This window comes from Notamacropus eugenii, chromosome 7 (genome assembly GCF_028372415.1).
Source record: "Notamacropus eugenii isolate mMacEug1 chromosome 7, mMacEug1.pri_v2, whole genome shotgun sequence".
Lineage (NCBI taxonomy): Eukaryota > Metazoa > Chordata > Mammalia > Diprotodontia > Macropodidae > Notamacropus > Notamacropus eugenii.
This window is the reverse complement of record NC_092878.1, coordinates 57,402,403-57,526,528: the sequence shown is the minus strand read 5'-3', so window position 1 is coordinate 57,526,528 and position 124,126 is coordinate 57,402,403. Positions and strand designations below refer to the sequence as shown.

Sequence of the window (124,126 nt, the reverse complement as noted above, 5' to 3'; positions counted from 1 at the left end):
TACTATTCATATATATATATATATATATATATATATATATATATCTCCACAAATAGTCATGGTCGTGACCCCCTTCACATGGTTTTCTGGGATCAGAGGGGTTGTAAAACTTGTACCCACAACTTTTGTGATATTCCCCTTTTGTTCTCTCTTCGTATGAAGAGGATGGGAAAAATGAATGGGTACAGGGAATCACCCTACCATCTGAACAGGTAATACTGTTCTGATCCCATCTGTTTGCATACTGGGCACAATCAATACGAGCCAGGGTTTCTGGCCTTCGTGTGAATGTCCACTTACAATTACTTTCTCCCAGCCATGTCTCCTGCAATTCAGGTCCTGTTTGGTTTAAACAATGTTCATCTGGAACTGATTCAGACAAAGACCATTGGTGTTTCTCTTGGCTTGTCCAGAATCTTGTTCTGTCATGTACTACAGATCTATTACTTAAAATCCAGACTGAACTCAGCAGTACTGCTACCCATGGCCATTGGCTTAACCGCTGAGGTCCCCCACAAATCCAATAATCGGATACCTCAAAGGTATCCGCAGTGGTCTGAATTAGGTCCAGGAAACTATTTTCAAGAGGGGGAGTTGATAACTGAGGCCTGGTGTCCCAGCAGTGGGAGCAGGATCATGCCTAAAAGGGACATTCCCAAGGTATTACATTTTGGTTGCATTGTTCCCAAGGTTTGTCAAGTCCACACAATCTTAATAGAAGAGTCCTGTTTAGATATTATGATAAATGGCTTAGGACAATTGCTGAACAGAGAATCCTGTTAAGAACAAACAATAATAATCCTAGTACAGTTCCCCAAATAACAAAACTTAAAATGAATTTATATATATGCCTCATTGGCTATCCCTTTCCAAATTCTGTGTGTTCTCACACATGCTTCAAACGGAGCTTTTAATACTGACAAAGTGTGTCTCCCAAGCATGAAGCTTGAGAGTTTAATAACTAATAGTAATAATTATAAATGACAGTAAACAACTTTAAAATTTTTAAATGCAATAACCTTCCATAACTTTGTCTACTGGCTTCCCAATCATGCTAAACATTTTCTGAACTGGGATGGGGGAATAGATAGTTCAAGGTTCAATCTTACCCATATTCCTCCCTCCTCTTATTTATACCTGTTTCCACACCTAAATCCAATCAATAAATACCTCTTCACATTCTTTCCCTTACGAATCCTTCCCTTCATCTATCTCCCTTTTATATGAATATGGGAAGGAAGCAAAGTTGATTGACACATTAGCAAATTACAGGGGGCAGTCCCCTTGTTTTAAGTACAGATACAGAGATTTAAATTAATGAACTGTCCATTTAGAGGTTCCATCTCATACAGCAGTCTGGGGAGAAATATCATCTTATGCAGTTTTCTGATCTGGATGCTCCTTCAAACAGTCGTCAGCACAGCATCTCAGCATCTTCTTTTCTTTATCTTCTTATAGAAATCCAGATGTCCACTCTCCTACAGAACTGAACTTAATACCATCTTAGACTACCATTCCTATAATTCTTACAAAAATTAAAATTGAAACTTTGACAACTTGTCTTTTTTTTTTTAAAAGAAAATTCACATTAAAATGCAGCTTCTACATTTCACAGTAAGTCATTATTCATTTCCTCATTAGGAAGATGAGATTTCACTAAGGAGTCAATACCAGGCTCCAGTACTTACATAAATACAATAAATAATCATTTTTAACACAGTGCATATCACATCATAAAACAATTCCAACTTCTGATCATGTGATGCTTCTTTTAAAGCATTTACAATATAGTCCACAAACCATTTTTCATTTAACATTAACCAACTGAGACAAAATAATAACTATGCATGCTAGTCTCACAAGCCCTTGACTTAATCATCTCCACACTATTACTAAGAATTAAAGGACCCTAACTTATTATTGTTGGTCTAAAGTCCTAAACCTATTAGCTTAATTTTAGACTTAACCTCAGATGTTCCCCTACCAACAATCTATTATTCAATAGATCTGGTATTATTACTTACAAAACTTCTGATTTTAGGAATTTGCCACTAAGAGTAGGGACAATGCAGGGAAACATCTCCCTCACTTCATGTCAATTCCAGGCAGGAGAAGATCGTCAGCTGGCATTCAGCCAGGCTTAAAGTCTATCAGGTATCAGTGGGGAAATTGAGTCAGGAGAATCCTACCTCAGCTCAGGCTGAACAGCCGCTCTCCTGACCTTCCCATGAGATCACCTTTTTGAAGTTCATACCAGCATCTCACAGGCTTACTGGCATCATGGATCAGTGGCTCAGACCGCCTCTCTTGCTATCCACACCTGGAGTTAGACTCAGAAGAACAGTCAGTTAAGAGTCCCACAAAAATCTTAAAATAGCAAGCTCCAATAATCAGTTTTAAACATGACTAATTTCACATTGGCCAAGGAACATCTTTTGAAGCAAGTCTTAAGTAGCTTACATGCCTTTCTATACATGTTCTAGTTCCTGATTGAATAACAATCATAAGTCATTGCTCTAATAGATTTATATCTGTTTCCCAGACTACTTTATCCCTTTCTAACCCTGCTCAATCTAAAAGAATGAGCTATACATGTGATAAGTTCAAACACTAACTTGAATTTTTATGTTCATGTAATGAATTCAAATCAAAACAATCATTTAACTTTCAGTGCCAAATGTTACCAGAGGCTACCTACCTCTAAGAAAATTAGACTGAAATTCTTTTCCCCAAACTGAGGATGTCTCTGATTTAGTCTCAATAATTAATTCAGTTAATTGTTTTAATACTAATTGCTTTTACATCATTTTGTAACATGTAAAGATCTCATTCCAAGTTGGGACCTTTGTCCATTACCCCAAAAGAGTTTTAGTCCCATTTGTCTAAAGGCCCTGGAAAACCTCACCTTGAAAACTCTTTGGTTTTTTCCACGTGAACCGGCTTTCCTAAGGTCCACTCTATCACTATGCCCAAGTCTATTCTACTTCTCACTCTTAATTCTATTAGTCCAAATCTCCAGTTTACTGGTCACTCCCATCAAGACCATTCCTGGAGCTCCCAGACCACCTAGGGCCACCACCACCCCCCACTTTTTTTTTTTTTTTGTAAGGGATTCTTTTCCCTGAATCCTTCTGTAAATAAAATACAATTACAGTTAACTTTAAATCCCAATCTTGTTCTATGGAATGATGATACAACATCTATTTATTCCCATTAGATTTAAAAAGAATGTTCCCAGGGATTTTATTTACTTCTTAGATCTTAAATTTGCCCTAAAGAGCCAGTCACTGAAGATCATTTCTTATACATTTTCACATTCTCACCAAAGCAAGTTCTATATACAATCTCCTCAGCTGCTGGGGCTGTACTTGTTACTAGCCTGAGGACTGCTTCTTTTCCCACATATACACACAGTGTACCAGCTTTAGGTTTTAACATTAGAATTATAAATGGCAAATATAATTTTCATAAGTGATAACAAATTGTTTTAGCCATGAACCCGAACAATAAATTTCAGATGACATCAATTGCATTTTCATATCCTATTAGAGAAACTAAATTCTTCCCACTTTTGTAACTTACAAATACAAATTGGATAGGTAGGCCTTCCAAAAACCCATACAAAAGATTTTACCAAGTATTTCTTAATACAACAAATATTTCCTCTCTTATGAACAGTTTACAATTTATCACAATCCCCTTGAAACTAATTGACAGAAATCACAAGAAAAGACCTAAACCCAAAGCCTTTTCACATTTGCCCATAAACTTTCTTTTACAAACATAACTTTAGAGTAAATGCTTGATTCATGGCAAAAACAATTTTCGCTAAAATTTCCTTTTCAACAGCAGAAATAAACTTTTAACATAATACATCCTCAGATGGAACAGGCTTGACAATCACACCTATGTACATTTTTAAAGCGTTCTCATTTTCTTAATAAGAATGCTACAACAAGGAAACTCTTACAAAAAAATTCATAACAGCTCTTTTTAACCAATTCATTAATTAACTTAACAATGCAATTTCTAATACAATACTTAGATGAATTACCTAAAAATTTAAACTTATTTAAGTTTACTTAAAACTTAAAATAAGCCATTAACCTATTCAACTCCTTTTTTTATATAACAAATATAAGTTTCAGATTATCAAATTTCTATCACATCTTTTTAAAACCCCAATCTATATGTAATAAATTACAAAATTTAAAATCGTGTAACAGTTACATTAGATTAATGTTGCATCTAACAAATACCTATCCTTTTGTTACTGGATCTAACATTTTTGGCAGAAATGCCACCGGGTGTCTCTGCCCTCCTTTTATTTGTGCCAGGATTCCCAAGGCCACTCCTTCTGGCCCTCCCACTCTGCAAAGAAAAAGAAAAACCTAAATTTCTATTTTTTTTTACTTTAAATACATTGTCTGGCATCAAATATATTGATCTAATTAAACCTAAATTCAAAACTCTCAGCTTTAAGTTGCTTACTTGAGATTTTTTTACTTTCTAATCTTCTGCTTACTTCCACCAAACTTTAATAAATTCTAACCTATCTTAAACATTAAATTAAGAATGACACATTTCACCTATTCACACTTCCAAATACGACCAGAATGAATTCAATTAACTTTCTGTTATTTCCCATTACACTAAAATTTCTTCTTTTGGGTGAGGCAGGAAATGGTTAAATGGTTGCTAGCATGCCTCTTTGGTCTGAGGGAAAAAGATAAATTCCCTCCCTCCCTTTTGTACTTCTTTCAAGTCTTCTGATTACACAGTACCTTTGCTGTTCTCATCATCTCTACCTGCTTAAATTCTCTTGCCTTTCCCTCAAGCCACTTTGAAACTGCACATAACTTATTTCTTCCTACTCCTAACCTGACACTTCTCCTACATTCTTTTACTTGCTGTTACCAACCATATAAACTGAACAGTAAAATAATATTATTTTTTTTTCTCTGCCTCCTTGTCCATCCACCCCTCTGAAACTAATCTGGAGGGGTTGAAGAAAGGGAGTAACAGGAATTTCAAGGACAGTTCAGCTCAGCCTTTCTGCTCCTGCTGGCTGGCTGGCTGGCTAAATTTACAACCTTATCAGATAAAAACAGAGACACACAGACTTTCATTCACACAGAAATACCAACACAACATATACAGACAAAACATTTAACAGAATAGAATAGTAATATAGGTTTAAATTTTTGTCAAACCCAGTCCTCAGGAACCATATTTGGGCCAGATTGTGCCTTCTCCTCCAACATCTTTTCACCCCGTATGAAACAACACTACTTAATCATCTTCTTCTACATTCTTTTCTCCATAATTTGGTAATTCATGCCAATTTTGTAATCGGTTTCCCAAGGGACTATTTACCGGTATTTCTTCCTGACTTCACTCCGAAGCTCAATTCTTGGACTGCTTTTGTCTCATTTTGCACGAAGGTTGTCACCAACACCTCCGAGTCTAAGACTCAACGAATTATGCTAGCTCCCCTGCTAGGTCTCTTGCTGGCTCTCTTGCAAGCTCTCAAGTGGGGATCGCCCACCCACCAGCAGTCACCTGGCAAACGTTTTTTTGGGGGGCCCTTCACCCTGGGGGCCCGCAGTCCACTAATTTGGTTGGGTGTCGTCACCTTCTCCCCAAGTCTATCTAAGACTCAACGAATTGACCCCCAGACACTGCGCCCCGACCCCACGCTTACCGACAGGTCGTATATGCGGACAAGTTGCCTGACTGCAAACTTCAACACCAACCAGTTGGCATTTTCACACACTTCCCAGCTTCACAGTCTTTGGAGTCCTTATCTCTATTCTTTCTGTCCTCACTGAGTTCCTCTGCTTCGGGTCGTTACTTTGCAGAGAGGGGGGCCCGGCAGCCCGTTTCAAGGACCGAGGTGGGGGTGGGGGTGGGGGTGGGGGAAGGCCTCCCCCATGGGTGCGCCTGTCTTTGAACTGAGCTGCCAGCCGTCTCTCTGAAAAGCCGCAGATCCCGGTACGAGTGCTCCCAAACTGCGTGGGATGGCTCAGGTCCCTACTTAAATCAATTACTCAGAGGCCTCTCAAAGTGATGACAGAAAGTTTATTTACTAGATTCTCGAGAATTGGGACAATCCTACACCAGTTCATCTGGAGTAGGAAAGACAAAGACAAAGAAAAGGCAGTGATTTATATAGACCCTAACGCAAGTCCCTCCTCCCCCACTGACCACTATCCTCATTAGCTGAGAATATGATCTTACATTCTAGACACGAAATCTAACCAATCCCTTTTGAAATGAAGACATGGAGGAATTATGTAAGTTTTATCCAATCATTAAGACCCTAATACACTACGCAGTTTTATATCCTTATATGGAACTATTCTATTCTAAAAATATTGTAACCTTGAACCTCTAGGTCTTACCTCACCCCTGGGAGAAGAATTACAATCTGAGAAGTCTTCACTAAACCTATCCCACTCACCACTTAACCGGCCTTTCATATTCATATCTGTTGCCCTTGGCCTAGCCTGCCCTACCATTGTCTGTTAACTCTGGATTTTCCCACCCAAATCTTCCATTGTCTGATATCTCCTGATTGCCTCCAGCTCTATCCAACCTTTGACCAGTCACCCCCTCCTTGGACTCCTCCTCAAGACCCTCCCTAAACCCCTCTCCCCATTACCCTAGACCATCAGACCACCCCCAGATCCCTCCCACAGTCTTTTCTGTATTTAAGTTCCATCTTGCCTCTATGAAGGTACTCAGATTCAATCCAGCTCAGACTGTCTAGCTGAGATTATATCTTGCCCACTTGTGAATACAAGTGTTACAAATGCTTAGGCTCCTTAAGAGTCAGCCCAGTATGGTGATTCTTGAATAAACTTTGTTTTTCTTTGGCTTTAAGAAGGCTTGAGTTGAATTCATTCAAGCAGGACCTGGCCTGTCAGTATTTCAGGGTCCCCAGCACCCCTGAACCTCAACACTAGGACCTCTAAATACTCTGGAGGTCCCTCTGTGTATTCCTGAATTGAGTGGCGGATTCTCTCTCTTACTAATGCAAGAGATTTCTAAATCTCTAAATCTTTGTGAAGCATTTGCTAGGGATCTGGACCCTGTGTGACTGACTTAGCACACCATCACTTTCCCATGATCCCTTTCCATTCTATGTCTTTTCATTCTAAATGAATCACTGTTTGAGGAGAGCTTCCAAGAAGTCATATGGCCAAAGTAACATGGGGCTTGAGGCCCTTGATTGGAAATTGTGAAGAGTGCAGGACACAAACAGAATCAATGACATAATCTTTTGGTATTTATTTTTTCTTGTAGTATGTGGGAAATTTGTTTCCTTTTCCCTCCTTCTGTTTATTCATATTACTTTATTGTTTTTAAATTTTTTAATTTTAATATTTCTTTTTCCCCTTAATAGTATTCTTTTTCCAAATACACATAAAAATATTTTTGAACATTTTTATAAAATTTTGAGTTACAAATTTTTCTCCTTCCTTCCCTTTCCTCCACCCTCCCCAAAAAAGCAAGTAATTTGATATGGGTTATGCATGTACAGTCATGTTAAACATATTTCCCAAATTAGTCATATTGTGAAAGAAGAATCAGAACAAAAAAAGAAAAAAACTACAAGAAAGAAAAAAAGACAACAAAAAGTGAAAATAGCATACTTTGATTTGTACTCATACATCATAATTCTTTCTCTAGATGTGGATAGTATTTTCTGTCATGAGTCTTTTGGAATTGTCTTGGGTCATTTAATTTTTTTTAATTAAATTATTTTATTTGTTTTCAGTGTTCTACAATTACTTCCATATATCTTAGATTTTTTTCCCCTCCCTTCCCACTTCCTCCCTGAGATGGCATACAATTTTATATAGGTTCCACACATACATTTCTATAAAATACATTTTCACCTTAGTCATGTTGCATAAATGAATTAAAATGAATGGGAGAAATCATAAAACAAAACATAATACAAAAGAAAATGGTCTGCTTCATTCTGTGATCCAATTCCATAATTCTTTTTCTGGATGTGGAAGGTACTTTGCCACAAGAATCCATTGGGAATTTTTTAAGTCCTTGCATTGCAATGAAGTACTAAGTCTGCCAGAAAAATTCCTCACACACTCTAATTGTTGCTGTGTACAAAGTTCTCCTAGTTCTGCTCCTTTCACTCAGCATCAGTTCATATAAGTCTTTCCAGGTCTCTCTGAAGTCTTCCTGTTCATCATTTCTTATAGCACAATAGTATTCCATTATATTCATATACCACAATTTATTCAGCCATTCTCCAATTGATGGACATCCCCTTGATTTCCAGTTTTTGACCACCACAAAGAGAGCTGCTATAAATATTTTTGTACATGTGAGACCTTCCCATTTTTATGATTTCTTGGGGACACAGTCCTAGAAGGGATATTGCTGGGTCAAAGGGTATGCACATTTTTGTAGCCCTTTGGGTACAGTTCCAAATTGCTCTTCAGAATGGTTGGATCAGCTCACAGCTCCACCAACAATGAATTAGTGTTTCAACTCTCCCACATCTTCTCCAACATTTATCATTTTCCTGTTTTATCATGTTAGCCAATCTGATAAGTGTGAGGTGTACCTCAGAGCTGTTCTGATTTGCATCTCTCTAACCCATAGTGATTTAGAGCATTTTTTCATATGACTACAGATAGCTTTAATTTCTTCCTCTGAAAACTGCTTGTTCATATTCTTTGACCATTTGACAATTGGGGAATGACTTGTATTCTTGTACATTTGACTCAGTTCTCTATATATTTTAAAAATGAGGCCCTTATCACAGACACTAATTACAAAAATTCTTTCCCAGTTTTCTGCTTCCCTCCTAATCTTGGTTACATTGGGTTTGCTTGTGCAAAAACTTTTCAATTTAATATAATCAAAATTGCCCATTTTGCACTTCATAATGTTTTCTATCTCTTGTTTAGTCAAAAATTTCTCCATTCTCCACAAATCTGAGAAATACATTATTCCTTCCTCTACTAATTTGTTTATAGTATCGATCTTCATACCTAGATCATGTACCCATTTGGACTTTATTCTTGTGTGCGGTGTCAGGCATTGGTCTATGCCCAGTTTCTGCCACACTGTTATCCAGTTTTCCCAGCAATTTTTGGCAAACAATGAGTTCTTATCCCAGAAGCTGGGGTCCTTGGGTTTATCAGACAGTAGATTGCTATACTCATTGACTATTGTGTCTTGAGTACCTAACCCATTCCACTGGTCTACCCCTCTGTTTTTTAGGCAAAACCAAGTGGTTTTGATAATTGCTGCTTTATAATACAATTTGAGATCTGATAGGGTTAGGCCACCTTCCCTAGCATTTCTTTTAATTAGCTCCCTTGATATTCTAGACCTTTTGTTCTTCCAGATGAATTTTGATATTATTTTTTCTAGCTCTAGAAAATAATTATCTGATAGTTTGATTGGTATGGCACTGAATAAGTAAATTAATTTAGGTACAATTGCCATTTTTATTATATTGGCTCTGCCTACCCATGAGCAACTGATGTTTTTCCACTTACTTAGATCTGACTTTGTTTGTGTGAAAAGTGTTTTGTAATTGTGTTCATATAGTCCCTGGGTTTGTTTTGGCAGGTAGACTCCCAAATGTTTTATGGTATCTACCTTAGCTTTAAATGGGATTTCTCTTTCTATCTCTTGCTGTTGGGCTTTGTTAGTAATATATAGAAATGCAGAAGATTTGTATGGGTTTATTTTGTAGCCTGCAACTTTCACAAAGTTGTTTATTATTTCAAGTAGTTTTTTACTTGATTCTCTGGGATTCTCTAAGTATATCATCATATCATCTGCAGAGTGATAACTTAGTTTCTTCTTTGCCTATCCTAATTCCTTCAATTTCTTTTTCTTCCCTTATTGCTACAGCTAACATTTCTAGTACCATATTGAACAATAGTGGTGATAATGGACATCCCTGTTTCACCCCTGACCTTATTGGAAATGCACCTAGTTTATTCCCATTGCATATAATGCTTGCTGAAGGTTTTAGACAGATACTGCTTATAATTTTATGGAAAGTTCCATTTATTCCTAAGCTCTCCAGTGTTTTCAATAGGAATGGGTGTTGTATTTTGTCAAAAGCTTTTTCTGCATCTATAGAGATAATCATGTGGTTTCTGTTAGTTTTGTTGTTATGATCAATAATGCTAATAGTTTTCCTAATGTTGAACCAGCCCTGCCTTCCTGGTATAAATCCTACTTGATCATAATGTATTATTCTCATGATGTTGCTGTATTCTTTTTGCCAAAATCTTATTTAAAATTTTTGCATCTATATTCATTAGAAAAAATGGTCTATAATTTTCTTTCTCTTTTTTGGCTCTTCCTGGTTTAGGTATCAGAATCATATTTGTATCATAAAAAGAATTTGGGAGCACTCCTTCTTTCCCAATTTCCCCAGTCTATATAGTATTGGAATGTGCCAGGCCTAGAGGCCTGTGGGCTACCCGAGTCTTACCTTACCTCTATCGGAGGTCTTCGGCTGGCCAAACCGGATACTCGTATGAGAGAAGAGACCTATCAGAGTCGAACGAGGGTTAGGCTTTATTCAGGGTTCTGGTTACAAGTGCAGGGGAATTCTTCCTTAGGAGGGAGCGAAGAATCTCCCAAGGAGGCAAAGATCTTACAATAAGAGATTGGAAGCAGAAGTGTAAGTGGGGAGAGAGGGGGAGGGGAGAGCGGAGAGAGGAAAAGCGGAGCCTTCTGTCCTCACACGTGGCCCCTCCGCCCAAGAGAACTTTCAGGCTTTCCTGACTCCAATTAAGCTCTCCAGCCGCATAGTTTGCATCTGAATACCGTGCCTGTTAGGTAACAATGGGTGTGCCCAGATCCGGGACAGCCTCGAGAGCGGGGATGCTCCTCCCATCACGTATCTCACAGGAAGAGGCGGAAATACACGAGATAGCTCGGTTCACCTCGATTCCCAGTCGTTTCCTGGGGGGCCTCGTGAGAACTCTAAGATTTAGAAGTTCCCACCTTTACCCGCCCGAGACTGTCCACATGGAATTGAGCTTCCATCCCCAGCAGGAATGAACTGTTCTTTAAATGTTTGATAGAATTCACATGTAAATTCATCCAGCCCTGGAGATTTTTTCCTAGGGAGTTCATTGATGGCTTGCTTAATTTCTTTTTCTGAGATGGGGTTATTTAAGCATTCAACTTCCTCTTCTGTTAATCTGGGCAATTTGTATTTTTTAAAATAATCATCCACCTCATTATTCATATTACCTTATTTGGCACAATTCATGCAGTTTTCGGGTGGTGAGGAGAAGGCTTTAATACATCCCCCCATTCAGAAATCTCCTAGGCTATATTTTTAATAAATCCTTTCTAGATAACTTCACTTTATTCTCTTATAAACTTCTGGCACTAACAGAAACCCGATTTTTTTTTAGATTAGATTATTCCCTTGGTCATCGTCTCTAATACTGGGTGCTCCTTCCCTCATAGTCTCTATACATGAGACCAGGAAGAAGAGATGGTGAATTCTTTGCCTTACACTGTCCTTACCACTACTTGAATGCTAAAATCCCATTTTCTCTACATAACCTCCTAGACTTTGTTCCTTCTGCCTCATTCTACCCAAACCTATTCTTTAAACTGCATGAAGTCCATGTACTCTATCTTGGGGAGCAAATTATACCACAAAATACAAATAATCAGAACTCATGGCTGATAACAATCACACATTTAGGCTGCAATTTCTACTCCAAGACAGGGTGGAGCAACAAGAGATGACTGAGAGATACTTTGTATATAAGCTCCTAAATTGCTTGCTCTCAAGGAGCTTACATTATGACTTTGGGACCCCACATGTACTATATAAGATATGTATGCCATACATTATACATGCATTGTGTGTGTATACACATATATCTACATACACATGCACACACACATATATACATTCATACATACAGATATATGTAATACATTCGGTATATATTAAACATTATCTATGTATTATGTATATGTACATATATAATACACACATATAATGTACATCACATATAGTACATGTAGTTTATATAAACATATGTGTCCCATATGTGAACTCCTTGAGAGCAAGCACTGGAATGATTTCCTATGTACCCCCAATGCTTAGCACATAGTAGTAAGCACTTAATAAATTTTTAAAGTTTCTTCATTCTGTTCTTTCTTGTCTGAATATTATTATTACCCAAGGCAGAGAAAACAGATGCAAAATGAATGGAATAGTACTATCTTATAAGTTAGCCAGTTTCCTCGTTCCTAAGCAGAGGTCCCATCTTTGATTCTCCTTTTCCTCAATATGGCTTAATAAGCCTTGTAAAGTTACCTTTTGCATTTCTTTCCAGTCTAGGCTTATTCTGAACTTTATTGGTCCTGACCCTCTTCTTTTAGAACTGTCATATTTTTGTATTCATTTTATCTGCCCATACTTCCACATTCTGGACACATCTTTCCAAGATCTGAGAGCACATCCATGTGAGCATCCTCAGACAACTCCTTTTCCTTCTCACTGAACTGTTTCTCTTCTGTGCTTTTGAGATGTCCCTCTTGAGAGCCTTCCATTCCTCCTGGACCCTGACTTTGCTACAGAAGTTTTAGACCATAGGATTCTATTCTTTCCTTGAATCCCTCGAATTCTATGCAACTAAAATCTTGGAGCCCTGATAAGCTTAACTTTCTATCATCACATAGTCGAATATGCAGCAATTACATCTCCCTTAAGCTGTCCCCTCTCATGCCTTCAATCTCTTCTTTACTACTAACTTGTTCTCATCTGCCCCAATATATTTTGGTACCCCAGTATCATAAAGCCCTTCTATGACCTGTGAGCTAATGAGCTTTGGTCCCATTTCTGTCTTTTCTTTCACTTTTAAACTTTTGGAAAAAGTTATTTATGTCAAATACCTCCACTGATCTTTGAAGGCAGGAGCTTACTTTATTTAACATTTCTATTTTTTCCCAGTACCTAGCACAGGGCTCTGTACATAGAGTTCTGTACATAATTTTGGGGAAATGAAAAAAAAGATAAGAACAAAATAATCAGGTTCTTCTTCAAAGTGAACTAAAAATGCCCATTCTTTTTTTTTTGTAACTCTAGTCATGCAGTGTTTTATTTAAAAGGCATTAAAACCAACAAAGAAAATGTTTATAAATAGTTTAAAGAAAGGTAATATTTTTCCAGAAGTTTTTAAAAAAAAATCCATTTAATTTAGATGAATTTCCAAAGAAATTCGCATTTCTTGAAAATTTCCATGATTACAACTTCATGTTACTGTATTATAAGACAACATTAAAGTTTTGAGTTCACTTGTCAAATGTAACATCATTACAACCTTACAATTTGAAGCACAAGAAAATAAAATACATCAGAGCCCTGAAAGTTGCATGGCCCCAAACAAAAAGAAAAATATTATTGTTGGTGTCCCCAATACAACCATTAACAGGAGTGGATTTTCCATTGAGAAAATCTGACTCCCAGGACCAAGTGACAGAAATCAACAATTTGTTGGGATTATATAAATAAGACTGTGAAGACATGACAAGTTCATTTAGATATTTTCTTGACTCCATAAATTTATACTTGTTTACATGTGAAAATTATATTTATCTCAGGCTACTTGCTTTTTGATGTTTATTTTATATACAATTATCTTTGTATAAAATGCATAGAAGTGATTACTAAAAACACAATCTTGTGGGAGAAATTAAGCTCCTTCATTTTCAGTGTATCTAAAAAAGTACTGCTGGTTTTACTTTGTGATTTTATACCATTGTTTGTTTTTGTTTAAAAATCAATTTTAGGCACATTTATTTCACCTAGATAGTCATTAAATAAAACACTGCTTGTGTTAGTGGAGTAAAGAAAAATATATCCCTTATTAGCTTAGTGAAAATTTGGTAAGACAGGTGTACTAGTGGTATGAAATTCATTCATTTAAAGAAATGTTCTAATTTCAAAACATGTGGGGAGTTTTAAGCTCAAATGCTTTGTTTGTACTGTTTATTCCAGTACATGCTCTAAAGACTGTATTCCAGACTTTGTTTCTTAAAAAGAAAGTTAAGTCAAGCCTGCAAGATACAGCGTCTCGAATGTCTGCGCAACGTCAGTATGAAAACGTAAAAATGATTGTTACATTGATGTATCCCATTATATGCAGGGATAAGTTCAAAAGTTAATGTTGATAAATAACACACCCCAAATAACATAGGCAATCATCTTCCATCATTTACAATACAGTAGTTACAATGACACTGCAAACAAGAAAGCAAAATATAAACCAAAATCCCTACTTCTATTTCATTCAATCAGACTTATGCAGAAATTAGAAAGCTAAATAAGAACTAGTCAATCATCTTAATTTCACAGCTATCTAAAGAGGCAATCATTATATGGCAGCTTATGTGTGATATCGTTAAGATAAATGATACGATTTGATACTTGCCCATAAGCTAAAACATAGCCTCATTTTAATATCTTTCCCAAAATTCCAGCTCTAAACTATGATATACTTGAGGTCTATGCAAAAAAGTGGCTACCTTTTTATAGGAAATGGATGATTAAGTCTTTGGTGTTGCAAAAGCAACTTCGTTTAAACAGAACCACACACACACACACACACAAAGAAAAAGAAACCTAAAACAAACTTTGTGGGGGGAAAAAAAGCATGTAAAATGTCTTGTCCCTGATGGAATGAATTAAGTAAGCATACAGCACCAACACGCAAAAAGAAACACCATCGTGTAAAACAGTTAAAAGCTCTCACAAGCATAAACGAAGGACTCACATCTTTTCAAGCTTCAATAGTAAATATTCTGCTATTTATTAAATACTGCATAGTTTGTTCAAGCTAAGATGAAACCACATTATGAATCAATAAGCATTTTGTACTTCCTTTCCTTATCTAGTCCACATCATGCCTCCTGCACCTTTAATTGTTTTAGGAAATCCACTCAGACTGAACTATTCCAAAATAAACTCCTTGGATAGTACTGCAGTTACACTAAGCAGTATAAAATGCTGAATTGTGAGAGTTTACTTATCACCTACACATAAGATACTGAATCAACTTGCCATAAGCATGACTGCTTTTCTTGAAGCCAGATCATTAAAAAATTAGACAGCATTATTTGGTAATAGCAAAACATGCTGCCCTCTTCATAAGGAAAAAAACACCTACTACCAAAAATTATACCAGACAAAACCAAAAATGAACATCATTATAAAAAAAAAATCAGATCTGAATTTTAAGTGCTGCAGTCCTCAACGTTTATATATATATATGTAGTAACATTAACAAACTCAAATATTTAAGGCACTATGTGTGTGGATGGTTTACAATGCAGCTGAGATTATTAGGACATTTAAGAGCAATGTCTAGGCAATTCTCACTCTCCAGTCAAAATATTTCACTGACTATACTTCCCAAAGGGATTTGGGAAAGCCTGAACCTTACAAGCTGATAAAGGGACCCTCTGTAGCATCCCTGCTCCCTTACCCTGACTCCACCAAACTATAAGAACATACCTCCCTTCTTTCTTTGCAGAGGTAGTAGATTACAGGCATGAAACAGCTCCAGTAGTATTTGAATTGGTAGATGTGTTAGTTTTGTTGAATTCCTTTTCTTTTTTTTTTGACTCATTTGGGTGTAGGAGTAATTATTAGGAATGAAGGCTATGTAAGAGAGAAGGAAGTTTAGACATTAACTTGTATAATTATCAATGGAGTGTTTCCTCATACTTCTAATACAAACTAGAAACTACTGCTTAGAAGTTTGAAATGTATGTCCTAAGATATCTTCAAGAAATATTTCTTACATCTAGTGGCAGCTTCAATATTTTCCTCATTTTTGTTTATTTCCAATACAGTAAAAGTTGTATATAGCAGCAAATTATACAATAGGAGTAGAGGCAAAGGAAGAAAGCTGATGGAAGTATTTAAAGCCCATTATCCAGCAGTGAAGAAGAATGAGACAATAAGAATAAGTGAGTCTACAGAAATGTTCAATAAAACTGATTTATGTATAAATTAAATGAGTTTTTCATTGATAACAAAAATTATTTTAGAACAGGATAAAAAAGCAAATCTCTGTAACCCCAATATGACAAGTAATGGAGTGGAATGGTATTTTGTAGACTGGAATCACAGGAAGTTCAGTCTCTTGATGTTACAATCGAGGTGCTCCATAATCATCTGGCATTCTCTCGATGTTATACCTATTTACAATAAAGGATTAACACACTGTTCAGAAAGCTTGAAGAACCTATTCAAGAGCCTTTACTTGCTTCGTATTAATTAACTCTGATATTCTCTCTTTGGTCTTGCAGCAAGCAACATAAAAGGGAATGAAATTCATACTAAATTCTAGTATTATTCAGATATTGAAAGAAATGCTGAAGTACCAGGAGAATATTGTACACGGTAACAGCAATATTATGTGATGATCAACTATGAATAACTTAGCTCTTCTCAGCAATACAATGAACCAAGACAATTCTAAAAGACTCCTGATGGAAAATTCTGTCCACCTAGAGAAGGAACTAATGGAGTCTGAATACGGATCTAAGCATACTATTTTCACTTAACTTTTTTTGTGTTTCCCTTTGTTCTGTTTCTTCTTTCACAACACGAATAATATGAAAATATGTTTTATGTGATTGCACATATATAACCTATATCAAATTGCTTACTTTCTTGGGGAGTGGGGAAGAAGGGGAGAAAATTTGGGATTCAAATAAAAACATGAATTTCAATAATTATCTTTACATATAATTGGAAAAAATTAAATACTATTAAAAAATGCTAAGGAATTTGTACTAATTTCTACTAACTTTGTTTAAGCAGAGAGTCCACAGTGTGGAAAAAGAGGAAAACAATTTAGATTTGGGAATGGACTTAAAAAATTCTGGAAAAGTAGGCAGCTGTTTTATAAGCCTTTAGTTAACTAGGGTTCAAGAGGTCCGAGATTTCTGACACATTTAGGTCTTAAGACTTGGATCCTGACTAAAGTGATTTCTGGGTCTAAAACCAACTATCTGTAACCCCCCATCACTATCTCGTATTTCTGTATCATCCACTTTAATTCCTAAAACTTTCTTTTGTCCTTTTCCCTGTTGGTTCATTGTTTTTTCTCTCTCAATATTTAAATATTCGACACAGAACAATCTGTAAGATCTTGCATCGTGCCCTCATCTTTAAATGAACAAACATACCTGAAATGGCATAAAAAATGATGAATACTTTTAAATTAACTTGAATGACAATATTCTCATCATCATCTTCAGACATGTCTTACCTATGGTTAGAAATGTACATGATGGGAACTCCTGGAATCTTCCGGATTCTTCGCTTAAGGTCTCGATCAACTGTAGCCACAATGTAACACTTGTGCTGCAAGACAGACAGGGGCTGAGACTATCTAGAATATACACATACCAGTATATAGCTTACAAAGGATAATACTAATGAGAAGGGTTACCAAAACCTTGAACGTAATACATAAAACAAGTAGATTTCTGGATGAAAGAATCAATCCCTCTTCAAGAGACCAGTATCAGTAGCTGTCATCTATCTCTCCTTTTTTCTCAGGAAGAGATAGATGCATATGAATTGGTTTTATGATTTGCTCCTGGGATTTGTGGATGTTTTCTGGCTATTTGCAGAACACAGTTCAGCAATTATGAAGCAACTTTTTCTAGGGTAAACACAAAGTAGACTCCTCAAAATGGATACCTGAGTGACCCTCTGGACTAAGCAATCATCTGCATATGTTCCTTTGTGTGAGCATGGTAGTCGTTCAAATCGTGGGTCCTTGGCAATCCTGTAGGGATATAAAAGCTGAATTCAGAGACATGTCTACGCCATCTGGTTTTCCAAGCACTGGATTCACAACAGAATTCATAAGGAGATATTAATGGCAGCATTTCCTCATATAGTTCAGTTCTATCAAGGTCTTGAATAAAGGCATAGATGACAATCCTATTAAGAACAGGCTAGACTACGTCATTCTAAGCAATATGGAACTATACCTCAAAAGTTACTAAATTGTGCCTATCCTCAGTTAGCTTATTATACCCGAAAGAAAGGTATAAAGTAAAGAAGGAAAAGACCCAAAAACACAACATATTTGTAGCACTACTTTTTAATGTAGTAAAGAATGGAAAACTAAGGGTGAGGGGGCTTTTCCTTAAATTTGGAATTCTATTTACTGAAATTCTGTTAAGTCAGGGCTTCCTACATTGTAATGCCATTTAAGAGAACAGGAAACTTAGTTTTAAATAAAGTTTTAAAAGCTGCACAAAAATATGAATAAATTAACCTGAAAACTCTAGCTTATGAGTTTTAGAACTTTGAATTCTCAACTGCAACTCTAGAGGTAATTAGCTTTGCACGACTTTTATCTAAGTTAATCAAATGAGAAAATTGAGGACAGTATTAAATGAAATGGGACTAGAGCAGTCCACAGTATGTCCCCACCTCAGGGCTACTCGGTACTTCTGTCCCAGTTTTTCAATTTCAGCCATTACACAGTCAGTTATGCAGGGAATGCCTATATGTAATTAAAAAAAAATTATCATTCATACCTGTGAATGTCACTTTACTTAAGATATATTCTAAGAGAAAACATTAACCCAACTTTCAGATGATACTGTTATAGAAACCCCCCAGAGAACTGGCAAAGAAACTGAGATGATGAACAATTTCAATTAAGTATTTCAATAAAATACATGCACTGAAATCATCAGCATCAACACTGTACAGTTGGTCAATGGCAATACAATAAAAATACTAAGACTACCTTCTAAGTTTCAACTAAAACAAATTACCAAGGGGTTACTTTACAGAATTAGAAAAAAATAATAAGAAAATTCATTTTGACCAAGGGTACTTAACCTTTATTGTGTCATGCACCTCTTCGGCAGGTTGGTAAAATCTATGTATTCCTGCTCAGAACACTGTTTTTAAATGTATATAGTATGTAGCAGTACAAAAGAAATCAATTAAATTAAAATCAAAATATTAAAGAAATGACTCCATAGACTGTAGGTTAAGAGGAACAGAGATCTCTAATCCCAAGGTTAATAACTATATTATAAAACAGTAATCATTAGAACTTTTTGGTACCAGTGAAAAAAGAGAAAAGTAGAACAGTGGAATAGACTAGTGACAAATTAAATCTAGAAGCAATCAAATGCAGTAGCCTAATATTCAGTAAGTCCAATAACACAAACTATTTGGGAAAGAACTAATTCAACAAAAACTGGGAAGGCAGGAAAAATGTTTTGGCAAAAATTGCATTTAGAATGGCATCTTACACCACAGACCACAATAAACTCCAAATGGAACAAAACAGAGGTGGCAGATGGCACCTTTCAGATCCATGATTAGAATTCTTTTTAAAATGTTTTCTGACATTTTAAATTTTTACATTATCTTTCTTTCTGAATATATTCCTCCTCCATCCCCTATCCAGTGAATCATCCCTTTTAACAAAAAATAAAAGAGAGGAAAAAAAAGCAGTTCATCAAAACCAACCAACACATCAATGAGGCACAAGTATAGTGTTTCATGTTAGGAGGAGAATTCTTAACCAAACAAGGAATAGAGGTGATCACTTAGGTGACAGAGCTCCACAAAAACCCAAGGTCATTTTTACCATGACAACATTACCAACAAAAACTTACACACAACAATAGCATAGGTCTTCTCCATGACATGTTTGAGTGGAAAATATGGGCAAAACATGAGAAAAGGATGGCTCAAGTGTCAGATCGCTGTTTATGAAATATTAAAAGACTCAGATGAAGGCCTTCAAGTCTAAGGCACATCCTATATGAAAGATTTATGAAATCACAGGATAAATCACATATTGATAAGGCACATATAGGTTACAATCAGTACTGGTGATAGGATTACTTGCACTGATCCGTGGAGCTAAAGCAGTCCATGGTATATATCAATCGATAAACCTTTACTCTATGAAAAGTATGAAATATGAAATGAGGTCCATTCCTTATTGAAAAGAAAAGAGAACAGACTATGGCATACTAAAAATTCAATGATTTCCAAATTAGAAAGCTCAATAGAATTTATAAAATATTATACACTGATATTTGATGCTCTAGAGCTGGCCTGAAAAACTTGTGGCTCATTAAAAATGTAGAGGAAAACATCCTTTGTATGTAGAGCAAATCCTCTGGCACGTCACAAGTTGTACAGGCTTGTTCTAGAGGCACTAGGAAATTCTGGAGCAACTTTTGGAAAAAGAAGTTAAATTCAGATACTTTTGGATTAAGTGCTTTTACTGTATTCCAATTCCTTGAAAACTGATAGTTGCCATAGTAATTACAGACATAAGCTGTTAGGTTAACGAGAATTTCTCATCTCACCATCATTTTAAGTAAATGGAACTTCACATATTTTAGGGCAAAGACTGTTTCATTTTTGTCTTTGTATTCCCAGCACCTGGGACATAGTAAGTGTTTTAGCAAGTGCTCATTGATTAATTTGTTGTAGAAAAAGTCTTATTCCAAGGACAATACTCACACTTGGCATACAGACAATCCATCATTGACTGCACTAAGTCCAACTTGGCTTTGATGGAGAAGTTGATAAAGTTGGTATCAACCAAGATGTAGTAAGGGGGTCCCAACTGTGTGTTATATTGGAAGAACAAGCAGGATGGGTGCTGGGGACTAAAAGACAAGAGTATAAATTAATTTAAAATGGTTTTTACTCAGTACCAACAACATGACAACTAAAGGCCTTTGACAGTTAAGAGAAGGAGTCTGAACTCTGAAGAGGCCTGTTCTAGGAAGAGTGCGGGACATTAACAAAGTGAAAGGGACTCTGAGGCTTAACTTCTTTTCCCTATTCTTCCTACAAAGAGAAAGTTTTTGAACAGCAAATGGAATGCTGGGCAATGAGAAGTAGGCTGAAGGTTAGGTTGTGAAGGGCTTTATGATGAGCTTATTTTGGATCCCACATGCTACAGACAGTCGTTGGGGGAACGACAAGGGCAGACTTGCACTTTAAGAAAATCACTCTGGCAGCTGTGAGGAAGACTGACCAAGACGGGGAAAAATTTGAGGCAGAGAGACCAAGGAAAAGGCTATTGCCACAGGCAACAGGAGGTGAAGGCCTGAACAAGGGTGATGGCCACCAGGTGAGTAAAAAGAAACGAATGGATGCAGGACACATTATAGTGGTAGAAATGACAAGATCTGGCAAATGACTGCATATGTGGGCTAACTACATGAGCAAGGAGTCAATGATAATGCTTAGGTTGATACCTGGGTACCATGAGAAAAATAGAGAAGATGGAAAGTGGGGTAGTTTTTTGGGAAAGATAATGAGTTCAGTTTGGAACATTCCAAGTTTGAGAAGCTTATGACACATCTAATTTAATACACTCCAACAGGAAGCAGAGGACCCAAATATATATACATGTATTTATTTATCTGGGAGTCATCTGTACGGAGATGGGCACTCCTGAAGTCATCGAATGAGTTACCTCATGAGAGCTACTGCGGTCATCGAGTGGAAGAAGATCCAGAACAGTCTTGGATATACTCACTGTTAGGAGGGGTCAACGAACCACTAAACAAGACTGATGTGATCAGATAGGTAGGAAGAGAACAAAGAGAGAACAGCATTATAAAAACCTAGAGGGGAAAGTTGAGAATATCAAATATAGCTGAGAAATCCAGGTAATTAGAGCTGGCAGCTAAGAAATCATTGGTAACTTTGGAGACAGCAGTTTAACTAGAAGCCACACTGCAAAAGATTTAGAAGAGAAAGGGAAATTAGAAGCAATGGGGACAGAGAGGTTTTTTTCTAAGAGGCTGGCTATGAAAGGGAGGAGACATATTTGCTTGAGAGGGTGGTAGAATCTAAGAGGATTTCTTTAAGTAAAGAAGACTTAGATGTGTTTGTGAACAGCAGGAATGAAAGGGATGATCGTAGAGGAAAGCTTTGAAAAGATGGGAGGGGATGGGATCAAAGGACATTAAGAAGGGTTGGTCTTGATGACAGGAGTTACTTTTTCATCAGAAGTCGAATACAGGTGAGATTAAAGGGGTTTCAGAGATACAGAGAAAGGGACAAGGGGCAGTTTATAGCAAAAGGTCTCTATTTTCTCAATAAAATATGAGGTGACATCCTCAATAAAGGGAGGAAGGGAATGATGAAGGTTGCTTGAGAGAAGAAAAAGCCTGGAATAACCTCTATCCTGAGTGGAATATTGAACCATTTAGTAAGGAGTAAAAGTGCTGTCTTACTGAAATGAGGGTCAAGTTCATAACATAAATTTGTAATGGACCACTCAGCTTGATTGCATGACTTTCTCCAGATCTGTTCAGCAGTATGTGAACAGGAATGAAGTAGATTCTGGGTCTAATATAGGATTAGGGTTTGGAAAATAGTGTCAACAGGATCTGGGGCAAAGTAGGGTATGAATTGGTTAAATGGAGTGAGGAAATTAAGGAGGGGGGAAAGTGAAGTTAAAGGAGAGGTGAAAGTCTGGAAGAATATTGAAGGGATGGGGGATTAGAGGCTAGATTTAGGAGGCATATGGCATAGGAAGAAATGAAATGATAGGAGATGATATAATGAAGAGATTTTGAGAGTTTCTGATTATTAAAATGAAACACTTGTTGGAGAGATCAAGAGTGTGACCATCCTTGTGTGTAGCTGAAGTGAAGAGGACTGAGGCACTGGGAAAATGTGGGGACATGACCATAAATTTGAATGGACTAATGGTGGTAAAGAGAGTCTGGAACTAGAAGTGAGGAGGAGAGAGTACTCCTACTTACTCTCAAGGATAAGTAGGTACTTAGTAGAGCCAGGTACTTTGAGAAATGCATGAGAATGTTTTGGGCACTGGTAGATAATTGCTACAAAGATTTTAACTGGGTCATAAACTCGAATGGTGGTAAAGTGAGAGTCTGGAACTGGACGTGAGGAGCAAAGAATATTCCAATTCACCCTCAAAGACCAGTATGTAAGAGGAGTATGAAAGAAAGTTCAGAAAGCGATTGAGAGAATGGCTAGAATTCACTACTACCTGGGAGAAGCCAGGTCTCTTAATACAAGAAGATGGAAGGAACCTGAGAGGAAGAGGTTTAAAAGAGAAATCTGTTAATTACACACAGCAGTTCTAGAGGGCATGGTGGAAAGGGTAGGCAAGGGTGGAGGTAGACATGGGAAAACTCCAAGGAGAAGTTTGGATTTTCTTCAATACGTACACTTCTCTTTCTTTGAGAGCACTGGGATCTTTCTTCTCTTTCTTTTTTGGCTTTAGTCGATCTTTTTCTTTTCTAATAAAATGAAAAATAAATTTAGAAATAACATCACAGTAAAAAAAAAAATCAGTCAACTCTTAATTACTTTCATTAATGAATAAAAATAATGACTTAGGTCATCTAACTTTGTTTGGCTTATGTTATTAGTAAAATCAATTCCCTGAAGGTACAGTGAGAGCTGCTCTACTAATATACTAGATGTTAGGAGATTAGCCTAAGGAGAGATCTTAATATCCTGAGATTAAAAACATGTAGAATTTTTAATTTATGCCTGGTTAAACACAAAGTAATTGTGACTTACAAAGATAAATAATTCTATCTCTCAGTCAACAGCTTCTTATCAAGGATTAAAATCTATATCTAGGAGACAAATCATCACATCAAACTTCACAAGAATAAATGGGTTAGAGTTAATGTTGGCTGATGAATGCAGGAACAGAAGAGAAAAAGCCCTTAATACTGTCAGTGGTCTATTTTGGATCTGGCACTTCTTTTATCTAAAACATACATTTTTAGTTCACACATGGATAAACAGAGAGTGGATAAGCCAAACATTTCTCCAAATAAGAACAAACGTTGAGTTTGTATGGCCTGATGAATACAAGGGCAAGTTCTTCTTTAATACTGTCAGTTGCACATTTTTCAGAAAAGCATGTTCTTCTAAGAGCATAACAATTTAATACTACATGGACTACTTAGCTCCCCTACCCTCTTCCTCTCCCAGTCCCCAAACCTGGTGGTTGCCTCAGTGTGAGGCCTCCCCTCCCCCTTTTCCTAGTCTCTATCCATTTGTCTCAACAGTTATTTCTCCCATGCTTGTTTTATAATATCTTGTGACTGATGTATGGCAACACCTTACAAAATGTTTTTGGCGACAGTACCAAACAACCAACTTCGGCGACCAAAACAAATGACTGGCCCAAGCCAGCAGCACAAGTTGAACCCGGCCAGGTCTTCTCGCCGCCAAGACCAGTCCTCTATCCATTCTGCCATACTGCCTCTCTATAATACGGTAAATGTTCCAAAATGCTGTTGTCTAGTAACTGAAACGAAACCGCAAGAATGTCAAAAGTTAAAGTTTTTTGGAACCAATTATAACCAATTACGTGAGATCAGCTGCATGACCAGCAATAATTCTCCTAAAGAGAAGAATTTTAAAAAATTCAAGTTTACTTTCGGATCCGCATTTTAGCAAGTTTCTTTAAATTGACGTCATATCTCACAACCAGCAACACCGAGGCAGGCACATTACGACCGCCCTCCGCTCGTTAGGCCACTCACAGTCTCTCGTCTCGTAAACTCAGCATTCGCTTCATGGCCGCGTATTTCCTTGCTTTCTTCTGCTTCCCCTGAAAATAACAGACACCTCGGAGGTAAAATCCGTCCGTCCGTCCGTCAGTCCGTCCGGACCCACGGCCTTCACCGAATATCTGGGGTCTACCCAAGACTCCCCCCCCCCGGGCTCTCAGCGGAAAGAAGAGCATTCTCGGAAGCCGGCTGGAGAGTTCAGCTGTCGGGAGTTCCCCCACCCGCCTCCATCAACTCGTTTACTCTCTGGCGAAGAAGAGTTCAGTCCTCCCCAGCCCCTTCCCTTCCCCTCCCAGGAGCTCACCATGTTACCAGACGCCTTCGCAGTCCCAAGGCGGAAGAGCGGCGCACGCTGGTTGCGTCATTCTCCGCGACTTCCGGTAACACGACAACCTGGAACCGGAAGTGCTGCCCATTCCTTGGCAAACGGAAGAGCTTCTCGAGCCGGACCGGTAACGGGACTGGGGACCGAGGTCTCTGGCGGGGTTGGCGCCGGGTCCGGGGAGCTGGGTGCTGGCAGCACCCCGAGGCCGTGGGGCGGGGACCTTTGGCGGCTGCCGTTCCCCGCTCCGGGTAACGTCTCTTTTCTACGGCTGGGAACCCCCTCCAGCTCGTGGCTCTGTCGGGGTCCCCTTCCGAGCCCGGAGTCGCGGGGAGGTGGGCCGGACGGCCCCTGCTAGTCGGGGCCCTGAAATGCCCCCCGACCTGCCTCGGGATGCGGGACTTGGGCAGATTGGTTCATGCAGCCATTCCGTAGGCAGACTGCGCTCTTCCCACGGAGGAGAGTCAGGGCTGGGGGGGTGTTCTGGGCAGGACGACCCTCACGTGTCGGAGAATTGGGGGGCTTGTTGGGCGAGGCGCGCGTGAGGAAAGCAGCGTGGTGGCTGTTCTCTTTGAGAGAGAGATCTGTTGTGTGCGCGTGTGCCGGAAACGGCGTGAACCGTGGACTTGTGCTTGTGGGGTTCTTTGAAACTAGCGGCCTTTCAGCTTCCGTTGTTAGCGTGTGTGTGTGTACACGCACACGCGTGTCCGCAGTGGGCCATACAGCTAGCGTCCTGTAAGTGTGTTCCTGTATGTAGCTAGCAGTACGTGCATGTATACACACACACATCGGTGCGCATGTGTGTATGTATGGTCTAGGTACATACCCTGCATGTATGTACATGTGTGTGTGCATATAACTAGCATCCTCTGTGTGTGTGTCCTATATACGGGTATATGTGCCTATATGTAGTCTATTTACAAATCCATGTGTGTATGCACACGTGTAAGATATATATATGTGTGTAGTAAGCATCCCATATATGTATATGTGTGTTCGTCCTTCCTTGCCAAGGAAGACCGTGCCATCAGAGGCATGATGACATGACTGGCCCTTGACTTTGTTTTGAGTGAGGGAGGGCTGTGCAGGTCACCAGCCTCACTTCTCCTGCAGAGCCATCTGAATCCAGTCACCAGATATTCCTCAGGATGACTGGAGATGACCCAGGATGAGGCAATTGTGGTTAAGTGACTTGCCCAAGGTCACACAGCTAGTGAGTGTCAAGTGTCTGAGGTGAGATTTGAACTCAGGTCCTCCTGACTCCTGCACTGGTGCTCTATCCCACTGCACCACCTAGCTGCCCCTATATGTATATGAGTGTATATAGGATATATGTATATATACATAAATATCAATATTTATCTAGCATCCTGGTGGAAACTATCAAAAATTTTATTAAATTGATTGAAAAAAATTGATTAAAATTGAAAAATTGATTAAATATTCAGGTTGTCAAAAACTCAAGATATGTGTTGATACATATGTGATTTTGATATAGATAGTTATTCTGTAGTAATAGTCATAGACTTAATTCTAGCTAATCATTGGAGGAAATTTGAATAGTGAGTTCGTGCTACAAAGCAATTATGTTAGTATGGTGCATTTCTCATAAGAGATACTTAAAAAAAATGAAGTCCTTGAATAAATAAGTGATATAATTTGATCATCAGAGCTCCATTAGGTGAGTACTGTCAGCATTATTCCCGTTTTACAAATGAGGAAATGAAGGCTTAATGAGTCTGTGACTTAACAAGTGATTTTGTCAGTGTAAAGGTCAGAACCGAAGCTCGTCTTGTAAGTTCAGTGCTCTTTCTACTGTGCTGCCTCATTTTTCTCTATTGTATTTGTACATTTTGGAGGGCATTGTTATTTATATATGACTCCCTTGAATAACATAAATGATTTAAGGTTGAAATAATTCAGTTATCAAAGCATCTCTAGGTCTTGGCTCCTGTTTAATTCTGGCTGATGCAAAACCAGAATATAGCTTTTCACCCACATGTGAGTGAAGCCATGGATGGGACTTTGGCAGATAATAGTTTTTTGGTTTTTACTTTTATTGTAAAAAAGTGGAGCTTCTGACTGGTAAATAATATTTTTAGATTAATCTTTTGTTGTTTTGTGTTGTAGTGATCTAAGCAGTGGTGAAACTTTGCTCAATTATTTGTTTTGAATTTTATCAGTAATCTGTGTCAAGGTCAGTGACTTGTAGTTTGATGAATACAGCTTCTTCCCTTCTTCAAAAACACCAGTCTGTTAGGACTCAGACTCTTTATCCAGTTAGAAATTTCATTGAAATCAGACTAGGACCAAAAAGATCTTGTTTTAGAGTTTGTGTCCTGAAATTTAGAATTCCTGGAGAATTCTGAAAGTATAGTTGATTACACATCTTTTTTGCATATTTTTTTCTTTCTGGGAAGAAAGAGATATTTGCTTTAGTTGACAGAGAAATTTCTGGCAATGATTGAACCATAGTAACCAGGTCATGACTCATTCTTTGAAAAACATTTGTTTTTCTCTGTTGAGACCTAGTACAGTTACCAGGCAGGAGTGACATACGTATAGTATGCTTTAGAGAAGGGCTGTGTTGTTTTGGGTGAGGTAGGATTAAAAACTAATTAGAGCTTTTTGCATACTGATGAATAGAAAAAAATAACTTAATGCTGTTAAGAAGTTATAAGAAAAGAATATGTAGTGTTATTTATAATGCTAAAGAAAGAATTCCTATTCACATTTGATCCACAGCCAGAAATCACTGAAGCACAGACTTGATTCCATCTAGTAACTGGACTAAAGTATACTAGAGACTAATTTGAGCATTATTGAAGCCATTAGTGTTTATGTTATAAATTTTTTTATAGGTAAAAGAAATTTGCATGGGCACTTCTTGATATTTCAGAGCCAAAGAATTTTAAGTAATCTGCTATAATTACCATGGAAATGAGTTAATTAATTCAAAGACATTTTCAGAATGTCACCATTTTGTTCTTTTACTTTTTAGTTGTAAGATTCATTTAGTGGTGTGAGTCTATTTTTTACTAGTTTCACTTGACAGGTGTAGATTATTAGCATGTCATATAATAAAATGTTCTGTTCTGGAATTCTTTGTATTGAAATGTTTTATAGAGAAGTTTGAGAGAATGATTCTTTGTCATGTACATTGAAACAAGAAGCCTCAGACTGTCTCTTGCTCTTTCTGTTTGAAGAAAGGATTTTGTTGATGTGTTATTTTCTCTTAATTTTTGTTTTTAACGGTTATTATAGTTTTATACAGTGCTGCTTTTTGAGTCAGAATTCATGCAAGAAAACCCTGTTCTTGAGGTTAAAGTAGGGGTTTAAAAAGACCATGTAGTTAATTTTTTTTTTAGAGGCATCAAGTTTTAATTTAGATGCTGAATTTTTTCACTAAAAAGGTTATAGAAATTCTTCTAGAGACATTCATATAGATGCTCCTGATGTTCATTTGGTAGTCAACTATTTTGGGTTTTATATATTGGAATGATTGAATCTATATCTGTCTGGATATTACTTGGATCAGAGTACCGTAATTTAAAAAACTTTTATTGAACATCATCATGCTAGGCCAAATTTTATGGCTTTATCAAGGATTCTTTGTGGGATAACATCATTTTGCATTTTAAATGGTTTGAGCTATGAATTAGCTTAGGTTTAGGTTTCAGAGAGCTTTCCTTGATTCTCTATATTAATAAAGGAACTAGTTTTGAACTTGGGACACCATTTACTTAGAGTGATTTTCAAACTTTTGAAATAGAACCTTTATGGTTTTTATATGAAATTTTGAATATGTGTTACATGCAGTCTTAAAAAGTATTTGTTAAATTTATCGTACAAATACCAAAACTGCCCTGCTTGTCTGTCCTGTTCTGAACTTCTTTCTGTTTTCTTCCATGTATTTTTTAATGTTTATTTAATTTTTTCCCCTTTTTGTGAATCACTCTCATTTATCAACTGCTCTCCAAATAGAAGCCTTCCCTCATAGCCATTTGTTGTTTTTTTTGAGTTGTGTCTGACTTTTCATGACCCTTTCACTGTTCATGGTTTTTTCTTGGCAAAGATACTGGAGTCGTTTGCCATTTGCTTCTCCAGTAGCTTAAGGCAAAGAGGTTAAGTGACTTGCCCAGGGTCATACAGCTAGTGATTATCTGAGGCTGGAGTTGAACTTAGGTCTTCCTGACTCCAGGCCCAGCACTCTATCCACTGAGCCATGTAACTGCCCCTTGTAGCCAGTAAGTATAGTCAAAACAAATCAACATATTGACTGTTTATTTTTTATTTTTTTAGAATTCTTTTTTTAATATATTCATTTTATTTATTTTTAATGCTCTACAATCACTACCATAAAACTTAGATTTTTTTTTTCCTCCTACCTGTCCCCCCCATCCTCCTCCCTCCCCAAGATGGCATACAGTTCTATATAGGATCTATGCATATGTTCCTATTGAATACATTTTCATTATAGTCATGCTGTGTAGAAGAACTAAAATAAATGGGAGAAATCATATAACAAACCAAAACATAATACACACACACACACACACACACACACACACACACACACACACACACAAATGATCTGCTACTTTCTGCTATTGAATTCCATAGTTCTTTTTCTGAATGTGGAAGGCATTTTGCCTTAGAAAACCATTGAGAATTTTTTTTTTTTTAATGTCCTTGCACTGCTATGAAGCTCCAAGTCTACCAGAAAAAACTCCCACACACTGTGGTTGTTGTTGTGCACAAAGTTCTCCTGCTTCTGCTCCTTTCACTCAGCATCAGATCATATAAATCCTTCCAGGCCTCCCTGAAGTCTTCTTGTTCATCATTTCTTATAGCACAATAGTATTCCATTACATTCATATACCATAATTTATTCAGCCATTCCCCAATTGATGGACATCCCTTTGATTTCCAGTTTTTGGCCACTACAAAGAGTGCTGCTACAAATATTTTTGTACATGTGGGACCCTTTTCCATTTTTATGATCTCTTAGGGATACAGTTCTAGAAGCAATATTGCTGACTATGTTTATAATGTATATTTTTTTCTGCATTTCTGGTCTGTTATCTCAGGAAAGCAGTGGGGAAAAGTGCTTCATCATCAGTCTTCTGAATTTGTGATTGGTCATTTATTAGTGACCTTTTTTAGAGAGGATGGAGAGATCTTTTTTTAAAAACTTAAGGGACTTGCTCTAGGTCACACAACTTGTACATGTCAAGTGTCAGAGGCCATATTTGCACTCAGGTTCTCCTCACTCCAGGGCCTGTTTTCTACTCACTGTGCCACCTAACTGCCCTGAGAGGTCTTAATCTATGTTTTATTTAATCACTGTAGGGAACTCCAGAAGAAGGAACTTCCTTTACCTATGGGGAGTTGGCATTTGCTCTGCAGTTCTCTTAAATAGTTGCCTGAGTGCACTGAGAGGATAAGTGCCTTGCTCAGGAACTTGAATCCAGGTCTTTCTGATAATGAGTCTGGCTCTCTATTCTCCATTAACACACTGTCTCTTTTGCATAGGTTTTCAAACTTTACATTTCAACTTCAGATGGGTGCCGTGGGGCTCAAAAAAGATAGTTATTTGGACAACAAATATTGATTAAGTGCTTGCTATGTGTCAGGCATTGTTCTAAGTGCTGGGGATATAACAAAGATAAAAAAGGTCTCTGTTCTCAAAGAACTCCCATTTTAATGGTTCAGCAACATGTAAACAACTAGATAATACAAGATATATTCAGTATAAATGGAAGGCATGAGGGGTGGGAGACACAACTAGGAAAGGCCTCACAAATCATTCATATGTACTATGCCATACTTTCTTAGTAAAACACAGTTGAAAATGTAGTGTGAAAAAAGATTGCTCTAGGAGACTTTAAAAAAAAAATTAGAAAAATTGTATTTTAATTAGTTATAAGTCCAGACTCAAGATAAAAGACCCTTTTCCTCATGTAACTGACTAAAGCAAGGAGATTATAATTTTGCAAACTTAAAAAGCTTTACAATGTTCCAGTTGGAAAATAAATTTGTCTCATCTTTTTTAGATCACGTAAATATAAATGTCAAAATTGGAAGGAAACCCCCAGAGGTCAGAGGTCATTTAGTCCAACCCATCTTTATTTGAAGCAGAAACACACTACATACAGTAAATCAAATGATCACTCATCCATCTTCTGCTAGGAGATCTCCAAAGATGGGAAACTCATTCACTTACAAAGCTGCCCATTCCATTTTGGGATAGCCCTAATTGCTGGGACATTTTCTCTCATATTGAGCTAACATTTGCCCTCCTTCCCCATGTTACATGGACCCGTTGTCCTTATTTTGCTTCTTAGGGCCATCCTACTCTAATTTCCCTGTTAATGCACCTGTGAGTTTGAAAACTAGTATCTTCTTCCCTTTTCCCCCAAGTCTTTGAGGTAAACATTCTTAGTTCTTTCAGCCAGTTGGCCTTGGGCAAAGTTTTGGGTGTTCTTATTCCATACCCTCTTCCCTGAATATGTTCCAGCTTTTCAGTGTACCTAAAATTCATTTCCCAAGATTATATTAGCTTCTTGACTTTGATGATACAATTGAGTCTGTGATTCTTTCCATATGAACTTTTGGCTTCAGAGTTAGGACGAGTCTGGGTTCAAATTCTGTTGCTAATATATGCTGGTTGTGTGATCTGGGCAATTCATTTAACTTCTCAGTGCTGCAGGAAACTTTCTAAGACTTCAAATTTCAGATCACTTGCTGATCTGCTTTGATAAAGGAAGTTTCCTCACTTGTTGTAATCTAGAGCAATGATCAAAGCTTTGGGCCAAAAATATCATCCAATATATGTCTTTCCATTTTGTCCAAAGATGCCCTTGTTATGGCATTCTCTTAATCTATCCATGTAGCTGCCTGTCCAGAAAGGAAATAAGGTTAATGTGGCATGATTTGTTGGTTTGAAGTGATTACTACTTGCTTCTCCAAGTGCTCATAAACAATCCTTTTATTCATGTGATTTAGTAATTTTGCCAGGAATTAACATCAAGCTCAATGACCTATAGTTTACAGCCTTCTTCCAGATTTTGAAAGTAAGTACATTTTCCTATCTCCCACCATGAGGAACTTCTCTTGTTCTCCATGGTTTTCAGAGATTACTAACTAAAGCACAGAAATCACATGTATAGGTTCTTGGTACACTGGGAATAGTTTTTTTGGATTTAGTGAATTGAACTTATTGAAGACAACTAAATATCTTTTTACTGTAAGCACACTTATCTGAGTTTTCAGTTTCCTGTTAACCAAGTCTTTTTTCCCAATCTGAAGATCATTCTTTGTAGAGAAAATAGAAAGAAGAATTTAGATAATAATAATGTTAACCACACTTACATAGTGCTTTAAGATTTTCAGAATATTTCGCCTACAACTACCCATGAAATAGATAATGCAAATATATAAATATCTCAGTTATATAGGTTTTTTTAATAGGACACAGGCATAGAGAGACACAGTGAACTATCTAGAGTCACACAGTTCAATAAATATCTCTTCCCTCACTCCATCATCCATTGTTATTGCTGCATCTACCCCAACTCTCTTCCTCTTATTTATAGCATAACTAAAAAAGTTTTTTGTTATTAATTTTAATCAAAAGCTTCACTGCATTCTTTTCGTTAACCTTTCTGATACTATTTTAAAGAACTGTGCCACTTTTGGTTTTATTCTCATTTGCCTACAGATAAAGATCTGTATATCTTTAAGAAAAGTTGATGGATTTTCTTCACAGCCATATCAGTTTCTTGAGGAGGAAGGTGGTTAATGGAAAGGCTGCTGATCTTGGGGCAAAAAGATCTGGATTTGAGTACCAACTCTGTTGCTTATCAATTGTGTGACACCACAGATAAGCCTAGAGAGTACCTTTAACAATATCTATATAACCTACTTTGCAAAGCTGTTGTGAAAAAGCAGTTTGTAAACTTAAAGACTCCATATAAATGTTATCACTATGATTATTATTTAGACAATCTAACTAACATAATCTCAGAAAGTTACATTGAGGAAGCAACAGATTAACTTTTATTTTTTTAAAATTTATTTTTTATTTTTAGTTTTCAACATTCATTTCCACAAAAATTTTAGTTCCAAATTTTCTCCCCATCTCTCCGTCCCCCCACCAACAGATTAACTTTTAAAGAGAAAAAGTTCCAAGTCTAGACAGATTTACTAGTGAATTGTATCAAACATTGCAAGAACAAATCAGCTATTTTCAAAAATGAAGAAAAAAGACATTCTGTCAGACTTGATGAGAAAAATGTAGTTCTGATTTCGAAACTTTGGAAAGGTAAAGTACAGCAAGAGATCTGTCAATAACTATCACTAATGAACGGTGATGCAAAAAGAGGAAATCAGTCACTGATAAACATTGATGTAAAAATACAAAATTAAATATTGACATAGAAAAATCTTTATAAGATTGCATATTTTTTGCCTCATTGGAATAATCTGAGTTTATATTGTCAGAATTTCTTGATTTGATTTGAAGTTCTTGAGGGACTCCTTATTTCTCTTGAGCTGACTGTCACTGACTGGTATTCTGCCTATCTCCTGCCATCTTTGAAATGTCCTGTTGTAAGTCTAGGGTATCAGCAGATTGTACCAAGCATTTTCCTTATTCTTAACCGTGTTCTCTTAAATGGTCACTTCCAAGGTTCTCATAATTTAATTTTTTTCCTAATTGTTATTATGAACTTGACAAGCTTCAACAAATGTGAGCATTCCCTATATGAGAAGAACAAAAACAAATTGCACATGAAATTGAATCTCCATTAGTTCAGGGTTTTGATATGTTTCAAATTTCACACAGTAGTTCTGTCTAACAGTATCCCTCTTGTTTGTGTCTCCTGAACTTTCTGTCTTTCTTTCTTTTTTTTTTTATAATTCATTCATGTTCTTTGTTTTTTTCAGTAGCACCACCGCTGCTTCCATTTTTCCTGTCCTCCCATCCCCCACTTTTCTATTATTCTTATTTGTCAACTAGATCCTCCTTATTGGTAGGTACCAGGTTCCCTAAAGATAGTTCCTCTTGCCACATCTGCCTTCTAAAAGTTGAAATGATCAGTAATGTGAATAAAACATTTATCAGCTTCTTCTGTTTTTAATAATGGAACTTGAGTGGAAAGAGTATTAGCTTTAGAGTCAGAAGACCTTGAGATTACTACCCGTGTGACCTTGGGTGAAAACCACTTGTACTTTCTGGGCCCCAGTTTCCTTATCTGTAAAAAGAAACGGACTAGATGACCTTGGGGGTCCCTTGTAACTCTATGACCCCCCCCCCCCATCATTGTTATGTCATATCCCTCGGCCAACTTTCTGCTTTGCTCCTGGACCTCATCATTCCACACTTTTTTAATGACTTATTGATACATAAGATCCTGTCATTATAATAGTTGTTGTATTTCTCCCTCATTTGAGATAACACCTGCATGTTCTCCACCTCACTGCCTCCTTGCAGTTCACGAATGGCTAACACAGGACCATCTTAATATATGATAGTATCTTTGCAAAATGAGGTAGCATGGTGCATGGGGTAGAGAAGTAGCTGCAGAATCAGGAAGCCCTTTAATAGACATTGGCTGTGTGACCATTTGAAGTTACTTAACCTTGTAGTGCCCTAGGTTACTTTATAAGACCACATTGCAGAGAAGGTGCCAGTCTACATAGATAGAGGGAGTTGTTCCTGGCAAGTTCCCTACTCTGATAAAATCACAGGTTCAGTAAAAAAAAAAAAAAATTGTTCTGGACTTGGCTCAAGAGAAGCAAGTGAGCGTGGTGACCTTGCTCAGCCCTCCCTCACTCAAATCCAAGTCATATCATCATCTTGATGTCATGGCCCTCTGAGAACGAAGGACAAACAGAGCAACAACCACAGTGCCCCTTTTACTTGCTCATATTATTTTATCCCTACATTCCAGACTGGGAAACACACACCATCTAGTTTGTGGTGAGTCTGAGGTTGTATTTGCTTCATTATCTTTAAGATATTTTAAGATAAGTTTTGTTATTAGCAGTTCTCAGTGCATTTGGATTTAAATGTCTGGGCCCATTGTTAATTATTACCTTTTTTTGAATATTGTCTTTTGGGAATTACTGGCTATTATCACCACTATTCTTCCTAAGTCATTCATGCTACTAAGTAACGTCTGGTTAACCACCTATAATTGGTTTTCTTCTTCTTCCATTGTCAATACAAACCTTAAATCAAACCCACAAATCACTAAGCAAATATATTCTTTTCTTTCATACTCTGGTTAGGTCTCTCCATCTGTAGCCAAGAGCCCTTTCTTCCTGTATCCTTAAGCAAAAATTCCAAAGCCTATTCTCTCCTGAATCTAGCTTCTAAAGAGCGCATCTTCACTAAGCAATATGGATGAAAATAACAGCTGTGCCCCAGGGAGCTTTATTTTGTCCCTTTGGAGTTTGAGATCGGTATAAATATTTTCTATATCTGGTTCCACCAGCATTGTTGGAAGAAGTGGTCATTAGTTGTCAGTTTTGATTGTTCTTGGGAGGTACTCTGCAAGTATTTGTTAAGCGCTTTCTACGTTCCAGGCACTGTGCTGAGCTCTGGGGATGTAAAGGAAGGCAAAAATAATCCCTGCCCTCAGGGAGCTGACATCCAAATGGGGGAGGCAATATGGAATAAACTAGGTCCATACAAGATATTTCCAGAGTAGATGGAAAATTATCCCAGAGAGGAAGTCATTAACAGCTAGGGGGACTGGGAAAGGCTTTCTGCAGGAGATGAGATTTCAACTTAGTCTTGGAGAAAACCAGACAAAGGTGAGGAGGCTGAGTGTTCCAGGCATATAGGAGAACCAGATCAAAGGCATGGAGGTGGGAGGTAAAGAGTTTTCATGCTGGCTGAACTGCAAGTAGGTTATTTTAGTAGGATGGAGAGTGTGTAGAGGAGAGTATAAGAGGTCTGGAAAGGTAGCAAAGGGCCAGGTTATGAAGAGCTTTATTTTAAAAAATAATTGATTGGTATATTTTGTTTTTGTGTTGCCTAAAATTTCCCCTGTATCCCTCTTTCCTTGTGAAGACCTTTCGATGTCAAACAGAGGAGTTTATATTTGATCATGGAGGTAATAGAAACATAGTACAATCTCTACATGTAACTGAAGCATTCCTTCATAACTGCTGAAATTGGTTCTTCTGGCTTATTCCTACTGGGACTCCTCATGGAGGTTGCCTCTCTGTATATTTGCCCAACGTTGCTCAGCAGTTAGCAAATTCTTTCCAATATTCTAATTCTTTCCAGATAGATTTGGAAAAATCCAAACTTCTTATCATTGCTCAACTCTACATTTTCTTTTGTCCCTCCCTCAACTGTTTAGTTGAGTGAGTCTTGAGTTTTTGTTACTCTATCATCCTTGGTGTACATCTTATTTCTGAAGCATGTTTTCTCTCTTTTTGCCTAGCAATATCTTAGGATAATCTTATTCTAAATCTTATTTTTATAATCCTTTTGTTTTCTAATTGCCTTCATTTAGAAATTATTTAAATCTTACTTTTATAATCATTTTGTTTTTACATCATTTGTATTTATGAATATATCTTCCTTTTCTCCCATAGCAGTGGGATCATCCCTTGTAACAAAGTGTTTTAAAAAGGAAGAAAAAAAAGGAAGGGAAAAAGTAGTTCAGTAAAACCAATAAACACATCAGTTTATGCCTGATAGTATATGCAGTATTCTACAACCATGGTCCCCAGACTGGGGAAGGGGGAAGGAGGCTCATTTTCTCAACTCTCCTTTGGGGTTAAGCTTGGTTACATTATAATTACATAATCAGGTCATCCAGTTTTATTAAGCACCTACTATGTGCCAGGCACTGTGCTGTAGAGGATACAAAGATAAAAAACAGACCTTGTCCTCAGGGAGCTTACAGTCTGGTGCATTCATTTTCAGCTTTTTTTTCCAGTTACATTGAATCCTTGTGTATGTTGTTTTCCTGGTTCTGCTTGCTTTAGTCTTAATTATTTCATGTGTTGCTTTGTGAAACATTCATTTTCTTTAAAAATTTTTCTTTCCCATCACTTATTTCTAAATGTATTCACCCTCCCACCTTCTCTCCCAGAGAGCTATCCCTTGTAGCAAAGAATAAAAGGAAGAATAAAAGTCAGTTCCTAAAAACAAATCAACCTCAGTTGAGTCTGACAGCATGTGCAATGTGTGACACTCATCAACTCCCACTTTGGAAAAGAACAGGGTGCACTTTCTTCTTCTTTGGGGCCAGGCTTATTAGTCAATTTAAATGTACAATTTATTGAATTTTTTTTCTCATTCTTTCCATTTAAACTGCTGTGGTCATTGTTGGTTTTTTTGGTTTTGCTTAATTCATTTTGCTTTAGGTCATACAAATTTCCCTATGCTTTTCTTAGTTATTTGTATTTATTGTTTCTTTTAAAAAATGAGTGTTTGACCTTTTGTTTGTATGTGCAACACTTAAATTTCTCAATGTATCCCTGTCCTTCACTTCCCTGTGATTCATCCCTTATAATAGAAAATTAAAAAGAAGAGAAAAAAGGTCAGCAAAACTAACCAACATATCAAAAAAGTCTGACATTGTATATTATTCCACATTCATAATCCCTCATTTCTCTGAAGAAGCAGGGAGAATATATCTTGTTTTCTCTTCTTTGGGGCCAAGGTGGGTCATTATAATTTCACAGCATTCAATGAATTTTTTGTTTTCTCCATTTACATTATTGTATTCAGGGTTGTTTACATTGTGTTCATTGTGTATATTTTTTTCCCGGTTGTGCTTTGTGTTTATTCATACAAATCTTCTCATGCATTTCTTGATCATTTCTTAAAGAACATTAATATTCCATTGTATTTATGTACCACAGTTTATTTAGCTATTCCCTAATCTAAGAGCATCTATTTTCTAGTTCTTTATTACTGTAAAGTGCAGCTGTGAATATTTTGACATATGAGACCTTTATCTATCTTTGACCTCCTCAGGATATATGTCTAATAGTGGAATGGGGCCTATGAATGGCTGCTGAACTTTCCACCTGGGGGGACCTCATTCCCACCCTCCAGAAAAAAAACCCTGATTTTGTTAGTGCAAAAGGAACCATCGTTTCAGATGCAGGTTGCATGGTTCTTTTGAGGTATTAACCACTGTTTGTGAATTTGAATTATCCATATCTTTTTGTACTTGATTGTACTTTTTCACTATAGATTAAACCACTGGATAGAAGAAATCTTATAATGTCTTTGGGAGAAACGTTTCCTACATCATTCCCTTTCCTCTTATTCAAAGATTTAACCATCTAGGTGTGACAACCCTCTTGTTCCCTTTGGGAAGTTCCATATTGTGTTGATTTCTATTGTAGAGGTTGGAACTAGTGGGAAAAGGAAAAAATCCACCTTTTAAAGCTTTTTTCATGATGGTAAAGAAGTTTTTGTCATCTTTTTGGGGATGGCAAAATGGTTGGCAAAAAAAAAAAATAGATGGAGAAAGATTCAGAGAACCATTTTCTCCAAAGCATTAACTTTAACTGGGAGTAGCGGGCGGGAAGAGGAAGGAAAAGAATCCTTGCCTTAATGGGAATTGGACCTGTTGTTGGAAACCTGTGTGCCATTTTGATTTTGTTCCTTGGAGAACAGATCTGGATTCTGTTGAATGCTCTGACCAGTGCTGAAGGGGGCGGGCCAGTGGTTATGAGGTAAATAATCCCTGCTGGTTGGGGCTTTGCCCCCTATTGATGACAACTTGTTTTATTGGACCTTGATTGCTGGAACTTTGTTGACTCTAATTGTTATTTCAACCTACAGGTGATGTGAAGTTTCCTGAGAAACGTTAGATAACCAGGGTTTGCTGGCACTTGATTGTGGGTAGACAAGAAAAAAAACTTAGTGAAGGTATTTGAATATCTGAATTGGTTTTCTCATAGAGCTGGGCTGCTTTACCTTGGGACTTTTTGTGACTGGTTGAGCTTTTCTCTTTAGTCTTCTATGGTTTGAGCTACTACAGAGGTGCTGGGCTAAGGTTGTTCTTTTTTGTAGTATATAAAATATTGTGAGTACTCAGAAATAAAAATAGTATAGAAAGTAAAATAGTTGTTAGGAGGGTCAGTATTTCTGACTCTACCACCACCTGTTTTTACATATGTATATATGTGTTTTATATTTGTAAAGTATATGTGCGTGTGTGTGTATAGATCTATAGATATAAATTTATACACACACACATATGCATACACACATATATTGTAAGAAGGGGAATTAAGAGATATTTTAAATGTAGCAGGTAGCTCCAGTTCCACCCCACTGGACCACAGAACTGGCTGCTTGCCTACCATTTCATGCAGAGCTTAATGAAATAACTTCCTGGACTTATTGAGGGAGACGGCTTGTCGGATTCAAGGAATTAGTCCTGAAATTTTCCCACTGTAACCAAGAGTCAGTGTCTCAGGGTCACTTAAGTATCCAAAGCTGCCTTGGTATGGGAACCCTGGTGTGTTTTCTAATTCTTCAGGTTATTGGCACAGTGGAAGTTCAGTTTTATATGTAAGAAAAACACAAGGATGAGGAATATCAAATTGAGACTGGCACCTCAGTGACCTGTGTATATGACAAAGATAAGTCAATTTTCCATGTTTTTGTCTCTAAATCATTATGTGAAGTCATCAACTGTTCAGTTATTGCTTCTCTTTACCCTCCTGCTCAGGTCTGAATCCTTTCTGCTCCCCTTGTTCTAGAGATAATTTCATAGAATCATAAGATAAAAAGGGACCTTAAAGTTCTACCCCATAATTTTATTAGTAGGGAAACTGAGGCTCAGAGAAGTTAAATGATTTGCCCAATTAAAAAAAACAAACACCTAAACTATTTCGTTTTACATTCTACTTCCTGAATGTTTGTGACAGGTATCTCCTTTTCAGTCTAAAGAGTTGTTGGTTGAATTTCAGGTCGTTAGTTTTTTGGGGTTTTTTTGTAAGGGTCAGAAAATTGTTCAGTAGGCAGAGCATAGAATTTAATAGTGACTTGGAATTTTTACTGTCTCAGACAGTTATCTTCTTGGTAAATTCTTTATCTCCTAATTCTAATATTTCCCTTCGACAGATAGTGGATGATACTTAAAATCCTTTCATATTTAACTGCATAGGCTACGCTGCCTCAGCCAATGATTACAACAGAGAATAATTTTAAGAGGACTAGTTTGGAAAATGGTTAATTGAAGCTCATTTAGCCTGAGATGGGCCAGACCCTAGTGTTTTTATTTGCCTCAGCATCAGCAATATAGATGTTTCATGTTCATTTGAGAAGAACTGGAAGCAAAACCCTCAAAGTTAAATTGAGAAGTGCAATTTATTAGGGCTAACGGGGAAATATCTTTTATAACTTGAAAATCTTGCCAAATGCAGGCATAGTCTTGTAACCTAATCAGACTTTGGTAATGTGGCAAATTGAAACTTAAACAAAGAGATTACAGAATTGGGACAGCTTAATTAGCGATACAGATTGTGACAGGCTTTCTGATCTGGAATATTATACAGGGCTAGAAAATGAATTTGTATGTTTAGATTTGAAATTGTTCCATGCCTTTAAACTATTTTAAACATTGAACTATTAGAATTTATGGCAGTGAGTATCAGCTTTGGGTCATGTTTAGGTTAGTGTCCTTACTAATAATGAAAATGAGTGGGAATGAGATGTGAATTACATTTGCAGGAGATGTTAAACCAGGAAGTGATGAGAACACCAGGGAATATAAAAAAACTAATACAAAGGAACCTAAAGACGTTGGTGACGTAGTCAGGAAATTACAGCATGAAAAGCAACTTAAAGTTTTAGTAAAGGCATCTGGAGAAAATTAATCTGAAACACAGATACTGGGTGGTAGGGGAGAAGGCTGAAAAGTAACAGGGGTAAAAAAGTAATATGTAAGCACACATTATTTTCCTGGGCGAGGTGGTAACAGGGCTGTTACCCAGATTACATAGGAAATCGTAGTGTAATGTCGCAGTAATCTAGTATTGTGTGATTTTGGGGCATGGCCTGCACAGAAGTATTATGTCATGGAGCTAAGGATGATTAGCTCGTTTTGTTTTGACTGATGAGACAGTTCCTGGAAGGCTGCAATCAGTTTAAGGCACCTCATTACAAGATAGCTATAGAGCAATTGGAGGGAGTTCAGAGAATTATAACAGGAATGATTAAGGAACTGGAGGGACTGACTTATGAGGAAAGAATATAAATGAAATCCTTATAACTTGGCAGAACAAAGACTGCAGAAATATACAACTGTATAAATATCTCAAGGGTGAAATCTTATGGAAAAGGGTAATTTTTTTAGGGTGGGAATTGGAGAGGGTAGAAGGAATTGAACCACAGTAAAATTTAAATGAGAGAAAATTTAAGGTAAATATCTGCATTGTTAGATGAAGGCTACTTGACGGTTCTTAGTAAGTTTCCTATATTTCATGGGTTTTTCACAAAATGCTTTTTATTTTTAGTTAGTACTTTTTTCCCATGGAATCACATCTATTATTTATGTGTAGAAGGCACTGTAGACCACACCCTACCATAGTCAGCCCCTTTCTTGACTTTCTGGTTCTTAAACTTTTCTGGAAATAAGTAGGTTATTTGGAACTCTGATGGCCACAAGATTGAAATGTCTCAGCTTTCCAAAACAGAATCTACAACTAAGATGTCCCTCAGCATTTTAGATCTATAGGTTAAAAATTTTAGGGATATTTCTGCCATAAGACCTCTGATGATTTGGGGGAAGAGAGGATAGATATTTTGTGATTTCTTGGTTTCTCATAAAGTCATTAGCCTCCATCTGTTCCATTCTAATTTTGAAAGAACTATTTTCTTCAGTGAGCTTTTGAACCTCCTTTTCCATTTGGCTAATTCTGCTTTTGAAAGCATTCTTCTCCTCATTGGCTTTTTGAACCTCTTTTGCCAATTGAGTTAGCCTATTTTTCAGGGTGTTATTTTCTTCAGCATTTTTTTGGGTCTCCTTTAGCAGGGTGTTTACTTGTTTTTCTTGCTTTGCTTGCATGTCTCTCATTTCTCTTCCCAGCTTTTCCTCCACCTCTCTAATTTGATTTTCAAAATCCTTTTTGAGCTCTTCCATGGCCTGAGCCCATTGGGTGGGCTGGGATACAGAAGCCTTGACTTCTGTGTCTTTCCCTGATGGTAAGCATTGTTCTTCCTCATCAGAAAGGAAGGGAGGAAATACCTGTTCACCAAGAAAGGAACCTTCTATAGTCTTATTTTTTTCCCCTTTTCTGGGCATTTTCCCAGCCAGTGACTTGACTTCTGAATATTCTCTTTACACCCACTTTGCCTCCAAATCCTCCCAGCCAGCTCTTGGGGTCTGAGATTCAAATGCTGCTTCCCAGCCTCAGGGCTTTGGGCGGGGGCGGGGCTGCTATTCAGTGTGAGATCAAGTTCAGCTGCCCACGAGGGGGCAGGGCTGCCTCACTGGCTCAGTTCCCTCAGGGGGTTTATGCAGAGACCTTCAACAATGGATCTGAGCTCCTGCCTGCTTGGGGAGCCCTGGTCTGCTCCCACCTCCGCTGCTCCCGAGGGGGCCTGAGCCACAGGGGCACCCCACTCTCCCCTCGACCCGCCAAAGAGACCCTCTCACCGACCCTTGCCACCTGTGGGTGGAGGGACCCACGCGGCCACTGGATACTCCGTCCCTGAAGCCCGCTCGGATCTTCTCCTCTCGGTGCCATGTGGCTGAGGCAGGGCTGTGCTCGGCTCCTGGTCCGCAGTGCAAGGACCTTTTGTGAGAGGTTTTCAGGCTCTCTGGAACAGAAATCTCCTCAATTCCGTTGTTCTGTGGCTTCTGCTGCTTCAGAATTTGTTGGCAGTTCTTTTTTACAGATATTTTATGAGCTGTGGGTTTGGAGCTAGCGTACATGCGTCTGTCTACTCTGCCATCTTGGCTCCGCCCCGAGGATAGATATTTGATTGTGTTTTATGGAAGTTTTACAGATCATTGGCCTGATGTTTTTAATAAAACTTATGCTTGGGAAATAATTATGTGAAAAACTAATTTTTGTTAAGGGAACTACAGTGAACGTTGGGATGAGCTAAGACATAATCTACAGACAAATAGCCTTTTGTTAAAATGGGGTGCTGAGAAAACGTGAAAAAATTTTCTAGTTTATTTTTTGATTTTTTGAAACGTATATATCATAGATACCTTTCAAGATGTTTGAAACTAAAGGTACAGCTGCATCTAGATCAGCCATGCTAGTGAACAACAGAAATTTCTCAGCTGTCAATGGCTTCTTCCTAGCTAGATTCAAAACCTTTTACTTAGCTTCTTTTTAGATAACTGAAATAGTTGACAGTGATCACCTCCTTCATTGGCTCCCAGTCCTTCAGATCCTATCACAGACCTCCAGGGTGCTTTCTCACCTTTTTGCTCTTTGCTGTATTACTTAGTACTTTGCTGCTTATTTACTTCTTTGCTCTTCATTTTTTAAAAAAAATCCCATTGTAAATTCTTGAATTGACTGCAAAACCTCTATTAGTTCTAACGTACAGTCATTTAGCCATTGTTTTGGCTGCTAATCTTTGGTAGTTTTGAGATAGAGAAACTTTTCTTTCGGCAGAGAAATCCAGGGCTTGTTACCTTTGCTAATTACAAACATGTTTGAGAGCCTCCTTGCAGAACTATTTCCATCGACGTCCTTCACATTGTTAACATCAAAAAAACCAATATATCTTTTCCTTTCGGTGATTATATGAATTTAACTCACATTAGTTCTACTAGTCATCATGTATAGGTTACCAGTCTAGAGATTTTTATCAGTTTCTAAATCTGTTTGAATGACATTCACTTTGATGAGAGGATTTGGAATGATGAAATGGTATGGGCATTGTGGGTTTATAAGATGGAGAGGTGAGGTTCATGTCCACAGAGATCTTTTTTACTTCGCTTAATTTATACTTTGCCTCCATCTGTGAAGCTACGCACAACAAAGTAGTGTCATATAAACCAGAAGGAAATGTTTGCCTATCTTCTTAATGATGATGACATCTGTTAAGTCAGCAGTATGTGTAAAGTCAGTGCTGACCTTGTCATCATTTTTCTTTATTCCATTTGGTCTTGTAGCAATCATTCTTGAATTTGTTTTTAAGAAATAAATCTTATTGACATATTTTGCTTTTATCACTTTCATTTCTTATTGTTTCCTTCCCTAGCATCTCAAAAAGTCATTTTTGTAATGAAGAATATTAAAAAAAACAGAGGAATTTTTTAAAAAGTTCTGTAAAAGTGACATATCAAAAAAAGATCCCTGCCCATATTCCCCCATTTCTACAAAGAAACAGGAGAGAGGTTTCCTCTTATATCTCTCCTTTGCAACCAAGGAGAGATTTTTGACCATTGTAATTCTAATGGCCTTTACTTTCTTTTGTTTTCTTGTGGTTGTACTTTCCATTTACATTATTATAGTTGTGTATATTATTTTCTTGGTTCTATTCACTTCACTTTTCATCAGTTCATATAAGTTTTCTCATGCTTCTCTGTATTCATCATGTTGATTTTTCTTGCAAGACAGTAATATTTCATTACATTCATGTACCACAATGTCTTTAGCTATTCTCTGATCAGTGTGCATGTACTTTGCTTCCAGTTCTTTGCTACCACAAAAGGTGCTACTATAATATTTTGGTGTATATGGATATCATCTTTTTATCATTGACCTTTTGGCTATCTATACCTAGCAGTGGCATGTCTAGGTTAGAAGTAAGGACATTTTAGTCACTTCATTTGCACAATTCTAAATTACTTTCTCAAATGGTTGGACTAATTCATAGCTTCATCAACAGTGTAGTGTACCCAATTTTCCATATCTCCTCTAACATTACATCTGTTCCTATTTTTTTGTCATGTCTACCAGTTAGTGGGGTATGAGTTGAAACCTCAAGATTATTTTGATTTGCATTTCTCCAGTGATTTAGAGCATTCTTTTCACATGATTTTGTTATTAATACACAATTCTTTTGGGAATTATTCATATCTTTTAACCACTTATTTATGGGGGAATGGCTTGTGGTAGTGCATATTTTTGTTAGTTGTCTTGGATAGCGGACCCTTACCAGAGATATTTGATACAAGTATTTTTCCCATTTAACAGATTCCCTTATTTTTTTAGTTATATTATTTGTTCACACAAAAGCTTTTTAATTTCATATAATCAGAATTATTTACTTTATGTTTTAAGCTTACCTCCAACCCTTGTTTGGTTAAAAGTTCACTCCCTAGTCATAGCTGTGAAAGGTATCGGCTTTTTTTGTAAATCTTTTTATGGTATGATCTTTACTTTTTAGATCACATATCTATTTTGAATGTACTGTACAATATGGTATAAATACTGATCTAAACCTGGTTTTTTCTTCTCGGCTTTCCACTTTTCCCAACAGTTCTTGTAAAATAGGGAGTTCTTTCCTAGGTAATTTATATTTTTTAATTTATTCAACGCTGGTTTATTGAGTTAAATTTTATTTCTGATTCTTCTTTGTTTAGTGTGTTCCATTCACTGATCCTTTCCTATTTTTCAAATAGTGTCAAATGATTTTGGTGATTGTTGTTTCATAATACAAAATGTCTGGAAGTGCTAGTCCCCCTTTGTACCTACTTTTTCATTATTTCTCTTGATATTCTAGATCTTTTGTTTCTCTGAGTGAATTTTGTCATTATTTTGTTTACCTCTGTAAAGTATTCTGTAGAAATATGGTTGTCTTAGCACTAAAAAAAAATTTTTTTTGAGAGATGTAGGATTTAAATAACTTGCCCAGCATCGTGTAGCTAGTAAGTGTCTGAGGTCAGATTTGAACTCAGGTCCTTCTGACTTCAGAGCCAGTGCTTGAACACTAAATTTTAAAATACATTTTGGTAATATTGTCATATTTGTCAAATCATGGCTAGCCTTGAGCATTGAATTTTTCTCCAGCTGTTTATTTTTCATTTCTTTAACACTATAATTACCAGGTATTTTAATTGGCACAATAATATTATTATTTTGCTTTGAAATAAACATTTTCATCTGTTATTTGCCGTATGGATTAAAAAAACAATACATTGTGTCAGTTGATGCAGCATGGTCCTTCAAGGTATTCTCAAATTCTGGTCCTCCTAGTATTAAGAAGTCTTTTTTTAAAAATAATTTATTTGTTTTCAGTTTTCAACAATCAGTTCCATAAGTTTTAAATTTTCTCCCATCTTCCTCCCTGAGACGGCTTGCAATCTTATATGAGTTCTACACGTACATTCTTACTAAACACATTTTTCACGAATCATGTTGCATAGAAGAATTAAAACAAATGAGAGAAACCCATGAGAAAAAACAAAACAAAACATAACACAAGAGAAAATAGTCTGCTTCAGTTCTGCCTTCCAATTCCATAGTTCTTTCTCTGGATGTGGATGGCATTTTGCATCAAGAGTCCTATGAAAGGCTAAGTCTATCAGGAGCAGTCCTTGCACACTGTGGCTGTTACTGTGTATAATGTTCTTCTGGTTCTGCTCATTTCACTCCCCATCAGTTCATACAAGTCTTTACAGGTTTTTCTGAAGTCCAACAGTTTGTCATTTCTTATGGGCACAATAGTATTCCATTACATTCATATACAACAACTTGTTCCGCCATTCCCCAATTGAAGGGCATTCCCTTGATTTCCAGTTCTTAGTTACTACAGAAAGAGCTGCTATAAATATTTTTATACATGTGGGACCCTTCCCATTTTTATGATTTCTTTGGGATAATAGCCCTGGAAGTGATATTACTGGGTCAAAGGGTATGCACATTTTATAGCCTTTGGGCATAGTTCCAAAAATTGCTCTCCAGAATGGTTGGATCAACTCAGTGTCCAACTCTCCCACTTCTTCTCCAACATTTATCATTTTCCTGTTTCATCATGTGAGCCAGTCTGATAGGTGTGATGCACCACTCTGTTTCTTAGCCAGTACCAAGTAGTTTTGATGATTCTTTATAATACAACTGAAGACCTGATATGGCTAGGCCACCTTCCCTTGCATTTCTTTTCATTAATTCCCTTGATATTCTGAGCTTTTGTTCTTCCAGATGAATTGTGTTATTATTTCTCTAGCTCTATAAAAGAATTTTTGGGTAGTTTGGGTGACATGGCACTGAATAAGTAAATTAATTTAGGTAGAATTGTCATTTTTATTATATTAGCTAGGCAAAATAGCTCCTAATTGTTTTAATTTTCTTTTCATTGGTGGTAAATTCACCCTTTTCATTTTTGATACTGGTAGTTTGGTTTTCTTCTTTCTTCTTTTAAAAATCAAATTAACCAAAGGTTTATTTTATGGTTTTTGTTTTTTTAAAAAATCATCTCTTAGTTTTATTTATTAATGTAATAGTTATCTTAATTTCACTTTTATTAATCTCTCCTTTGATTTTTTTAGAATTTCTGATCAGCATTTAATGAAGGCTTTTTAATTTGTTCTTTTTTTTACTTTTTTAGTTGTGTGCTCAACTCATTGATCTCTTCTCTATTTTATTCATGCAAGCATTTAGAGATACAAAACTTCCTTAAGAACCGCTTTGGCTGCATCCCGTAAGTTCTGATATGTTGTGCGTTATTGTCATTCTCTTGGATGAAGTTATGGATTGTTTCTATGATTTGTTGTTTGACTCACTCATTCTTTAGGATTAGATTATTTAGTTTCCAAATAACTTTTAGCCTTTCTTTCCATGGCCCTTTATTACATGTAATTTTTATTGCATCATGATCTGAAAAGGATGATTCCTTATATTTTTACATAACAAGCATTTCTAAATGTATTGTTCATCTCTCTCCTACTCTGTGTGAATCTTCCTCAGTAATAAAGATGAAAAAAAGAAAAAGAGCAGTTTGTTGAACCCAGTGAACACATTGGCTGTGTATGACAGCATCTGCCCCTTCCTCATGCACAGTCGCCCATCTCTCCATTGAGGGAGGGAGGAAGGTGCTTCTTTCCCCGGGGCAAGCTTGGTTCTCACAATCATTTAGTTTTATTTTATTGTTCTTTTCCTTTTCAATTGTTGTCATTGTTTCTATTGTTTTAATTGTTCATGGACATATCGTTGTGGGTAGCTAGAATGCCTGGCCTGGGGCCAGGAAAACTCATCTCCCTGAGTTCAAATCTGGCTTCAGATACTAGCTAGCTTTGTGACCCTGGGCAAGTCACTTAACCCTGTTTGCCTCAGTTTCCTTATCTGTAAAATGGCCTAGAGAAGAACATGACAGACCACTTCAATATCTTTGTCAAAGAAAACTCCAAAATGGGGTCGCAAAGAGTTCGGTAAGACTGAAAAACTATTGAACAACAACTGAACATATCTTTACTGTGCATGCATCAGTTCATGTCTGCCGAAAATATAATTGTTTTCCAAGTTTTATCTTCCTATTTTTCTCTGAATTCTTCCTCTTTTTCATTTCTTTTGACGTAATAATGTCCTATTACAGTCAGATACCACAATCTGCTTCTCCCTTTCCTACCTACTTTGGGTAGATACTGTTGAGCAGCTACCTGCTTTGTTCCCATTTCTTTGTTGTCATCAAAATTACTACTATGAATATTTTGGAATATATGGGGACTTTTCTGTTTTTTACCTTCTCATAGGTGTATAAGCCTAGCAATGGGAAAATCTGAGTCAAGGATATGGACATTTTATGTCACTTTTTAAAAGCTTAATTCCCAATTGCCCTCTAGAGTAGTTAGAATAACCAATAGCTCTACCAATACTATGCTAGTGTGCCCTCATAATAGGGTTTCAGATCATAGGTTTAGAGTACAGCTAGAAGGGATTGTAGAGGCCATTGAGACCAACCTGCTCTTTTTACAGATGAGGAAATTGAAAGATGGAGTGGTTAATAATGTGAATTGTCCTTGCAAGTAAGTACATGAGGCAGGATATTTATATATTCCAAGTCTTCTTATTTGATGTCCAGTGCCCTGTTCGCTTCGCCATGTCACCTCCCAAGGCATTCTATACATGTTCGTTGAAATTAGTTGAAGAAAGGAACACAATGAACAAAAGCTCAGGATGTGTTTGGGAAATGTTCATTATTTTAGTTTTGCAGGAGCTTAGGTCTTAGAGAAAGGAGATAGTGAGAGATAAGATCAGAAAACTAGCCTGCAACTAGAGCAGGGAAGGTCTTGGATGCCATGGTAAGGAATTTGGAACTCATTCTGTAGGCATTGAAAAACCATTGGAGGGTCAGATCTTATTGATGTGTTAAGCTTGTCACTACTATGTGATTCAGTTAAAGTTAAGGATGTAATGGTGAAGTCATTTTAATTGGGAAACCTCTGGCTAGAGTCTTGATTATTATTTTTACCTCTCCCTTTTCCCCAGTGCCTCCAGTGTTCTTCTTTCTATTGTACTTTTTCATTGTCATTTTGTTTTGGTTTTGTCTTTCAGAAACAAATAATCAGCTGATTTCTTTACTTTTCAGGTTGAGAAGCTGGAATACATACATCTGACTGGATGGACTGTGCCTTGTTATAGAGAGGAAGATGGAGGTGGAGTCGTAGTCTTAGGTTTTTTCCCTGAGAGTTCCAAACACTCTCCTTCACTGTGATACTTACCTTAGCAAAGGTCTAATGGAAAGACCGTTCCTATTTACCTTGCCCCCTTTTTTTTCCCACATGGAAAGTGGAAAGCAAGGCAACAGAAACTAAGAGAAAATTGGTTTAATGAATGAGAGTGCTGCCTCAACTCTCAGAACATGGGCCCTCCCATAAAGGTAAGATACTGATGTGGTTTAAAGTTGTTATTGTTGGCATAAGGAAAATCATGGAATGGCATTTCCAGAAAGAAATGGCTTAATTGCAAAGGGACTTGTTTAGCAGAATCACAATGACAGCTGGATTTGACCCAGGTGTGGTAACCTTATAATTTTGAGAGTGATTAGAGACTAGCGTTCATTCCTGGGGAATGACTTTTCCAGTACTACTGTTTAATGTTAGGCCTAAAAAAATCATTTACTAGTACAATATTAACCTTGTATATTTTAGACGTAATGACACTGTTATATATCCCAGCGTTTCCCTGAGATAGCTCCAAAACAAGTTTTTTTTTCTTTCATGGATAATGTACCAAAGGGAGTAGGGAACTTGTCCAAGGTCCTTAAACAAGGAACTACATTAAATAGTTTGGGTTATGTCCTATTTTTATATTTCATCTTTTTGCTTTAGTCTTTTCTTTTTAAAGTCTCCATTGTAGGGCAGGAATGTTTTGCCTTTCCAATTTCAGCCTTACCAAGAGATACTATAGATTAGAATAATTCATATAGTTTTGTTGCCTGTATAGAAACCTCTCTTGGGACTATTCTCCAACATGTACTTGCATTCAAGGATTGGGTCTCCCCAGAGCTTGGCTTTTAAGATACACTCTGCCGAGCTTGTGTGTCTTAACTCGTAAACTGTCTTTTAAAGATCACCTGAGGACATGGCCATCTTCTGTCAGACAACAGAGTTATCCTGTCTGATTGACTCAGAAAAGTGTTCACCTTTCAAAAAGGAATCATTGGTGTTAACACTTTGTCATCTGTAATTACAACGTTGAGCTGGAAGGAAATCAGCTTCGCTCTTAATGCCTGCATTCTCTCTCTTTTTTTTAATCTACCTTTTTTTTTCAAGAGTACTTCACTGTAGAATTTTGCTTATTCTCCCTCAATAGGGATTGTGATTCTGTCAGCACAGGATGTTACAATACCATAGGATATTAAAACAAACAAAAAATCATCCTTATAACTTTGAAATATAAGAACCTATTTGGATAAAAGTTGAAATGTTTCTTTGGACTTGAATCAGACATGGAAACTAACTTCCAAAATAATTTGATTGGGGAAATTATAAGTAGGAGAATGTGGGTTAGTTGCTGTATAAACTGCTAGAAGAAATAAATACCTGTGATCATGAATATAGGATACAGTTATGTTCTTGTACCATGCAGTAGTAATCTAGAATTAACCGTTTGACTTGAAGAGTTGGGTCCTTATCCCAAATGTGTACATTGCTGGTCAGAGTAATCCAATCCAATTCTATTCAGCAAATATTTATTTAATACTTACCATTTGATACTCCAGGGGGATCCAAAGATGAATAAAACATCATTTCTGCCCTCAAGAAGTTTAGATGAAGTCAAGATGAAGATGATAAATGCCCATGGAAAGAGAAATTATCTCAACTAGGAAGACTAGGGGAAGATTTCATGTTTGGAGGAGGTGGCATTTATAGACTTGGGTCCTGAAGGATGAGTAGGATTTTGAGAAACAGAGGTGGGAGAGGGTATTTAAAGTGTATGAAAAGATAGAACCAAATCTCTAGAAGTGGAAAAACATGGGGTTTGTTTAGGGAATTATTTGAGAGTAATTGAACATTACTGGTACATGGTGTGCATGAGGGAGGGTAGCTGGATGAAAATGGTTATTAAATTCCAGGTACTTTTCACTGGTGGGCAGTAGACCATTGAAGATTTTTGAGTCAGGTAGTGACATTATCAGAGCTGTGCTTGTGAACATTATGTTGGTATGGGGGTGACGTTGGGGGTGGGTAGGAGAGGTTTAGGAGAGGGCAACATCTCCACCTGGAAGAATGGCTAGGGAACTATGTATTCTAGGCATGGGAGACAGTCAGTACAAAAACATGGAGGTGGGAGATGGAGGGTCATGTGTGAAGAATGTGAAATACAATTAGCCTGGGTTGTAGAGTATGAGAAGGGGGAGTGATATCCCATGGCACAATAGATTGGGGCCAGATTGTATAGGGATTTAAAAGCTAAACAGAGAAGTATATATTTGATCCTAGAGGCATTGGAAGGCCAGTTGAGTTGGTTGAATAGAGGAGTCACATAGAATAGTGGAGTCACATAGTCAGATCTACACTTAAAGAAAATTACAAACTTGACAGTTTGTAAGATTGGAGTAGTGATGAGACTTCAAAGCAGGGAGACCAATTAGGAGACTGTTGCAGTAATATAGTTGAGAGGTAATGAACTAAGATAGTGGCTGTGTGAGTAGAGGAGGGTGGTTTTTTAGAGATCTTATAAAAGTAGGAGCAGTACATGCCAGTTGAATGAAAAAGGATAAAATAAATTTCAGAAATGTCAGAGAAGTTGCTTTTGTCAAAGGTCGTCATTGACCTTTAGTGAGTGAAAAATTGTGAGAGTTCATACCCAGGTTGCAAACTAGAACTAAGGAATTCAAAAGAAAGCAGTATTTGACTTCCTGAATTTTGTATGATGATGGAGAGAGAGGAGTGGAAATGTGGGATTGACCTAAAAGTAAAAGTCTGGGTAAAATAGATAGGTTTGTGATGATGAAATAGACATGAAGAAAAAATGAGGAAACCACCCAATGGCTTAACCATCAGTAAAACTCATGATTAGTCTTTTGGAATAATAGTGTAGACAGGAAAATGTGTGTGTGCCTTTAAATGAGGCAGCTCTATTGAGGGAAAAATGGGTAGATAGGAACATTCCCTTTGTACAGTTCTTAACTTGATGTCCATGATCTTGTTTTAAAAAAATTTTTTGATAACTATATTTTGACATAATTGGCTTCCTTTTAGTTTTATATGTTTTATGTTATGCAGTTTAAAACATTATTCTGAGGAGTGCATAAGTTTTACCAGACTGCCAAAGGGTCATTGACAAAGGTTAGACTGCCTGCCTTCACTTCCTGTTGGCATTAGAGGCAGAATAATCCTTGATCTCTACAGAGGCTTTCATAGCTCTGGCACATCACCTAGTCAGGTAACTATGACAAGGAAGAGATTTTGACAATGACAGTAGATACACACTTTTTTCTAAATGTACCACTATAGTTAGATCTTTAAGCATACCAAGGAGCAAATAATTCATTACACTTCCTTATTAAGTAGTGTCTAATGACACATGGCATTATAATCTTTGCCTGAATAATAATAACTTACATTTGCATAATGCTTTATAAATGTTTATAAAATGTTTTTCTCATAAGCCTGAAAGGTAGAGGTGTCAAACTGTCCCCTGCAGCCCCCAATAGTTCCTCCTGAGTGTTGTCACCAAATTAAAATGTACTTAGGAATTGTTTAACAAAATTTTAAAAAAATGCTACATAAATAATATTAATGTGTTTTTCTAAGTCAGTATGTGACTGAAATTGGTATTTGACACAACAGTTATAAGGTTAAGTAATAAAAGTATTGTTCAGGGGACCTGGGCTATAATCCCTGCCTTGGTGCTCAGCACCTGTGTGATCCTGAGTGACTTCCTTACCCTCTCTTAGCTTCAGTTTAATCCATAGAGAGAAAGGATTTGAATAGATTGCTTCTAGTTCTAAGTCCTACAATTCTATTATCCTCATTTTATAGATCAGGAAACTGAGATTCAGAAAGTTGATGATTTGCCTGGAATAATAAATGTTGGAGCCTGGACTCAAGGGTGAGTCTCCTCACTCTGTATCTAGTGCCCTTTCTACTCTTTTACTTGTAACTCAAGTGTTTTGAGCTTTTTAGAGTGAATTAGTAGTCAGGGTCATGTGTTACAATGAGAAAATGTGAGATCTGGAAGAGACCTTAGGCACCATCTAACTTAATTTCTCATTTTATAACGAAAGAAAATGGGGTCCACCAAAAGGCAGTGAGTTGTATGTCCAGTGCTCTCTGCATTACACTGAGCTGCCTCCTGTTAGTTTCCTGATCACTGTGCCCATCAGATGGTTCAATTCAGCAAGCATTTATTAAGTATCTACTGTGTGCCAACTCTTGTCCTGTGCATGGGCACAGGCTTCATTTTTTCAAGGAGCAAGAGGCTTTTCATGTCTCCTGAGATTTTAAGTTGTATGCAAGCCCTTGCATGCTTTGTCCTGTGTATTCCCTGATTGAGCAGAAAATTCATAGAGCCAGTCTGGAGAATATTCCAATAATGTGGTTGGTACTCAACCCAGACTAACAAGTTAGCAGCACATCATGCCATTTCAGAGACAGAATACTTTCTGAGAGAGGCTCACAGCTTTTCTCTATAGTCATAGATTATCAGAGCTGGAAGGGAACTTTAAGATTGTCTTGTTTATCCTCATTTTTCAGATGAGGAAACTCAGCAGAGCTAGGACTTGCATCCAGGTCTCCTGACTTCCATTGCGATGATCTTTCTGGTATACTATAATGGCTTCCATTGTGTAACACTGAAGAATGATACCGTTGTGCTTATTTGAGAAGAAGACTCAGTCATTAAGGTCCAATTCTTTGTGCTGCTTATGTCCTTCAAGTAGTAGTCTTCTGTAGTAGCAGCTTGATGCTAAACTGTATTGACAGTGTAAATGCTTCAGATATGGAATGGTGGGTGGCTTTTTTTCCCTGATTTTTTTCTGTCTATAAGTTAAACTTGATTAAGACACCCCAGAAAAACTCTTTTGCCTATTTTCCATTGGCACATTGTCAGTGGACGAATTGATGGATGCTCCTTACCTGTATCTGTCCATTTTAATTTCTTAGGCATGTTACTTAGAAAGACTCATTTTATTCACCACTAGCTCTGACCTTAGGAATTTTCTCTTATATTTCAATAATTAAAAAATTGGTCTTGGGAAAAGGTGTTTTATTAAGGTGATAATGTTAATATGTTTCAGTTGTAGAAATTGTGCTCAGTTCAGTTTAGAATGGAGAGCAGATGTGGTTCCAACCCATTGGCCATGAATTCAAAATTAGGTTAAAATACTGATAGGTTTATCATGTGGCACATAGATATGAGGGAAATAGGAACTATTGGGGTCCAAAGGTATTTGAGTGTCAAGGTACACTGCAAGTTACCCCACGGGAGTCCTGTGGTGGTTCAGATAAAAGTAGTGAAGACGTGGCAGTAACAGTATGAGCTTCCCAGGGTTCCAAGCCATCCTCAGAGAGTGGCCTCTTAGTGTAAGAGGAAGTACAGTCTTCATAACTTGTTCTTGCCTCAGTTCTCTGCTACTCTATGGTGATTATCAACCAAGGGGCCAATTAATGGCAATTAGCCTGATTGCTGAGCATAAATAAGCAACTTACTGTTACATACCCAGTGCTTATTGGGACAATTCAAATTCATTTTAATTACATAATGCCAATATGAGAATAACAATATTTGGTTGTTAAATCCCACATTTTATATTGCTAATTCTATTTGGATGAATTACTTCCAGAAAGCAGCTGTAAGAGGACAGTGACTTCTTTTCCCTCATTGTTTGCATTAATTAGTACCAGTTTGTTTGAGGAGGGGAACTGTCCCAGGAGGCCTGAATTTGAGAAAATGAAAGCCATGTTATTTGTAATTAGCAATGGAATAGAGAAATGTCTGGCATCCCAGAGTTTTTTTGGTACATTAGAATTCTTTTGAGAAAATTATGTAGTCTATCTTTGTTTCCTTGAAATGTCTTAAGTAGGAGGACTGTGTTAGTTTTGAATGAAGGCATGGGGATAGAAAGACTTTAGGGATTTCATTGGCTTAATTAAACCCATAAAACTTATTCTGTGCTATCCTAGGTGATATGGCTGTGAGGAAGAGGAGTGGAAAGAACTAAGCTCGTTTTCTTTTGCAGCTGCAGCTGTGATCCTCAGCTGTCTGTCTTCATTGAAGGGACCTGATGTTTTACGTTATTGGTGAGTGACAGACAGAGCCCTCTTTTCTCTCTTTTTTTCCGTTGTTTGTGGCTCTTATTTAACTCCATTGCTATTTGACCTAGAAAATTACTGGTCTTACCAAATATACCTCAGGAGACATGACTGTGGTAAAACTACTTATACCTTGTTCCTGCTTTGTTTTTACCACAATTATGGGAAGTACACATTGGGTGCATTATGTATGTTGTATGTCATGTCAGAGAAGTATACCTTATTACCTGCCAGTAACACAGGAGCATAGATTTAGAGCAGGAAGTAACCTCAGAAGTCATCTAGTGCAACTCCCTCATTTTACAGAAGAGGAAACTGAGGCTCAGAGAAGTTAAGTGACTTACCTAAGCATCATATCAATAGTACTTTGCAAATTTAGGAGTCAAAACCCAGGTCTTCTGATGCCAAATCCCTAGGCCCATATATTATGTTTGAGAAGGTTTTCTGATCCTTCTGAAAGACTCTCGGCTTCTCCCGTATTAAAATACAATGAAATACAGCTGGTGGGTGATATGTCTGGTCTTTTCTCCACATAGGTGGAATCACAGTGTCTGTGGTCGCCTTCTTCTTCACAATTAAGTTCTTCTTTGAGCTTGCCGCACGAGTAGTCAGCTTCCTCCAGAATGAAGACCGGGAGCGCCGAGGGGACCGGACTATTTATGACTACGTGCGGGGAAATTACCTCGACCCCCGGTCCTGCAAAGTCTCCTGGGATTGGAAGGACCCCTATGAGGTGGGCCATAGCATGGCCTTCCGAGTGCATGTAAGGGAATGTTTCTGTCTCCACACCCGTTGGGGTTTCTAGTGGCTTGCTTTTACAGAGTCTGATTCTGCCTTTGGGTGGTGCTAGACTGAAATACTATTATTATCTTCTCTTGCCCTGTCCTCCCACCCCGAGGAATTTGAGAAGGATTCATATTTAAGCATTTGGACTATTTCATCATTTTTCTCTTTGAGTACATTTCTCTTTGAAGAATTATAGATTTAATGCCTTTCCAGAAAATGAAAAATGTTGTTAGTACAGCACAAGGCAGAACATTCTCACCACAGTGTCTTTAGCCCGAATAGCACAGGATTCAGGGACCCAGTGAGGTAGTTTGATTTTAAAATTTGGGTTACTACTAATAGATTTATCCAGAGGACAGATTTCTTATAAGACAAGAGCTAGGGTTGGCTATTCAAAGATGTGGAGTTGGATTCAGTGGCGCGCTGACACAGTCCACGCCTGTCTTCTGTACAGCGAAGTTTGTATATTATCTAACTTTCTTTTAACGTTGCCTTGTATGTAGTTAGTTATTTCTCCCTAGAATACTGTGAGCAAGACCGTGGGAGTGGGTGGCGATTCTAATATGCAGTTCCTGCTCCCCTTACCAGTAGTACCTGCTTTCTCCATATGCAATGAAGGGGTTTACTCTGGTTATAGGGAAACAGTATTCTTTCTCTGGACATTAACAGTTGCCTTTCACTTTCCCTATGCAGTTATTCTACAAGAATGGACAGCCCTTCCCTGCTCATCGGCCTGTGGGGTTACGAGTTCACATCTCCCATGTTGAGTTAGCAGTGGATATTCCAGTAACCCAAGAAGTCCTTCAGGAGCCCAATTCCAATGTTGTAAAAGTGGCCTTCACTGTTCGTAAGGCTGGTCGCTATGAAATCACAGTGAAACTTGGTGGATTAAGTGTGGCCTACAGTCCCTACTACAAAATTTTTCAGGCTGGTAAGATCTTAGGGGTAGGAGTACCAAGATGGATTTAAAAGTCTTCTGTAGTTTGACATCATTTGAGGTGAATGTAATCCTATCTTCCCCTCACCTTTATTACCATTGTATGTTTTCCTCTATTGACAGAACCTATCTTTAGTAAGTATTTTTGAAGCTTCAGTTTTCTGAGAATTAAAACTCCTTTTATCCCCAGTCATACTCTGCATATCCTTTGTACATATTACATAAGTAACCAGATCCTCCTTTTTTCTACTTAAAATTCTCAGAAATGTGGAATCTGTCCTGGTATGCAGCATATGTTTTGTTTCAGTTTGTGGGAATAACACTTGTGCCATATACACTGTGGTGTTATCCTTTTGAGAGTGTCACTGGGCTTTAGCCAGTTTGATAGCTACAGGATAAAGATATATGAACTTTTAGGATTAAGTCCTAGAGGAGTTTAATTAGGTTTTGGCATTTTAACCATGGGCTGGTAACTGGTTTCCTTATTCTTTTAACAAAGACAAAGGCCCTGAGAATGAAGCTTTTGTCATTTACCTTTTCCTTTGCAGCTAAATCTGTCAAATTGCTTTTGTAGTTAGCTATTTCATTATAATTTCCTTTTGCAAGAACGTGCTCCCTTGAAGGCCCTCATCTCTACAGAAAATTCTTTTCCGTGCAGGATAAAGACACTTCCCTCCCTTGCAATCCAGCCTACTACTAAGGTGTGGGAGTGCAGGGGGTGGGAGTGGGTGGACAATGACAGTACATGATCTTTTATTTTCTTTCATCAATTTAGTCTTGGTTCTGCCTCACTAAAAAGCCCCCTCTGGGAAAGTAGTATGGAGTAGAAGTGGGAGTTTAAGTACAGTTTTTGAATTCTCTTTTCAAGTCCCTTCTCTCTCATTTCACTTGGTGCTTGGATTGGTAAAGGATTTATAGACATAAGAACCCAGAATTCATCATATGAAATAGTCCCTTTATTTCCTTCCGTGCTGTGACTTAAAAGCGTTGTTTGTCCTTGGGGATGGGGAAGCCTTTAGAATACACTGTTCAAAGCACCTCTTTGTACTGTGAAGGTCTGTCTGTTTTAGCATCTCTCTCTGAACATTAGATATTGCCCTTTTTGTTCTAGGGATGGTGGTTCCTTCCAAGACTAAAATTGTGTGCCATTTCTCCACTCTTGTTCTGACCTGTGGGCAACAGCACACCCTTCAGATAGTCCCTCGAGATGAGTATGACAATCCTACCAACAATTCTGTGTCTTTGATAGATGAACACAATTACAGCGTATCCATTCATGAGGTGAGCTCTCCTTTTCCTGTCTACTAGGGACAGTCAACTTCCTTTCTTTACCCCATTTCCTGTCCTTTTCATATGCTAAGTGATATTCCATCTCTCTTTGTAGCTTGGTCCTCCAGAAGAAGAAAGTACTGATGTCTTGTTTGAGAAATCTGTGATATCCAAAAGGCAGACTTGCCAGGTGTTCCTTAAGCTTACCTTGCATTCCCGAGGCTGCTTCCGTGCCTGCATTTCATACCAAAATCAGCCAATCAGCAATGGTGAATTTGATATAATTGTCCTAAGTGGTGAGTTGAAGGGATTTGGAATTTGTTCTCTTTGATGCATTTCTCCTCTCCTTTGACCTACTGAAATTTTTATTAGATCTTTGAACCCTCCTTGATTTAAAACAGTTCTTAACCATTTTTTGTTATATGAACATTTGGCATTCTGGCAAAACATATAAATTCCTCAAAATAACATTTTTTGAATACACAAAATAAAGTACAAAGGAAACCAGTTATATTGATATATAGTTATGAAAATATCTAAAAAACAAATTCATCATTCCCTGAACTCTATCCAGAGACTCTGGATTAAGAACTCTTGGTTTAGAGTCTTACATACTAAATGGTGAGCTAGATATAGCTCCAGGTAACTAGATCTACCTATAGTTCTAGATATCTTGATCTACATACAAAAAGATAACACCATTTCATTTGTTGGTCTATTTGTCTGCATCTACCTACCTTTCTCTCTATAGCATATTTCTCTAACAAAACCTTTGTTCAGTCTTTTCCTTTATGCCTTTTAGAAAATGAGAAGAACATTGTAGAACGCAATGTATCCACCTCAGGGGTCAGTATTTACTTTGAAGCTTATCTTTATAATGCCACCAACTGTGCCAACCCACAGTGGCACCTTCCACCCATGCACATGAGTTCTTCCCAACGTCGTCCTTCTACTGCCACTGAGGAGGAGGATGAAGATTCACCCTCTGATAGCCAGACCCCTGAAAAGGTGAAAAAACCTAAAAAGGTGTACTGCTATGTATCACCCAAGGTAAAAATATCTTTCACTTTCACTTTTAAATTCCTCTGCTCAAGCTTACAGATTTATGGTGCTTGTCATTAAATATCTGTAGGACTGTAGCTTGACAGAGTTATCTGTATCTACTCTACTGGAGTTGGAATAGGGTAGTTGTCTTTAGTGTTCTAGAAAACTAGAAAAACCAGATAGAAGTTGAACATACTGGTATTCTGAAGCTTTTGATAATCCGTACTGGGCTAGACCAAGCCAAGATGTTTTAAATTGTAACCTGTCACCATGTGTTTTTCACTATTTCTGAGGTTGTATTTTTCAATCATGGGTAGGGCAGGTTTTGAGAAAGTTGCCTTTAGCTGTTGAAATTTTCTGACTAGAACTAAAATCCTAGCTGGCACCTTGCGCTGTATTGAAACAAGTTGATTAAGGATAGAATTTTATAATCTCTCAGTGCGTGACAAATGACTTTCCCTCTCTCCCCAGCTGGAGGGATTGGAGTAGAGACACTTTGGCAGGGATGAGAACATAAACCTCCCAAAGAGGTGCTTCGGGTTAGGGACTTCTTTTTAAATATATAAATTTTGTTTATGAACTCAGAATTTATATAAATGAGAAACTATGCATACTCCTTATTACATATCTAGAATCCGTATATCTCTGTGACCCAAACTAAATTTTGGGTCTGTTCCACTTAATATTCTCTTGTAATTTTGACAGTTAAAGATCTGACCTAGTGAACACTCAAATGACAGATCCTTCATAGAATTTTTTTTTACTTCTTGTGACATTCTTTTCTCCCCTCATTTTGTTGGAAATTACATCGAGAGTCTTACTATATCCTTGTATGAGGGGTGTTTTTCTCCTTTTGCTCTTTGAAGAAAAATCCAGAGGTTCTTTTCAAGGTAGCTTTCCTCTGTGCCAGAGTTACTGCCAAACTGGAAAGGAAGGAGAAAGCTGTGCTCAGTGTCTCAATGAATGGGATCCCCTTTTAAAAAAATAAGATCTAGAGCTGAAAATGACATTGATGACCATCTAATCTAACCCTCTCGTTTAAGAGCTGAGGAAACAGACTCACGGAGGAAGGAAGGGGTGATGTTAAGTAATTCGTCTAAGTCCATACAAGAAGTAGAGTGAGCATTTGAACTTTGAAGGATTTCTCAGTGTTGGGCCTTGAGCAGTAATTATTATTATTTTTATTATTGCAATAAGAAATATAGTTTAAACTTTAATGAAACTTAAATTCCAATGATCCTAGGTCATTTGAAAAAAATTTTTTTGCTTTATTTCCTTTCTGGTTTCTTGGTCCCTCAGCAACTCTCAGTGAAAGAATTCTACCTGAAAATCATTCCCTGGCGCCTCTACACTTTTAGAGTATGCCCTGGAACAAAGGTAGGTTGAGCTTTGTGTTTTTTCCATATTGAATGATCTTTTTTTCTTTTTTAAAGACGATTTCCCTGTCTTGCCCAGACTGGAATTACAGGGCTTATATACTGGCCTAGTCCCACTATGATTGGCATAGGAGCTTTGACCTGCTGTGTTCTTAACATGGACCAGTTTGCCATTCCTTGGGCAACTTGGTAACACTTCCACACTCTTCTCCTCCAACTTGTGCTGCTTTCCACCTCTCCCCATACTAATGCTGAACTTAGTGTAGTCAGCTTAGTTCACTGCAGCTCAGAACTCCTGAGCTGAGGAGATCCTTCAGCCTCAGCCAGATCGACACAGTAGCAGGGATTACATAGTGTGCACTACCATGCCTGATCCAACCCTCTTTCCATTTTTTTCCAAGAGTACTTCTGATGAATCTGGAGGTTCTCTCTGTACATGGAATCTGTTGCCAAATGAAGGAACATTATCTCTACTAAATAACGTCAGGAATATGTAAATTATAGAAAGAAATGCCCCATAGGAATTATTAGCAATTCAAAATATTCTAGCACTAGCAGATCATTAGTGCTGGAATTTGTCTATAAGATTATATTAACAGGAGTGGTTGTCCAGTCAAGCCTTTATCTTGTTCAGTCATCCTGTGTTTCATATTAATCCATAGACTCAGCATTTATATACATCCTTTTACTCCTTTCCCTACATAGACTCAGAGAAATGATAAAATTTTGCCTGGAAACTGGAATGGGCCATTGTATTAAGAATAAGCTTCCCCCCAAAATTCTAAACCGACTTATTCTTTGCTAACTTATGGCAGCTAGACCAACCTACTGTTATTCTCAAAATCCTTAGTCTATAGGCTTGAAAGGGACTTTCAAGATTAACTCTAAACTCTCTTATTCTTGTGCTGTTTACTGATAGAAGTATAGGGAGCCTTTTGTTCTCAAATTCTGTTCCTGCAACCCTGATGGATGAAAATTATTTTGTACTCAGTTTTTTGAGACCTCGCAATAGTATTTTGGAGTAGTGGTGCTTATTGCAGGGTCACCCTGCTTTGGTGCTATGTATTAGACTTTCTTTGATGGTGTGTGGCCAGCTTGGGGCATGAAGGGTTTTGCTGGGTTGGTCTGGAAGATTAACAGTTCTGACTTGAATTTATGTCGTTTTTTCCCCTTCTTTATAGTTTTCATACCATGGACCTGATCCTGTGCACAAGCTGCTTACACTAGTGGTAGATGATGGGATCCAGCCTCCTGTAGAACTTAGCTGTAAGGAAAGGAACATCTTAGCAGCCACTTTTATCCGTTCTCTCCATAAAAACATAGGTAAACTTGGCTTGGGATGCTTAATGAGGAGGGAAAGTTTATTAACAACCCAAGGTATAAGAATGTAGAACTGGATTTGCCAGACATACTTTGTAATGGGATTGTGACCACAATGGGTCCTACTGCTTCCTAGGAGGCTCAGAGACCTTTCAGGACAAGGTGAACTTCTTCCAGCGAGAGCTTCGTCAGGTGCATGTGAAAAGGCCACACTCAAAGGTCACACTGAAGGTCAACAGACACACCCTGTTGGAGTCTGTAAGTAATGTTTTATTTCCTTAGAAACTCCAGAGACCCCTTTGGGCTTCTGAGTATAGTCAGAATCTTCCGAAAATGGTTTCCTCTGTAATTCTTTCTTCAACATGTAGTGCTGAAAGAACTAGTTTGGGCCACACAATGAGTTTAAAACCAAAATTAAAAAAGCTTTTAAGAAATCTTATGTATATGTATAGGGTAGGAGAATGTAGTTAAAATTATTAGGAAATAAACTACTTGTTTATAGATGAGAAGAGATGTTGTTGGATTAAAAGGAAATCATTTCTCTTGTACTGATGGTCAGTCAGAAAATGGATATCTGACATGTCTATCTCAGTTGCACAGACATTAACATAATTCCTACATTCCCCTGGAGTGTTTGGCTCTGGATAGCGCAGTGGAAAGTCTTTTCCTTCACTGTGCTATTGCTGTGGCCTCATTCCTATCTTGCCCCCAGCTTTGTGGTTAGACAAAGTGGCCTTGTGGATAGAGGGGGCCTTCGTGCTGGAATCCAGAGGTCATCCTTGGCTGTAATAGACTTGAGTAGTCTTCATTGTTTGCTCATTTCTCTGGACCTCAGTCTTCCTATCAGCAAAGTCAAAGTTACAAATTCTAGCCTTTCCTTCCTATGGAAAGATATTTTAATATTTTTTAAAAATCAGTTTGCTTTGAAGCTTTGTGTTTTGTATATGTGAGATATTATTAAATTAGCTCACTTCCAGTTATAACATTTCTTCTTGTTGTTGTTGGGTTTGAATAGGCACAGCCTTGCTCTTGACCTCATCATTTCTGATGTGTTATTATGTTGATAGTTTTCTCTCTTTCATTTCCCTTTAGTCTCTGAAAGCCACTCGGAATTTCTCCATTTCAGATTGGAGTAAGAATTTTGAAGTAATTTTCCAGGATGAAGAAGGTGACTTGGGAGTTTTTACTTTTCATTTTTGGGATGTTCCCTTTTTCCTCTTAAGAGAAAAAACAGGCAATGAGCCAGAAAAGGAATGATAATATTATGAGTTCAGATGGCAGGATAGAGCCTGAAGAGCATGAACACGGGAAATGAAAAGAAGGGGTGTAAAAGTTGAGAGGCTGGAGTTTTTATTGATTGAAAGGCAAAGGGAAATGAACTGCTTTTCTGGTTTTTTGTCTTTCTGTGTATCTACACTAGGGGGCACAGTTCAGTGGCCAAAATAGTTGTTATTCTGTATAGATGGGGGCAAAGTTTCACAAAGCTTTGTATTTTAGCTGTGTGTGTGTGTGTGTGTGTGTGTGTGTGTTTTAGGGGTGAGGAGGAAGAAGAGGGGAAGGAAAGGGACTAGAACAAGGCAGAAAAAATACAGGAAATTAACTCTCTAGGCCCCAAGCTGATTTTTCTTTGTTTTGTTGTCTAGCTCTGGATTGGGGAGGTCCTCGCCGGGAGTGGTTTGACCTAACCTGTCGAGCATTATTTGACACCACCAATCAGCTCTTCACTCGATTCAGTGACAACAACCAAGCTCTGGTGAGTCTGTGGCTTTCCCTGAGTGGGAGCGGGGTTCAGTGCGGAGGGGGAGAGCTGTGCTTAACATGGCAAAATCAACAAGGTGAATACATAGATCAGGGTGCTGGTTTGGTATTCTAAAGACCAAGGTTCTTTTCTTGGCCTTGATGTTGATTCAGCGTGTTAACTAATTAGGCTGTTTCTGTTCTCTTTGTTTAGTTTTGGCATCTCTAAAATGGGAAGAATTTTACTTGTTGCTAGATAACTCATTCAAGTGAAAGAAATGATAATGCAATTGCTATCACTACTACTACTTGTTATTATAATAAATATTATTTTAGCCCATGATCCCTTCTCAGAGGATACCTTAATCAGTATTGGTCCCAGTAGCACAGAAATAGAGTTCAATTGGAAGAATTCAAGGGGTTAGCATCCATACTCAGCAAGTATTGTTGCTGCAGTTTTTGTATAGGAAATATATAGGAAAACATTCAAAATAAGTTTTCAGCTTTAAATTGCTAAGAAGAACTGATTTTGAATCTCTTTGTTTTCATAACCTTCACTCTTTTTTTTCCAATTTTTTTGCTAACTTTTCTGTTCTGTCTCCTTCATTATTGAATATATCCTTCTAGTGTTCCCTACCCAGCATGTTATTCCTTATAAATACAGAATTAAAAAAGTAGAAAAAAAGCTCAGCAGTTCCGTAAAACCAAATAGCACATCCACCATGTTTGGTGGTATACGTAATATACCATATGTATATGTATGTAATGTATGTAAATAAATATGTTAACACCTTTAGTTCCCTACTTTTGCAAATAAGGGAAGAATACATTTTGACTTCCTATTAGCTTTTTTTAACAGAAAATTGATTTTTAATTGTATGAAAGTATGCATTCAAAGTACATAGAAAATAGTAAAAGTTGTGACACATAAAACTGAAGATGGGTGGCATGCGCACTGTCTTAAGATCCTTGTGGTCTAACTCGTAAGTAAGATGAAGACCCCCATTCTGCAGCAGAGCCAGGGACCAGCTTCCTGTTCTTTTCCAGGGCTAAAGAAACAAGGAGAGAAGAGGCAGCTGATGATCTAGGGTTTGGATACCAAATGAGATAACCTCGTTAGAGGCAATCACAACTTAGAACTGACCCGGAGGAGGAGTTCTTGACATCTGTCTGTATTTGGGGAGGGTGTAACTGCTGATAAAGCTGTGACTATCACCTGTACCTTTGAGCCCAAATACAGCAGTTACCTGGATAACTCTGAAATAAAAAGAGTTGCTCATCTCACCTGAAGGAGGAGCTTGGGCCTGTTTGCCTAATTTTTCTAAAAGTGAAGACTATGGCTGAGCAAAGATTAAATAAGCATCAACCAATCACAGAAAACAGCTGGAAAAGCAAGATGATTCCCCAAGCCCAGTTTAGAAAGGGTATTCAAAGTGATATAAAGGAAATTGTAGAAGCAAGTCAGAAATATATCTCAAGAGAAACCGCCAGGTTACAAGGATAATTTTTTAGTGCTGTTCCAGAAAAATCTGTCCTGTACTTCCTCAAGATAGAATGAGGTAGAGGAGCTACCCTAGTGGAAAGAAACAAAATTAGAATTTTAGAGACAGGCAGCTGGTCCTAGATCTCTTCCACAAATATTCCAGATAGGAAATCCAATCAGATCAATCACTGTCCAGTGCAGTTTACAGAACATCTGATTTCTGGGTCAACTGAGAGGAAGAGAAAGAAATCTGAGTCCTGGTAATAGGTAGTATGATGTAGAGAGGCAACAAGATGTAGTAGCAAAACCCTGGACTTCAGGCATGAGTTCTAGTTCCAGCTCCAACTCTGACCCTCAATTTCTTCATTCAGAAAAATGGGGATACTACTACTTATACTACGTACCTTAAAGGGTTGTAAGGAAAATGTTTTATTTCAAGCATCGTATAAATGTCTGCAGCTACTGCTACCGTAATAACTGGTCAGTAGCTCCTGTCAGTAGGCACAAGAGCAGCTATTTAGGGAAAGAAGAAAACGCCTGCACAGGTGGAAACATCCTTTTTAAAGGAACAAGCGATGAGGAGAATACATGTCCTACATATGTGTTTCATTCAGCATACAGCTTGTGTTGTCTCCAGGGAGCAGACACCACAAGTCAGCATTGGTTGTAAATCAAAAGGAAAGGGGAAAGGCGAGAAAGAGAAACAGAAATTTCAGAACCCACCACCCAGCTCTGTAGTGTGAACTGTATCAAAAAATCTGGGTTATTGTAGCAGTACAGATACATCTCCATCTTGGATTGGAGAAGACCCCTAAGTTATACTTAGGATCACTCTTCATCTCCCCTGGGCTTTTTTCTCACCAGCTTCTCAGGGGGCAGCTAAGTGTTAAGAGGTTAGGCATCCCTGTCCTGTTATAGAGTGTGAGGAAATCTTAGAATAAAGTGGCATGGCAGGATGTGATAGGAATAAGTCGGTCATCAAGGCAATCCATAGCATGAAAATGTACCCTATTTAATTCAAATGGGAAGTAGGAATTGGAGCTGGGGTAGACTCAGAGCTCTTATTCAAGTTGGCTAGGTTTTAAAAGAAAAAAATTGGATAGCTTTTGCTTTTATATTATCTACATTTTTAAATTTGTAACCCTGCCCTGCCCAGATAGTATTGTCTTATAACAAAGAATAAAAAAAGGTCAACAAAACTAAACATATCAGCGAAATCCAGAATTATATGTAGTATTCCACACCCTACCTCTGCAAAAAAAGAAGAGTATGTCTTTACTTTGAATTACTTAAGTGACTAAAGTTGCTAAAAAAAAAAAGACAATTTTGAGGACTTTTCAGTTGTTACACTGAGTTCTTTCTTCTTTAGGCCCTCTCCTAATCCTGAGGCCTGAGGGACAGAGCCCTTGAAATCTCTTTTCTTTAACAGGTGCATCCAAACCCTAACCGACCTCCTCATCTCCGGCTAAAATTATATGAATTTGCAGGGCGGCTTGTAGGCAAGTGTCTCTATGAATCATCTTTAGGAGGAGCTTACAAGCAACTGGTACGAGCTCGTTTTACTCGTTCTTTCCTGGCTCAAATTATAGGACTTCGCATGCATTACAAGGTAACACTGCTGGTTGTTTTCCACAGTAAAGCTCCAGGCTTCTATTCAGCTTGATTCAATTCAGCAGACATGTATTAAGTACTTTCTATGTGCCAGGTACTGTGCTTGCTGCTGAAGGTATAAAGACAAATAAGAATCAAAGTCCCTGCCCTAAAGAAGCTCATATTGTACTGGATACTGTGACATGTTAACAGATAATTAAATACAAAATAATTTGAGCAGGTGAGGAACACTAACAACTAAGAAGATCAGGAAGGATTTCCTATAGGAAATAGAATCTGAGCTGAATTTGAAAGGAAGCTAGGTATTGTAAAAAGTGATGGTAAGGGGGTGGCCTTCTGGGTGTATGAGACAGCTTTGGCAGAGACAGGGAGGGAAGATATGGAATGCTGAATTCAGGTAATGGCAAATAGGCCATGTAGACCAAAAAAATGTATAAAGAATAGTAATGCAAAATGTCTGGAAAGGTGGTATGAAAACATATTAAAAAGGACTTTAAATGCCAAGCTGAAAGGTTCTTATCCTAGAGTTGATAGGAACCCATAGAAAATTCTTAAGCCATGAGAGTAATGTAGAAAAACCTGTGCTTTTCAGAAGATTATTTTTGATAGTTTTGCAGAATATGGTTTGGAGAAGGGAGAAACTAGAAGCAAAGAGACCAATCAGGAAACTCTTATAATAATCTAGGTGAGAGAGGTAAAGGCAGAGGTAATGCAGTGGTTGTGTAAGTGGATACAAGAGAAGAAATACTTTAATGGAGAACTGACAAGATCAGGCAGTTGATTGAATATTAAGGATGAGGGAGAGGAAGGAATTGAAGAGGACTTAAGATTGTGAACTTAAGTGACTAGAAGAGTAGTGGTGCACGCAAGAAAAATAGAGAAGTTTGGGGGATGGGGTGGTTTAGAGAGGAAGATAATGAATTCTGTATTGAATCTGCCAAGTTAGAGATACTTGTGGGACATTCTGGTAGAGATGTCTAGTAGGCAACTGGTGAAGTTAGTTTGGAGCTTAGGAGAGAGATTTGGGTCAACTGTATCTGTCTAGTAGGGCCAGAAGCCAAATTGCAAGAGTTTGAGAAGGAATTTGGAGGTGTGAAGTAGAGGCAGAATTTAACTGGGAAAGGAAGGAGAGAGATGACAACAGCTTGAGAAAGCAGGCAATGAGATCTTTTTTTTAACTGAAAAAAAACTATTTTCAGTTTTGATTTCTCTCCCATCTCCTTGCCCTTCTTCCACTCTTTTAAGAAGGCAAGAAACATATTCCCACATTAGCCATGTTGTGAAAAAGAAAGTGAAAAAAGTATTCTTCAATCTGCCCTCAGAGATCATCAGTTCTTTCTCAGGAGGTAGAAAGCATTTTTCATCATGAGTCCTTAGAAATTATAGTGAATTGTTATATTGATCAGAGTGGCTAGGAAATAGGAAAACTCTTTCAGTGTTGTTATGATATTTCTGTTACTGTGTATGATGTTCTCCTAGTTCTGTTCACTTCATTGTCCATCAGTTCATATAAGTCTACCCAGTTCTTTCTGAAACCATCCTCCTCTTCTTTTCTATGGCACAATAGTGTTCCATCACTATCATATACAGCTTGTTCAGCCATTCCTAAACTGATAGATAGCCTTCAGTTTCTAATTCTTTGCCACCACAAAAGAGCTGCTGTAAGTATTTTTATACATATGGGCCCTTTTATTTTTTTAGGGCATAGAACTAAGAGTGGTATTTTCGTGTGAAAGATTTACATAGTTTTATAGTCCTTTGGGTATGTTTCCAAATTGTTCTCCAGAATGGGTTGGACCACTTCACAGCTCTACCAATAGTACATTAATGTCCCAATTTTTCCACATCCCCTCCAACATTTGTCATTTTTCTTTTCTGTTATGTTAGTCAGTCTGATAGGTGTGAGGTGGTAGCTTGGAGTTGTTTTAATTTGCATTTCACAGAGTATTTTTAAATATGACTATTGATAGCTTTGACTTGTTCTGAAAACTGCCTGTTTATATCCTTTAACCATTTGTCAGTTGGGGAATGGCTCTTATTTTTATAAATTTGCCTCATTTCCCTATATATTTGAAAAATGAGACTTTCATCCAAGAAACTTGCTATACAATTCACCCCACACCCGTCCCCCCAGTTTCCTGCTTTCCTTCTAATTTGACTGCCTTGTTTTTGTTTGTGCAAAAACTTTTTAATTTCATGTAATAAAAATTACATATTTTACTTCCCATGATCCTCTCTTTTATTTGGTCATAGACTCCTCTTATCCATAAATCTGACAGGTACATTTTTCCATGCTCCCCTGATTTACTTATGATACTACCTTTATGTGCCTAGTTTCTGCGAAACTGGTCTCCAGTTTTCCCAGCAGTTTTTTGTCAAACGATGAGTTTTTACCTCAAATGCTTAGATCTTTGAGTTCATCAAACACTAGATTATTGTGGTAATTTACTGCTATGTATTGTGCACTTAATCTATTCCACAGAACCACCACTTTGTTTCTTAGTGCCAAATTCTTTTGATGATTACTGCTTTGTAATATAGTTTGAAATCTGCTACTGTTAGGTTGACTTCCTTCAGATTTTTAAAATTGATTCTCTTACTGTTCTTTTAGGAATTTGGTAGGACTCCTCCCTTACCTGTTTTTCGAAACCGTTTATAATATTGGAATTAATTGTTCTTTAAATGTTTGATAGAATTTGCTTGTAAATCCAACTGGTCCTGGTATATTTTTCTTAGAGAGCTCATTTATAGATTGAGTTTTGAGCTTGAAGAAAGCCAGGAAAACTCATAGGCAAAGATGAGGAAAGAGAGCATTTCAGACATGGGGGATAGGCAGCAAAAAGTCATAGTTAAGAGATAGAGTGTGTCCTCTGAAAGGGAGGGCCAGTGTTTCTGATGGTAGAATTGTTGGAAGTGTGAAGTAAAGTGTAAGAAGACTGGTAAAGTATGAAAGGCCAAGTTATGAAGGGTTTTAAAAACCAAAGAGTTTTATTTTTGATCCTGGAGATTATAGGGATCCATTGGAGTTTGAGTAGAGGAGAATAACATGGTCAGACCATGGCTTTTGAGTGAAGATGGATTGGAATGGGGAGAAACTTGAGGTAAGAAGACCAACTAGAAGGCTATTGCGATAGTTCAGACTTGAGATGATAAAAGTCTGCACTAAGGTGGTGTCTGTATAGGCAGAGAGAATGGGGGTGTATACGAGAGATCTTATGAAGGTAAAACTGACAAAACTTAGAAATAGATTGGATATGTAGAGTAAGTGCAAGTTTGGAGTTGAGGATTATGCCTTGATTTAGAGAGATGACTGGGAGGATAGTTGTACTCTCCATAGTAAGAGAGAAATTTGGATTAAAAGAGGGTTGGGGAGAAAGATAAAGAGTTCAGTTTTGGATATGTTCAGTTTTAAATGTCTGCGTGGCATCTAGTTTGAGGTATCTAACAGGCAGTTGTCTGGAGCTCAGGAGAGAAGTTAGTCTGGATGTATAGGTTTTGGAACTATTTGCATAGAAATGATAATTGAGTCCATTATTGCTGATGAGATCATTAAATGATACAGACCAAAAGAGAACCCAGAACAAAGCCTTAGGGTACATCCATGGTTAGTGTGTGTCACCTGCAGGAAGATCCAGCAGTAGAGAACAAGTCAGGTAGGGAACCAGGAGAGAGCAATGTCACAAAAACTTAGAGAGGAGAGTATTCAGGAGAAGAAGGTGAGGAAAGAAGAAAACAGTATTGCAGATTGCAGAGGTTAAGGCCATTATATTTTACAATGAAGAGATCATTGGTGACTTTGGATTTCAGTTGAATATTGAGGTTGGAAGCCAGGTTGCAGAAGATTTAGAATCCAGTGAGAGGGGAAGAAGATGCTTTCTCAGGAAGCTTTTAGATGAGAAGGGGAGATGGGATATAGAATGATAGCTAGCAAATGAAGGGTTTTTAAGGATAAAGGAGACAGAGGCATGTTTGTAGTCAGCGGTAAAAGAGCCAGGAAAGGAGAAATTGAAGTTTGTGATAGAAGGTACAATCTTCTGGGGAAAATGGGGTGGGATTAAGGATACATGTATAAGGATTTTCTTTGACAAGAAGGGTCTTGTCTTCATGAGAGAAGGTGTGAGGGAGGAAATGGTAGAGTGATTTGAGAAGAGGAGGAAGAGTATAGAAAGCTTGAGGGGGTAAGGAAAGAATTGGAATTTTAAAGTTATATCAGAGAAGAATAAAGGGAATATCATACAGCAGGAAGGGCCCAGTCAAGGTTAGATGTCATACATTAATTCTAGAGCCTACCTGGAACCTGTCCCTACAGATGGGGAAGTGAAAAGGATAGAGTTCCTCTCCGACAAGAAGCTCACTTTTGTTGAAGAGCAAGTATTCATGTTTCTTTTCCCTGTTTTTCTTTCTCCTCAGTACTTTGAAACAGATGATCCAGAGTTTTATAAATCAAAGGTTTGTTTCATTCTCAACAATGACATGAGTGAAATGGAACTGGTTTTTGCAGAAGAGAAATACAACAAATCAGGGCAGCTGGATAAGGTGAGAGGCAGCCTAAGTCCCTTCTTTGTACTAAATATTGAGAAGGATGGGAGCTTCTTCCTTAATGTTGCAGTAATAAAAGATCAGTCTAGCTATTGGTCATTGAACAAATTGCTCCTTTTACCAGTTGGTGTAGCCTTGTTGATCCCCTCTAGAGAAAAGAGATGCAATGGGGGGGGGGGGGGTAGGAATCCTAGAATTTTAGTGCTGAAAGGAATCTTAGGAATCATCTTTTATTCCTTTTATAGAATAAGAAACTGTGATTTGCCAGTGGTCCTACAGTTACTTAGTGGTACAGCTGGGGTGAGAACCTATGCTTCCTAACTTCAAGTCTTGTTCTTATCGCTATACCTTTGGAGAAAAGAGTCCAGAAAAGTTTAGGAAAACAACTATCCCCACTTTGGGAACTCCTTGTAATTCTATAGCCTGAGGTGTCAGAATTCTTTAGACCATCTATCACTTCTCCTTTCTGTAATATTTTATGACACTCTTTGCCCCCCTGTCTTCTCTACTTCCTATGTGGCCTGTAGACTCATGGGTTAGTTGAGGAATAGACATTATAAGTAAGTGAGATCAATGGTGTTTGAATCTTTGACTACTGAGACGTTGAGACATTCAGCGGTAAGTTTGGTAGGATTCCCTTCTGCAGCACTGTCCCTGTAATACAGCTAAAACAAGAAAACATACCCAGAGATGCAATCTGTAGAAATTACCACTGCTGTAACAGAAATAATGAAGAGGCTTATTGAACGTGAGGAAATGTACTGAGATGTGAGTTTGATGAACAGTGAGAACTTGTAGTGAAGTGCAGTGGTAGAGTCTTTGTAGAACATCACCATTTTTACCATTCCTCAAGTCTCATTCTTGTTTCAGGTTGTAGAGCTGATGACTGGGGGAGCTCAAGTCCCAGTCACCAACTCAAATAAAACCTTCTACCTAAATTTGTTGGCACAATATAGACTGGCCAGTCAAGTTAAAGATGAAGTGGAACATTTTTTGAAAGGTAAACTTTTGTGTGCCCTTTTTGGTTTGATAGCTATAGCACCCTTAATAGCATTGTAGATTTGACTTGAGTTTGGCTACTCTGTTTCAGGCCTTAATGAATTAGTTCCTGAAAACCTTTTGGCTATTTTTGATGAGAATGAACTCGAGGTAAGTGATTAAATTCCTGAGACCCTGCTTTTATTCCTGGTACCTAGCATATAATACCTGGCACATAGTAAAACTTTAGTAAATGTTTGTTGAATTTGATGAGCAATTTTTTGGGGGGTGTCTGATATGGAATACAGTAGGAAAGCTTTTTATAGGGGAGTCACTTTTACTTTTGTCACAACCTTCTCTTCACGGAACACTTTAATTCTTTCTTGCTTCATCCTATAGTAATGGAGACCTTAAAAATGGCCAGTTACCTATAAAGGGTGATCATGTTGAATGAGTAGATGATGCAAATGAGTTGACATCTGTTCTGTTGAAGATGGTGTTAACTTGGCTGCAATCACAGATCCTTCGAGGCACTTAGGAATAGAAGGAAAGGTTTATTTTATGGTGGCCAGGGTTTTCCTAAAAACCTTGGGAGCTTTTGAAACTTCAGTAACTTATGTGGTGGATCTGATAATATGAGCCTGGAAGCAGCATTTAAAAGCAGGCTTAATGAGCTGGACACGATGTGTTTTTATTTCAGATCCTGTGACAAGCACAAAATACTTACTGTAGGTGAGAAGGCAGACTGTCTCCTTGATGAATAGAATTGAAGTTCATACTATCTGTGAGAAGAACATTCAGATGATTTTTTTCATACCTACAACCTAAGTGAAGTTCATACCTGAAAAGCTTAGGTTTTTTAAAGAAAGGCTTTGATTTTTTTATAAACACTATGCATCCTGCATAAAAGGCTGCTTTGAGGCATTGGGGAGGGGTGGGGTTACAGATCAGGGCCTCAGTAGCCTTGTGTTGTACTTGTTAACAGAATTTTCTTAGATCATGGTAATAGTGGTGCCTTTTGGGTGGACTCTAATACACTCATGTTTTTATTATCCCTAGTATAGTATAGTTTTCCACTTATATGATTGAAGGAGGGGACGCTAAGAGCTAAAGTTGAGAGAATTAAAGTTTAATTTTAAAATGACTACAGACAGGAAGGAAGGCATATCAGAAACAATCAGGGTTGGTTTGAGTGCTTCCATTGAGACAGGAGCACCTCCTTGCTTCCTTTAGTGCTCATAATCTGCTTGGCAAGGCCCAGAGGAAGGCTAAAAGAACTACTGTTGATGCCTTATCCACTCTTGTTATTTCTTCACAGAAGTAACTAGCAATTACTGTTTTGCTCCTAAGACCTTTGATGTTAGGGTTATGACCTTGCCTTTTTTCTCCTAAAATTTTCAGTTACCTTATTCTCTTGAGATATCATCTCTTTACTTGCGATTTTTGCATGTTGGTCTAGGAAATGGATAGCATTTAAGTATATTTTAATCTTTGGTGGTATCATTGGTTAGATAGTTCTTTCAATAAAATATAAGGAAGGATCATCTAAGAAAGCCCAATAGGAAAGATTCCTTTTTGTTACAGCACTGTGTTGGTGAGTATGTTCCCATTAATTTTTACCAATCTCCTTCTAGCTGCTGATGTGTGGTACTGGTGACATCAATGTCTCTGACTTCAAGGCACATGCTGTGGTGGTGGGAGGCTCATGGCATTTCAGGGAAAAGGTAAATAGAAAAAACTTTTGAAATTAAAAAAAATTTTAATATTTTGTTTTTATATCATCTTTATTTCCAAACCTAACCTTTCCTTACTCCCTGAGCCAACCTTTGTAATTAAAAATAGGCATTTTTAATAGGAGAAAAAGTAGCTGTTCAGCAAAACTAACCAAATCATCAACTGAGTTTTGCCAGATCATGCAGTTTTCTATAGTTGTCCACCTCTGGACTGAAAGGTGGGGAATACATTTTTCCATCTCTTCTTTGGAACCAAGCTTGGTCTTTATAATTATATGATTTGATTAGTGTTGTAGGGCTTTTTGTTGTTGTTATTGTTCAGAAAGAAATTTTGTCATTAGCTACTCTTTCTTAAATGAACAAAGGTAAAAATTATACCTCATCATATACATCATCATATTGTACCTCATCCCACCTTGCCATTTGGGAAACAGATTTCAAAGTGGAGACACACTGGAGAATTCAGAATAAGAGGCGGTATAGAAGGTTAAAGGGGATCAGATAAGTATACATATTTAATGGAAAGGAATGAAAAGTGGAAGTAAGGAGATTGAAATGTTAGAGGAACAGAATCTATAAGGACTTTCCTAGTGCATACATCAGGAAAACAGGAAAGTAAACAGTAGGAAATAAAAATAATCAGCCAGCTGATAAATCTTCATAGAAAAGGTTAATTACAGCGTTTGTTGACTACTGAAGAAGACAAGAGTGAGGCTTGCTACTTTCAGTCAAGGGATTTTGAGGTAATTATTCAGTCAGCAATTTATTAATAAGCACTTATTTTGTGCTGGGCACAGAGCTAAGTGCTTGGGATACAAAAAAAGACAAAAATAATGTTTTTACCATCAGGGAAACGACATTCTAATGGAGGAGAAAACCTGTACATAGCTAGGTACAAACATGATACAGAGAAAATAGAAGGTAATCCCAGAGGAAAGACATAGGTAGCTAGGGGGACTGGGAAAAGTCTCTTGCAGAATGTGGGATTTGAGACCTCACGAATGAAGCCAGGGAAACTACTAGACAGGGCTGAGGGGGCAGAGTGTTCCAGGCATGGAGGACAAGCCACTAAAAAGAGTCAGAAGAGGGAGGGCCATGTTTGAGGAGCAGCAAGTGGGCCAGGGCAGCTGGATTATAGAGTGTGTGTGGAGGGTGAAGAGTAAAGTGTAAGAAGGAATGTGGAAAGGGGCCAGATTGGGAAGGTCTTCCAATGCCAAACAGTTGCTTTTGGCACCATTCTACTTCCTGAGTAGGATGAGATTCCCTCCTAGTCTTAGAATGAAACAGTCCTATCACCAGTGCTTTGTACACATGCAGCAATTAGAGCTAATCTTAGAAGAGGTCATTAGATATAATCCTTCCTTTCCTTATGCTTTTGAAATAGCAGCTGTCATTGTTACCCATGTAACTCCTGAATATCCCAGAATTTATTCTTCTATTCCCTAAACTATCGGTGATCATCCTTGGGATAAGTTCGTTTTTCTTGATTTTTCTGACCCTGTGCTGTTCTTGCCAGGTAATGAGATGGTTTTGGACTGTGGTCTCCAGCCTCACACAGGAAGAATTGGCAAGGCTGCTTCAGTTCACAACTGGTTCCTCTCAGTTGCCACCGGGAGGCTTTGCCGCCCTCTGTCCCTCATTCCAGATCATTGCAGCTCCAACACATAGCACGCTACCCACTGCACACACATGGTAAGTGTTGGACCATAAATGGCATCCTTTTGGAAGAACTTCTTTCCATCACTTGTCCTATGTGACCAGTCATCAGTAATATAATTTAATTGATTTTCTTCTTGCCTTACAGTTTCAACCAGTTGTGCCTCCCTACATATGACTCATATGAAGATGTGCACAAAATGCTGCAACTGGCCATCAGTGAGGGCTGCGAGGGCTTTGGCATGCTCTGATCCACTCTTCTACTGTCCATCTGACCCCTGGGTTCTCTAGAGTGCCCTGGGTGCACAGTTTCCATTCAGGCAGCATAGACATAACCTTCAGCCCTCAGGGCAGACATAACAGTCAGCCAGAAGATGTTGCATGCTCCCCTATTTCTGGAGTATTTTGCCACCTGTAGGCCTTGTCCCTAAATCCCATATTTTTTACTTCTCCTCACCATAGGCCACTTCGGTATGGTACATAAATATTGAAAGTTTTTGGCATGTTATCCATCTAAGAGAAGAGGAATTCCATTTGGTCCTCAGGGAGCAGAAGATCTCTCTAGTTGGGACTACCTGTCTTGTAGAAGGCTGTGCACCAAGGGCTCTTGAGCTCCGTTGGACATCTGGCTTGCTGGAAGCCTTAATATCTGCCCATGCCTTGCTCCAGCTCCCTCTGCTAATGCTCCCCAGTGGAACCCTCTTTTCTCTTCCCTCTGGGATCTGACACAACCTCAAGACCTTCTCTTTGGAAAGGACGCTATCTTTTCTCATCAGGAGCAGAGAGAATCATAGTATCTGCTATAGGAACTGACCAGTCTGACTGGTCATTGCTTTGTTTCCCTGCACAAAGCAGGCATACATAGGCCATAGCGTTGTACTACCTCTAATGGAAACTGGCAGCACAGAGGTGCCCTTCTCCTCATGTCACATGACACTGGGGACAAAACTGGAAGAGGAACTGCTCTTGTAAGCATTTCCAGAAGAGCTCATGAAGCCCCAGGAGAGTTCTTTTCATGGTTTTTTTGTTTTTGTTTTTGTTCCTTTCCTCCCTCCCTTGAATTCAGCCCCGGTGAGGAAAGCAGACTGAGTTTAGGATATATAAAAAGGTATAGCTACAGTCTCCCAAGTTGAACATAATGGTTATATCTTGACTTTTAGCTGTAGTAGAATCAAGGGGCATTTTGGAGTGCATGGCTGACTTGGAGGCCACTGACACTGTGCATTGGGTTTCTTTTTCCAGAGAAGTTCAGCTGAATCTGTTCACTTTCCTCCATGTTGCACAATCTGCTATGTTCTGTGAATCCATCTTTGCATGGCACTAGTATCTTGTCCTAAGACCCTGCTGGAGAAAATCTGGCATAGGGATCCTATTTATTATCTATTTCATTTCTACTAGAGAAAAATTTCTAGCCAAGGATTACTATCCCTGGAGACAGGAATTCCTTTTTTTCTTAACATTTTCCTCATTTTGGGAACACTGAGGCAAGGAGAAAGGGATCTAGAGTTCCTGAATTATGGCACACTACTGACCTATGGTAAAGCTTCCTATGTTCTTTCTCTCAGGTTCAGGGCACTGAGAATGTGCCTAAAAGAGACCTGCTTTAATAGTAAGAGTTGAACTGTATCAGTGCCTTCCCCTTACGGGCAAGGGGGAAAGAAACAAAGAAGGTATGAATGCTAGTTTCTGAGAAGCTCTGCGTGGAGTGTCTTGATTGGTGGAAACTGGCAAATATCTCTTGAAAGAATTTATTGCAAATTTGAATAATAATAATAATAATTGCAAGATTAGAGATTTCTCCCATTTGAAAAGTTTACATTTTCAAGGATGTTTGGCTGTGAGACCCCATTCCCAGTGGAGCTCTCTACACCAAGAATACCACAAAAACCAGCAAGTTCACCAGACTCCTAAGAAGAGGCAGAATTTATGGCAGGGCCTCAGCCTCCTGGGAACTTCCAGGTGGGGACCAGGAGGGACAAGCCCCCTCGCCCCTACTCCTTGCCCTCTCCCTGAGCTGCTATAGCTCCTCTGTGGCTTCATTTGTTCTTTCTCCACCAGGGTGCTGTCCTCTCCCATCTGCTGGAGCCAGAATCCTGCAGCTGGGGCCTTAGCACTCCTAGATTCTCCATGCCCTATGTTTACTGCTCTCCTCAGGGACCCAGACAAGGGATTGCTTCTTGCCTTAATCCTCTTCCAGTAGGATGTAGGAAGGCAGGTATAGTCACCACCCTGGAAAACAGGAGCATCCCTTCATCCCTCAGGCCAGATAGGGGTTTCCAGCTTTGGGCATATGGACTGCCTGTGTGATTTTCCTGTGGTGGACCCTCTTCTGGATCCCCTAATCACCATTCCAGTGGCCATTCAGAGACCTTCTGCTGGGAATTAAGATTATTTCCTTGACTCTGTCCTGTAAAGCTTTTGTTTTAATTATCATTTAGGGGGACTTGGGTCCCATAATAGCTCTCTAAAGTCAGCCCCATACCTGTAGTGGGTCATCATTGTCTTCTGGTTCATGAAACCCTTTGGTACTTACTGTCTATTATTCTCTTTTTTCCAGCCTCCAGTTTACCCTGCTCCTTCATTCAGTCCAAAAAGGCTCTTGGTCCTATCTGATCTTCCTGTCCTTGGCACTTACCAGTGGGGGAAGATGGTATAGAATATTGAGGGAAAGGCTAATAATTTTTTGGCAGTACTTGATATGTATTTTTTTGGTCGGCACTTCTATTTATTTCCTTGTGACTGCGGTGCTTTGGGGGTAACTGAGTTCACAACAAAGAATAAGGCTGCATGTTTCAGGAACTTGAGGCAAGGGCCAGTCCTTGCTGTAGATTGGCCAGGCTGGGTAGCGTTTGATCTGCGCGGGCAATTGCAGCTGATGGTGTAAATAATGTGTACAGTAAATAAAAGTTTAAAAGAAAGAGTAAAGAACGTGTGTGTTGTTTAAAACAGAGACTTAGGATTTCTGTAAGCAGTGTTTAAAATCTCTTAGAAGTTTTAAAAGAAGTGTTAAAGATTGTTTTTACGTGTAACTGGGGAAAAATAAAATGCTAAATAAACTTTTTAAAATTTTAGCTAAAAAATAATCTCTTAGAGAACCTCGAATCACCTGGGCTAGCTACAGAGAAGGCAGCTGTGTGAGACTGTCCAAAGAGGCTCTGTGTCTTGGGAACTAAATGGAAAGTCCTGAGTGAAGGAGGAAGAGGACTCATCTACCTAGAGCTGGAAGGACGTTAGAGGTCATTTGATCTAACCTAATTTTCCAGATGAGAAAACTCAAGACCCAGAGAAGAAGGAAGGGTTCAAATCCAGGTCCTACCTCCAAATTCACTGCACCACATTGGAGTGGGTCTTTATGGAGAAAGCATCCATGTTACAGAGGAGATAAGAAATGAATTATTTTTCCTAAACTCATTAACACAAATTCTTCATGTATACATTTGAGAGCTACTGCCCTCAGTATGAAGCAGAATGCACATGAGAATGACAACATCTTGTTCGTACTTCCTTTCTAGCTAGAGGAGGGAACATTGTTGAGCCAGTTTGTTAAGAGTCTATAGATGTAGAAAGAGGACAGTGTTGGACAAAGTGGAGGAAGGCTAATGGTTGATTTCAGCCGTTTCTGTTTTTTCTCAGTAACTCATCGGTGTACAGGTGTAAGGGAGGACTTTCACATAGTTTAATTGTAGGGATGGACATGATTCTGGCTCTTGTGTATCCTTTCATATGGGCTGTTTAGGTCAGGCAGTGAATGATGTAAACAGCAGGTGACTAGACTGTAGCCAGTACTTGCTGAGTATTTGTTTTCATTAACACATGAGTTAACACATTAATTTCTACACATTTATTAAAAAAAAAAAAAAAACTAAGAAGTTGAAGGGTAGGACTCAGGTGCTTGCTGTAGAAGAGAAAGAGAAGGAAATAAGCGTTTCTGTAGTGCCTGTGTTCTACTCCAGGCACTGTGCTAAGCACTTTGTACAAACATTATCTCATTTGATCCTCACAATAACCCTGCAAGTAGGTGCTATTATTTCCTTCTCATTTTACAGTTGAAACTGAGGCAAACAAGTGACTTATCCAGGGTCACACAGCTAGTCAGAGTCCATACTTGAACTCAGGTCCTCCTGAAGCTAAGTCCCTCAGCATTCTATCCGCTACACTACCAGATACCAGTGTAATCCACAGAAATTTCTTAACATCTTTGCTTGGCCTTGTGCCTGACTAAAGAAGAAACCCATTCCTTTTTCTTCTTGCTGAGTGCTTTGAGCTTGGCCAAAAAACAAGTAGTGTTTTCAAAGCAGTGTCAGTTTGTTAACACAAAGAGATGTTTTGTAAACAGAAGAAGCAGAGTCCTTTGGCCTAAGTTGCAGGTGACCTTAACAGAGAGGGAAAAGGAAGCATCCTGTGTTTTTCAGGTGAGTGATTAATAATGATTGTATTCACTGTTCCTTCCTTGGCTGTGTCCCTCTGTGTGACACGAAAGACTTTTAAAAAATCTTAAATGTTTTATTGAAAACTTAATCATGAACTTGAGTACAACCATCTGAACTTGTTTATTAGCTGTTTATAGTTCATTTCAAGGAATAAGATCTTTTTTGTGTGTGCATATTGCTACTTAGTAATCTTCCTCTTCAATACAGGATGACATTTTCTTTAAATTTTTTTCTTGATTATGGATTTGACATCAACAAATGGGAACATTTCCCTACATGAAGAAGGAAAAAAAGGATCATATTGATACTTCTGTATATCTTATTTGTTTAAATTAAATTTAATATGGTAATTTCCAACACTTCCCTGCCTGTCTGAACTTCCTTCTGTTCCCTTCTGTGTATTGAAAAATTTTTTTCATCAGTGATCTTTTCTTAATTTTCTTCTTTTTTTTTTTGTCATTCTCTAAATCCCACTGCCCCATGAATCCCCTGGGCCTTTTCAGACCCTGAAAAAAGTTCTCATTTAACAAATGAGTGAAAAAGCAAAGCAAATCTGCACATTGGCTATGTCTGAAGTTTCATATCTCATTCTGAACTACTAGTCCAAAACCGTTCTATTAAAAGAGAATTATGATTAATTATCAGTTTTCTGGAGTTGGGATTGGTCATTGCATTTATCATAGTTCTTAAGTCTTTCATGGGGCAGCTAGGTGACTCAGTAGATAGAGCACTGGGCCAGTCAGATGACCCGAGGTCAAATCTGGCCTCAGACACTTAGTAGATATGTGACCCTGGGCAAGTCACTTAACCCTGTTAGCTTCTGTTTCCTCATTTGTAAAATGAGCTGGAGAAGAAAATGGCAAACCACTCAGTATCTTTGCTAGGAAATGTCCCAAATGGGTCATGAAGAGGGAGATAAAATGGAAATGACTGAATAGCATAAGTCTTCAATGACTTTTCTTTACAGTATTATAGTCATTGTGTAAATTGTTCTAGTGCTGTTTCACTCTTATCAATTTATACAAGCCTTCCAAGTTTCCCCTGAATCTGTTTCATAATTTCTTGTGGGATTATATTTCATTATATTACCTTACTGTGATTTGTTTGGTCATTCCAAGATTGATTGGCACCCACTTTGTTTCTAGGTTTTCATTATTAAAAAAAAGTCCTGTGTAAGTACTTTTGCACATATGGGTCCTTTTTCCTCTTTCTTTGACCTCTAGTTATGTTGTTTGGTCTTTGTTTTGAGGACTGGTGACATCATGGAGTGATGACTTGTGCTTGCATTGGATTTAAGCAAGACAGAATTGCTCAAAGTCATTAGCCTCGCTTTCCATGAGTCATCAAAGTCTAGTGACAGGACAAAAGTCAAGACAACTGGTGGTCTGTGGTGCAGTGGATCACCTTAGCATCTTTAATGCCTGACCAAGCTCTAAGCACTCTACAATGCCTGCTTCAGGGACCTCCATGGCCATTGGAACAAATTGTTCTCATCTGCCCAATCCACCAGGGGGAAGTCTTCACATGCCTGGTGTAGACATCCTCCTAAGGTTTCTAAGGAATAGAGGAATGAGCACATTCTATATTTGGCAAATGGCTTGTACAAAAGCATTGAGAGAGGAAATAGAACTACCAGTTTGGAGAATAGCGAACCAATTTGGTTAAACCGTAGAACACACACAATATATGAAAAAAGTTTGGAAAGGTATATGGGAGCCAAAATGTGATGGGCTTTAAATGTGAAGCTGAGGATTTATTGTATATTGTCCTATTATGCCTAGTAATGATATCTCTGAATCAAAGGACAGCTAATAACTTTGGGGATATATGGGATCAAATTACTTTATAGTTGGAGCAATTCACAGTTCCACCAGCAGCGCATTAATGTATCTGCCCTTCTGCAGCTCCTCTAATAATTGTCACTATCCTTTTTTGTCATCCTTGTCAATAGAAGTGTGAGATAGAACCTGAGAATTGTTTTAATTTGCGTTTCTCTTAGTAGTAATTTGGAGAATTTTTTCAATATGGTGCTTGAAAGCTTGCCTTAGAGAACTGCCTATCATATCCTTTGGCCACTTATCTCTTGTGGTATGGCACTTGTTCTTATATATTTGAAACAGTTTACTACACATCTTGAATACTGGATCTTTATCAGGAAAATTTTCTGCAAAGATCTTTTTCCAGTTAACTGTTTCCCCTCTGATATTCATTGAAGTGAATTGAATTTGTACAAAAACTTCAATTTTATATGCTCACAATATTCTGTTTTGCCTGTTGTCATGCTCTTTATCACTTGTTTGGTCAAGAACTATCTCCCAAATATATTTACAAAATTTCCTTTCCTGATCCTCCAGTTACTTTATGTGTGATGCTATATATCTTGGTCATATATCTATTTAGTCTGTTTTGATATATTATGTGAGATGCTGGTCTTAACCTAATTTCTGCCAGATTGCTTTCTAGTTTTCCCAGCAGTTTTTGTTGAATGATAAATTTTTATCCCTCTAACCAGAATTGTTAATTTATTGAACACTATGCTACTATTTAATTTCTTCTGTGACTTTTGTACAATTTATTCCATTGATCAACTTTTCTTTATTTTTTTTAATCAAGAACAGTTTTGATAATTACTGTTGTGTATTATGTAGTATGGCACTACTAGACTCCTTTCCTTCTCACTTTGAAAAAGAAGATTCCCGTGGAGCTTCTTGACCTTTTCTTCTTCCATACGAATTATGTTACTATTATTTTTAGCTCTGTAACATTACTTGGGTAAGTTGACTGGTGTTACACTGAATGTGTAAATTAATTTGGGTAGCATTGTCATTTTCATTATGCTGCCAACAACCTAGCAATGAGCATTCGACATCTCTAGTTATTTAGATCTCTCTTTGAAAAGTATTTTGTAGTTGTAACTGTGACTGCTTTGTGTATTGGTCGCCGGACTGTCAGATATGTTACAAATTTTCTAGTTATTTTGGAAGGAATTCCTTTTTTTAAATCTTTGTCTTCTAGGTTTTGTTGACAATATACAGAAAGACTGATGATTTTTGTGGGTTTATTTTGTATCTAGCTACTTTGCTAAAGTTGTTGTTTCATTTAATTTGGAGTTAAATCTTTAGGGCTATGTAATTAAAACATCCTATTATGTGCAAAAGAAAATAATTTGGTTTCCTTTTTGCCTGTGATTATTTCTTCCATTTCTTTTTTCTTACAGTATTACGATAGCTAGCATTTCTCCAACTATAATCAAATAATAGTGCTAACAATGTTGTTCTTTCCTTATTGGAAAAGACCTCTGCTATTTCTCCATTATTGATAATGAGATCATCTTAACATCTGATATTAGATTGATGCTATTTACTATATTAATGGAAGGTCCATTCATTTCTATGCTTTTTGGTGTTTTTAACATAAAGTACTGTTATGTTTTATAAAAAAACTTTTTCTGTACCCCTTGATATAATCTTGGTTTTTATTAGTTTTGTTGTTAAGATAGTCTGTTATGTTTATAGGTTTCCTAATATTGAACCAAACCTGCCTTCCTGATGTAAATTTGACCTGATGATATTGTATACCCTTTTGAATATATTATTTTATCTTCTTTGCCAATAATTTATCAATATTTTTGTATCAACATTTACTGCAGTATTAATCTGTAATCTTGATTTATCTCACTCTGGTTTAGGTATCATGGCCATATTTGTCTCAAAGATGGGCTTTGGTAGGAAGTAGGATTCTTTCATTCCTTATTTTTGTAAAAAATTTATCTAATTTTGGAATTTTTCTTTGAATACTGTTGAAATCCATTTGTAAATCTGATTGATGAAGTTGTTTTTACCCTTTGGAGAGTTCCTTTATTGCTTTTTCAATTTATTGTGTTATTAAAGTTCTTTATTTCTTGTTCTGTTCCTCTAGATATTTTACATCTTTTTGTAAATACCCATTTCATTTAAATGATCAATTTTTGACATATAACTAGACAAAATAGTTTTTAATAATTTTTTATTTCCTCTTTTTTTATAAGTTCTCCTTTTGCATTTTTTTTATTGGTGATTTTTGGCCAGATTTTTCTGGCCTTTTAAGATATAAGATTAGCTAATAGTTTATTCCTTTTTTAAAAAAACATTTTATTTATTATTATTTGACTTGATTTGATTTATCAATTCAGCTAATTTTTTGTTTTTGTTTTTGTTTATTTCTTTGATTTTTCAGAATTTCTATTTTTGTATTTAGTTGAAGTTTTTGGCTTGTTTTTGTAGTTTTAAAAAAACTATCATGCTCAACTCATTGATTTACTCTTGTTCTTTTGTTGATGAAAATATTAGAGATAAACTTTTTCCCTTAAGGACTGCTTTGGCCGCATTCCCAAAATCTTGGTACAGTGTATTGTTATTTTCTTTTGATGAAATTATCTGTTGCTTTTTAAAAATTTATTCTTTGAGCAACTATTTCTTTATGATTAAATTATTTAGTCTCTAAGTTTGGGGTTTTTTTTATCAAGTACCACTTACTAATTATAATTTTATTGTTTTGGAGTTAATAAAGGAAACTTTAATATTTCTGCTTTTATGCATTTATGCATGGTGTTTTTATGCCCTAGCTCATTGTCAGTTTTTGTAAAAAATTGAATGTATCCTAAATTTCTTAAACATATTTCCAAAATTGAACTCATCATTTTTTCCCCAAACTGTTAATATCAAGGGCTCATCATTCTCTCAATCACTAGGCGCACAACTTAGGTGTTATCCCCAATTGCTCACTATTTTCACTCTTCCCTCCCATATCTAATTTGTTGCCAAGTCCTATAGATTCTACCTTCACAGCATCTCTCATATATGTCCTTTTCTGTTCTCTAATACTGGTACCAATATGGTGCAGACTCTCGTGATCTCCTGATTGGATAGTTGCAAGGGTCTTCTGATTGATGTCCTTGCCTCAAGTCTTTCCCCACTCCATTCCTTCTTCCATTGAGATGCCAAAATGATCTTTTAAAGCACAGGTCTGACCATGTCACTCTCCTACTCAGTAAACTCAAGTGTCTTTCTATAACCTCCAGAATCCAACACAAAATCCCTTCATAACTCTCCACAACGCGCATCCAGTCTTCTTATACCTTACTCCCTTCTGTGTACTCTGCAGTCTAGTTACACGGACTTCCTTGCTACTCCTGGGAGGGGATTTTTCATCTCCTGGCTCTGGGCATTTTTGCTCATTGTCCCCCACTCTTAGAATACTCTTCTCCTTTGTTCCTGCCTCCTGACTTCTTCGGCTCCCTTCAAGTCTCAGCTGAAATCCTGCCTTCTTCTAGAGGCCTTTCCTGTTCTCTTTCAATATTCGTACATTCCCTTTAACATTATTTCAAATTTATCCTGTATATGCCTTATATGTATGTACTTACTTGCATGTTTCCTCTCCATTAGAATGTGAAGTGTGCAACAACCATGTTTCTGCCTTTCTTTGTATCTCCAGTGCTTAACATGGTGCCTTGTTGATTGATTAAAAGTGTCATGTTCAACTGAACATGTGTTTCTTTTAGTTCCCATTCGTTAATGACCAGAAAGCTATTATATCCCAGTTTTCTAAAATTAATTCAGTTCTTTAGCTTCTTTCTTATGTTTTATTTAAACTATGAAAGGGGCAAGTTGAATACTCTTCTAGTTTTGATATCTGCTTCTGTTTAGTTAGGTTTATTTTTCCTGTAAGTTCTTAGATGCCTTGTTACTTGTATATGTGTTAAGTATGGATGTTATTTCATTATCTCTAGTTCTTTTAACCATATAATGTAATTTCCTTGCTTATCTCTTTCAGATGTCTTTTTATACTATTGCTTTGTCTGAGATTATGATTACTGATCCTACTTTTTCTGAATTCTGAAAATTTTTCTGAAACATAATAAATTCTGCACCAACTCTTCATTTTAAGCATAAATGATATTTCAGGTGTGCTTCTTGCAAATAGCATGTTGTTGGAGTGCTTTCTAATCCATTTTGCTGCCCTCTTCCATTTTATTGCCAAGTCTATCCTATTTACAGTCATTCTTTTGATTGTTAATTATGTGTTTCCCTTTATTATATCCTCTTTTCCTTTTAAAATCTTTTTTCCACTAGTCCCTCTTATATGAAGAGGATGGAGAAAGAGAAGGAATCTGATCAATAATATCGTCATTTATGGCTGAAGTGGTCTGTTCCTCCTCCTTTGCACTTCTCACCAAGCCGAAATACTTATCTCTGGGTTTTATACTTTGTTACTTTATTTGTAATCCCTCCTTTACTATTCGTGCTCCAGATTTGACGATGTTTCGATCTTCCTTCCCTCTTTAGCTACCCCCCTCAACATTTCCTGTACCTGATTATTTCCTTGTCAAATTTAACGTGTCGAACTCTGTGAATGTGCATGTATTCATATAAGAGTGATGATCGTGAGATGCCTCTTCTCATTTCTCCTTTCATATTTGTATATTCTTTTTCTCATGCCATTTATCTCTGTGAGTTGGTAAGTTGCTTCTCCTTCCTTATTTCTTTACCTCGTCGTCTTTTTCTTCCTTCCACCTTTCAGAACAACAAAATCACATCCAGATTCTATGCCTGTATTTTTTTTAACTTTCTATGACCCTTGAAAACTGGGATTCTGAAGGGACACATTTCTTCTCTATTTGAATGCACATACTTCTCCATCTATCCTTCTCCAATTGTTGAAATGCATTTACCCTTCAAAGTTTCTTTTGTCTCCCATGTTAGCATTTCAAAACTTTTGGTCCAGTCTTTTCATACGGAATTCTTGGATGTCATCTGATTTATTTTATTTGGGGGATGGGGGTGATAATTGGAATTAAGTGACTTCCAAGGTCACACAATTACTAAGTGTCTGAGGCTGAATTTGAACTCAAATTCTCCTGACTCCTGAGCTGGTTCTCTATCCTCTGTGCCACCTAGCTGCCCCCTCCCATCTAATTTATTAAGGGACTCCTTTCTCCCTTCTTGGAGTGTACTCAATCTTGCAGGTTTTTATAATATTGTATTACTAGATTTTCTCTCCTTTACAGAAGTTCCTGTCAGATCTTGTGATACCAATTTTGGTTCCTTGGCACTTGAACTCTTTCTTTCTGTCTAATTGTATTATTTTTTCTTTGATTTGGAAACTAGATCTTGGCTGATCTTCCTGGGTGGTAAACCACACAATTTTTCTCTTTTTCCCAGGAAGAGATTCATGAATTCTTTTAATTTTCACTTTGCCCATTTCTTCCAATAGATCTGGGCATTTTTCTTTTGTCATTCTTGAAATGATATTTCAGTTTTTTGTTTGGCCATTTTTTTTTTTTTTAGGAAGCCTGACAATTCTTCAATTATCTCTCTGTGACCTATTTTTCAGATCAGTTGTTTTTGATAGTAGATACATTTTTCTTGGTTTTTCAACCTTTTGACTTTGTTTCATGGAGTCATTCAGTTCTGAATATTTCTTGGATTGTATACTTCTGTAGTATACATACTACTTAGTATGTATGCTACTTGGATTATTTATTTCTTTGCTAGGCTATTTATTCTCCTTTCCCTTTTTTCTTCCCCAGCTATTATTTCCTTTCTGATTTTCTTTTTTAAATTCACTTTTGTTCATCCATTCCTATAGTCTTTGTGGCCAACTCTGAGCCTGTACTTGTTGTAGAGTTAATCCTTTTATCTAGTATTAATTCTGGGATTTCTATTAGTCCATGATGTTTTTTCATTTTATCCAGTGTTTTCTTCTATTTATATTTTCCCTGGCATGGTTCAGTGCTTTCAAGCTACAATTTGTTTACCAGGGCCTACATTGGCTTCGCGTAAACTTTCTTAGTCTTTTTTATGTTTTGAAAATTCTTTTGTGTAGGTCCTGGCCAGGAGGAGCAGCTTCTCTTTGACTGAGGTACTCATGAGAGAGATAGGCTCCTCTACAACCTTCATGTCACCATTGTTACAAATGAGATGAGGAGGCAAGAAGTGTACTAGGCAGCCTTGATAGCGTTTGGTGGGTGGAGTGGATGGGGTATGATATATTCATGAGGAGTAAGCAGATTTGAATGGCCCAGTGACCTATATGGTATGTGAAAAATCAAGTTGGTTGGCAAGAGACAAGAGCAGGAATTCCAAAGGGCCTTTTTTCTTTTTTTAAATAGTATCTTATTTTTTCACTTACATGTAAACTCAATTTTTAACATTCATTTTTAGAAATTGTTGAGTTCAAAATTTTCTCCCTCACTAAAAAGGTAAGAATTTTAAATAGATTATATATGTGCAATCATGTAAAATATATTTATACATTAGTCATGTTGTGTAAGAAGAAACAAACGGAAAGGAAAAACAAAAACAAAAAAGGATAAAGTAAAAATAGTATGCTTTGATCTGCATTCAGACTCCATCAGTTCTTTCTCTGGATTTTTCCATCATGAGTCCTTTGGAATTGTCCTAGATCATTCTATTGCTGAGAAGAGCTGTGTTGTTCATAATTGATCATTGCACAACTTTACTGTACAGTATAAAATGTTCTCCTGGTTCTCCTCACTTCACTTCGCTTTAGTTCGTGTAAGTCTTTCCAGGTTTTCCTGAAATCTACCTGTTCATCATTTCTTGTAGCACAATAGTGTTCCCTTACATTCAATGGCTTTTTCAGCCATTCCCCAGATGATGGGCATCCCCTCAATTTCCAGTTCTTGGCCATCACAAAAAGAGCAGCTATAAATATTTTTGTACATGTGTGTTTGTACAATATTTGTACAATGTATATTTGTACAATATTTTTGAACAAAATTTTGTGCATTTTCCGTTTTTTACGATCTTTTCAGGATACAGATCTGGTCATATTGCTGGATCAAAGAGTATGCGCAATTTGATTACTCTTTGAGCATAGTTCCAAATTGCTCTCCAGAATGGTTAGGTCACTTCACAGTTCCACCAGGGTGCCAGAGAATCTTTTTTAAAAAGCAAAAGGTGGATTGTAGTGGTTTTTTTTTTTTAATGTTGCCTTTAGCTTCGTATTTAGTAGTTTTAACTTTGTGTGTATGTGCAATCTTAAATCTATTCCCTGTTAATGTGGCTTCATATGAATCTAATCACAGGAGCAGTTTATTTCATTCTATTATGGAGTAAATCGTAGGTCTTGAATAAAGGGAAAAATTCTGGAAATCTATGGTGTTAATTTCCCTCCTGGCAGAAGATAGATACACACATGTACATACAGAGAGATAGATAGATGAACAGGTAGGTAGGTAGACAGAGAAATATGTTAGATTTTGCTGGAATGATTAAGAACCACTGCCATGGTGTGTTATATTTACATAAATGTAAATACACATAAAAAGCCGTGGTTCGGAATCATTCCAGTTAGGTCTAACAGTTCCTAGTCCAGCCACATTTAGTTGAGCTTGCCTTCGTTGGTCCTGATTCGTAGTCTCTCTGCTTCCTTTTAATACTTAGGGCCACAAGCAGTTGGCCTTTTCCAGGCATTGTGGAGATGCTTTTGTTGAAATTACCATTTTCTTCTCTTATAGAAAGTAAAGGAAAGAAGTTTGCAGTCTCTTTCTAGTTCTATGATGAGACAGCATATTTTGTAATATTTTCCCTGTAAATGAAGTTTCATATTGGGTTTTAAAAGTTTTCTAAAACTAAATCTCTTTCCAAAGAGTGTAGCTTCTACCTAATTTCAGAATAAAGTGGTAATTACATCATGAACTAGATACTGTTTCACCCCCTCTTCTCCCTACTCTGCCCAAAGGAATGTAAATTTTGGTGGCTGAAACCTTGCTCGGTAGCTTGGGGGTTTACCAGCTAGATTTCTTTCTTAAGGACCGTGCCTTAAACCCAAATCACTTTGACTTTCATTGATTGGCCAACCATAGATCTCAGCCCAAGCCCCACTTGGTCATTGTTTGGGCCCTGATGGCTCAGAGTGAGTGTAAATAGCAGTTGTTTCTGTTTTGGCCAGAAACCCTGAAGGTCTTCCCCTCCCAGATTGATTTTTTTTTAATTAAGTAAAAATGTCATTCTTTGCCATTTTTTACCTAGCCTTAATCACTGAATGTTTCCTCAGACCAACTGAGATCTGGGAAAGACCTTACTTAAAAAGACCAAGGTATTCTACTGCATCCTGCGGCAACTCTAGTTATTCTGATCTATAAAAATATAGATCCACTGGACCCAGAGGTCTCCAGAGGAGGGAGTGAGGCTGGTGACTTTGCATAGACCTACCTCACTTAAATCCAATACACTTGCAAGTCGTGGCAATCACCTTCCTGATATCATAGTCCTCTTCAAGAATGAAGGACAGACAACAGCTCTTTCACCCTTTGTGCCCTTAAATGTTTATAGGCCATTCTAATGTTTTTAAAATTGTCAATTGTAAAACTAGGAGTTTTCTTGTCTTTTCTCGAGTTATTTTCTCCCCTATACTTTCTCCTTTACTACTGAGTCAGTGATAGATGTGAAATTCTCCACTAACAAACAAGAATTCTTTTGAAATGATATAGAACTAAATTTAATTCAAATTATAATAGAAAGTAATTAATACATTAGTGACTAATGAATGAACTGAATTAATGTACAATATTTAACAGGAATCCATTCTTAGCTGGCAAACCAGATTCTTCTAGTAAATCTTGAGATCTGTGTGCTCCAAGTTTATTGGATATAAATTTGATATTGTTGGAAGAACTTGACCATTTTATATCAAAAAGATTTGATAAAGTCTGTGATTGGGAGTTACAATGTTATAAAAGCTGTAGCAAGTTGAAGGCTGGATATTCTAATAGTTTGTGATCCCTGAACTTTGAACATTCTATGTTTCTGTGCTTTGATTCTATTTTTTGACCTTGGGTAAATCTGTGATCATGCAGGGTTTTAATTTTTGTAGATAGTTGCCCCTGATCCTGTCATCCTACCTGCAAAGTAGGAATGTTTTTTTCAATTAGAAAATAAACTACAGGCTTCAAACTCTTTAGAAAGTCATTAGGTATAGGCATTATACACACATATGTCTTGAATAGAGTAGTTTAATAAATTGAATAATATTTATCATTGTTGAGTGCCTTGGTAATTTTAGTAGCTAGAAGTAGTTATATATAAATCTTCAATAATAGCTTAATTTTACATGGTGTCCCAAAAATCTTAATGCAGTTTAAAGGCTATTTGAGCTATTAAAAGAGCTAAGATTTTTTTGGACACCCTCCAGAGCACTTTGAAGGTTTACAAAGCACTTTCCTTACAAATAACCCTTTAAGGTTCTCCTATCCTTTTTTTACAGATGAGGAAATTGAATCTGAGAGAATAAGGATGTACAGCTAGTAAGTGCTGGAACAAGGATTTATACCCAGATCTCTCCTAACTGCAAGTTCAGTCCTTTTTCTTTAATTTCACATTGACTGCCCAGTTGCCTTAGGTTTATGGGAATTGAGGACTGTGTTCACTTTCCATTGGAACGAGCATTTTATTTATTAGATCACTTTGCCTTTGACCAGGGTACATGTTTCAAACCACTTTTATGGGAAAAAAAGCCCCCAATCCAACAATTTTTCAAATCAAAGATTTCTCCCCTACTAAATTATTCCCTCATTGACTAGATTAGAGACATGTTTCAAACCTACTTTATGGAATCTACTGTTTTTACTATTAAACAGTCTTTCAATTTCTGCTTTTCTTTACCTGCCTGATAATTGCAGGAAGGTAAAACTTCCCTGGTCAGTTGCCTAAGGTTTGAACCATGGACCTTTTCATCCCTTCTTTTCCCACTTATCTCCTCCCTTGTCTCATGAAGAAGTGACCCTTCTCCTTGTCAAGACAAATTCCTTTACATGTACCTTTGCCCCATCTACCCTGTCTTTTCCAACAGATTGCCCCTCTGTCATCTCCAATCTATCACAAATCTTTAATCTCTATCTGTAGACTACTTCTTGCTGCCTGTAAATTTGGCCATTTCTCCATCATCTTTAAGAAAGCCTCATTTGAATAGAAAGAAAACTTAATAAATAAATAAATATTTATTTGTTTTATTATATTAAATAAAAAGAAATTTAAAGTTACTTCAGAATTATAGAATATTTGTGAGTCTGCCTGCCAAACCGACCCAGGAACTATATGAACTCAGTTACAAAACACTTTTCACACAAATAAAGTCAGATCTAAACAACTGGAAAAACATCAGTTGCTCATGGCTAGGTCAAGCTAATATAATAAAAATGATAGTTAAATTAATTTGCTTATTCAGTGCCATACCAACCAAACTACCAAAAAGCTATTTTACAGAGCTAGAAAAAATAATAACAAAATTCATCTGGAAGAACAAAAGGTCCAGAATATCAAGGGAATTAATGAAAATAATTGCAAGGGAAGGTGGCCTAGTCATTCCAGAGCTTAAATTGTATTATAAAGCAGCAATCATCAAAATTACTTGGTACTAACTAAGAAATAGAGTGATGGATCAGTAGAATAGGTTAGGTATACAAGACATAGTAGTTAGTGACTGTAGTAAATCTACTGTTTGATAAACCCAAAGACCAACATCTTACACCATATACCAAAATAAAGCCATTCTGCACACAGAATACTCCCAGCTCCCAGTATTTTCCAACTCTGTTTCCCAACTCTGTTTCATTGGCTGTCCATCATGCTTGGATAACTCTCCTCATCACCTTCTAACTTCCTCCATATCTCAACTAAAATTCTACCCTCTGTAAGGCGAGAAGTCTTTCTGATCCTATCCCCTATTTCTTCTTTCCCTTCTTCCCTCCGTATCCTCTCAGTGCCTTTACTCTGAAATTAGGTCCCTTTTATTCTGTATGTATCTTGTATAGTACACTGTATGTATACACACACATTATATATCTTATAAATATTGGTATGTTGGCTTTTCAATGAAAATGTGATACTCGAGGGCAAGGACTATGTATTTACATTTCTTTGCTCCCAGTACTTACACAAGATCGTAATAAGTGCTTATTGACTTGTTACCTCCTTAGATCTCTCACTTTTTCAGAGTGGGTACTGGCACTTTCTCTTCATTTATGTCACTTGGGGAGGGGGAACATGGCCCTATTGATCCACCACAGGAGAATGTTGTATGAAGTTACTATCAGCAATGGCTAGAAAATCCTTTACAAATATAAAGTTCCATGACAGCATTCAGTAATGAGTTTAGTGGAGAGACTTCCAAGTTTAAATAAAATGAATTCTACATAAAGAAAACAAGACACCCTTGAGGATACCTATGGAAAAACCCCACCCCAAACTTTAATATTCCCACTTTAGTGGAAAATCTGTAGGTCATATGCAAGAGAAGCTGTTAGGAATGAGGGAGACAACAGGCAGATGTTTATCTCTAGCTAGTGTGCCTGGAGAAAAAACTCATTTAAATAATTCCTTTAAGATTTTTGTCTCTAAATAACTTATGTGAAAAACAATAGGAATGGCATGAGCCAAACTCCTGATGCCTATGCCTCACAAAGCAATTATTCTTTGTTTGCCAGGCTCTCTCGATGAAGAAGAAAACCTGACTTTTATTTTCTATTATTCTTGTCTTGAGATACTACACCGCACCTGAGCTGTTTCTATCCCATAGTCTACTTTCCTCAGATCACCTTCACCATCTTAACCTTTATGTCCCCCTTTCTAGCCAAGTGATGACAAAATACTGTTATTTTTGTCGAGCAAAATATGTTCTGTGTTTGATAGCATCTTGAAATGGGCATCACCCTATGAATTCTGGGTTCATGGGATCATACATTTAGAGCCAAAAGAATTTTAGAGGTCATTTTTTCCACCCCCTTCATTTTGTTGATGAGGAAATGGGCCCATTAGAGTGAATTAACTTGCCTAAGATCACATAGTAAGTAGCAGAACCAGGATTTAAACCCAGGTTTTCTGGCTCCAAACCTAGCATATTTTCCACTCTACTATGCTGCCTATGTTTATGAGTTATTCACCCAGTATATGGATATGAAAAGGTAGCATGACAAAGTGAATAGACTGGCAACCTATAAACCAGGGAGATCCGGATTCAAGACTCTTCTGACACGTAGTGACTTTGTCACTGAACAATTCATTTAGCCTTCCGGTGTCTAGGCAGCTCTGTAAGACCATGAGTTGCATAGAAGAGACTGACTTGTGTTGGCACAGAGAGTTTCTTCATTTAGTAATAGCTAAATCAGTGAAATCACAGGTCCAATCCCTATCCCTGTAAATCTAGAACTAGACTTTGGAGTGCTAATTTTCTGATTTTCTTTTTTAAAAAATGAATTTTTATTTTGATAAATATTTCCCAATTACATGTAATTTTTTTAACATTCATGTTTGAAAATGTTGAGTTCCACATTCTCTTCTTTCTACCACTCTCCCCTCCTTGAGAAGGCAAGCTATTTTAAATCAATTATATATGAGAAGTCATGCGAAACATATTTCCATATTAGCCATGTTGCAAAAGAAAACAGACTTTAAAAACCAAGGAAAATAAAGTAAAAAAAGTATGTTTTAATCTTCATTCAGAGTTCTTTAGTTCTCTCTTTGAAGGTGGATAGCATTTTTTATCAAAGGTCCTTCGGGATTGTCTTGGATCATTGTCTTGATCACAGTTGATCATCCTTACAAATTTGCTCTTACTGTGCACAATGTCCTTTGGGTTCCAAAAGGAAGTTTGGACTTACTCATCTTAACCTCAGTTGTTCCCACATGGGCACAGACAAAGGTACCAAGATGAGGCTCAGAGCTCTGCCAGCCATTCCTAAGGCTGTAACTACATTTGTCTTCCAGCGTCTTCCCCATCACCTGCACAGAGGAAGCCATTCTACTTTAACGGAGCCTCCTACCACTGACCCTATTTACACATCCTTCTCCGGTGTTTATATACTCTTCTATCAAGTTTATGGACTCTTCTTTGTGTGCCTTCCAGTTTTCCTTGGATGTTTCCTCCCCTTTCCCCTTTTCTCAATCCTATTTAGCTTTTGGGAAAACACTCCTGTTTATGAATTTTGGAGACTTAAAAGAGGTACAGAGTTGCAGCTGTAAGTGGAATCTGTCAAGTGCCTTTTTACATGTATGAATGGAGAGAAATGTTCCTCCCTTTTTACTTTGCAGAGGAGCAAAGAAACCTGCAAAAATGGATTCTAAATCAAGAGGCAGTGGGACAGAGGGGCCCTACCCCCACCCTCTTCCCCACTGTGCAAACTAATCAGACCCTGGAACACTGCTGGGAAATGTGATCACATGGTACCAAAGCCCACTATCCTCTTAAACCTGCTGTCCCAGACAAAGCAGACCTGAGGTGTTGACTTTGGCAGCAAAGGGCTGGACAGTGGCCTGCCAGTGCAGTGAATGTAATTAAGTGTCGAGGTAAGGTACTGCTTACTTCTCTAGGGCTATCACAACAATCAAATGAGCTTGTCCTTTGGTCGGAATAACCAAGGAGGCTAGAGGATAGATAAGGTCATGCCAAGTCTAACGGACCCTACAGCCAGTGCTGAGTCAGCTTTGTGAAGTGATCAACAAAGAACTGCTCAATGCAATGAGACTAGTTGTTCGTGACCAGACTGATGGGAAACACTCAACTTCACTCCATTTTGTCTTGATGTTAATCAAAAACAGGCAGTCAGGAGTCTCTGGTCATCTTTTTGGAAAAGGCTGCAGCTGATTTAAATTTCTAAGTTTGGAAACTAGAGTCTGATCCTCAAGTCTCTGAGCTTGATTTTAGCAGACTGTGACCTGGGTCAAGATGTAGCCATTAGGAAAACTAGTCTTAGTTCCTTCCTTGAGGCATTCAGTTCACCCCAGGAACTTCAGTACTGAAGAGGATTACTTTATTTTAAGTCTATCCCACAAAAAGGACCTGAGTTATCCAGGGAATCATTAGCTGTTAGGACTTGGAAGGAACCTTGGAAATTGAAAAGTCTAATTTTTTAAGAGATGAAAAGGAGTGGTGACCTAAGAAGCTAAGTGACTTATCCAAGGTCATACAGTTAAGGATTGGGATTTGGATATCAGTCAGGGGAGTATTAAGATGGTATCCTGGAAGTCTTAAGTGTGCATCTCTGAAGATCTCGAGTTGGAAGCTTAGGCAGTCAAGGAATTGTGAAAAGGCTTTTTTGGTTTGGAATAGAGTTCATTCAGGGGTAGTCTGATGAGCTAGGTCTCTAAGATTGATGCATTATGGGAAAAGAACAAAAAATTCTAGCTTGTACAAGGATACTAAGAAACCAGGTCAGAGCCCAGTCAAATCTAGCATTTGAAAGAGATGGACATTTAACTATTAGCAGACACTGTATTTCTTTTCCTGCCTTAGGATTTTTGTTACAGCATTTCAGAGTTCTAGCTGAGTCCATATCCTTCTTCATGTCTCAACCCCAACCTCTGTCATCATCTTAAGAATCTGCTTTGTTTTAGGACTCTTGCATTCTTGTTTATACCAAATGATGGAGGATACTAAATAAGAGACTCAGCTGCCCCTAGGTAAATGTGAAAGGCCATGTAAGTCTCTGTATCATGGAGGTGGACAATCAGTCAGTAAACATTTATTAAATGCACATAGCAACGTGCCAGGTTAAATGCTGGAAATACAAGCAAAGAGAGATAAAAGATGATTTTCATTCTCAGGGAATTTATAGCCTAATGGGACAATAGGAAAACAACAAACAACTATACAAACAAACTATATACAGGACAAATTGGAAATAATCAAAAGAGAAAAGTCTTCAATTTAAGAGATTAATGCTCAGAGTGAATGGCAACAAGGAGCTGATGAGGTGTTTAACATGAGTTAACTAGCAGCTAAGTACAAACTGAAACAGATGGAGCTGGCCAGAAGCGATCAAAATAGTTTGGAATTGCCAGTAGGTTGAAGGATACCAAGCATAAATTTAGAGAAGAAGTTGATAATAGTTAAATTAGTGGCAAGGTACTTAAATTGGCATTTACTTTTTAAAATTTCTTTTAACCCTTGCTTTATGTGGTATATTTCTGATTTATGAAAAGAAAGTGAAACTAATTTGTTTATGTCTACCATTCTTTGAAAGGCTTTCAAGTAGAATCAAACTTGTTCTGCTTGACCTCAGAGGGAAGAATGAGAATTAATGAACAGGAGGACATATTTTAGCTCAAAACTTCCTAACAATTAGAGAAATTTTTTCAAAAAGGGGAAATGACTGCCTCAGGAAGTAGTAGGTACTCCATTAAAAGTTTTCAAGTGGAGGCTGGATGATCACTTGTTAGGGATTTGTAAATGGGGGTTCATGTTTAAATACAGGTCAGTCTAGAGCAGAGATTCCCAAACGTATTTGGCCTACTGCCCCCTTTTTTAAAAAAATTATTCAGCAACCCCTAGAAATCTACTTTCAACCCCTTTTATGGTTTATTTTTTTTGAAATTTATGTCATTAAAAAAATAAGATATAATTTTTTAAAATGACACATTTTCAATTTAATAATTTATTGTAAATTTGTGGGATTTTTTTCTGCATTGAAATTTTGATGTAACCATATCGTATCATATTGTAAGCAAGTCGCACTTCCCAACAGTATGTGTGACATGCTCACCTGCCAACACTTGCTTGTTAAAACCTGAGAGCAGATTAGACCAGATGGGTTATAACTTGCATTTTGTGTGTTTATTTGGATAATAATGTAAGCACTACAACTTTATCTCTGTTACACAACACAGACTTTTCTTCTTTATGCTTCCACCACTCCCTTATTTTTATTCAATGCCCCCAAGTTGCCCCTGAGGCTACTACCAACTCCCTGGATCATTCTAGTGCCCCCTGGCAGCAGTATCACCCACTTTGGGAACCTATGTGTTGGGGTACAGACTCTGGGAACTTCCTTGAACTCTCCTTTAATCTTCCCACTTAGTCTGGCTTTTCATACCAAAATCTTAACCTTAACCTAGCCTGGCCCTCCATTGTCTGTTACCACTGGATTGCCCTGCTTACTTCCCACTCCAGTCCTCCATTGTCTTTTTTCTCATAATTGCCTCAAGCAGTTTCCCACCCTTGATCACATCAGAATCCCACTCTCTTGATTCTGACCTGTAGTCACCCCAATGCCATTAAAATCTTTCTTGGACTCCTCTTTAAAACCCTCCCTAAACTCCTACTCCCATCACCCCAGACTACTAGATCACTCCCAGATCCCTCCCACAGTCTTTCTGTATATAAGATCCTTCTTGTTTCCATAAAGGTGCTCAGATTCTATCTACCTCAGATTCAATCTGGCTTAGATTCTATTCTATTCTCGTTGTTAATACAAGCATCACAAATGGTGAGGCTTCTTAAGAGTCAACCCAATATGGTGAATCTTTAATAAACTGTTTTACTTTCGCTCTGAGAAGTCTTGGGTCAAATTCATTCAGGCAGGACCGAGCGTATCAGTTTTTGGGGTACCAAGCACTGCAAACTTCAACATTATGGTTCTCTGACCTCAGTATATGGTCTAGAGCAAGGATTCTACGGATGTCTTGTCAAAATGATGAATTGAAGGAATTTCTAAATTTCAGTTAGAGGTTAGTGAAAATGAAAATGTCATTTTTTTTCCAATCAAGTTCACCGACTCCCTGAAATCTACCCACTGATCTGTTAAGGGTCACAGAGCCTACAGAGAGTAGCAGGTATGACATAGGAACAAGAATATCAGTGAACAGGACCAATCATTCAAAGGACACACTATCCATTAAGAGAGGGACACCAATAGAATCCATGGTATCAGATTTCTATACAAAGTACATACAATGAAGAACTAGAAAACATTTCCTCCCCAAGAGAAGTTAGGGCCAGTAGGGATGGGAAGCTCCCAAGAACAAGAATCTGATGACACAAACAAATGATTCATAGGTTGAAGGAAGAACTAACCAAAAATGACTAATGTGGACACACAGGGAACTCATCAACCAATTTAGATTGTTATAAGACTTGCTTGCATAGGATGGAAATGAAGGCAGGTAAGTGAAGATGAGTACAACAAGAATGGCATGGTTGAGTAAGAATAATGCCAAGAATCCTACAACTCATAAGGAGATGAATAATGAACAAAAAAGTTTTTCTTTGCTATCTTTGGATCAAATGGAAGATTAAAGAAGGGATAGAGATAGGGTCATTGTTTGGGTTGGGCAGGTTAATGATAATTGAGACTGGGCGGAACTATTCAACTTATTTTGCTCCTGTTGTTTTCTACTAAGGAGAATGATCTTTGTACTGGAAAGGATAGAAAATAAATAATGGGAGTTAATTCTCTATCACACGTGAGTTCAGTGAGTTTTCTTCAAGAGTTCAAGTCAGTAAACTTGGAAGAATTACCAGAGTCCTGAAAGACCTGGTAGATCTGATTGCTGAGCTCTTATAACTGATCTTTGAAAAATTATGGCAAATGGGAGAGGTCCCACAAAACTGGGGACCATCAAGAATCCTGATTTTTTTTTTTTAAGGAAAAGGGTGGATTATTTAAACTATAGGAGCTTGATTTCAATTTTTGGTCACAATCCTACATCATAAAATTAAAAAGATGAGTTGTAAGCATTTAGAAAGAGAAGTAATGACTGTTTTAGACTAGTGTAGCTTTAATGAGAATAGATCATGCCAGATGAATCTTTTTTTTTTTTGACAGTTACATAATAGTAGAGGATTAGAATTTCATATACCCATACTTGGATTGCAGCAAGGCATTTTACAATATTTCTCAGTATCTGAGATGCTGGCTAGATAATAGATGATAGTAAGATAAGGTGAATTTGGAGCTGGTTCAACATCCAGACATAAAGAGTGAATATAAATGGATGAATGTCAACTTGGACTAATGGAATCCAGGCCACTAATGGAGTACTCCAGTGATCTGTCCCTGATCCTGTGATACTCAGTATTTTTATTCCTGATTCGAATGAAGGGGTAGATGGCATGCTTATCAGATTTGTAGCTAAGATGAAGCTAGATTAACACATTGGATGAAAGACTCAGGATTCAGAAGGATATTGAACTTTTTAATTATGACTGTCAGGAGCAGCAGTAGCCACTACCAAGAAGTTTATCTCCAAGAACCAAATTGCCATCTATGAACTTCTTTTTTAAAAAAATTATTTATTTATTTTTAGTTTTCAACATTCATTTCCACAAGATTTTGAGTTCCAAATTTTCTCCCCATCTCTCCCCTTCTCCCACCCAAAGACACCGTGCTTTCTGATTACCCCTTCCCCCAATCTGCCCTCCCTTCTATCACACCCCTCCCTTCCCTTATCCCCATCTTCTCTCTTTTCTTGTAGGGAGAGATAGATTTCTATACCCCATTACCTGTATTTCTTATTTCCCAGTTCCATGCAAAAACAATTCTCAACATTCATTCCTAAAACTTTGAGTTCCAACGTCTCTCCCTCCCCACCAATTCCCACTGAGAAGACAAGCAATTCAGTATAGGTTATATATATGTAGTTAGGCAAAAGACTTCCATAATAGTCATGCTGTGTGAAAGACTAACTATATTTCCCTCCATCCTATCTTGTCCCTCTTGTTTATTCTATTGTCTCTTTTGACCTTGCCCCTCCCCTCCCTCCTCCCATTTGCCTTCCCTTCTATATCCCCCTCACACCCCACTTCTGCCCTTCTCCCCTACTTCCCTGTAGTGTAAGATAGATTTTCATGCTAAATGGAGTGTGCATATTATTCCTCCTTAAGCCAAATGTGATGAGAGTAAGCTTCACTTTTTCCCTCTCATCTTTCCCCTTTTCCCCTCCATTAAAAAAGCTTTTTCTTGCCTCTTTTATGAGAAATAATTTGCCCTATTCCATTTCTCCCTTTCTCCTCCCAATATGTTCCTCTCTCATACCTTAATTTTATTTTTTTAGATATCATCCCTTCCTATTCAACTCACCCTGTGCCCTTTGTCTATATGTATGTAATCCCTCCAACTACCCCAATACTGAGAAAAGTCTCAAAAGTTGCAAATATTATCTTTCCATGTAGGAATGTAAACAGTTCAACTTTAGTAAGTCCCTTATGATTTCTCTTTCCTGTTTACCTTTTCATGCTTCTCTTGATTCTTGTGTTTGAAAGTCACATTTTCTATTCAGCTCTGGTCTTTTCATGAAGAATGCTTGAAAGTCCTCTCTTTCACTGAATAACCACTTTTTCCCCTAGAGTATTATACTCTGTTTTGCTGGGTAGGTGATTCTTGGTTTTAATCCTAGTTCCTTTGACTTCTGGAATATCATATTCCAAGCCCTTCAATCCCTTAATGTAGAAGCTGCTAGATCTTGTGTTATCTTGATTGTATTTCCACAGTACTCAAATTGTTTCTTTCTGGCTGTTTGCAATATTTTCTCCTTGACCTGGGAACTCTGGAATTTGGCTATGATATTTTCAATATTTATTTTACCCTCTGGTTCTAGAATATCAGGGCAGTTTTCCTTGATAATTTCATGGAAGATGATGTCTAGGCTCTTTTTTTGATCATGGCTTTCAGGTAGTCCCATAATTTTCAAATTGTCTCTCCTGGATCTATTTTCCAGGTCAGTTGTTTTTCCAATGAGATATTTCACACTGTCTTCTATTTTTTCATACTTTTAGTTTTGTTTTGTAATTTCTTGGTTTCCATAAAGTCATTAGCTTCCATCTGCTCCATTCTAATTTTTAAAGAACTATTTTCTTCCTTTTTGTTCTTCCTCATCCAAAAGGATGAAAGAAAATACCTGTTCACCAAGAAAGTAGCCTTCTATAGTCTTATTATTTTTCCCTTTTATGGGCATTTTCCCAACCAGTTACTTGACTTTTGAATCCTTTGTCAAGAGAAGGGTATACTCTGGGGACCTGTAGGTTCTCAGTTCCTCCAAGGTGGCACAATCAAGGGAGAGGAGTTTACTCCTCTCCTGGCCTGCCCTCTGGTCTGGGAGCTACCAAAGCTTTTCTGTCCAGGATCTGCCCAGGATTTGCAAGTAGAATTCCCTTTCCAGAGCCTCCACCAGCTCCATCACACCAGCGCACCTCCTCACCCCTGGGCCGCCCCTTTAGAGCTGAGATCCAGATCAGCAGATCAATTCCCCCATGGTCTTTAGACTGAAGGCTCCAAAAAGAATGCTGCTGCTTTCTGGGGCCAAGGCTGAGGCCAGACCCTTCTCCTCACCCAAGTGACAGAGCTTTCTTACTGACCTTTGAAGCTGTCTTTGGCATTTGTGGGTTGAGAAATCTGGGAACCACAGCTGCTGCCCATGATTTCACACCCCGAAGCCTGCTCTGGTCCTGTCAGGGCTGTGATGCACAGCCTATGCTGTGCTGTGCTCCATGGGCTGGATTGTGCTCTGTGGGCTGTGCTCTGCTCTGAGACCAGTGCAATAAACCTTTTACTCTGTCCTTTTGTGGCTTCTGCTGCTCTAGAATTTGTTTAGAGTCATTTTTTACAGGTATTTTATGGACTGTGGGGGAAGAGCTAGAGTAGGTGCATCTTTCTACTCCACCATCTTGGCTCCATCCCCAAGAAGGAAGTAATATTAACCAAGAAAGATGTCCACATGCCATAGTACCCTGAGCAGTCAGACAAGAATGTGTCAAACCTCTATGTCATGAAGGACATCCAGTCTCTGAAGTGTGGTTGTCATGTGAAAGAGCAATTTGCATGGAGACATGTCTCTTGGTACCTTACCAGTGAGGTTATTTGTTGCCTCTGGGATTACCTTCACCTGCCCCTTTGAAATTGTGCTTGCCATGATTCCCAGTTGTCCTAAGGCAGAATTCCAAGTTAGAAGTGGATTTGGTCATGGATCTGGTCAAACTCCAATAAAAACTGCAGTTTTAAAAATATTTAATAAAAACTTTTTTTGAGGTGGAGAACTTTGATGGACTCCAGTAATGGAATATAAGTAAAACAGGGTAAAATTCATTCATTGAGATGAAATTTAATGTAAAGTCATAAGTGCATTCAGAAAACTAATTGCACAAGTATAGACTGGGGAGGGGGTACAGAAACATAGCTAAACAGGAGTTTGCATGAAAAATCTATAGGAATGGGGTTTAATGTATCACAAACTCAAGAAGAATCAACATTATGACAGTGGCAGAATAATAGAAAACTTCTACTCAATCTTAGGCTGCATTCAGAAAGGCAGAGTGTCCAGAAGGAAGAGAATACTTTGCCCAGGTTTTACCACATCTGAAATAATGAGTTCAGTGCTAGGCATAAATCAGTACAAGAGCACTGATGAGCCAGCAGAGAAGGGTGATCAGAATGGTGAAGGGTTTCCAGGTCATGCAACAGGAATATCAGTTGAAGAAATTAGCATTGGTTAGCCTCGAGGAGACTTTTGGTGGAGACATAGCAGTCTTCAAGTATTTGAAGGGATGTCAGATGGAGGAGAGATTAGATATAATTAAGAACAGCCAAAATTGCAAAGAGGTGGATTTCAGCCTGGTGTGAAGAAAAACTTCTTAACAGTAAGAATAGTCCAAAAGTGCAGTGGGCTACCTTAAGAGTCCCTGTTTTTGGAGGTCTTTAGGTAGAAATTTGATTGAATGTTTGTCAGAGATGGAGGAAGAGCTAGTGTGTGACTTTTTGTTTGCAGATGATTGTGCATTCAATGCAGCCTCTGAGCTGAGATGCAGCAAAGTATGGATCGATTCTCTGCTGCTTGTGCTAATGTTGGCCTAACAATGAACACCAAGAAAACACATGTGCTAGCCAGCACCACATTATCAATACATGCAACCATTGGTTACAGCAAATGTACACACTGATAATGATGTTGATGCATGCAATACTAGAGCTAGCTCAGTGTTTGGGAGGCTCTGAAAGAAAGTGTGGGAGAGAAGAGGTATTACACTGACTACCAAACCGAAGGTCTATAGAGCTGTTATGCTGACCTTATTGTTGTATGTCTGTGAAAGTTGGACAGTATACCAGCACCATGCCAAGGTACTAAATCTCTTCCATTTGAATTGTCTTAGGAAGTTTTTGAAGATCTCCTGGCAGTATAAGGTACTGAGGTCATTTCCCAACATGGACTGCTAGATCTAGTACAGAGAGCACAACTATAATGGGTTGGCCAGATTTTTAAGTGCCAAGGTTATGTTTACTTAAAAGACTTTTATGGAGAACTCACACAAGGAAAGTACTTACATGGAAGTTAGAAGAAGCGATACAAGGACACTCTCAAGATCTAGTTATGTATCATGGGAGACAATGGCAAAGGACTACCCAGCCTGGCACGCCTGTGTCAAAGAAGGTGCTGTGCTCTGTAAGCAAAGTAGAATCACAGTAGCTCAAAGGAAATATGAGATGCACAAATTTAGAGACATCTTCACTCCAAATGTTCATGTGGATTATTTGTGCCTGACCTATGGTAGAATCTTCCAAACTTTTATTGGTCTGATCAGCCACAGTTGGACACACTACCCCAACTCCAACATAGTGATGTCATTTTGATCCTCTTCAAGAATGCAGGAGATTCCTGTTCAGTTATGGGTTGAGTGAAATACCTTCAAAGTCTCTTCCAATGCTGAGATTCTGTGGTTCTATGACTACTAATCTTGCAACTATTAACTGGAATGTGAAGACAGAGTATCTGAGAGGAAATAATTAAAACCTCTGTAGTGTTCATTTTATGCTCATAGTGCTCCTTCAGCCTACCATCCCTTAATATTGTTATCTTCTCAATCCTGGACCTCCATCTCCAGTGATCTAAAACTATGGCACCCATCTCCTAGAGCCCACCTTCCACTGTTCCCTTTCCTATGACTGAATAACAGCAATAGTGTCTAAAAACATAGAGAATAAAATGGAAAAAGAGGCACTAAGAGTGGGAACTGACCAAGACCCTAGGCTGTCAGAAACCCCAATTAAAAGATATTAATCATATGAGTTCACTTCAGAGACAAGCACAACCTTTGGAAGGGAAGTTTAGAGAAGAGTCATATATTCCTGCTCTGTCTAACAGGCCTTTATGGGGCAGACAAGTAGGCAGAGGTGAGTACAGAATTCTGAAGAATGGCAGCCATGGGATCCATGTGTGTCCCACATCTTCCTCTCTCCCTCCCAAATTTTACTTGACTTTCACTGTCCCTCCTTGTGTTTTTCCACCTCCATGAAACTTCTGGAATACTAGCCTGGGATGATTTCTCCTGCTCAGCTCCTGTGAATTTCATGTCATGGTAGTTGGCCTTATGTAGTAAAGGGATTAACAATAAAGGGGTCCAATAGAATGGACCCTCAGGATGTACTCAATTAATACTTGTCAAATGAGTGAATGAATGGAAGAGAAAATGTTTACTTTTTCATGGTACTTGGTAAGGTCTCCAACTGTGCTCTGACATGACCCTTATGATCCCCAAAAGCATTTGTTAAATGCCTCTGCACATGATGTTCTGCTGGACACTGTACAAGGTAGGTCAACAGACACTGTCCCTACCTTCTAAGTGAGTCCCAGACTTTCAGGAGTCATAACACCTTATAAGTAGATGATTTCACAACACTTCCCTCCAGACCAGACTGAAAAAAATCTCCCCCTCCAAAACGATTGTGTAGTACATACAATGTGTGTGTCTGTGTGATGATTGGTAACACCAAATTGGTGTTGCTAGAACTGGAGTTCACTTAGTTCAGAGGACTAAGTCAGCCAACTTTGCTGTAGACGGACCTATAAAAGACCGACAACTGAATGTTGAATGCATAGCAATTTGATTTACAAGTCAGAGGGAAAATGTATTTGCTGGGAGAAGCTTCCTGGGTGCCCACAGTGGGTGGGTTGATGAGCTAGGGCCTGTGAAATGAGTCATCTGGGTTTTAGTCCAGCCTAGAGTATAGAGGGATCACGAACAGATCCCAATCTTTTTCCTGGGCCTATTATATTCTTAAACAAAAAAAAGGGAAACTTAGGGACTGCAACTCTGGTTTTCCCAGGTTGGCAAAAGCAGAAGGAAGACCATTCCTTTCTGTGGGAAGTTGGGAGTCTTTCCATGATAGGAGTAGTGGATTGCAGGGGTTTTCTATGAGACCCAGGGAGAGGTGGAGGCTTGAATGCATGAGACATGAAGGAAGAAATGCTAAACTGTGTTGTGAAACCAGAACTGCTAGTCTCAGCTGCTCTCACACTGTCTGGGAGCCACCAGGCTAGTGGCTTCTTTGCCCTTTCTCTGTTCAGACTAAATATCCAGTTCTCAGGATGAGCTGAGGAATTCCTGGCCTCTACCCACATGGGGCCTCTTTGGCTTCAATTGTCCTTCCACTAAGCCAGGGGCTGCTGTCTACCATTAGCCTGCAAACTCATTTAATCCCTCACCTGTGAGGGGCTCAGGATCATCAACTAACTCTGCCCAACATTCAGGGTGAGGATATTTGGAACAGCCAGGGAGTGAGACTAGTTATTTGGGAGGGAAAAGGTGAGAGAATGATTTCTAGGATCACCATACTCTTCAATAATGTTCCTACCAGGTACCTGAAGAGGCTGAGTGGTTTTAATTCCTTCTCTCTGTTCTGTCTCTACTATTTCTCCCTTCTTTGAAAAGCATTGTACTAAACTATGGAGAATATTCAAAGATAACTGATATAGTACATACCTTATGCCTTTCTCTCCCTGGCAACAAACACCATATGACTAGCACCTTCAGAGACAGTGGTATGAGGGTGTGGCTGTGGGGGAAAGGGGACAGAGGAGAAATATCCCCCAAAGTATATCTGAGAAAGCTACAGCGGGGGTTCTGGGACAGCAAGACTTTTCAAATATATCCACATCTGCTTCACATCTGCATTCCTACTCATGGCTAATTTGCATCTGCAGCCCTCTCCACAACCACAATTCATTCAAAATAAACTGTTGGTTTTAATTTTTATCTACAAATTCATGCAAATATCTGCAGCTGTCCTGGATCCCCTGCCTAGAGATCTACAGATCTCTAGGCAGCAGGTTCCTCCATAATCTCTACCCATCGGTTACCCTTCAACAAGAGGTGGTGACAGCCTATTGCCCCAGACCTAGCAGGAGAGGACAACTCTGGGTTGAAAAGATGAGAGGGGGGACCCCAACTTGGTGAATCTAGTACTAGAGGGCAGGTCATTGCCATGACTACTATTCCTTTGGACTAGCTGCTGCTCAGTGGGAACCCATGTCTCACATCCCCTCCTCAATTCTAGAAACCATGGAAAGGAGGAGAGCTTCTTAGACCCTAACTCTTCCCTGTGGATCACAGCTAGAACATAGGCTGATGGGACCAAATTCGTCATTTCCAATTTTCACTCATTTTAACCCAAGATTCTCTAGCAGTAGGGCAAATACTGTGAAAGATGGCCCTTCAGAATGAAATAATATAGTCCAGACAATGTCAATAAAGCACAATGCTAAACTCGGGATATAAAAAGAGGTAAAAGACAGTCCCTGCCCTGAAGCAGTCCATAATCTCATTGGGAAGAAAATAGGCAGATAAATATGTACAAACAAATGATATACAGAAAAAAATAGGAAATAATTAAAAGAATGAAGGTATTAGAATTAAGAAGGTTTGGGAAAGGCTTCTTATAGAATATACGATTTTAGGACTTGAAGGAAGCCAATAAATAGAGATGCTATCAAAGAATGGGAGAGAGCCAGGGACAATTGCCAGAATCGAGAGATGGAGTGTCTTGTTTGAGGAATAGGATGGAGGACAGTGTCACTGGATTAAAGAGTAAGGGGTAAGGGATGAGAAGTGCGGGTAAGAAGACCAGAAAGGTTGAGAGGGTGATGGTTATGAAAGGCTTTGAACACTAAACACAGGATTTTGTAGTTGAGCCTGCAGGCAATGGGGAGCCACTGGAGTTTACCGAGTAGGGGAGTGACATGGTCAGACCTGCACTTGGAGAAAATCATTTTGGCAGCTGACAAGAGGATGGATTGGAGAGGAGAGAGGCTTGAGGCAGGCAGACCTACTACCAGGATGTTGGAATAGTCCAAGTATGATGTGATAAGAGCCTGCAGCAGGGTGGTGATAATATCAGAGGAGAGAAAAAAAGAGTATTCCAGAGATATTGCACAGGTCAAATCAACAGGCCTTGGCAATATATCGGATATGGGAGTAAGAGATCTTAAGGAATAGAGGATGACACTTAGTTGTGAGTGTGAGGACCTGGGAGAATGAGGCTGTCCTAGACAGTAAGAAGGAAGTTAAGAGGGAGGGAGGGCTTCTTAGGAAAGGTTTCTAATGTTTCATTATGTTTAATGAGTTTTATTTCAAGCATGTTGAGTTTAAGATGTCTTCTGGGCAGAACATTATACACAGTAAAAGCCACAGTGTGCAAGGACTGATTTTGTTAGACTTAGCCTTTCTCAGCAATACAAACACCCAAAATATTTCTAAAGGACTCATGATTGAAAATGCCACCTTGATCCAGAGAAAGAATTATGGAGTTGGAATGCAGAATGAAGCAGACTTTTCTTTTTTGTTATGTTTCGTTGTGTTTTGTTTTTCTCATGATTTTTCTCTTTCATTTTAATTCTTCTATGCAACATGACTGGTGTGTAAATGTATTTAATAGGAATGTATATGTAGAGACCATATACTGTCTTAGGGAGGAAGGGAGGAGGGAGGGGGAGAAAATTTAAAACTTATGGAAGTGAATGGTGAAAATGAAAACATATAAATTAATAAAGTTGGAGAAAAAAAGTTATCTCCTGGGCATCCAGTTCAAGAGGTCTGAAACATAGCTGGAGATGTGAGATTGGAGATAAAGGGAAAGACAGATTTGAGAATCATCAGCCTAGAGATGGTAATTAAATCCATGGTAGCTGATGAGATCATCAAGTGAAATAGTATAGAGGGAGAAGAGAAGAGAGCCCAGGACAGACTCCTGAGGGACACTTAAGGGAGTGATCTGGAGGAGAATCCAGAAAAGGAGACTGAGAGGGAATGGTCTGATAGGTTAGGAAGAGGACCAGGAGAGTTTTAAAAACCTAGAGAGAAGACATTATCAAGGAGAAGAAAGTGATCAACAGTGTGAAAAGCTCAGAGGTCAAGAAGAATGAGGGTTAGGAAAAGGCCACTGGATTTGACAATTAAGAGATGACTGGTAACTTTGGAAGGAACTGTTTTGGTGGAATGATGAGCTCAGAAATCAGACTATAAGGGGTTAAGAAGGGAATGAGAGGGGAAAAAAATGGAGGCACCTATTGTAGATGACCTCTTCAAGGATGCCCTTCATCACTAAGGGCATAAGAGATATAGGATGATAGTGGGGATGGAAGGATCAAGTGAGGGATTTTTGAGGATGGGGGAAGACATGGGCATGTTTTCAGGCAGTAGGGAAGTAGCCAGGAGATAGGGGGAGATTGAAGATAAATGATAGAGTAGAGATGACTGAGGGGGCAATCTGTTGGAGGAGACAGGATGGAATGGGATTCCTTATGCAGGTGGAGGGGTGGGACTTGGTAAAGAACAAAGTCACCTCTTCTTGTGAGCTAGAGGTGAAGGAGGGGCTAGTGGCAGAAGGCATCTGAGTGATATGAGATGAGGAAAATGGGAGAAGAGGGAGCTCACAATGAATGTCCTCCACTTTTTTCTGTAAAATATGAGGCAAGGTTCTTAGCTGAGAGATTTGGGGTGGGGATCAATGAAAAATTTGATGAGGGATGAAAAGGTGTGGAAGAACTAGTGTGGAGAGAGGGATAGTGAGTTAATAAGGGGGATGTAGGATTGCCTACTGGCAGGGAGGACCTAGTTGAGATTTTGCAGCATAAATATGCAGTGAACTGAGTCAGAAAGGTTGTGTCATTTTCTCTACCTACCTTCAGCAGAAGATGTATCATTGTTGTTATTTGTTTGTCCTTCATTCTTGAAGAGGACCATGACATCAGGAAGGTGATGCCATCCTGCAAGTGAATTGGCTTTAAGTGAGGGAAGACTGTGCAAAGTCACCAGCCTCACTTTCTCCTCCGGAGCCATCTGGATGTATTGCAGTAAAGGTGGCAGATGGTGGGGATCACCCAAGGCTTAGGCATGGCAGCATACAATTGGAAATATGAAATGGGGGCCAAGGACTTAAGAGGACAGTGAAGAGTTGAACCTGTTCACCAAGGGGTCAAGATAGGGAAAAGAACAGATGGCCTAATGCAGGGGAGATGGCCTAGAAGAGAACTGAGGGGTTGAGGGATTGGGTTTGATCAAGAAAGGCAGAGGAAGACATGAAAAACCAGTAGACTGTGGTCAGATAAGGAGATTTCAGAATTTTTAAACTTGGAGGTGTGTTGGGGTGTAAGCTCAGTTTTCATGTGGACAGTCTCGGGCAGGTAAAAGTGAGGACCTCTAAACCTCAGAGTTCTCACGAGGCCCCCCAGGGAACAGCTGGGGATTGAGGTGTGAAACACAGGCTATCTTGTGCATTTCCACCTCTTCTCAGTGGGAAACTTGCTGGGGAGAGCATCCCACCCTTGAGATTGGTCCGTGGTCTGAGCACACCTGTTGTTAATTAGCTAGGGGCTGAAAGCACGCACGGTATTCATGTGCAAAACTATGCGGTGGGAGAGCTTAAGTAGGGACAGGAAAGCCAGAAGGTGCTCTTCTTGCTGCAGGGCCCTTGGAGGGAAGAGGGTCCCTCCACTCTTCCGCTCCCATCCTCTTGCTGTATGATCCTTGCCCCTGGGGAGGAGGAGGGTTCCTTTCTCCTAGGGAAGAACTCACCCTGCATATGGATACATAAGTAAGACCCTGCATAAAGCCTAAACCTTGTTTGACTCTGGAAAGTCTCCTCTCAATACGATTATCCGGATGGCCACCGAAGACCTGCGAAACGTAAGAAGACTCGGGTAGCTCATTGGCCTCTAGACCGAACAGAGGTGGTGCATTACTAGGTGATCTTTAGACTTTATGCAACAAAATCAGACAAGCTTTGGCAGTACCTTTCCCTGTTAAGAAGACTGCTGTTGAGAATTGGTTCAAATTTAGTCTCATCTTAATGTTGCTCTGTTGTCTCTTGGGCTTCCTCACCACATGCCATTCTCCCTCTTTAAGGCTTTTTTTTTCTCTTATGTTACTTCACTTTTCTCATACTACACATTCCATATCTCAAGTCTTTCCTACTGTTCATTCATTAACCAGACATTAAGCATCTACTGTTTATCAGGTGGAGAGGGAGAATAGAAACTGTCAGGGATCTGGCCTTGAAATCAAGAAGATCTCAAGTCAGGTTCCAACTCTGATATATACTGGTTGTTTGATGCTGGGCATGTCACTTAACTTTTATCAGAGCCCTAAGCTGCTGTGGAACAAGCGTTGATCTAATATTGACGGGGGAATTTCCTGAGAGTTCCCTATATTAAAAATAAATAAATAAATCACAGGACTGGCCCCACTTCTAGCCCCTAAAATGTTCCTACCCTCAGGGAGCTTAAATTTCATTGACAGGAAACAATTTATATAGATCAGAAAATATGAAATATCTACAAAGCAATTCTGGCAATGGCAGTGAGGATGGCATTAACAGCTAGGGGTTTCAGGATTGGTCTCAGATGTCAGCACTTGAGCTGAATCCAGAAAGAAGCTAGAGATTGCTTGAAGTGGAAGATGAGAACTGAGTGCATTTCAGGCATGGGAGAATATGCCCTGTGCAATGGTTTGAGGCTTATTATATGTCTAGCTTTGCACCGGGCACCTTAAGGGACTCAAACATAGTCCCATCCTTAAGAAAGTTTACAATCTAGTTTGGGAGAGAAGGATATGATAAGTTAAACTTCAATATAAGAGATGTGATAGGGAGTTGTGATATGTCCAAAGAACTAGTATGGACAGTAAGCACTATAGGATTTAAGAGATAGGTGGTTGGGGATGAGGGTATGGGGAGGGCCTTCAGGGAGGAGGTAGGGCTATAGTATCTGTAAATACATGATTCTCCTACTTTTGATGAGGCTTGTCCGTTGATGGTGTTGCATAAAGTATTTTTAAAATTGCAAAGTTATAGGGCTACTTCAACTAATTATGCTCTGTTGCCTCATTTGGATGCAGAGACAACACTGGGTTTTCAAAGGCCATGCTATTGAGATCAGGAGACCATAATGTTGAGGTTTGGGGTGCTCCAGACCCCAAAATACCAACACTCCAGGTTCTGCCTGAAGGAATTCAACCCAAGCCTTCCTTCAGCCAAAGTAAAACCAAGTTTATTAAAGATTCCCCTTGTTGGATTGCCTCTTAAGTAGCCTCACCATTTGTGACACTTGTATTAACAAGCAGGCCAGATAGAATCTGAGCTAGATTGAATCTAAACTAGATAGAATCTGAGTGCCTTCATGCAGGCAAGATGAAATTTACATACAGAAAGACTGTGGGAGGGATGTGGGGGTGGTCTAGCAGTCTGCAGTGACAGGAGGTGGGGTTTAGGGAGGGTATTGAGGAGGAATTCAAGGAGGATCTGGTGGGATTGGGGTGACTGATCAAGGGTGGGAAACTGCTGGAAGCAATCCAGAGGTAACAGATAATGGAGGACCAAGCTAGGTAACAGATTTGGGTATGAAAAGCCAAATTAAGTGAAAGATTCAGGGAGAGTTCAAAGAGGTTCCCAGAGTCTATACCCCATCAATGCCAGCAGAACACAAACTCACAGAACATAATTCTCACAGGCTGTTATGTCTGTCTTGAGTGACAGACTGTCACCTAAAGACTACCCTAGCTAAATTTAGAAAGACTTATCAGCTGGTTGGTCCCAGGATGATGAAACTTGTTGCCACAAAGCAACATAGAAGGATTACCTCAATGCTTAGAGTTTTTATGGCTCCTTGAAGTATTAAGGAATCAAAGGACTGCAAAGTATTCTTTTTATAATAGTGATGAATTACTGAGAAAACACCACCCTGGATTGCCCAAAGGCAAAAGAGAACCTGAGCTGGAAAGGGCTTGCCCAATTAACAGTTAAGCTTAAGGCCTACAAGTCATCTCTGAAGTGTGGAGTGGAAGGGAGTTTGTCAAATCATACTTTTGATTAATTGGTTTCCTGCCACCACACAAGCCCAGTAGATGAAATCACATAAAGGGTAGGTAAGAGACAGGTAATAAGGCATCAAATAAAGTGAAAAGTTGTGTCTATCTTTTTGTTGTTGAATCATTTTGGGCGTGTCTAACTTTCCATGACTCCATCTGAGGGTTTTCCAAATGCTGGAGCGGTTCTCCACTTCCTTCTCCAATTCATTTCACAGATAAGGAAAGTGAAGCAAACTGAGTTAAATGACTCGCCCAGGGTCAACACAGCTAGTAAATGTCTGAGGCCAGATTTGAACTCAGGTCTTCCTGACTCCACACCCTGTGGCTCTATCCAGTGAGCTGCCTTTTTGCTCCTTTACAAAAAATGGAGAGGATTTTCCTGGTAGAATTGGAGGGCAGCTTGCCAATGGCTAGCTGAAAATTTGACACTCTTAAGAGAAATGATTATTAATAACTAATGACTTGGGGACATTCAGAATTCCCTCTTTCATTTCTATTTTCAAGACCTTAGTCTCTGAAGATCAAGCTAAATTTCTCCTCTATACAACTCAACCTTATGAGGAATCTCTAGTCTCAGGTGAATTCTGTTCAATCAAATTTGGGTGGAGAATAGATCCTTTTGTCTAGCTAGCCCAAGATCTTTGTCCAAGGGTGACATGATATCACTCTCACCCCCTCATTTTAATACAGCTCACCTCCTATTGTGTTAAACAATCAGAATTCATTGCCACTCCTCTTCCAAAAGAACATTTAAGCCCTACAAAATTCTTTGACCCAGCAATACCACATCTAGGACTGTAACCTCAAGAGATGGTAGAAATGGAAAAGTACATGTATAAAAATATTTATAGCAGCTTTCTTAGTGGTGGCCAAGAACTGGAAATCAAAGAGATGCCCATCAATTGGGGAATGGCTGAACAAGTTGTGGTATATGAATGTAGTGGAGTACTATTGTGCTATAAGAAATGATGAACAGGAAGACTTCAGAGAGACCTGGAAGGACTTATATGAACTGATGCTGAGTGAAAGGAGCAGAACCAGGAGAACTTTGTACACATTAACAACCACAGCGTGTGAGGAATTTTTCTGGTAGACTTAGCCCTTCACAGCAATGCAAGGACCTAAAAAATTCCCAATGGACTCTTGAGGCAAAATGCCTTCCACATCCAGAGAAAGAACTATGGAATTGGATCACAGAATGAAGCAGACCATTTTCTCTTGTGTTCTGTTTTGTTCTGTTTTCATGGTTTCTCCCATTCATTTTAATTCTTCTATGCAACATGACTAAAGCGAAAATGTATTTAATAAGAATGTATGTATAGAACCTATATAAGATTGCATGCCATCTCAGAGAGAGAAGGAGGGAAGGTGGGGGAGGGAGGGGGAAAAATCTAAGATATATGGAAGTGATTGTAGAAAACTGAAAACAAATAAATAAATTAATTAAAAAAAAAAAAAACTTTTGAGGACCCTAAAAAAAAGTACATATAAGCCCTGAGCCCTTCTTAGATCAAAATTGTCTTTGATCTAAGAGAGACAACCAAATGAGCATCCTTTTATTAATAATATGCTGGCCTTATTAATAAAATGGTTAAATTGCCCCAAAGCTATGTCTCTATAACCTTTTTAATCATCACACTCTCCTAGAAGTATTTAAAAAACTAACTTGCCAGCTCTGGAGATAGTCAAGGAATATCTCCCTTTGCTTTGAACTGTCTGCTGATTAACTGTTACAGGTAAGTACACTAGTGGTGGGGGGACGGTTGTATGCTATAGTTTAAGGAATATGGACCCACAGAGTACCTTTCAACTCAGGGTAGAGCCGTCCTCTGAAAGACTCGACCCAAGAAAGCATAACAGTTGAAGGGCAGTAAGTGCTGTACCTACCTTTAAGAGTCCAAAATAAGGAGGCAGCAATATAGAAATTTAGGATTTCAGATAATAAGAGCTTCAAATAGGAAAAGACTAATCTGTTTCCAGTCATTGAAAGGAGGAAAAGGTGAAGCTAGCCATATTGTTCTCATATACACTCAGTGGGGCAGCTAGGTGGCTCAGTGGATGCGTTGGGGCTTGGGGAGCTGGGAATTCCAAAATGTAAGAGTACAGTGTGTGTGAGTGTGCCTGAAATGAGTTCAGTCACTCAAACCTTCTTTCAGTCAAAGGAGTGAGATTTATTTTAACACAAATATGGCAGGCAGATTCCTACTAAATCTTTGCATTTGATGAGGATGGAACCGACATTTATATACAAAAAATGGGAAAAAAAGATTAGTGAAAAGATCTTGATGGGCTTAAGAAGTGGTGAATAGCCTGGAGTGGGCCAGGGGAAGGCAATGGTGTTAGGTGGTCTCTAGAGCCACAGGAAAGAGGACCATTAAAAGGATTATTGAGTATCTAGGTGGCTGGACTGGGCCAGATGCCTCTGGGCGAAATGCCAGTGATCTGGGCTGTGTGGGAAAGTTCAGGGACTAGGCTGTTTTCAAAGACATGGTCTTTTCCTTTTAGGGGTCTGATCCCATCACCCCATCAGATAGATCACTGGGCCTGGAGTAAGGGATACTCTTCCTGAGTTCAAATCTGGTCTCTGACACTCACTGTGTGACCCTGGACAAGTCACTTATTCCTGGTTGTCTCAGTTTCCTCATTTGTAAAATGAGTTGGGAGAAGAAAAATGGCAAACCACTCCAGTATCTTTGCCAAGAAAACCCTCAATGAGGTCATGAAGAGTCAGACATAACTGAAAAAAACCTAGTGAACTGGACCAGGAGGAAGGTTAGAACAACAGGCAAATGATTTAACTTGCTAAAAAGATAGGAGTAGCTTTTACAAGTGGCAACAGTCATTGATGTTTATATATCACTTTAAGGTTTGCAGGCAACTTTACATTATCTCATCTGAACAGCACAATAATTTTGATGTTGTTTTCTCTATTTTGCATAGGGAGGAAACTCAAGTTCAGAGAAGTCATGGCCACACAGCTAGTTAAGTCTTGTCAGAGGTAGCATTCAAATCTAGTTTTGCCTTAAACCTCCCACACCTTATTCAATATATTTTTTAGTGTATATATTGTTTTTATATCACCTTCATTTCTGAATGTAGTCCTTCTGTTGAGGTCTGGGAACCATGAGGTTTGGGGTGTTTGGGACCCCAAAATACCGACATGCTGGGTCCTGCCGAATGAATTTGACTTGACTTCTTCTAGTCAAAATAAAACAAAGTTTATTGAAGGGCTGGGTTGACTCTTAAGGGACCTTAACATTTGTGACACTTGTATTGACAAGTGGGCCAGATAGAATCTCAGCTAGACAGAATTTAAGCTGGATTGAATCTGAGCTTCTTCATGGAGGGGAGATGGAACTTATATACAGAAAGACCTAGAGGTGGTCTGATAATCTGGGAGGAGGGTCTAAGGAGGAACTTGATGAGACTGGGGTAACTAGTGATATAATCAATGGTGGGAAACAACTGGAGGCAACTGGGAGGTATCAGACAATGGAGGGCTTGGGTGGCAAGCAGGTGGGACAATCCAGAGGCAACAGACAACGGAAGGCCAGGCTAGGTTAAGGGTAACAGAGTATGAAAGGCCAGATTAAGTGGGAAGATTAAAGGGGAGTTCAAGGAGGTTCCCAGAGTCTGAACCCTATCACTTACCCTGCCCTGCCCAGCAAGCCACCTTTTGTAGAAAAAGAACTTTATGCTGTTCTCTTTTCTTGGTCTTTGGCCCCAATATATCTCTAATTGTGTTCTGCCAAGCCTCAGCTTTGGATGACTCCCACCATCAGCCACCTTCACTCCAACACACTGTAAGCATAAGCATGGTGGGATTTTTGATGTTTTTTTTTCTGGAGTTCAGTTTCTCAGGCTCAGGCTAAATTGTAAACATCTGAAGGATTAATCTCCTTTGAACCCTGATAATTTACAACTGTGCTGAGTCACTAAATTTCATGCTTTCTGACTCTGAGTCAATCAGGGGCTCAAGTCTTTATTGTATATTCCGGGAGATTGGTATTTTGCTTTGAGGGCTTGCTCATGAGAAGGACCTTTTGATTCCCTGGACCAGACTCTGGGTAACTGTTAAGAGTGCCTCCCTCCTCCCACTACTGAGATGTTGGGGTGCTCTCCCAATCTGATACTGTATGTAGGTGGTTGTAGTATTCTGTTTGGACAGTTGGAGCCCTGTCTGTTGGATTCTTTCTTGGATGCTTACTTCTCTCTAGTGATAATCTCTGTCTTTCTGCATTGTTTAATTAAAGGAAGATTGTTGATCCCTTTGAAGCTGTCTTTCCTTTAGAAAAGCAGATCAAAAACCTGTGCTAGCAGCCCACCCTGTGTGTTAGTGTGGTTGCCAATACACACACCTACTAGAAGGTAGGGGGAGAAAATGACATAACCTTTCTGACTCAGTCAGTTACAAATTTATACTGCAAAACCTCAACTAGGTCCTCCCTGCCAGTAGGCAATCCTTCTACATCCCCCTTATTAACTTACTATCCCTCTCTCCACACTAGCTCTTCCCCACCTTTTCATCCCTCATGAAATCTTTCATTGATTCCCACCCCAAATCTCTCAACTAAGAACCTTGCCTCATATTTTACAGAAAAAAGTGGAGGACATTCATTGTGAGCTCCCTCTTCTCCCGTTTTCTTCATCTCATATCACTCAGATGCCTTCTGCCACTAGCCCCTCCTTCACCTCTAGCTCACAAGAAGAGGTGACTTTGTTCTTTACCAAGTCCCACCCCTCCACCTGCATAAGGAATCCCATTCCATCCTGTCTCCTCCAACAGATTGCCCCCTCAGTCATCTCTATCACTTATCTTCAATCTCCCCCTATCTCCTGGCTACTTCCCTACTGCCTGAAAACATGCCCATGTCTTCCCCCATCCTCAAAAATCCCTCACTTGATCCTTCCATCCCCACTATCATCCTATATCTCTTCTGCCCTTAGTGATGAAGGGCATCCTTGAAGAGGTCAATAGGTGCCTCCATTTTTTTTTCCCTCTCATTCCCTTCTTAACCCCTTATAGTCTGATTTCTGAGCTCATCATTCCACCAAAACAGCTCCTTCCAAAGTTACCAGACATCTCTTAATTGTCAAATCCAGTGGCCTTTTCCTAACCTTCATTCTTCTTGACCTCTGTAGCTTTTAACACTGTTGATCACTCTCTTCTCCTTGAAAATCTCTTCTCTCTAGGTTTTTGGAACACCATACTCTCTTGGTTCTCTTCCTACCTATCCAACCATTCCCTCTCAGTGTACTTTTCTGTATTCTCCTCCAGATCACTCTCTTTAATCATAAGTGTCCCTCAGGATTCTGTCCTGGGCTCTCTTCTCTTCTCCCTCTATAACTATTTCACTTGGTGATCTCATCACTTGGTGATCTTTAATTACCATCTCTAGGCTGATGATTCTCAAATCTATCTTTGCCCTTACCTCCACAATCTCACATCTCCAGCTACCTTTCAGACCTCTTGAACTGGCTGCCTGGTAGACATCTAAAACTCAACATGTCCAAAATAAAACTCATTATGTTTCCCTTAAGCCTTCCCTGCCTCCTAACTTCCTCATTACTGTCTAGGACAATACCATCCTTGCAGGTCCTCAGACTCACAACCTGGGTGTCATTCTTTATTCTTTAATATCTCTTACTCCTATATCCAATATGTTGCCAAGGCCTGTTGATTTGACCTTTGCCACATCTCTGGAATACTGCCTTTTTGTCTCCTGTGACACTGTCACCACCCTGGTGCAGGCCCTTATCACAACATACTTGGACTATTCCAACAGCCTTTTAGTAGGTCTGCCTGCCTGGAGTCTATCTCATCTTCAATCCATCCTCCATCTAGCATGCCACTTGGGGGAAAATGATTTTCCCTAAAGCAGAGATCTGACCATGTTGCTCTCCTACTCAGTAAATTCTAGTGGCTCTGTCTTGCCCCAAATACAAAATCACATGTGTAGTGTTCAAAGCCTTTCATAAACTTGTTCTTCTCCCCTACCTTTCTGGTCTTCTTATATCTTACTCTTACTTTGTATTCTTTCATCCTGTAACGTTGTCTTCCTTGCTGTCCCTTGGACAAGGACCATCTGCAGTCATCCTGATCTATATCTTGCCCACTGGACCTAGATGACTGTGGAGGAGAGAATGAAGCTGGTGACTTTGCACAGCCTTTTCTCACTGAAATCCAATTCACTTGCAATTGCCTTCCTGAGGCCATTGTCCTCTTCAAGAATCAAGCACAAATTGGTGTGAAATAGGAGCTGCCCTACTGCTGACCCAACTAGCCAGTTCCAGTTGGACAAAGCAGCTCCTTTCTTTCCTTCCTTCCTTTTTTTCCCCTCCTTCCCTCCCTTCCTCTCCCTCTGTCCACATAGGGTATCATACTCTTACCTGCAGGTACTCTGCCTAAAGGAATGTAAATTTTGATGTCTGAAACCTCACACGATATCTAGGGTTTTACCAGCTAAATTTCTTTCTTAAGGACCATGCCTTAAACCCAAATCACTCTGGCCCTCATTGATTGGCCAACAATAATAGGTCCCAGCCCAAGCCCCATTTGGCCATGGTTTGGGCCCTGATGACTCAGAATGAATGTAAACAGCAATTGTTTCTGTTTTGACCAGAAACCCTGAAGGTCTTCCCCTCCCAGATTGATTTTTTTTTTTAACTTGGTCAAAGAGGCCCTTCCTTACCTCATCCTTCTTAGCCTTAATCTCTGAATGGGTATTGCCTCAATCAAACTGAGACCTGGAAAAGACCTTAGCCTAAAAAGGTCAAGGTCTCTCATTACGTCGGGTGCCATTTCTAGTTTTTCTGATCTATATCTGGCCACTGGACCCAGATGACTGCAGAGGAGAGAGTGAGACTGGTGACTTTGCACAGCCCTCCCTCACTTAAATCCATTTCACTGGAAGTTATGGTATCACTTTCCTGTTGCCATGGTCCTCTGAGAATGAAGGACAAACAACAACTGTCTCTTGGCTCTGGGAATTTTCCCTGGCTTTTTCCCATGCCTGGAATGCTCTCCTTCATCTCTATCTACTGGCTTCCTTCAAGTCCCAAATAAAATCCATCTTGTATAGGCAACTTTTAGCAAGCCCACTTAATTCTGGTGTCTTCCTTGTTTTAACTATTACCTATTTTTTCTTATATACACTTTGTTTATACATATTTGTTTGCTTGTTGTCTTCCCCATTAGCCTTTGAATTCCTTAAGAGCAAGGATGGTCTTTTGCCTCTTTTAAAGCCTTCTTGCTCTTAATATAAGTATTGATTAACTGACTATAATTAAAGCCGTTTAATGTTATCTTTTTGTTGTTGTTAAATTGTTTCAGTCATGTCCAATTATTCATGACCCGATTTGGGTTTTTCTTGGCAAAGATGCCAGAGTGGTTTGCCATTTCTGTCTCCAGCTCATTTTCTTCAAATGAGGAAAATAAGGCAAGCAGGGCTAACTGATTTGCCCAGGGTCACACAGCTAGTAAATGTCTGAGACTGGATTTGAACTCATGAAAATGAGTCTTCCTGATTCAAAGACCAGAGCTCTATCCACTGTGCCACCTAGCTGGCCCTTAGTACTATTTAGTTGATCACTAAAAGGTTTTCTTTTGTATTCACTCCTAATTATCTTTCCTTGGTATATATTGTTTTGAATTTATATATTCTTATTTCTCTTATAAAGAAACATTAGAAATAGATCTTGCAGTCAGGAGTGTTTGATAATGGTGTGGTGGTAAGGTAGAAGTAAGGGGAATCAGAAACACATGTCAGAATTGGGTATCTAGTGAGAGAAGCAGCAGTAGAAGGAGGAGAGATTGTTAAGACTGGGCATAGCATCTTCTAAAGTGCAATTCAAATACTACTTACTATAGGAGTCCTTTCTTGTCCTCTAGTCTCCAGTAGTCCCTAAATTACTTAGTCTGTATTTTGTATTTGCTTATATAAGGATGGGATTCTTAGATAATCACTGAAAATGGGCTGAAAATGAAGTGTTAGACTAACTGTAAAAAATGCAGCCAGACCAGGTGATCTTTTTATGAGGTGAAAATTAGTCCCTTGAATGAATCTAATGGCAACCTGGATAGGATGAAACATCATTGCATCAATGATGAGCTGACCTTTAAAAAGTCAGTTGATTGAGTACAGAAAATAGGTTCTAAGAGAAACCTAGCTCCTAATGGGATGAACAGAAGAAGCATAAAAATTGAAGAAGGGGATATATAGAAAGAAAATTGGAAATGGAGGAATGGAAGCTGGAGAAAGTACATGGAGCTAGAGGAAGGGAAATTGCTGTAAGAAGACTAAGAGAAGCAGGAACACAGACAGAGGAAAGTATCACAAGTAAAAGGGATTAGAACCCTGGGACTGAAGCTACTTGGGATGAGCAACTGCAAGGTGTGGTGCGGCAGAAGTTGTATTGAACAACCCATAATCTCCCTGCCCTATACACTACAGACTCCAAGGGGATTATCCTGTATCTTTTTCTCCCCTTGAAATTCTTTGTGAGAGTTTTTTCCTCTAGAAAGGGGATGGGGACAGAAATTTTATTACCTTTCTTTGTTTTAAACGTTTACTTTGTCTTTATTAATAGCACTAGCTACTGACATTTGCTGGTTGAGGAATGTTGGAAGAAAGTAAATGAGAAGAAACATCCCCAGAAAAGAAACAAAGATAGAACCAACACTAAAGTATTTTTCTCAAAGTGGGGGCTCAGAGCTAATCAAAAGGTAAAGGCAATCCTTTTGTATTATTTCCCAGAGTGGTAAAGAAGTATTGTATTGATGAAATTTGTCAAAATAATGTGACTTCAGCAGAGTGAAGGGCACAGAGGAGTGGTTCTTGCCCTCTAACATCGCTAAAGTAATTTGTAGACAATATATAGTCGGATTGTGTTTTTTAATTAATTCTTCTATACTCCTTTTTAATGGGTGAGTTCATCCCATTCACTTTATGCTTATGATTGTTAATTGTGTATTTCCTGCCATCATATCCTCTTATGGTTTTTCCTCTTTTCCTCCCCCAATTCTCCCATCCTCCCTTTTTGAAACAGATATAGGGAAAGAGCAGGAATCTTATCAATATCAGCAATCTCTAATTGAATACTTCTCTGCCTTTCCTCTTTTCACCACAATCAGGCTCCATTTTTCTTAGAGTGTCTGGCCGTCTTCCATATACATATTAACCAGGATCAATCTTGCTCAGTTTTTGAAATAGAGGAGATCAAGTGAGATCAGGTAGAGGTAGAGGGAAAAGTAGTAGGTGACAATAAATGCTTTTTGAATGAATAAATCTACCAGGTGCTAGAGAAGACTTTTGAGAGTCCTTTGGACAGCAAGGATATAAAAGCAGTCAATACTTAAGGAAATTAATTCAGGTTATTCACTGGAAGGTCAAATACTGAAACTGAAGCTTAAATATTTTAGCCACATAATGAGAAGATAGGACTCATTGGAAAAGACCCTGCTATTGGGAAAGATTGGAGGCAAAAGGAAAAAGGGATGGTGGAGGATGAGATGGATAGATAGTGTCATGGAAACAGCAAACATGAGAGATAGAGCAGGATAGAAAAGCTTGGCATGCTATGCTCCATAGGGCCAGAAAGAGTCAAACATGACTGAACAGCAACCAGACTCTAAATCCAAGGAAACAAGTAGGTTTAGGGACCAGGAAGATTCAGGAAGCTCTGCGATATTAGCAGTTTGTAGAACAACTCTCCTACTGAGTGTGAAGGGGTGAAACAGAGCCAGGCCGTTGTTCATGCCTAGATTTCCTGAGAGTCAAGATATAATAGATAAATGTGGTAGAAGGTTAAAGATTATAGTTCTGCTTCTGGTTCAGTAATATCAATCTAAGCAGTTGAAGGTGAAGTATAACCACAGCTAATCCAAGGAAACAATGTGGTGTGGTAAAAAGGATTCATATATAGGAGTCAGAAAATCTGGGTCTAATTTCACACCACCACCAATGTGCTGTGTGACCTTAGGCAAACCATTTAACTTTTCAATCTCAATTTCCTATTTCCTAAACGGGGATTAATCATACCTTCCTCCTAAGTTTGTTGTAAGGACAGGTTGAGATTATCAATGTAGAAATGCTGTAATAAAGTTCTTAATATTAGGTGCTAACTTCAGTTAGGGGGAAAGAAGGGGAAAGGAAGGATGGGGTCATGGATAGAGCCATAAGGGATGGTTGGGGCTTTGCCTGAGGACTCAGAAACCCAGAGAGGCTTTATTTCTCCCTGAGAGGATTCCCAGTGCCTCGCTATGTGGTCTTTCACTGGCACTGATACATAGCTCTTCTCATTGACCTAGTTCTTCTTTCTTGATGGGGGAGATATGGGTATCAGAGTCTAATCTTGATATCAGATCAGACTCTTAGGGGAACAGGTTGTCTCCTTTTCCCAGGGCAACTGTAGCCAAGATTGGACTGCCTTTTGTAATTCCACCACCTGTCAATTGAATTTGCCCTTGATTCAAGATTTCCCAGGTATGGCTCTGGGTAGAGGCATTTGACTCTGGAGGAGACTGCCACTTGTCAGGGATGGGAGCAGGAGTATAGAATGCCCTAACAAACAAACTCCACCATCCCCACCCTCTCCCCACCCCCAGGGAAATAGACTTTGATCTTTGAGGAGACGTTTTGAGAATGCCAGGTTTTAAACCCAGTCCACATGGCAGCTATTTGGAGGCTTGCAGGCCTGTTCAC

At 38.4% G+C, this 124,126-nt stretch overlaps 2 protein-coding genes across 15 annotated transcripts; one reads left to right on the top strand and one right to left on the bottom strand.

The window, feature by feature from the left end:
- Positions 1 to 15,861: 15,861 nt before the first annotated feature.
- Positions 15,862 to 25,032, bottom strand: FCF1 (FCF1 rRNA-processing protein). 4 transcript variants are annotated; one of them, XM_072622619.1, is made up of 9 exons: positions 24,941 to 25,006; positions 24,610 to 24,677; positions 24,183 to 24,371; positions 23,272 to 23,343; positions 20,573 to 20,721; positions 18,503 to 18,575; positions 17,759 to 17,846; positions 17,322 to 17,416; positions 15,862 to 16,242 (listed from the first exon to the last, which is right to left on the bottom strand). In XM_072622619.1, the coding sequence occupies exons 3-9, from the start codon at positions 24,311 to 24,313 to the stop codon at positions 16,194 to 16,196; spliced, it is 657 nt and encodes a 218-aa protein (XP_072478720.1). In that variant the 5' UTR covers positions 24,314 to 24,371; positions 24,610 to 24,677; positions 24,941 to 25,006; the 3' UTR covers positions 15,862 to 16,193. The 4 variants fall into 4 exon arrangements, with proteins under 4 accessions (XP_072478720.1, XP_072478718.1, XP_072478721.1 ...); XM_072622617.1 differs by having other exon boundaries at positions 24,502 to 24,677; positions 24,941 to 24,982; XM_072622620.1 differs by lacking the exon at positions 24,183 to 24,371 and having other exon boundaries at positions 24,941 to 25,032.
- An 11-nt stretch (positions 25,033 to 25,043) lies between these two features.
- On the top strand, positions 25,044 to 79,017 carry AREL1 (apoptosis resistant E3 ubiquitin protein ligase 1). Of its 11 annotated transcripts, none has more exons than XM_072622605.1 (22): positions 25,073 to 25,209; positions 47,521 to 47,567; positions 49,452 to 49,742; positions 53,353 to 53,422; positions 54,067 to 55,611; positions 56,160 to 56,386; positions 57,103 to 57,340; positions 58,458 to 58,627; positions 58,731 to 58,911; positions 59,418 to 59,665; positions 60,959 to 61,036; positions 62,217 to 62,358; positions 62,492 to 62,613; positions 63,448 to 63,523; positions 63,999 to 64,108; positions 67,005 to 67,184; positions 71,597 to 71,722; positions 72,596 to 72,725; positions 72,816 to 72,874; positions 74,338 to 74,427; positions 75,953 to 76,128; positions 76,241 to 79,017. In XM_072622605.1, the coding sequence occupies exons 5-22, from the start codon at positions 55,596 to 55,598 to the stop codon at positions 76,341 to 76,343; spliced, it is 2,472 nt and encodes an 823-aa protein (XP_072478706.1). In that variant the 5' UTR covers positions 25,073 to 25,209; positions 47,521 to 47,567; positions 49,452 to 49,742; positions 53,353 to 53,422; positions 54,067 to 55,595; the 3' UTR covers positions 76,344 to 79,017. The 11 variants fall into 11 exon arrangements, with proteins under 11 accessions (XP_072478708.1, XP_072478706.1, XP_072478710.1 ...); XM_072622609.1 differs by having other exon boundaries at positions 25,081 to 25,109; XM_072622613.1 differs by lacking the exon at positions 47,521 to 47,567 and having other exon boundaries at positions 25,088 to 25,209; positions 54,067 to 54,215; positions 55,551 to 55,611.
- The last annotated feature ends 45,109 nt before the right edge of the window (positions 79,018 to 124,126 follow it).

Excerpts from the sequence above, each read along its gene's own strand:
- FCF1 (XM_072622619.1), bottom strand. The coding sequence starts at position 24,313 with ATGGATAGAGGACTGGTCTTGGCGGCGAGAAGACCTGGCCGGGTTCAA. Across the intron at positions 23,344-24,182 it reads CGCCAAAAACATTTTGTAAG|AAAAGAAAAAGATCGACTAA; the intron begins GTGTTGCCATAC and ends TCATTTTATTAG. Across the intron at positions 16,243-17,321 it reads ATGTACATTTCTAACCATAG|GTATAACATCGAGAGAATGC; the intron begins GTAAGACATGTC and ends TATTGTAAATAG.
- AREL1 (XM_072622607.1), top strand. Across the intron at positions 72,726-72,815 it reads AGTGGAACATTTTTTGAAAG|GCCTTAATGAATTAGTTCCT; the intron begins GTAAACTTTTGT and ends ACTCTGTTTCAG. Across the intron at positions 76,129-76,240 it reads CTACCCACTGCACACACATG|TTTCAACCAGTTGTGCCTCC; the intron begins GTAAGTGTTGGA and ends CTTGCCTTACAG.